Source organism: Felis catus, chromosome D1 (genome assembly GCF_018350175.1).
Source record: "Felis catus isolate Fca126 chromosome D1, F.catus_Fca126_mat1.0, whole genome shotgun sequence".
NCBI classification, from domain to species: Eukaryota; Metazoa; Chordata; class Mammalia; order Carnivora; family Felidae; genus Felis; species Felis catus.
In genome coordinates this window covers 22885416-23029019 of record NC_058377.1, presented here as the reverse complement: position 1 = coordinate 23029019, position 143604 = coordinate 22885416, and the positions used below count along the sequence as shown (strand labels likewise).

Here is a 143604-nt window from a genome sequence, read left to right as displayed (position 1 = left end):
GTGTAATTTAACAGCTAAGTAATTTTTCAGGAGTATGTTACAGAGTATAAACATATGTTCATGAAATGTTAAGGTAAAATGTGAAACTTTAAAGGAATTTCATGCGAATGACAAGCTGCTTCAGGTACCTCAGTCCTCAGGCAGAGTCTCGTTATTGGAAGCCATAGGATCCTGGAAAATAGTCATTGAAAGGGAATCCTCTTAAAATGGGGACCAAGCGTTTCATCATAAATAGTAGGGAGAAAAGGTATAGATTAGAATTTTATATTGAAAATAAACAAAAAATACAACAACTAAGTTCATTTTTACCCCAAGTTTAACAAAATTTAAGTTAGGAATGTCATATTTCTTTAAAACACAAGGGTGATTTATGGAGCTTGGGTGGCTCAGTCAGTAAGCGTTCGACTTTGGCTCAGGTCATGATTTTACAGCTTGTGAGTTCAAGCCCTGCATTGGGCTCTATGCTGATGCCTCAGAGCCTGGAGCCAGCTTTGGATTCTGTGTCTCCCTCTCTTCTGCCCCTCCCCTGCTCACACTCTGTCTCCCCCTCCTTCAAAAATAAAGACACATTAAGGGGCGCCTGGGTGGCTCAGTCGGTTAAGCGGCCGACTTCGGCTCAGGTCATAATCTCGTGGTCCGTGAGTTCGAGCCCCGCATCGGGCTCTGTGCTGACAGCTGGGAGCCTGGAGCCTGTTTCAGATTCTGTGTCTCCCTCTCTCTGACCCTCCCCCGTTCATGCTCTGTCTCTCTCTGTCTCAAAAATAAATAAACGTTAAAAAAAATTAAAAAAAAACAAAAATAAAGACACATTAAAAAAGTTTTTTTAGTAAAAAAAAACAAAAAACAAAGAATGATTTACGTTTTGGGAAGATTTTTGGCAGGACACGATACACAAATCTGCAGCACGGTACCGCATCATTCTTTCCCTTTTGACTTTCCCAGCGTGATCATAAAAATGGTAATGTTTACAAAAATGTTCCAAAGGTCCATCCATGTTCTCAAGGGAGCTAAATCCTCGTTATTCAAAAATTCTCTTTCAGAGCACCTATCCAGGCAACAATTTTGTCAATTTTCTCTGCAATCAACCGTGATCTGTCATTCTAAAAGGGCTTTGTGGGTGCTTCAGTAGTTTACCGAACACTGCTTCATTGACTTCATGAAATCCTGCATTGCGTGCACGTTTTGCCATTGTCTTTGCATCGTTTTGTCAAGTGTTCACCCCATCTACCACTCAGACCACCAGGGAGAGCCTGCCAGACGAGGATGCTAGGCAGGGTTGGGGGATAGGGTATAGAGTTGAATGCTAGGTGGAACCAGGAGGCTAATTGTATAAGTGGTCCATGTGCTAGAGAATATTTTCACACCTCAATGACATTTTTCTTCCCTACATAGCCTTAGAAACTATAGGGGCTCAGAAACACTTAAATAAAAGAGACTCCAGTATACATGCTTTTGAAATGAAAGATGTCTTGGTGGGACAGGTGGAAAAGCACTTCATCGTGTAGAACTTTGGGAAATTAACTGACTACTTGTTCGTGGACTATCACAAAATAAGATCGGTTTCTGAGAAAAAGTCTGTCTTTATTTGCAAGCATCCTTCCAGCCTTCCTCTGGAGGAGCTGGAAAGACCCTCCACACGGGTCAGAGTCTTGGTTACACACCTTCGAAACGATATCAAAATTATACGCCACTCAACTGGTTTCCGTGCATACGGACCTATTCTCAGTCATCAACAAAGAATATCTCTTTATGGAATATAATAGTGAACAATCTGCTATTTAGCTGTCATCAAAGATCACATTCGTGACAGTTTCTCTAAAGAACACAGAATTTATCCATTTCTCCAAATTTAAAAATTCTGTAAGTTTATTTATTTGCAGAGAGAGCGAGCATGAGTGGGGGAGGGGCAGAGAGTGAGGGGGAGAGAGAGAAATCCCAAGCAGGCTCCGCACTGCCAGTGCAGAGCCCCACGCAGGACTCGAACTCACGAGCAGCAAGATCATGACCTGAGCTGAAACCAAGAACCACACATTTAACCGACTGAGCCACCTAGGCACCCCTAAAATTTCTATCTTTTTGAAGCAAGGGTCCCAGTTGTGTTCTAAGCTATATCTACCATTGCAAGTTGGGATATGTCTAAGCAAATTTGGCAAACTGGTGGACTAAGTCCTTGACAAGTATATTTGCATGAGTGACCAAGAGCCTTCCAGGAAATAATCCCAAGGGAAAAGAGAGGGTGACAGGTTTGACCCAGCAACAAATCTTGGTGTTGAAGGGGAAGAGAGAGTATTTCTGAATATAACTTGTTGGAGGGGAGGGATAAGCTTGTGCACAATACTTTTGGGGTTTGTTCCTTGCCGTTTCTGGGCCTAAAGAAGAAAAAGGAGCAGCTTCATACAACAATCAAGAGTTGTTTTAATTGCAATCTTTGTCGATATCAGGACATAAGACTGTATTGCTTTAGTGGACCTCTGATGGAAAATAACCTAAGTGGCGAGAAGGGCATTATCTGTTTTCCAGTTGAGAGCACAGTGTGGTGTTCTGAGAGCTTCTGAGATCTTTGTCTCACTCTGAAGGGAAAGGGTGTCAATGTCCAGCATAGGCCATGACGCCTAACAAGCCCAGTGCTACCTGTGATGTTGCCAGGCCCCAGCAGGAAAGGCAGCTGACCTGGGACTTACTATAAGCCCTTCCCAGCAGAGGTAGCAGTGCCCAGTGGGTGCCCAGAGGACTGGGTTGCCTTATGAGCACCCGAGAGACACTCCCCGAATTCTCCTAAGAATAATTATGGGAAGACTTTGTAGAGAACTGGAAGTCCTGCTTGAGCAGGTCTGAGCAAGAGCCAGGAGAATGTGGACTGGTGTTAGGGCATCACCGTGTATCCCCCAGGCCGATGGGACCAAAGCAGGAGAGTGTAGTAGATGCTGTCAGTACTTTGCCCACACCTCCTTGGCCAGCGGGCACACTAGTCTGTGGTCCCATGCCAGCACCCTCATCTCTTTCCTGAGGGCTTTCTCTGCCTTCTGGGGCCCATTCTGCGGGTGAGCATGGCCGGCTGAAGTGTCGGGGAATTAATGCTCCCTAGCAGCAGCCTTCAGCCACTGACTGGTGGGAGTATACATGCCCCAGCTCCCACCCCTCAGGTAGGATAACTCAGGCTTGTTTAATATCCTACCATCCCCCAGTGGGGTAAGCTCTCATATCTCTTAGTAGTAACTAGCCTGATAACATAACACGTCTTTTCTTTTTCCTTCTCTGTCTCACTCACCCACTCCCCTACCAGTGTTTATTTACCGGGCTGGTATCTCAAATGACTTGCATTTGAATCCTTTACTTAAGGTCTATTTGTGGGGGAGCCCAAATTCGAACAGATGGGTTATGCTAGGAGCAAACTAAAGCAGCACCAGGCCACTCTTTGGGACTGCTTTATCTTGTATCTTCACCAACCTGTTTTTACCTTTGCATTGGAATGTTTATGCCTTTGGTTTTCATTGGCCAACCCCAGAGTCGGCCACAGAAGTCTATTTCCATAGGGAGCCAGCTAGAGACTCAGTTCTGTGACACAGCCCTTCCTATAGGAGGTTCGTTGTGAGAAATTTTTTCTGAAAATTTTTCTAAAAGAATTTTGCTTAGCCTCAGAAGCTGGTGTATTTCTTCTATTCTGGTTAAGAGAATTAGATACGAGATTCTCTCCCTCTCTCTCTCCCTCCCCTCCCCTGCCTTCCAGGAAGCTCAGCAGCCACTTTGGAGTCCAATAACAGCAAATGCATAGAACCTTATCACCTGCATATATGTGTTTCTCTCCCCTAGTCTTGATTTCACTTCTTGTGTGTTTTTGCCGGTCTTGGTAATTTATTCCCATTTATATTTAGCTCTATTTTATTATACACATCTCTTTGTAAGCAACCTCAAATCTTCTGTGGAGCTAGTGGTCCTAGAAATAAGGTGCCTTGCAAGCATTCATTTAATGAATCACATTTGGATGCCAACGATGCAGACATATTGTTATGAAAATAGGAATGGATGAATCTCCCCTCTACAACGTCTTCTTATTCCTTAGGGCAGGGCTATTCAAATTCTCTGGGCTCTATGATTGCTTCTTCAAAATGAAATGTCATGTGAAATATATGTTAAGTAAATGAAAAAGCTACTGTCTGGTTGAGATGTGTGGATAAGAGGGTGGGGGGGGGGATCACCCTTTGCTCAACTTGGACCTTCCCCTTCCCCATCCCCAGTGGCCCTTAGGGCACCACCTCCTAAACCTGAGGTCTCTGCAGAGCACGGGTTGACAAATAGCCTTAGTGAGCAGCCAGCAGGGTGAAGGGCCTCAGAACCCCCCGGGGCCAGGGCTGGGCCACAGCAGCTGCATAAGAAGCTATTCTGATACCACCCAGGAGGGAGGGACCCCTCCCTCTTATACAGGGCCACCCTCTCCAGTTTACCTTACCCCAGGCGCTGACCCACAGGTCAAGAACGAGCCTCAGGGCAGGCTTCTGCCACGGCCACCTGTTTGTCACTTCCTGTCTGACTGGGGCCTCTTCTGGCCCACTTGACACCTCTTCAAGGGTGTGGTGAGATGGCAGGAGTGGGGTTGGGCAGAGACGAAGGTCCCAGGGGCTCGGGGTGGGAGGTGGGGGCTGGGTGTGGATGGAGACTGCCCATCACACCTCCAGCTCGGGCTCTTCTCTGGCCCATCATGGTTCCAAGCTGAGACTGAGAGGCGCACCGCCCCCCTCCCCCCCCCCCCCCCCCCCCCCCCGCCGCCACTCTCAACCCCTGTTTGTCTAATAAGGAAACCTTTTTGACCTCGCCAGTTAAAAGTCCTGGCTCTTCGCCTCATTACTGCCAAGCCCAGAACTAAAAAGGTGAAAGCTGGCAGCCTTGGGCTGCCTTCAACTTGGCAAGTGCTCCTCGGGGTCTGTGTCTCCAAGTCCCAGCCTCTCAATAGGGCTGTGTTTTCAATCCTGGTTAAACAAAGCCGCGGTCTCCCCCCCTGGGCCTGAGCTCTCCATTCCCATCTTTCTGTGGGGGATTAAGAGCTGCTCTCTTGTTTGGGTGTCACTCTCCCTTTGAACTGCTGTGGCTTCATCGAGTTTCAGGCTCAGCTTCCTGCCAGGAAGTGGATTTACCTCTGATTTGTTGTTACTGTCCCTGCAGGATGATGCCCAGGGAGAGGGCCAGCGAGTGAGTCCCTTTCTCCTCAGACACCCCACCCCTCCCCCATCTCTCTCCAGCCTGAGTCCCCAAAAGAGCTCCAAGCCACCTTTTCCTTGCCCTGTACTCTCCTCCCACAAAGGCAAAATTGGGGACTCCGCAGGTAGGGGAGCCCCGGGCTGCTCACGCTGGGGGCACAGAGGCAAGTGTGATGGAGGGGGGCAGAGAGACTGGGTGTGCGAATGCCAGGCGGTGGCGGAAGATGTTCCCGAACTGATGGGAGGCTGGCCCCTCTTACTCAGTTCTCGAGAGTCCCAGAAAACCGGTGAAAGAGAGGTTTCTGCTATGCAGCTAAGCTTAGCCAGGAAGACAGATCTATTGAGTGCAAATCTAGGGTTCTATCTACCTCTACCTACATTTTTGAAATGTGTACTTTTGCCTTTATTTGCAATCAACAGAATATTATAGATATAGGTCTTGGAGTGGGGAGACAGAGAGAATGCGTGTGATGTAGGAAGGAGGATAAGGGTCATTTGATTTTTGGCACACTGACATCCAGGCAAAAGAGATTATTTTTTCTGGAAGGGATATAATTGTCCTTATTCTGGAAAAGATTTCCCAGAAAAGATGAAAAGAAATAACAAAGCATTCTTAGGCTGACATTACTTGTAGCATATAGAAAGTGGTTGTCCGTAGGACCTACAAAAAAACTCGTTTTGTTAATAGTCAGGAAAGGGTGAGCTGTGGCAGTAAGAACCCACATCGGTCCATATTTCTGGAAATCCTACTCAGGGGCACGGAGTAGTCCCTGGAGAGCTTTCCAGATGTCAGAGAAGAGAAGCTAAAGAAAGGTAGTGATCTTGCCCAGGGAAAGAGGCCATTTCTGGATCAAGACAGGTGGTTTTTCTTGCCTGTTTGTGTCTGGTTTCATGTGCTAACCCTGTACACTACCAGTTAAGAGAGAAACTTGCACTCCCAAGCTGAGAGCGAAGAATCTGAAATGCATTGAGATTACAACAGGTTTGGGTGTGGGGTGTGAGTGTGTGTGTGTGTGTGTGTGTGTGTGTGTGTGTGAAAGATAGTGACAGAGACAGAGACAGAGATGGGTCAAGGTGATAGAAAGAACCTGAAAGCATTCACCAGGGGAGAAGAATGGGTAAAGCAGCTAAATGTGTTGGGCAAATGAGCTGAAAAGAGGACCATAGCTCAGGCGGAGAAACTGAGGTAGAGAGAAAGCCTGCAGATATCACCATCAGGGCCTGGCCCTTCTCTGCGCGCTGGGTAGCGGCCCCAAGGGTGCTGGCCAGGCTCGGTCTGTCCTTCTCACAAAGCCCCGGCTGTGCTCTCCGCCAGGGCTGGGCCTCCCCGTGTCTGAGGTCCTGGCTGGGGCTGCCTGCCCTGGGAGCCTCCCTGCGCAGCCAGAAGCCCCAGATTTGTCCAAGTGCCAATACCTAATGAGGAGCTCATTTGAATCCCTGAAAGTACCAGGGAGCAAGGAGACATGCTAATTAAAGTGATTGCTGTTCTTTAATTAAGCAATAATTCCCCCAAAGAGGGCATTATCATGCAAATACAGCCCTCTTGGGTGAGGTAAGGGCTTTGGACAACAGCTGAGCTCTGTTAATAAGGCCCCTGAGTATTGGAGGGCAGGGATCCAGAATGCCCCATTGAGCTGGGTGATAGAGCAAGGGAAATAATCACAGCGGCCGCACAGCCCCGCGCTGCCTTTTGTCTCTCCAGGCTTTGGCTGCAGAGCTGTGGGAGGCAGGGACCCTCCTCTCCTTCCTCTGCCTTCTCTCCAAGAGAGGCTTTCAGAGCTGTGTGGGGTGGAGAGGTTTGTAGGACAGTGTCTAGTTCGGCCCTTTGTACAGTCAATGTCCCAATTATCAGAGCATCAGCACAGAAGGGGTGGAGTGAGGTGGGAATGGGGCCCCTCAAGGCTCATAAACACGGACGAAGCTATAAAAGGTCAAGCCCCATTCAGCTGCTGGAATACAATGGAAAGCACACTGAAATTACTCATGCATCTGGACCCTGGCGGAACGTCCCTCTCCAAGACCCAGATTCGACATCTTCAGAATGGGTCGCTAATAACTGCCTTACCCAGGGTTCATGTGGGTGCGAGGCTATGAACGCACCAGGCACAGGGTCTGTCTAGCCCAGTAGTTCTCGACCGATGGCAATCTGCCCCAGAGTAAAACTGCCAGATTAAAAAGAAAATCTTTATATATTCATTTGCTAACTCTGATAACCTTATGTCTGGGGACATGGGCAAAATCCACAGATATTTTGCATTGTCATGACCGGGGCCATGCTGCTAAATGTCTTACGGGCTAGCCCCCTCAACAAAGAATTATCTAGTCCAGAATATCACAGCGTGCTCAGGCTGAGAAACTCTGATGTTAACAGCACTCAATAAATCTGAGTTAAATGAAAAACTGAACGGGGAGATGGTGCATTTTCTGGAGCAAGACTGGGGCAGTGTGGTTATAAATCACCTCCGGGGACAAACCCTTTAGATATTTCTCCTTTCTTGAAAGGCAGAGTTTAAAAAATATTTTTTTTTAAGTTTATTTTGAGAAAGAGAGAGAGCATGAGGTGGGGGTGCAGGGGGGAGGGAGAGAGGGCGGAGCCCGATGCAGGGCTTGAACTCATGAACTGCGAGATCATGACCCTAGCTGAGATCATGACCCTAGCCAGAATCAAGAGACAGGCACTCAACCAACTGAGCCACCCATCTCCCCCTGCCCATGGAAAGCAGAGTTTAGACAAAGATTGTGGGAGGGTTTTTTTTTGGGGGGGGGCGTTGTGTTTTTGTTTGTTTTTTTAAAATATTTTATTTTATTTTTAATTTTTTTAATGTTTATTCATCTTTTGAGAGACAGAGCATGAGCGGGGAAGGGGCAGAGAGAGAGGGAGACACAACATCCAAAGCAGGATCCAGCCTCTCAGCTGTCAGCACAGAGCCTGATGCGGGGCTCGAACCCATGAACGGCGAGACCTTGACCTGAGCTGAAGTTGGACACTTAATCCACTGAAGTGGCCCCAAAATATTTTTATTTTATTTTAAAGAGAGAGAGTGAGAGCAGGGAAGAGCAGAGGGAGAGAGAGAGACTCATATAAGCAGACTCTATGCTCAGCGTGGAGCCCAAAGTGGGGCTTGATCCCATGACCCAGGGGTTATAACCTGAGTCGAAATCAAGAGTCAGATGCTTAACCCACTTGGTTAAGGCACCTTGGACCAAGATTGTGTTTTTAAACACTGAACAGACCGAGCGATACAGGGATACAGGCTGGTGCTGGAAGCCCCATGTAAGAAGCAGGAGCGAAGAAATTGGTTCTGAAAGCCAGGAGCCTCAGAGACAACACAAAGCCAGCTGGGAGGTAAGAAGAAGGTGCTCCTTCATGAGATGAGAGCCCTGGGAGAAGCACTGGGGCCCAGCCTGTGGGCACAATGACGCCTCTGAGAGCAGGTGCTCATGACTTGGACTGCGAAGCAGGACTTTACTCCTCCCTCCCCACCGATAATAATAGTAATAGCGTAGCCGACACTTACATTGAGCCTACGTTCTAATTGTCACAACAGCCCACGGGGTAGGTACAATTATTATCCTCATTTTGCAGACACAGAAATTAAATAACTTGCCCAGGGGCACATGCCTAGTAAGATCCGGGATTTCAACTGAGGCAGCGTCTGAGGTTAGTACAGCCAGGGAACTAAGTCCGCCGTGACGTTGCCTCGGTGGTCACAGATCTGGAGGCGCCATGGTCCGGCTGCGTGGAAGTGAGGCCCTCCACAAAGTGCCCCGTGTGACTGCTGAGGCTGCTGTGTGGGCCCTGAGCCACGCTTGCATCTGGGGCTTTGGGAAGAAGCGGGAGAAGCGGGAGGCCATCACCAAACCTGGTTTTGCCCATCAGAGCTCATCTCTTCTGCTGTACGTTTCTCGTCCTCTCAGCCGCCTAGATAGTTTTCCTAACTTCTGCGGCCCGAGGTGGGGGACGATCTGGTGCTTCTAGAACTGCCTTCCTAATTGCATAGGTCTCAGGTGGAGCTTATCACTGCCACGGGGGAGACAAAAGGCAGAAAGTCAACAAACCAGGCGGTCCAGCTAAGGGGAGATCAAGCCTCTTGCTCCCAGAAATCTTGGAGCCCTTTCAATTTTGTGTTCACTCGCTGCAAAATAAATGTTTTGTGTTACAAGGAGACAGAGATAGTATCTCATCGGCCCTACTAGTTTAGCACTGCCTCTGCCAACCTCTCACTCGACAGGGGTGGGGGGAGCGTGGAGAAAAACAGGCCCGGGTTCTGTTTGCAAAACATTTGCATCAGTCAAAAAACTGCCAGCACTGTGAATATTAAATATTAAATGACTCATGGAGACTCATGGAGACATATACCTTGCTTTGCTTTGCTTTGCTGATCGGCTGGGTAACAGACAGAGTTACGTTACTCTAGAAGCGACAGCTCTAACATTCTGCAGGCTTCTCGAGACTGCTCTGGCTTTTTCTGAACAAAGAACAATCCACAAAAACGCCCATGGTTTGCAAGGCCTAGGAGCCTGTTTACGGGATCACAGACTCCGGCCCTCTCCTTGGTCAAAGGGGACGTGGTGAGATCACCCGTTTAATCGCCTTCCTCCTCCAGGTGGGGCTGGGTGGCCCAAAGGTCTTCTGCCAGCGGATTTAGTGAGACTATGGCGCGAGCCTCAGGCCCTTACAGTGAGTTCCCGAAGGGCCAGCCTCGTTTTTTCCATTGCAGAATTTATAAGTGGGTTTGAAATGAGAGCATGGCGTTGCTTTGCCAAGGAACAAAGGTTTTCAGTGTATTCCAGTCACTAACCTAAGACACCATAATATAAGCCAGGCTCCCCTCTCCCCAACTGTAGCCAGGCTCGAAGTGAAAGTTCATCCAAGAACAATAATAGTAATAGTATAGCCAGCACTTGACACTGAGCCTGCTACGTGCATGGCATTGTTCTAATCCTCACGAAACCAGGAGGGAGGTACTATTCTTACCATCACTTTGTGGAAAAGAACTTTGCTATTTTCCCGACTCTGAAGTCAGGCAAGGTTCCCACCCTCTGTCTTTCTTAGCTTCTCTTTGGATCCCCGGGTTGTCTGCCTCACGCTGCCTGAGAACAATGTATTCCATCAGCCAACCCAGCTCTTTCTGTGGTTCTTTCCCAAGAACCATTGCTTTGGGGCGCCTGGGTGGCGCAGTCGGTTAAGCGTCCGACTTCAGCCAGGTCACCATCTCGCGGTCCCGGAGTTCGAGCCCCTTGTCAGGCTCTGGGCTGATGGCTCAGAGCCTGGAGCCTGTTTCCGATTCTGTGTCTCCCTCTCTCTCTGCCCCTCCCCCGTTCATGCTCTGTCTCTCTCTGTCCCCAAAATAAATAAACGTTGAAAAAAAAAATTAAAAAAAAAAAAGAACCATTGCTTTCCTGCTTTTTAAACCCATAACCTCAGTCTACACCATAGCAAACGAGTGTTCGTTTATACGCTGCTTTGCGTGGCTTCCTCACCGTCACGGAGACCCGTTGGAAAGGCTGCATAGCCTGAGTTATGCGTGTGGATTCTGAAGTTCAGCTACTGGGATTCGAATCCAGCTCTATCTTCTCTAGTTGTGTCACCTTGAGCAAGTTACTCAATCTCTCTGAACTTTGGTTTCCTCACCTGTAAAGTTAGGAACCCTGAGGCCCATCTCGGGGCGCCTGGGTTGGATCAGTCGGTTAAGCGTCTCCGACTCTTGGTTTTGGTTCAGGTCATGATCTCATGGTTCATGAGTTCGAGCCCCGCGTCAGGCTCTGCACTGACAGCGAGGAGCCTGCTTGGGATTCTCTCTCTCTTCCTCGCTCTCTGCCCCTCCCCCACTTGCTCTTTCTCTGCCCCTCCTCCACTTGCTCCCCTCTCTTGCTCTTTCTCTCTCTCAAAGTAAATAAATAAGCTTAAAAAAAATAATGCCTATCTCACAGGAATATTAAATGAGTGCTTATAAAAAATGCTTAGCACTGGGGCGCCTGGGTGGCGCAGTCGGTTAAGCGTCCGACTTCAGCCAGGTCACGATCTGGTGGTCCGTGAGTTCGAGCCCCTTGTCAGGCTCTGGGCTGATGGCTCAGAGCCTGGAGCCTGTTTCCGATTCTGTGTCTCCCTCTCTCTCTGCCCCTCCCCCATTCATGCTCTGTCTCTCTCTGTCCCAAAAATAAATAAACGTTGAAAAAAAAAACTAAAAAAAAAAAATGCTTAGCACTGTGTGCCTGGCGCTTAATAGAGACTACATAAGTGCGTATTTTATCGTATTTTATCTCCACAGCTGAAATGCTGTTGTATTCTTCTACAGGCAAGTGATGAACAAACAGAAAAAGCCTGATAAGCATTTATTGATTTGCCTGGGTCTTTGGTGGCTCAAAAAAAAAAAAAAAAAAAAAAAAAAGGTAGGAAAATATATGGTGATCTCTCCCAGGAAAGCAAAAATAGGAGGCAGACACAACCGAGCGTAGAAACATTATGTTTTGCTTGACAATATAGCTTAGTAATAGCTTAGTAAATGTCATCGAATACATTTATTCTATTTAAAAATCAGTGAACTTTAACCCTGAGAGCTATGGCAATGTCAGCATTTTAAAGGGAGAGAGAGAGAGGAGCGCCTGGGTGGCTCAGTCAGTGAAGCAACCGACTTCGGCTCAGGTCATGATCTCGCAGTTTGTGGGTTCGAGCCCCGCATCGGGCTCTCTGCTGACGGCTCAGAGCCTGGAGCCTGCTTCAGGTTCTGTGACTCCCTCTCTTTCTGCCCCTCCCCCACTGGTGCACGCGCGCGCGCGCTCTCTCTCTCTCTCTCTCAAAATTAAATAAACATTTAAAAAATTCAAAACAACACTAAAGGTAGAGAGAGAACTACAGGAAGAGAGAGGAGAGGGACAGTGATCTATTCCACCTCCTTCGTGCCTTTGGCTCACTTTGCCAAGCGCTTACTAAGTTTGGCACCCTCTGAGCCATCTATCTAGGGTCACCTTAAGGGTGGAAATATGCACAGATCCAGGCACTGGAGGAAAACAAAGGGCTAACTTTCCACACTGTGGCTGCAAATGTTGATAGAGGAGAAGCCTGGGAATGACCGTCTCACTGGTGACTTTCCCCTGCAGACAGATCACATGGCTCACAGACAGGAATCCAGATGGCCTGAGCATCTCAAAGAGGTCCTGAAACATTTCCCATGTTAGAGGACTATGCAGCCAGCCTTCTCGGTCTGGAAAGGACCCCTGAGATTACATGCCTCCTGGTCAGGAGTGTGAGGCACTGACTTGCGAGGGGGTAAATTAAGGCTTTTGCTGAGAGGAGCAAGCCATCTCTGAGCCATCCTTGTACGTGGGGGCAGGGGCCAGGGCCTGCTGAGTTTAAGAGGGCACATATAATCCCCAAAGTCATGGCTCATGGTAGGTAATAAAGAAAATTATCTCACTCTGGAAAAAAGTTGGAGTCCTGACATTTTGTGTTGGTTTGGTTGATTTTGAGTTTTAAGCCTCAACTTCCCCACTTCGATTCCTTTCTTCTACAGAAAGGCCTATCGCCCTCCCCCTCAGGCATCTGTGAAGAATGCTACACAGAGTATCTCCTCAGGCACAGTGCCACCATTAAGGTGAAGGGGCCCAAGAGCTGGCTGCTGGCTGTGGGCAGAGGCTAATTGTCTCAGTGTTGAGCTTTTGACAAAGCCTGAAATGAGGGGCGCCTGGGTGGCTCAGTCGGTTAAGCGGCCGACTTCGGCTCAGGTCATGATCTCACGGTTCGTGGGTTCGAGCCCCGCGTCGGGCTCTGTGCTGACAGCTCAGGGCCCGGAGCCTGTTTCGGATTCTGTGTCTCCCTCTCTCTCTGCCCCTCCCCCACTTGCACTCTGTCTCTCTCTGTCTCAAAAATAAGTAAACATTAACAAAAACTAAAAAAATAAAAAAGCCTGAAATGAATACCACAGAGGAAAGGGGAAAGAGGTATTCCTGAATGCAGGTGGGGGTGTGAGTTAGAATGGGAGCGGCCACGTGAATGGGCTCTTCTCCAGCTTTTCCCGTGCCCCCTCCCAGCCTGGGACCAGGTTGGGATGGTTGCTAATCTCTGCCCTTAAAGCATTGCTTGGCACCTGAAAGAGCGGCTACCTGAGAGGTGGAGGAGATAGATGGCCCCCCAAATCCAAAACATCTCCCTAGGAATCTACTTACAATCTCCAAAAATCTACTCCCGGAGAGCCATTTCCTTACATACTGGGAGAACTACTTATAAAGCTATCAGTCACTGACACGTTGGATTGAATTAGTTCACTCAAGTCTTGCAGCCCAAAAACACACTGGGAAGCCCATAGCCAGTGTGCATCTCCAACCTGGAGAAACCTGCAGAAAACCTGTCTCCTCGATTGCTTTCCCTTCATTAACAGTTCCCACGCAAGGAAGCCGGGGGCAGTGAGTAACAGCATCATGTAATTTCGTAACAGCAAAATGGCTCAGCAAAGAGAGAGGGAGGAGTGAATTGGAAGGAGAAAGGGAAATGACCCCTGATTTCAATTTTTCTCCATCCCTGCTGCCCCTTCCTAAGCCTCCCTCACTCAGTATCAGCTCCCAGGTGCTCTCTCCCTCTTTGCTTCCCCCCTCTACCCCACTTTGCTGGCATAAATGTGAACGTACAGGCTGTACCCAAAACTGCTGGGAGGAGAGTCACCCAAGACATGAGCCACTAGCTTCTTTAGTCTGTTAACTCTGCTCCAACATGCCAGAGTCCAGATCCCCTCTAATGGCATCCTCTCCCTGCGGGGCCCTGGTCGGGAGGGTGGGGGGGGGGGGGTGGTCTCTCTAGCCCCCAGGGAATCCATCAGGCTGGATGGCAATGCGGAAGTGCAGAGGACTCCGTCAGAACCCTGGTCTTAAAGGGTATCAGCACTGATACCCATTATAAGTACTTTTAATTAACCAAAAGAAAACACCTTGTTACATAAGGCAAAAGCAAGAGTAAAAGTAATGATTAATGAGATTCCCTTTTAAAATATACGTTTGCATTCATTTTGTTAACAAGCACAATGTAATATTTACGGAGCGCCAAGCTTCTCTGATCCTTACCAGTCTTCCAAATTGATGCCCCTTGTGGATAAATACTTATACGGTATACACAGCAAGCATCACCCTTATTACTAATCTGTGAAAGGCCGTCACACAAACCAGTAGGTCATGTGTGCTTTGCTCTTTCATTGTCTGCCTAACATGATAGGTGCTCACAGCTAAAGCAATTAGAGACAACTTTGGTCTGTAGGAGGGAATGATTTTTACCACGATGATGATGATAAAAATAGTAACAGGCCGGGGCGCCTGGCTGGCTCAGTCGGTTGAGCATTTGACTCTTGATTTCATCTTGGGGCGTGATCCCAGGGTTCTGAATTGAGTCCCATGGCTGTGGAGTCTGCTTAAGATTCTCTCTCCTCTTTGGGGTGCCTGGGTGGCTCAGTTGGTTAAGCGTCTGACTTAGGCTCAGGTCATGATCTCACAGTTTGTGGGTTCGAGCCCCACGTCAGGCTCTGTGATGACCACTCAGAGCCTGGAGCCTGCTTCATTCTGTGTCTCCCTCTCTCTCTGTGTCCCTCCCGCACTCATGCTCTGTCTCTCTCTCTTTCAAAAATAAACATTAAAAATAAGATTCTCTCTCTCCCTCTGCACCTCTCCTGCTCATTCGCTTTCTAAAATAAAAAAAAAAAATAAAAAAACCCTACAAAATAACAGTTCATCTTTACTCTTGATTATGTCCTTGTTTCTGGGCCAAGTTCTTTGTATGCATTATGTCGCTAAACCCTCACAACAGTCTTAGCAAATGGTACCTTTCCCGTTTCTCATTGTGAATCGTACCTATTTGGATGGGAAGACGGATACACAAAGCATGTTAAGTAATTTGTCCAAAGTGCAAGTTAATTTTCCTAACATTTTCTGCTGCTGCCATAAGGAATATTCACAACTGATAAGAAGGCCTCCAGCACCCCCGGAGACTAGCCCAGTTAGACTGCCCTAGGTGTTTGATGTCCGGAAGAGACTCAAAACCAAATCCTTCCAGCAGCAGCTAAGACATTATGTCAAAATCTTTTTGTTCCAACTCATGCTAGAGCTTTGAAGTTGCCAGAATTTGCTCTGACAATGCCAGGCTCTCAGAGACCTTGATGCACTGTAGCTCCTTTCTCCTCTTTGAGAGAAAGGAAGGAAATTCTACCGTAGAGATGAAATGTTTGCCCCACGTTCACCCAGTGGACAGGAGGATGAGGGATCTGGGAATAAATTGTACTGAACAGGTTTCCCACTCCTTAGTTCAATAACTTTTTCTATGAGGCCATCCAGCCTCAAATAACTCATTCGTTAGCTGCTACCTTCTGCAAATATCCCCGGCTGGTCATTCTTTTCACATCTCAGACAGGCGCTCCTTTGCCGCATGTAACTCAATGGCATGGAAGGTGGCATCCATATCTGTTCAGCGCCTCCCTGTCTTTCCATTTTCCGTAAAATGATCTCCACATTCTTTGCTAGCGCAAAGAAGATAGCGTAAAGTCATTTTCTTCTGTCCTGGTGTGTGGGTAAGTTAATCTAGCATCACAAACCCAGTCACAGAGTTAGGTGATCTGTGTGTAATGGGTTTAGGCGGTGAGTCTCCGGGGCTTAGCCTGTTCAGCATAAAAAAGGCCATAGAACTCTCCCTCTCCGTGAAATCCTCTTGCACACAATTCAGGAAATGTATAAGACAGTGAGAATACAGTCAAGCTGTAGGAATTTCTTTTTGAAGAAAACAATACCTCGCAGGGCCAAACTGTTGATTACCAACCTCTGGTCATGGTAAGAGAGTTTACCTTGCAGTCCTCAGATGTAAAACTCTGAAAGTCTGGGGGAGGGTCAGGTCATTTAATAGCATGTCAATATTAAATTACATCATAAATAATTAGAACTTCCTGCATATTTAATGGGAACTTTGTTGTATAAATTTGGAAATTATCCAAATAGAACAAGCGACTTCTGTTATTATTTAACCCTCTGGGTCCAGCTTATTGTGGGGATTTTGTTGCTGTTTTGAACTTTGGAACCCTTAGCAGAGAGTAAAGAGAAAGGCCTTAAACCAATTGACTTTTAGATGGTCATTTTCCCTTCTCTTTGTCAATTTTAAATGGATTAATGTTTTTCTTATGCAAATAAGATCACATAAAATCCAAAGCCATGACCCAAAGCAAAACATGTGAAATCACTCTTTACTTGGCAAACCTTCAACAGACTGAGCCAGCTTGATGATGATCCACTTTGACCAATCTTGCTGTTGCCAAAAGGGACACTTTTTCATATTTGCAATGTCTTTTAGATTGTTTCTAGTTCAGGGATATTTTTTCTATTTTTAAGTGTTTATTTCTTTATTTTGATAGAGAGAAATAGAGAGTGAGCAGGGGAGGGGCAGAAAGAGAGGGAGACGGAGAATCCCAAGCAGGCTCTGCACTGTCCACTGGGGAGCCCGACGTGGGGCTCAAACTCATGAACTGTGAGATCATGCCCTGAGCTGAAATCAAGAGTCAGACATTTAACTGACTGAGCTACCCAGGCACCCCCAGCCCAAGGATATTTTAGAGGCTTGTAACATTAATGTGAGCTGGTATTGGATCCAGACACTAAGATTTGAGTTCCTAACGTAAGATACAATACAATTAGTTATTATTACCCAAGAATAAAGGTCTTATCTACAACTCAAATCCTCCCCTATGTGGCCCCAATTTGTCTCACTAACTTCTTCACTAACTTCACTGCTCCTCTGCTGGAATCCCCCGGGTCATCCCCTATCTAGAGTCTTCCATCTGCAACCTTGATTTGATAGCTTTGTTCCATTGTCCCCTGCACTTCCTCGTTGGGCATGGACCCCATTTCTCTACCTCTTTCTGAGCATTCCCCAGCCTCTGAGCTGAGGTTAAGTTCTCTTTCCTTCTTGAAGCCTTTATTTCTCCATTTCAGCTGAATGTTGGTTTTTTGTTTTTTGTTTTTTTTGGTTTGGGTGGGGGTTTTTTTGTAGTGACCGTTTACTGAGCTCCTACTGTCCTTCAGTTACTATGCTAGGAATTCAACACATTATCTCGTTTAAGCCTGGAAAGACAGATACTATTTTCACATTAAATTTTTGTTTTGTATAAGTAACCTATTTACGTGTTCAAAAATCAAAATATTATAAAAATATTATAAAAAGCTTTGGGGCACCTGGGTGACTCAGTAGGTTAAGCATCCAACTCTTGATTTCAGCTCAAGTTTCTTGAGTTCGAGCCCCTTGTCGGGCTCGTCACTGACAGCGCAGAATCTGCTTGGGATTCTCTTTCTCTCTGTCCCTCCTCTGCTGTCTTTCTCTCAAAAATAAATTAAAAAACCTTTTCTTAAAAGCCTCAATTTTATCTCTGTTTCTGTCAATACTGTTTACCCACCTTCCACCAGAGCTAATCATTTTTAAGTTATTCTTTGCATCCCTCCCGTGGTTCTTTATGCAAAAGATCAGTAAATACAAATATATATTCCTAGTTTTTCCTTCCTAACTCTACATAATAGCACATAACAGTATATACACCATTCTTTTTTTCTAATTAAAAATTTTTTTTAACATTTATTCATTCTTGAGAGACAGAGAGAGACAGAGTGTGAATTGGGGAGGTGCAGAGAGAGAGGGGGACACAGAATCTGAAGCAGGCTCCAGGCTCTGAGTTGTCAGCACAGAGCCCAATGTGGGGCTCGAACTCACAGACCGTTAGATCATGACCTGAGCTGAAGTTGGAAGCTTAACCAACTGAGCCCCCACTATATACACCATTCTGCATTTACATCGCCCTCCCTCTCTTCTATTACATGATGTGTCCTAGAGTACTTTTATCCTCCCCAGTTTTACCATGATAGAATTGCCATATAACATTGTACGAGTAGAAGGTGCAAAACATAACAATTTGATAAATGGGTATATTGTGAAAAGATCCCCACAATAAGTTAAAATCTATCACCTCACATAACTATAATTTTTCTTCTTATGATGAGAACCCTTAACATCTACTATCTTGGAAATTTTCAAATACACAAGCCAGGATTGTTCACCATAGTGGCCACTCTGTGTGTTACGTCCCCAGGACCTCTCTATCTAATAACTACAAGGTTGTGCTTTTGACCACCTTCACCCAATTCCCCCTACCCACAACCCCATCTCCAGTAACCCCCAACCTGTTCTCTGCTTCTATGAGTTCTGTTACCTAGATTCCACATACAAGTGAGATCATATAGCATTTGTTTTTCTGGGTCTGGTTGATTTCACTCAGCATGAAGGTCCATCCGTGTTGTCACAAACGGTAGAATCTGGAGTATCTTCCGTAGCAGCTATCTAGAGTGTCTTTTTTTTCTTTTCTCAGCGGCATACTATTCCATTGTGTGGATATAGTTCCTCGTAATGGACACTCCGGTTATTTTCAATGTGTCATAGATAATGTTGCGACGAATGGGCCTTACATGCAGCATTTTACGTGAGTGCAAGAGCATCTGTAGGATAAGTTTTAAGACTGGAACCACTGGATCCAAGGGCAAAATCACAATAAATTTTGATAAATGTCATCAAATGTTCTTCCCCGGAGGTTGTACCATTTTTTACTCTCACCATCAGTGTATGAAAGTGCATACACTGGGGACAGTGATAATTCTCCCCATTTTATTTTCAACGTTTTTATTTATTTATTTATTTATTTTTGGGACAGAGAGAGACAGAGCATGAACGGGGGAGGGGCAGAGAGAGAGGGAGACACAGAATCGGAAACAGGCTCCAGGCTCTGAGCCATCAGCCCAGAGCCCGATGCAGGGCACGAACCCACGGACTGCGAGATCGTGACCTGGCTGAAGTCGGATGCTTAACCGACTGCGCCACCCAGGCGCCCCTCTCCCCATTTTACATATGAGGAAACTGAGGCATAGAAAATACAAGATCACGTAGCTCAGATTCAGGTGAGGACTCAAACTTGTGCCCTGCTGCATCCTACTCACTCAGTATTTATCACATACTTATCTGTATTGTTACTTACATTTTATGTAGAGGTAGGTCTGATCCTTCTAAAGTTTTATGAACATAAGTCCTTATGTTTAGAGTCTCTCTGGTAAACAGAAATTGGGGCAATTAAGTCAATTCCAGGTGAGAGTGAGGGAAAATGGAAATGTGGTAGGAAAAGTCGGGAAACAAATGCAAGGTCACAGCTGGTCACACAACAGGTGCTCCTGCTTGGCCCCGAGGTCACATAACAGGTGCTCCTGTTCCGTCACCAGGGACGTCTCCAGATAAGATTTACCGAAAACTCATGCCACTGGGTGGAGGGAAGGAGAAGGAAATCTGTTGAGTTCTTCTTCCATGTCCTTCTCACATTCACGGGGGAAACACGTCCTGCATTCTTGGGTTAGGTCACCTGGCCGTCTCAGCACATGCTGGGCGGTGAGGTCCTAAGCTGTGCAGGGCCCAGGAACAGTGGGAGGAGCACCAAATACGTTGCCGTGGTAGCCGAGTGTCCTAGAGACAGGTGAAGAAGCCAAGGGATCCTGAGGAGGTCCATAGATGTGTTTAAATCTAGGCATTTTCTTATACCTTTTTGTTTAATTTTTAAATGTCTATTTTTGAGAAAGAGAGAGAGACAGAGCGTGAGCATGGGAGGGGCAGAGAGAGGGAGAGAGAGGGAGACAGAATCTGAAGCAGGCTCCAGGCTCTGAGCTGTCAGCACAGAGCCTGATGCGGGGCTCAAACCCATGAACCGTGAGATCACGACCTCAGCTGAAATCGGACGCCTAACTAAACAGATTAAGCCACCCAAGCGCCCCTCTTATACCTCTTTAAAAAAATGTTTGTTTTTGAGAGACAGAGAGAGAGAGAGAGAAAGAGAGAGCGCGCACACCTGAGCTCGAGTCGGGGAGGGGCAGAGAGAGAGGGCCACAGAGGCTCTGGAAGGGGGCTCTGCGCTGACAACAGAGAGCCTGCCGGGGAGCTTGAACTCAGGAACCTAACTCAGGAACTGTGAGATCGTGACCCGAGCCAAAGTCGGATGCTTAACTGAGCCACCCAGGCGCCCCTTTTTTATACCTCTTTAATCTAGTGCCTTACACCTAAAAGGTGCTCAATAGAAGTTTTTTGATTGACACAATCATTTGAAGTGATAGCAATAACAATAAATATTCTTATTGTGGGGATACATTAATATGCGGTAATTAAGAGTCCAGCCTCTATCTAGAACCGGACTACCTGGGTCTAAACACAAGGTCTACACTAACTAGGTGTATGATCCTGGTCAGGACACATCACGTTGCTCGGCCTCAAGTTCTCTCATTTGTAATACAGGACTAACGCTTAAAATAATACTTGGCATAACAAGTGCTAGATAAGCATTAACTATTATTATTATAATAGCTAAATTTTATTCAGTGTTTGCTTTTGCCAACTAGTATTTCACAGGTATTAGCTCAATTAATCTTCCTATGGAAAGAAGTCATATTATCAACTCTCAGTCGGGTGTTAGTATCATCCCTATTTCACAAATGACCAGCAAAAACAAGACTCCCAAGAGTTTAAATAACTTGACCAAGTCAAATGAGGTAGAGTCAGAATTTGATATAGGTCTGCTTGGCTCTACTTAGTCTATCATGTTATTCTTGGAGAACCAGCTTTAGTATCTATTTTGTATTATAAAAGCACCCAATTCAGGCTTAAAATTCATTGAATGTACATCCATGTCACTTAAGCATCTATCAACCTTCCCACCCAGTCATTGTGGACTCGGGCACTGGGCTCATGGTATTTCTTTGAACATTTCTCTCGGGCTCTTCAATGTCTGCCCATGTCTCCAGCTCTGATCCCATAAATTATAATGACCTGAGGTCTCTGCACCATTTCCTCCACCAGCATCCCGTAGCGTGCTAGATCTATAATCATGACTGTCATTGTTGCGCTTTGGAAATGGTGAGTAATCATAACCAAAGACCTCTTGTCTTTTTTACTCCTCAATTTTGTAACAACCTCACGGAAATCTCCTTTTCTTTTGTCTGACCTTTTATTCCAATCTATCATTCTTTTCCAGCTGACACCTTGGATCCTGTGATTGATGATTTCAATTACTTTCTTACGACTACCGTGTATTTTTCTCCTTCTTGCACATCCCCCAGTGAAGCTGCAAACTTGGATCAGTGTTATGCTTCTCCCCTTACATCTGAATGGTTAAATTTTGAAAGAGGAAATCAAACAATCATGCAGATGCCTCCCCTACAAATTCATGATCCCCAACCTTAGCCAGGCTCTCAGCATCACTCATTACTCCGGGGATTGATTTTCAACTTTTAGTTTTCAACTCTCATTTTTCCTAATGGTTATTCCAAACCCTTACCACCTTACTCAAGCATCTTTTTCATGTGTCACACCTTGAAGTCAGTCAACAACCTTTCCGTCCAAATTCATCAAGATAATCAAGGGCTTTAGTTATCAGAGTTTTAGAAATTGACCCTTGGCTACAACTTTATAGGGTTCCATATTCTTTCTGAGGGAATATTTTTGTGACATAAATATACTCTATACTGATGACTTTCAAATCTATGTGTCCAGCTTGGACTTATCAATCTGTGGACACCTGTACTTGGAGGTTCCACAGGGACCTCAAATTCAAAAGGCTCAAATTGAACACATCATTGTTTCCCTAAAACCTATATCTCCTGCTGGGCATTATTTTCTCCCAGGTACCATGGGGGTAGGGAGCATGACTATCATCCACTCAAGCTAGAAGGCTGTTGTCATCCTTGAGTCCCCTGTCTTCTTCACTTTCCACATGCAGTCAGTTTCCAAGTCCTGCCACATTTTCCTCTTGTTTCTGGACTCTCTTCTCTGCTCTTGCTTTACTACTGTCCTTGATTCAACTGGAGCAGTTCAGTCTCTTGCTCCAACTGGACTGTCTAGACAGCTTCTGAAGCTTCTAAATTTTTTGATCTCAGACTTGGCTCCCTCAGTCCATCCTCATCACTGATGCTAGGTGATGTTTCTAAAGACAAATCTGACCATATTACACTCCCATGTAAAACCCTGCATTGATTCCCCATTGCCTATAGGATAAAGTACCAGCTTCTTGGTATGATTTGTGATTTGACTTTGGGTTCATTCTGCAGTGCCTTCATTTACCAATCCTCACCTAGCCCCTTACACTTCAACCACAAAGAAGAGCTCATGGGGTGCCTGGGTGGCTCAATTGGTTAGGTGTCCAACTTTGGCTCAGGTCGTGATCTCCTGGTTCATGAGTTTGAGCCCTGCATCAGGCTCTCTGCTGTCAGCAGAGTCCACTTTGGATCCTCTGTCCCCCCCCTCTCTCTGCTCCTCTGCCGCTCACACACTCTCAAAAAAGAAAAAAAAAAAAAAAGGAGAAGAGCTTGACGATCCAGTGGGCTGCCTTGTTTCTCACCTCTATGCCTTTATTCATAATGTCCCTTCTGCCAAACTGCCCTTCCACTCCTTGATCTTTACCTGGCCAACTCCTACTATCCTTTAAGACTTAGTTCATGAGTCACTTCTTTTAGGAAGCCTTTCTTGACAAGCCACCCTCCCCTTCCCCCAAACTCCAGGCACTGTTAGCACCACTGCCCTGTGCTTCCACAGCTCCTTGTTCATTATACTGAAGACTTGTCTGTGTACTTACCCATTTATGCACCTGGATCACAATTAGATTGTGAGCTCTTTGGGGACTATGTCATAATTCTCCATGTACCTCTTTGCCTAGCAGCAGCATAGAGTAGGTGCTTACTAAGTATATTTTTTTATTTTTTCTTTGTCTTTCCTTTTTTTTTTTTTTTAATTTGAGAGAGAGAGAGAGAGACAGAGAGTGTGGGAGAGGGGCAGAGGGAGGGAGAGGGAGAAATCTTTAACCCGATGTAGGGCTCCATCCCTTGATCAGATCATGACTTGAAATGAAATCAAGAGTCAGATGCTCTGGGTGCTTGGGTGGCTCAGCTGGTTACGCGTGTGGTTCAAGTGTGGGTTAGAGCCCAGCATCGGGCTCCTCCTGACACTCAGAGCCTGCTTGGGATTCTCTCTCCCCGCCTCCTCTGCCCCTCCCCCATTCTCTCTGTCCCTCCCCCTTGCTCTCTCTCACAATAAATAAATAAATAAAATGTTTAAAAAAAGAGTTGGATGGTCAACCGACTGAGCTACGCTGGTGCCCCTTGATTTGTTTTGTTTTGTTTTTAGTATTTTTAAGTTTTTAAAAAATTTATTTTGAGTGAGAGAGAGAGAGAGAGACTGAGAGTGGGAGACAGGGAATCCTCAGCAGGCTCTGAGCTGTCAGTGCAGAGCCCAACCCAGGGCTCATACCCATGAGCTGCAAGATCATGACTTGAGCCCAAGCTGGATGCTTAACTGACTGAGACACCCAGGTGCCCCTGTTTTTTTTTTTGTTTTGTTTTGTTTTTAGCATTTTTAAAGCAAATGCTGAACAAATAAATGATTCATTGGTGAAATCCTTTTTTCATTTCTCTTTCTTTCTTTCTTTCTTTCTTTCTTTCTTTCTTTCTTTTTGAGAGAGAGAGAAAGAGAGAGAGAGAGAGAGAGAGAGAGAGAGAGAATCCCAAGCAGGGTCCATGCTTAGTACAGAGCTGATGTGGGGCTCAATCCCATGACCCCGGGATCATGATCTGAGTTGAAATCAAGAGTTGGAAGGTCAACCAACTGAGCCATCCAGATGCCCCTATGAAATACTATTTTATATCTGAAATGATTTCTCCACTTTATGAACAAGGCAGAAAAAGTAATCATTATCAATAAACATCATCATGATTATTTCTCAGCCTGATTATGAGGAATAATAGGTACAGTGATATTCAAATGGCACTGTGAGATTGGGGGTTCCCAGAGTCATATGGGCTCCAAGAGAGGAACCTGTAAGTGTCTCTAGTGTAACTGCAGTGGTGGGGGATGGCTACGATTCTTAACAAGTGTCACAAGAAATCTGCAAGACTTCCATTCTATTCAGACAGAACTCTCTCAGTGTTTATAAAATTTATATGCTGAATGAAAAATCATTTACTATACCTTAAGTTAATAACATACCGATTTGTGATTTGAAGTAAAACATGGAACAATGGAACACAAACTAGAGTCACAGCTTCTTTTTTGCCTCCTATCCTGACTTTCATAGGATCTAATGCTTTCACAAAGATCTTGGACATAGCAAAAGCAGAAAGTTAAACTGTTTGAACCCTACCACTTTCAAAGCATTTCTTTGTGAAATTCAAGTAAGAAGGTAAGGGAGACTGGCATATTTCTCCTGAAGTTCACTATTGAATGTTGGGTGTGTGTGTGTGTGTTCAGAGATTTTGTTTTGTTTATTTATTTTTATGTTTATTTTTGAGAGAGAGCATGAGTGACAGAGTGTGAGTAGGGGAGGGGCAGAGAGAGAAGGAGACACAGAATCAGAAGCAGGCTCCAGGCTCTGGGCTGTCAGCACGAGCCAGGCGCAGGGCTTGAACCCATTAACCACCATCATGACATCCTGACCTGAGCCGAAGCTGGAGGCTTGACAGACTGAGCCACCTAGGCACCCCTAAAGATTTTAAGTAATCTCTACACCCACGCAACATGCGCTCAAACCCACAACCTGGAGATCAAGAGCCACTCACTCTACCAACTGAGCCAGCCAGTCATCCCAGTACTGAATGTTTTTGAACTTTCACTAGACTCCTTTGTAGTTAAACTATTAACAAGTAATGACAGTGGTTAAAAAAAAAAAAAAAAAAAGAACTGCTAGTAATAGAAGTCACAGCTCTCAAATGCCCAGTGAATGTCAGGTGCTTTTCACCAAGTATCATACTTAGGCTTCACAACAACCTTTAAATAGAATTTATTTTTCCCCTTTTCATGTTTAACAACTTCAGTGAGATCAAATAACTCGAGGCAGGTCCAAAGGACGAGGTGGGAAGACTCTGGGACCAAAGACCAGGTTAGTTTCACCAGGTGACACTGAGCCTCTCCTAGTCCCTTGAGTTTGCTACCTGCTTGCGTGTATATGAATGCACGGCGGGCGGGATGCAGCTGCTTAAGAAAGGACGCACAGAAAGTGCTGAAAAGGCTCAGTAGCCTTAAGCGGCGGGAAGCTGGAATCCGAAGGCAGAGCCCAGGTAGGAGCCAAAAGAAGGGTTGGACTCATTGCCTCCACACACAACTTAGGTAAAGGAGCGAGGGGCGGGACCTGGGCGGGCAAACAGGGGAGCGTGGAGACCATTTGTGGACGGGCCAGAAATGCCGCCTCTCCCGGGGAAGCAAGGTGAGGGGAAAGTGAGTGCAGGCATCTTGGAGTCTCCGTGAGTTGCTGAGGCCGCTCAGCCTCACTGTCCTAAACCAAAGCAGAGACCGTACTCAACTTTCCTGGGGACGCTTTCCCGTGGAGCAAGCAGGAAGGGGACGAGGAGAAGCTCCTGGACGGAGCGCCCCCCCCCTCACCGCAGATTGGTACGGCCCATCCCCCCGCCGCTGATCTGGCAGGCTGCGCGCGCACCCTCCGGCTGGGCGCGGGCCGGCGGGGCGCTGCGGCCTCTGCGGCCCGGTTCCCTCCTCCCGCTCCTCGCGTGCTGCTCGCTGGCCCCGAGCCCGCCGGTTACGCGCCCGCGCGCCTGAGCGGAGAGGAGCGCGGCCGCGGGGACGCGCCCCGGTGGCTCCGCCCCCCCCAGCTCCCCTCCCCTGAGTCCCGGGTGCCCGGCTCGCGCGGCTCGGTGCGAGGAGAGCGGGGACCCCGCGCTAGCCAGCCCGCCCGCCCCTGCGTCCCCGCCCCGGCGTGCGAGGCGCCGCGCCCTCCTGCTGCCCTGCTCTGTGCATGGAGGGGCCCGTTCGGATCGCAGCCGCCGCCGCCGTAGCCGCCGCCAGCGCGCGGGGGATGACCTGGGGGTGGTTTTCGGAGCCGGCTGCCGCGCAGGAGGTCCGGGGACTGAGTCTGCCCCGCTGAGAGGTGCGGGGGTGGGCCCGCCGCAGGATCGGAGGGAGGGGTGGTCCGGGGACCCCGGGTTTGGGGGCCACGCGGCTTGGGAGCGGGAGGTCCGCGGGAGGGCAGGTCGGTGCGCCCCGCAAGGCGTGGGGATCCCGGACTGCGTGCGGGTTCTGGGGAGGGCAGCTGACGGATGCCCACCGGGGAGCTGCGACGTTCCGCGTCCTCGGGGACGCTGAGCCACCTCGTGGGAGGAGGCGGGGTGAGGTGTCAGTAACACGATTAAATCTCTTTGACAATGATCCACTGGGGCAGGTGAGCTCCAGCGTAGCCGGGAGTCAGGGGCGCCAGCACGTTTTCCCAAGGGAGCGGAGCGGGGGTCCCTCGCCTCTCTCAACCTCCATCCCGCAGAGCCTCCGCGAGAGACAGTGATTTATGTGTAGGGAGAAGCAAGAGAAATTTCCTGCACAATGTATCTTTCTCTTGCCTTCCCAGGCTCAGTGACTTCCCAGCCCCAGGGAGTGTATTTTTCCTTCTTCTCTGTAAAGCTTTCTGTGGATTGCATTATCATTTGCTAAATACATTACAGCTCGCTATTTATCTCGGTCTGCAGCTTCCAGACCTTTGTTGCTTTCTCTCCGCATCCAGGGATTTCAGTAATAAATCACTGAGGGGGATAGATAGACTCCCTTGCCCTTGCCTTCATTGTTCTCCCTAACCCCACCAAATCAGGTGGAAGGCTCTCCAAAAGGAGTTCTTCTCCAGAATGCCTGCCTTTCCTGGTGAGGACTACAGAGGGTGGCAGGTGCCTTAAGGGCCGGCTGCTTTCCACTGTAGATCTAGAATTTAGAGAACATCATAAGAGAAAGTCAGCCTCTGTGTCCTAAATCAAACACCTTGAGAAACAGAAAGTTGAACTAAAAGCTAACATGAGATTATTCTCAGGCCAGTGGCCAGCAAAAATGAAAGGCCAATTCTGTTTCCATGCCTCACTGGTACCATTGCCCTCAGACTCCCAGCTAACACCTGGTGTCCCTAAAGGGCAGTGTCACAGAGGGACAAGGTGGGAGGGGACCTGGGAAATAAATGGGTTTATTCTCAGTGTAATTCTAAGCATTTTATTACATTTTATAGCTCATTTTTTGAAAAGGAGTCTATTTCAGCTGAAAATGGGAGGGGGAATGTAGTTCAAGTTTTAGGACAAGATGAAAGAAAAAAATTCTGGAAATTTTAAATTAGTGCTTAACTAGAAAGCATTCTTAGGAACCCAGAGAGGCACCAAATACTGTAGTTTCTGTTATACACATGTTGAAATAAACTGCCTCATACTTTAAGTTATATGAGAAGGATGGAGAAAACCTGTTTCATTTTGTAAAGACGTGCCCTGGGTGTGTGCTTGGCAGTGGGTAGAGCAGAAACATTTATATTTCTATAAAAAACACACAAGTGTATATTGTTTAACTTTCATGCAAAAACTCGGATATAGTATTTGGAAATCTGTCTTTGTTTGAATAGTTTAGTCAACCAGGAAAATCAGTTACTAGAAGTACTGTGCTATTGTTTGTGTAGTAACTCACTTGGGATGCTTTGATTGATTGCTATGGTTCTCATCAGCCTCCTCTTCTGTGGAAAGTACTTAAACAGCTCTGACTCTCAAGCCGGGAAGTACAAAGAACCCTTAGGACTTGGAACATACTGATGTAGCTTGTGTAGGTTGGCTTCTAAAATCAGTCTTATCCTTTGCCTTCTTTGCAAGTGAGGAATTAAGTTCACTTCAAGATAGGATTCCCCCGCCCCCTGTCAGCAAGGTATATATAGATGGAGGCTTTGTGTGGAAACTTTTGTCACAGGGCTTTGCTCTAAAGCGGGCAGGTAAAATTTGTTGACCAGGTCTTCTGCTTTTGTCTTTTCCGCTTTGCCCTTATGCTCTCGTAACTTTCTAGACGATTTCATTTATGGGTTTGTCAAAATATAAGTTGAAGTAAAAGTTTTCTTCTCTAGGAAGGTTTCTTTTGCAAAAACTTACACTAAAAACTGGTGATTGTGTCCAGGTATACCCTGGGAAAATGATTTCAGGAATGAAACATTATCTTAGGGAAATTAGACTGGGATAGGAACTTAAAAATAACTAATTGAAAAATTGGTTGTTTATAACATGTAATTACATTAGCTATGGCCTTGTAATTAGCATTTGTACTTTGCAGAAGGAAAAATAAGACAGCACATCACAAGAGCAGAGGAGTTGTCTCCAAGGTAGTCTTTCTTTAAGATATATGGTCTTACTACTTAATAGGAACTAATTAGATTAGAAAGAGAATTTGGAGTCTGGTTGCTAAATAGATTGCTTTGAAGGACTTGATTTTATGGTGATTTTCAGTTAGTGCTTTTTTTTTTCCCCAAGAAGTTTTGTTAATTGGATTAGATGATGTTTTATTGTTTTTATTCAGGATTTTATATTGTATGTAAATATCCTATTTATTTATAAACATTCCACTTATACATTTTTGTCGTGTATATGGTATTAATTCACTTTTAAGAGGCTGACAAGGAGGGCTTTGATTCTTCTCAATTAAACTTCAAAGATGGTATATGGAATATACTTAATGTCACTTTAAAAATATTGGATTACAATTAAGTGAAAAACTGGTTTGTTGGTTTTTTTTTTTAATCCTTCAAGTTTTCCGTCATTGTTTGTGCTCTTTCCCCCATTGTCAGGCTTAAAACATACAGTATCATTGTCATCTGTCCCCTGAATAATGGTCCTGAGGTGATATTATTAATGTGGCTTTTTAAAATCAAACTAATTATACTTGCCTAAAAGAGCCACATGTGTGTGATTCTAGCTGCCTGGTGCCTTTTGAGAGCCCTGGAGACAAGCTAGTGAATAGAGCTGAAAATTCATTCTGTATTTGATTAAATGGAACAGACTCGCTGCTCCTTACCCCAGCAGGGGCTATGAGATCTCTTGATCCCCGAAGCGGCTCCAAGACCCTGGGAATAACATTAGCGAGCACCTGAGGAATTTCTGCCCTGCAGTGCCTTTTGTGTGTGTGTGTGTGTGTGTGTGTGTGTGTGTGTAGAGGGATTGGAGCTGAGTGGTGATGGGGCGGTGGAGGGAGGGGGCGGAGAGAGGCTACATTAGAAGACTCCATATGTTAGCAGATCTAAAATCAAGGCATGACTTAACAGCTTATCTTATAAGAGAAAACAGCCCAACCCGAAGGCAGATTGCTAGTCAGGACTCTCTTACGAGCAGGACTGTGGTGATGTGTTTTTAGCACTGAACTGAACGCCACTGTTAAGTACAAAAAGTCACTTCTCTGCTCTCCCTCTGAAGCACAAGCATCTACACGTTGAAGACTTGGTAAGTTTTCTCTGAATGATCTATTGATAAATATATAAAATTGTGTTACAGTTTGGTCTTGCCGGTAAGGGCTGATGTATTGTTCTAATAACTTTTTAAACTGAGGGCAAAATCAGACTTTTATGTGAAGCACATTGCTTTGCAGAGATGAAATGCTTGTTTGAATAGGCATATTTCACTTTTCTCTTTTGTTTTTATACGATTTCATTGCATTCTTGTTGCATTATTGAAGGATTTAAATTCATTTAGGGTATATGTCTCTTTCCTGGTGTCTTATTGAGAGGTCTGATCTTTAGTATTTTTTAAGGCATTGCTTTGCAGACTTTGCTTGCAGCCACAAGTAAATGAAAATATATCTACCAAAAACATTCTATAAAGTCTTTGGAGCAAAATTTTTGAGAAACATGAGTGTGTCCTCCTCCCCAGCCACCCGCCCCCGCAGCTGCCCCAAATAATTTTTGGATACAAACATTTTTCAGGATATTTGCCCAGTTTGTTTCTTGTGTACTTTTCCAGGAAGGGCAGTTCTGAATCTTGGATAGTATCATCAATCAATTTCCGTATCCCAAGAAGAGTTAAAAATGAATTTGAATTCTGGTGCTAGTTTTCCACTGATGGAGAACTCAGGAGCGTATTTGCTGGGCAATTTGATATATTTTGTTCCTGATTATAATCCTGTTGTGTGTCATAGTTCTCTCCATCCTATTGCCATGTAGTCCTCTCCCAAATTCTCACAATACTGAGTGTTGGGAGAATAAAGAAGCCTTTTAGAGACTGTGTTTAATTTTTTCTCACCTTAATCCTAGCACGACCAAATTGAAAGGACCCTTGCATGCATTGGGGTCAACACTGCAAGTTAGCATTGTGCCAGTCTTGGTTCACAGGTTTTTAGTGGCTTTTGCTGTGTGATATATTTTGATGGCCAGAGATCATAAAAAAACTACCCCTAAAGCACATTTTGTTCTGCCGAATATTGGTCGGAATGTGAATCGGGACTTCAGTTCTTGAGAGCTAGAATGATGTGCCTTTCAATCATAGGATTAAGGGACAGTGAAGTTCCTTGTATCTTACGTCAGAGGGTAAAGAAATATACAGGTCATATGACTGAGCGTAGAAATATTCTGCTTACTGTTTTGTTGCTTGGAACTGTGTGGTTGATTTTATTTTTATATTACCCTACTACAAACAGCATTCAAAAGTTGATCTACAAAGCTTGCTTCTCAGCTCCCTCTTCTTGTTAGATACTCGCTCACCTTTTTTTATTTGGGGAAGCGAGCTTGACCGAAGTCTTGGTTTCCTCATCTGTAAAATGGGGATAACAATAGTATCTCTTACCACGGTTGTGGGGATTACATGGGATAATGAAAGTAAATTGCTTGGGATATGCTAAAACTGTAACACGTGAGTGTTGGCTCCTATTACTTTTACTTAGCTCCTTCTGTACATATTACTCTGATCCAGAGTTGGTTTAAGGACTAACATAGTAAGGAATTCTCAGAAGTTAGTCATCGTATGGGTACATGCAAGAGCTATAGATGTAACGTGCTCTTAATTTTGCAGTTGAACTGAAAGGTGCTTGGAAACAATGTTGCATTTTTCCTAGTTGATTGTGTGATATAAGAATGTACATGAGCGTGCAGTTAATGTACACTAAGTGCACAGCTGGATGAAGTTTTACATATGCACATATGGGTGGCAACTATTAGCCAGATCAAGATCTAGAATATTTCTTTCACCTCGAAGTTCTCCTGGTGTTCCTTCCCAGACAACCCTGCCACCTCCATCAGGCAGCCACTGTTGCGCCTCATCTGACCATAGATTAGTTTTGCCTGTTCTCCAGCTATACTCATAAAAGTGGATTCCTATGACATGTACTCTTTTATATGTGGTTTCTTGCACTGCTCATAAGGTCTGTGAGATTCATCCATGTTATTGTGTATGGTAGTAATTTGTGCTTTTTAAATTGTTACCTAAAGTTTTTGTGTGTTTTGAAATTGGTAGTAGTTCATTTTATCGGCACATTGGATATGTGGTCACTGGGAAAAAAGAAACGGACACTTCTTCTCACATTATTTGAAAATCGGATGCTAGTGGCTAGCTTGAAAATTTACCATGACCTTATTTTTGTACATAAATATTAAAATGGGGTTGAATAGTTGCTCTCAGTCATAATTACATAAACCAAACCTGTTGTTAACTGTCCTTCTGTGTGTGTGTGTGTTTAGAAGGGAAGGAAGAGAGCCCCAAAACAGAGAAGAAGGATCATCTAAGGTAGCTTATATCTTTTCGTGCTTAGGATTTAATGCCATAATCAATACTTAGAAACGTACAGAAGAAAGCACCAGCTAGCACTAGCATGAGAGTCTTAGAAGAAAACCAAATAACGTAATATTCTTTTGAAAACAAAAATACACCAAAAATAAGAAAGTGGAGTAGGATGTGATGCTACAGAAAAATTTTGAAGAACAGGGCTGCTTGCTTCAAGAAGAAGACTTTTGGCTACTAACCTGATGTGCTAAATAAAATTTATTTCACCAAACAGTGAAACAAGAATGCAAGATGATGTTGATGAATGAGAAGGTTCTTTGTTTGTTTGTTTGTTCATTTTGAGGGGGTTGTGGTTGAGGTAAATAGTTTATTATATTTCTGTCCTTGGAAATGTTGATGAAGGATTTTCTGGGTGTCCTGCTGGAACACAAGCCACTTTTCTCCTTAGGAGACATTGTATTCTTCAGCTTTTGTAATTTCATTAAGTCTTATTTCTTCATACTCCTTGACGCAAGGTCGTTCTTGGCATACCGCCACGTGCATGGATGGCTTCCCCCGGATCCCAGAGGGGCAAGCTGACCCCCTTTCCTTCTTAAATCAGACCCCCGGTGGCCCAGATTTCGAGGGGATGGGGGTTGAAATAGTGATAAATGATTCATCTTCTGCCCTGTATGGGGCACTCAAAAGATGCAGATTTTGTTTCAAAGAAGGGAGAACTGTCTGTCAAATAGAGCTGCCTCATGATAGAGAATGCTCTTTTGAGGGGACACGAGCCCCTGATTACTGGACATTTGCTAAAGACACTGGGGAAGGGATCTCTTCCTTGGGTGAGAGATTGACCTACACGACCTCTGAGAGCCTTGCAGTAGTGAGACTCCATAAAGTGGGCTTTTACTACGTAGTGATTCTACATAACCAATACATGCATGATTTTGGAGGGAGAAAAATGTGTCAAAAATGTCCAAACAGCCACTGAGTCCATACATTTTCTCAAACCAACCCGAGTTTAAAGTTGAGGACTGCCTCAGCTTGCTGGCTTTGTTCACTTTAAATGTAATTCTTCGTTTATATCACTAGCAACTAAATGTCAGCTACTCTTTTCTTTCTTACATAAAGAGAAAATAGAAACTTCCCAGTATTCTACGTGTGCCAGCATCAGCAGTGATAATACTTTCCAAGTATAGTATTTGCTCCCTCTTGATGTAGGTACACATCTGAGAAGTTTCTTGAGGCCATCTGCTGGCCCAGGTGTATTTCTTCACTCTTACAACAGGTGTACTGTAAAAATGAATAAATATACATCTTCTCTCTCTGCCTTCTCTCCTCCACCCTACTTTTCTGTACTTGAATTTCGAGAGCGAGAAATCACTCATCCTGGGGGGAGAAAGTGACTTATCCAAGCAAAAAAACTATATCTGGGATATTTTCTGAGGCCCATAGTTACTTAATCTAACCATGTACATATCTTGTATCTGTAAATATATGTTAACTTGTGTTAATAATTGATACTTAACAATGGCTGAAGGTAATGTAGAATCCTGAATCACTGAAATAATCTTTATTTTGTAAGCAGAAAAGTAGAGTATACTGAGTTTACTGAGCTTTTGTGTTCATGTACACATATAAATAAACCCTCCGTTGCCTCCCTGTAACCTATAAGCAGGTCTGCTATGTTACCATTACCTTTTACCCCTCCAGCCGCCTTTCCAAAATGGGAGAGGGGTGAGAGGAGATTTCCAATGTGTGACCAAAAAACCCAACTTTTGGCCTTCTGCTGAAACTGCTTCTGGGTCGCCTCCCTATCTCCAGTGGGGGTTTTGCCCCCACTCCAAATCATCCATTTTTCTCCGTGTTACCAGAGTAGCAATCTTCCTAAAACATAAATCCGATCATGTGACTGCTCTCCTTAAAATCGATTTCTCCGGAGACCCTGAATCGCTCACTTATTAAGGCCCAGGTCTTCAGTGGGGTGTACAGGTGCTCTACCTACTGGATGCTACTGCCGTCTTTAGCTACTTTGAATCACTTGAATGTACCTTGCTTTCTGCCTTGCAGGCTGGGAACTCTGTCTCTCCTTTGCCTGATACTGTATCATCATTGTTTACATGTCTGCTCATCCTCTTCTTTCTCCTTAAGGACAGATGATGTGCTGTCCCCTCTATGTGTGATCATCCCTCTCACCCCCTTACTCGCACTATGCCTAACGAGTACTAAATACCCAAATGGCTGAATGTATCCGAGTGGTAATCACAGTGCTTCTGAAGTGTCACTGTGCTTTTGGATTTCTTGGGGGCTGTTTTTTTTCTTTTAATTTTTTTTAAATGCTTATTTATTATTTTTGAGGGAGAGACAGAGTATGAATTGGGGAGGGGCAGAGAGCGAGGGAGACGCAGAATCTGAAGCAGGCTCCAGGCTCTGAGCTGTCAGCACAGAGCCCAACTTGGGGCTTGAACTCACGGACCCCGAGATGATGACCTGAGCCAAACTCAGTTGCTTAACTGACAGCCACCCAGGTGGCCCTCTTGGGGGCTGTTTAAAATGATTTAATGAGTCCGGGGTGAATCCCAAGATTCTCCCTTTGTAGCGAGTTTCCAAATGATGTTGATGATGTTGCCTGGACCCTACTGAGTAGCAAGATGCTAACTGTCCTCTCTAGACCCATGCGTGATTTCAACATACAGTCTGCTCTTAAAAATCCAGTGAAAGTGGTGCTTGGGCGGCTCAGTCGGTTCAGCTCAGGTCACGATCTCGCGGTTCATGGGTTCGAGCCCCGCGTCGAACTCTGTGCTGCCAGCTCAGAGCCTGGAGCCTGCTTCGGATTCTGTGTCTCCCTCTCTCTCTGCCCCTCTCCCCCACTTGCGCTCTGTCTCTTCTGCCTCTCTCTCTCTCTTTCTCAAGAATAAATAAACATTAAAAAAGTTTTAAAAAATCCAGTTAAAGTCTGATTCTTCATGTCAAATTCAGGTAGACCACAGCTTCAAATAATGAAGATTAAAGAACGCTTTAGACAAAGAAAAAAAAAAAGTTAAATGTCTCATTATTGGAATGTTTGCATGATATTTTAACAGTTTTTTTTTCAGTTTTTGAATTTTTTAGTGTTAAAAAATTTAAATGGATGAATTTTTAAAATGATTATATATATTTAAAATGTGTATTTTTCTTCTGTGCAACATTTGGTGTCTGGAGAGGTGATACCAAGTTTTGTCTGGTTTTAAAATACTCACTATCGCAGGTGTTCTCTCGGATATATAGGTACTAAAAAGTGCAATTCTGGCTTCTGTCTCTTGCCAGGGAAATGCCTGGCAGTTATTGGCTTAATGAGTAATTGTACACACGGCCTGCTTGAAGGTAAATTTGGCAAGGGGGACAGATGTTTAATGGATAAAATACTACTTTTATCAGGCCATGAAATTACTGTAGTGACATCAGAACTTGGCAGCCTCTTTTATTCCAATAAAAACAAAAATAGCATCGTAAGCTAGGGAGAAGACATTTTTCTTGTCCATTTATTTTGGCTTATTTTCATGGTTTTGGCCTCAGGGTGTGTGTATAGCAAAATAACAACACAGTGAGTAACAGGCAAGAAGAATTAGGGAGTGAACATAGTTTCAGTTGAAACGGCCATGCTGTTTATCATTCACCTCTGTTTCAGTAATTTAAACTGTTCCTCTCAGTTTAGTGACTAGGAGAGTAGGAGGGGTGGGTATGAGGAACCCTCATCCATAAAGTGGAGTTAAACTTCATTATTTGGCTTGATATTATATAGCTCACGATGTATTGACAAAATCTGACAATTGGCTTATAAAAATACTCACGTGAGGGTAAATGTCTGGGTGTGATTACAGATGCAACAGTACAGTTTTGTAGAAAAGGTGCCATTTAATTCTTTTTATAAACACTGGTAAAATAACATCGTGTTGCCAGTCAATTCAATTTGATTGAATATAGTGTTTCCTCCCGCCCGTTTTCCCCTGTTCACGCTCGTCGGGAAATTAGATTTTTAGATTGTTACCATGACTTAGCGACCCCTCATATACCAGGATTTCAGTTTTGTGTCCAGGCATCTGAATAGCAGGTCAGTAGATCCTGGGACCACTCAATACTGAGAAGATACTTTTATTGTTCTTGATAGATTGTTAAACTCCTGAACAGAACCATACTGAAGTCTAACTATTACATTCTGTCCATGATTTACTTTGTGGGTTCGTCTTACTGTGATCACCTTTTTAAACAAGCTCATTTTATTTCTTTCATCAAATCTTGGATGTTCATCCAAAGTGGAATTACAAGTTTAGTTTTATAGTAAGGACTGTATAGTTCTGATGGGGTAAAGTGTATTTCAAACTGTATTCTAAATAGATACTTCTGCTTAAGATGTATTTTCAAGTCCTATTATAATCTGATTAGGATGGTTCTGATCTCTTTATCTGTTTGTTTGATTTCTATTTATTGATGATTAGGCATATTTTCTTTCTTTATGGTCAAATCCATTTTGAGATTAAAACACATCAGAACTCTACCTTGAATTTCTAATTTCAATCTCTATTGATCATGTTTTAGACTATTTTGTGTTTGAATTGGGCTTTGACTGTAGACCTATATAGGTCTTTCACATAATTTTCTTCTTACACTTCTTACATTTTGGAGCTAAGTTTTTTAAATCCCGTGGCTAACAAAAACCAATTTGAGTCATTATAAGATGGGTTGTTAACTGTGGTCTCCTATTAGGCTAGCAAACACAGTTGTCATTATTTGTTATTTCTTTTGTGTTTGAGGATGCATTTTAAAAGAGCTATTGTCGTAGTGGTTAGGTCTTAAAGTAATTTCACATTTGTTACTATGACAGCAGCCACAGTGGGGTTTTTAATCATACAATGCAGCTCGTGCAGAGATTGATATCAGCATTTTGTGGCATCAAATAAATTTTAGCCCAGGGATTTGACTACATACATCTTACTGTTGTCAGTAGGGGTCTTGTAGCCAGCTCCCAAAGTGGGAATGTGAACCTTCCAAGTCCTGGCTGTATCCCATTCCACGGGAAAATAACAAATCGTTTTAAAGAGACATTGTCAGTGTTTTACTTATTTTGGGATTTCTCTTTGAGATAGGAGATTATCAGGGAAAAAAGGTGAGGAAATGATTAACCCTGCAGGACAAAGATCAGATTCAGTGTTTTCTTAGCTGGCTGCGCATACATACAGAATACTTAATTAGTTGTGGTCACAGATGTCAGCTGGTCGTGGAATCAAATCAGCAGGCACCCCCTATCGAACTCCCATGGCCCTTCAACAACCAAGAAAGAGAAACTGAGTTTTTGGTTTTTCCTTTCTGCAATGCAGGCTTCCTACCACCCCCGCCTCCCGCCCCCTTCATGTGAAATGCGAGTTTTCTGGATAAAAAAAAAATCCTTTCGCTTGATATTTGGTACACAAAGGAAGTCCCCGTTTGCTTTGTGGAAGTTCTTTCTAATTCACTGAGAAATACTAACCTCTTCTGTATCTGATTTACCTGGAGCGGATGTAAACTCTGGCAGTTTAACAACAGGTGACGTGGTGACGAAGGAGTGACTGTATTGCTTTTGCAGACCAGGACTCTTGTCTGTCTGGTGTGCTGCAGCCTGGGAAAGGGAAGTGCTGTCCTGTGTGGGGTTGCGGTGGAGAACCACATCACCCGCCTTGCTCACTTAGCGCCTTGTGAAGTGTTCCAGCGATGACGACTCCTGCCTTGTGGTTCTTTTTATTCCAGACGCAGAATGATCTCCTCTTTCTGATGGTGGTGTGTGTTTGTTTATCTGCTTAAGTGTATGAAACAGTAAAATTGTCATGAGAGTGGAAACCATGAGGACAATACGTGATTGAGCATTAGGATCGTGTTTATGAGAGTTTTCATGTAGTTGAAAGTTAGATCTTTAACATCTCTCTAATGCTGGGAAAGGAGGTTCTTTGAAACTGTAGTCATTCCTCTAAAGCTTAAATTAGATTATAATTGCACATTTGTCTGTGCTTAGGAAGAGAATAAAATACTTCTACGTTTTGTTTTGTTTTGTTTTCTCTTTGACATTTCTTTGACATTTCTAAACCACAGACTCTGCATTCTGGATTCTGTTGGCCTCACGGAAGCTATGGAAGTGAATTTTGCCTAAGATAAAATTGATTCCCTGGTGTCTTATAGTTTTGAACTCTTTCCTCTACAGAGGTTACTTTATTTTTATTTCTAGCCACAGGGATCCTTGCTTTCTAGCACACTTCTTTAAAGCAGGCGCTTGGAAATTTCTCTAACAATGTCCCAGCTGAAATGAAGTTTGGAAGCCCTTTCCAATTCTATGTAAAATCAGGAAAATAGCAAAGGAGCTTTTTTTTAAAAATTTTTTTTTTAACATTTTATTTGTTTTTGAGACAGGGAGAGACAGAGCATGAACAGGGGAGGGTCAGAGAGAGGGAGACACAGAATCTGAAACAGGCTCCAGGCTCTGAGCTGTCAGCACAGAGCCCGACGTGGGGCTCGAACTCACGGACCGCGAGATCATGACCTGAGCTGAAGTCGGATGCTCAACCGACTGAGCCACCCAGGCGCCCCGCAAAGGAGCTTTTTAGAAGTAAATCTCATTTTACATTTGTGTCTTTGTGGAATGAACATCAAATCTACATTGAGATGTTCTTTTCTCTTAATGGTTGTTCCATGATACCCCTGTATCCAAAACATGACGGATGATTATCAAGACATAATTTGGTTTTTCATTTCTTAGATTTGTTAGAAAATGAATTCAAGCTTTGCAGTTTTTTTTAATTTTATTTTTTTAATTTTTTTTTAACGTTTATTTATTATTGAGAGACCGAGCATGAGCAGGGGAAGGGCAGACACAGAATCGGAAGCAGGCTCCAGGCTCTGAGCTGTCAGCACAGAGCCTGACATGGGCTCGAACTCACAAACTTCAAGATCATGACCTGAGCTGAAGCCGGGACACTCAACCAACTGAACCACCGAAGCACCCCTCAAACTTTGCAGTTTTACATGATGCTTTTAATGTTGCTTTGACCAGTTAACTTCTCTTTCGTTTTGTGTCACTGTATAAGGTTGGCTAAAACAAATGCTAACGCTAAAGCATTTAATGACAGCTAATTTGTATTATTTTGGTGAAAATCAAGCCAGTCGTTAACTGTTTAATGAAATAGTTTAAAAATGGTTTTGATGACAAGATCGAGAAGAAAGAAAAATAGACATTCATAAAGGCAAATTTTGCTCCTCCTTCATTGGAGTGAAGAGTGAGTTGTGATAGCAACAGAGACCAGCTTCCAGTAAGAGGTGTGAGGCTGTTTATTTTCACTCTGGAGATGTATATACTACAGAAGGAAAACTCTGGCCTTGCTTAACCTAAGCAAGTCATTACTTATCTACGATCTGGCAAGCAATTTGATTAAAGTTGACAGAGCTCATATAATACCAGAACCAGGCCCTCTTAATGATTGATGAGGCTTGTCTGTAAGTCTTTTTTTTTTTTTTTTTGAAAGAAGAGAAACTGAACAAGAATGAATACTTGTTCAGATCTCTAATTGCCCAGTATAAGCCAAGTCTATAATGTAGTTTTGTGTATAGTGATTAATATGTATTAATTTGTATGTTGTTTTAGGTAATGGTTAAATGGCTTTAAAATAATACTTTTATGTCAGCAGGTTAATTTGGCTTTTACATGATTAAATTCTTAAAATATTAGGGTTCCTGCCCGATATTTTTAACAGCTTTTAAATAATGGTTTTCTTTGATGTTTCTTTGATATTCTTTAGTATAGTGGAAGTTTTAACCTATAATTTTCTTCTTTGTTCTCTTGTGAAATTGAATTATTTGGAAAGTCTTCAGCTTTAATTTTAATTTTTCAACCCCTTGCTCTCTAAGGGTATGAAAATGATTTGGACAATTGTTAGAGCATATTTGGGCTGTGGGGTGTTGTGACTCATTTCTTTGCTGCATTATTTGTTTCTTTCCCAACACACTGATACTAGGTGTGACTGGAATGTGCTGAATGGTCTTGCAACGCTTTACATCATTATTCTATGTAGGGTGCTTAGCTCAACTAATGAAGAGAAATGTTTTTTTTTTTTTTTTTTATCATTCATATGCTGCTTAGTAGATGGTGGGCTACTAAGGACTGGCGGACAGCTCCCCCAACCCCACAACTTGTTTTAGGTAAACTTAGCATGTGGAATTTCCATTAATGGAACAGTTGAATTGAGAATGAATTAGTTTTCTGTAAAATTCTGGGAATTTTTAGGCATCGTATCATAGGGGTTTGGATGAGGGTAAGCTCTAGAGAGTGAGTACCTGGGGTCAAAGCCAGCTTGCACTACAGTCTAGTGACATGACCTCCCTGTGCTTTGGTTTCTTCACCTGTATAATGGGAATGAATGATAGCTCATCAGGCTCTTGGCCATCTCATTTTAGTGTTCGTGTGATCAGGTAGATGGTTCTCGAGGGCGGTGTTGCTGCTCTGATTGTTATAATTGCTATTGGTGAGATGGGCTCATATCCACAAAAGGGGGTATTATGGTGACACAGTGAATTAGAAACTGTGGAATCAGAATCAAATGAGTGGGGATTAAACTCTGGGGAGCCACAAATGGGGGAATACGCTGGAATTGATTATATGTTTTTGGACTGGTTAGAACCCAGTGCATAGCAAAGAGCGCAGTTGGGTGAGTATTGAGCTAATACTCAATTAGCTCAATTAGTAAGAGCTAATGGGGAACTTTTGGGAACATTCCTTTGACTTTCCAAACAAGTGAACACCATTTGACTCTCTTGTTCCACATGTTCAATTTTGTAACTTTGTGATCTCCCCTTCTCCCTTCTTATCTCCCCAAACTCAGTGTAAACATACTTCAGTTAATACCAAGAAAATAAAATTTATTTTGTGAGAGATGTACTTCATACCTACCTTCACTGACATGTTCTTAGAAGCAAGGACTATTGTTGGTACCCTTTGCTAATTTTCTGTTGATAATTTCCCCAACAAATGTTTTTTCTTTTTTAATTTTTTTAATGTTTATTTATTTTTGAAGGGCAGAGAGACAGAGCGTGAGCAGGGGAGGGGCAGAGAGAGAGGGAGACACAGAATCCGAAACAGGCTCCAGGCTCTGAGCTGTCAGCACAGATCCCCATGTGGGGCTAAACTCACAAGCTGTGAGATCATGACCTGAGCTGAAGTTGGACGCTTAGCCGACTGAGCCACCCAGGTGCCCCATCCCCAGCAAATCTTCTTATCTATGGGAAATCCCAGTGTTTTCTGGAATTCTTATATGTATACTTAAATAATGAGCATGACTCTTACGTCCTTTTAAATTTGTTACTTTTCTTTTGGGCTTACATATGGTCAGAACAGATAAACACTTAACTGGGATTGGTAGCATTAAAGACCACCAATAAAGTGCCATCCCCAAGTTGTTTCCAAGAGAGAAATAGAATAGATGTGGAATCATCAGATGCAAATATTTGACATGGAGATAGGCCAGTTATGCACACTGTCGGCCCCACCCCGGCCACTCCCCTATTTTGTTTCTAGTTGGCCGGCTTAAGTATGTTGCCCTCAAGTGACTGTTGAAGATCGAAGTTTAGCGGTGGAGGTGCATCCAAAAAATTGAAGAGGGGATTGTGGAACCAGGACATGACAGGTGGTGGGCAGTCTTCCCTTTTTGGCTGGCCATTCCCTCTTTATCCGTAGGGTTTTTTTTTTTTTTTTTTTTTTTTGGTTGTTGTCCATAGTGACAGTAATAATGCTTCAGGAAGGAGGCACTTAGGCATTTTGTTGTTGTTGTTGTATTCTTTCAGTTAAGCGCTGAAAACTCCATCTGTTTTCTTCTAGTCCGCTGGTTGGCCTCATTATTGTATTTCTATCACTGGAATCGGGGTTTTCAGGGAAACACGGTAATTTTTGTAGTGATACTGAATGCGTTTGCGGGAGAAAACGTTGTGCCACAACTCTGCAAATGCACAGACTTTAAGGTATTCCCAGGGGTGCCTGGGTGGCTCAGTCAGTTAAGCATCCGACTTTGGCTCAGGTCATGATCTCATGGTTCGTGGGTTCGAGCCCTGTGTCAGACTCTGTGTTGACAGCTCAGAGCCTGGAGCCTGCTTCAGATTCTTTGTCTCCCTCTCTCTCTGCCCCTCTCCCGCTCATGCTCTGTCTTTCAAAAATAAATAAACGTTAAAAAAAAATAAAAAAAGATATTCCTTCTGGGTCCTATAACATAGAGGATAAAGCTTGGTTGTATTGCATTTATAGAGTTTTCTTAGGGTGGTGGTCTTGGTGGCTTTGGAGGTAGGTGGCATTTATAGGATTCTTTTAACTGTTTTGATTTGGGGGGCTGTGAATCTTGTATTTGAAACTGTAATAGTTCTTGTTCTATCCCCAACCCCACTCTCAACTCAGATTTGCAGGGATGTGTGTGATCAAGGAAATAGCTGTGTGTTTGATTAGTGAACATAGTGTCTTAACTGAGATGATAATGTATTTTGCTAAAAAGGGGTCAGCGCTCAAACTTTGTCAAAGGGCAAAATTCTTATAAACTATTACTGATTAAATGATTTTTATTACGAATCTCTTAATTATATAGAAAAGAAACTAGATGCAAACTTCTTGTAAAACTAAAATTTACAAAATAAATATATTACCACAAAACCAATATAATTCAAAAATGTAAAATCTTTAAAACATTTTTTAGATTGTCAGTATTGTAGAAAGAAACTTTTGCTTGTTTTATATTTCACTTGCTTATTTCATATGATTGTTTTAAAATTTTAAGCGTGATTTAGTACGGTTTTTCTTTTTTTAATAATGACCTTGTTTTTAACTACTGGTCCAATATTTTGTGGGCAATCACTTTAAAAGTGCACTGCTATATATATAGTACTGAGCAATTAAACAACCCATTCAATGAAGTGTTTGTATGTATTAATATTTGCTTATTGCCGATGAGCCAGAGTGATAGGGGATCTTTGTAATTTGTGTGTTCATGATATTGTATAAGGCTGTGTGCCATGACATGCTTTTTGAGTTTGTCACACTTATGCCACCATGAGCTGGAAGATAATTCACATCTGCTTTTCCTCTTACCTGTGTCAGAACTTCCTTTGTACTCTGTATTCTGTAACTTCATGTGACTTTCACATGTCACAGACATGACCCAAAAACACGAGTGCAAATTAGGCACTGAAATCTTGTGTCCTGCCTTCATTGTCTGGCTAATGATTCACAGTAAGTTTACAGTAATTGAGTTCCAGAAGCGCAGAAACACAGTGAAATTTGTAAAAAATAATTTTCGTCCCTCCGACAATCATTTTGCAGATTAAAATCGAGAAAGAATGAAAGTTGCTGGAGCTTGAAAAAAATTAAAAAAAAAAAAAAGAGAAAGAAAACTAAAACCTGATAGTTTTGAGAATCCCTCCAGAATGGGAAGTGACCGTGGATTCTCACGGACATCAATGGACATAAAACCGGATTTCTACTCAAGGCCTTTCTTTTAATTAGGAAGCTGTAGGTAGAAAGGGGTAAGAGGTAAGCGTAGGCCTGGGATTGCCCTGGGTTCAGATGTTACCCCTGCCCTTTACAAGCTCTAGAATCTTGGGGAGGTTACTAGAGTTTTCTTCTTTACTGTTACCCCTCTTGTAAAATGGAAACAATACCCATCTTTAGGAACGTTGTGGGGATCAACAATAATGCATGTAAAATCTTTCACCAATAAACTTAATAATTGGTAGTTGTTATCCTTTAGAATAATTAATTTCATAAGACAGCTGTTTGGTAAGATGTACAAGTAGATTTACTTTCACACACAGGAAAGCCAGTTAACTCCCTGCCTAGTGGAAGCAAGAGGCAAGGGTGGGGTAGAGTATCAGAATTATTTGGCAAGGTTTTTCATGCTGCGCGTAGAGCCCCGCCTCCTTAAATCATTTCCAAGTGACCTACCATCACCACTGGGACTGGATCATCGCTCTTTGGTGCTGGGGCAGAAAGATGACAGATCTACTGACTGAAGCATTTGAGTCTTTCTCCGGTAACTTGGACGTAGTAAGTGCTTGTACGACCTTTTAAAATCTTAATTTTATAAATACGTATAAAGACAAACATTTGTTTATGCAGATAAATCAGTGAGTTGATTTTGTCCGGTATTGACAGGGAGCGACTAATCCACCTCATGTGTGTGTATAAGTTAGCATTGTGGCATTTTGCTTAAAAAATGTGCTTGTTTTCCTTAGGTATTTTTTTGCCAAATTGAGTACTTTAAAAAGTGTTGGCAAGAGGTGGGACAGATTGACTCGATAGTTTTAAGGGAGTTTATATAACTCTCTGTGGTTTCACCCAATGAATTTGGCCAGTACTATCTAAGTATGTTTGAAACACCTCCTTGAGAGTTATCTTCCTAAATTTAATAACAACTTTATGTGGCAGGATTTTATTTACATGGTTTTGACCTTACAGAAATTCATGCCACATTGCAGGAAACATAAGTATGTACGGTAAGAAGCCCTGATATTTTCGTCTGTAATGCCAATCTCTGTCATAAGTATATGAAGTCTTTTGTTTTAGCTACAAACCCTTCAACTGTAGTAAAAGCAGAGAATTGCATTTACCTATTGTTGGCCCTATGCCTGTATGACTTTCAAGTTCATGGTGAATGTTTCTGCGGACTCTACTGGGTTATTTCTGTGGGTGAGCAAAGTGATAATAGTGCTTCTGATATTGTCGATAGTATCCTTTTCTCTTCAGGTTGAAAAGAACTTTTGATAACATCTTTTATTTACTGTCTTCTCACTTTTGCCCGTGGCTTTTCTCTAATGCTGCGTCCTGCACTGTGTTAGTCATTTGGCTTAAGTACCTATCACATTATACAGCACATAACTATTAGCTATTGATTTAAAAAAAATTGACATAATAAAAAATAGGAAAATATGGGTGTTCACTTCCATCAAAGACCAAATAAACTCAGTGAACAGGTCATAAAGCATTAGTGTTGATTGTCTTAAACTGCTATTTAGGAGTGGGACACTATTCTTGTATCTTCTCTTTTGGCTTACTAGAATGTTTTTAAGCATATGAAATTAGTAGTCTGTGAAATAACTTCATAATTCACAGGAAACATTGCTGGGTTTCTCTCAATGTACATTCATTCATTCATTGACATTTGTTAAGCACTCATTTTGTGCAAGAAACTTCCCAGGTATGGTACATAGTGGTGAGCAAAATAGACCTGGCTCCTTCCCCTCATGGAACTGACAAACTAGTGGTTAATCCAGGTCAGGTAGGAATTTTTCACATTTATGTGACCTGTAAGTATCTAGCCTAGTTCTTTTTTTTTTCACAGTATAAAGAGTCAGATGAAGTCAAATTGTGCACGTTCTCTTCAAGGAATCCTCGTTGGCCATAATTTTGACCCGGGGGAAATCAGGTTAAAATGAAAATCAAAGCCATTACTGAAGAAGGAAAGAAGTTTTAAAGCATCAAGTTTTAGAGTGGTGTGTAGAGAGAGAGTAATGGATTTTTTTTTAGTTGAATGTAGGGATGTATACATGTAAACTTCCTGCATCTGAAACACCCTTTTCCTGGCAGGGTCTAAAAGTTTGACCTATTTTGGAGGGGACTGTTACTAATGAAGAGAAGGGATGACACTCTGGTACCAGAGGGGTATCTTTGAGTGGTAGAAACCTGTCAATACCAAGAAGATTAAAAATGCTGTTTTAGGGACATTTGTTGGTTGAGATTCAGGATGAAAAGCTATGGGGATGTCTGTGTTCAATGCTCCATTGGGGGGCGCGTGATTTAGCCTATATTGTAACCAAAGGTTGGTATTGAGCTATTATACTAGACGTATATTATAATATACTATGTAACAATTATGTATACTATGCTTGTAATACATGACAGATGATAATATATAATAATATATGAGTTAAGACAATGAAAACTTAGGTCTATTGATTAGTTGTTTCTCAACATCAGTCTTCAAAGCAGCATAGTTTATAATGAAGATTTTATATTTGGAGCAAAATGAGGAGCAGTGGACCAAAAGACATGTAGTGATTGCTTTCTACAGCTAAATTTATTCTGAAACTATGTTTTGCCTGCCTTTTTGTTCTGTTCCACTGAGATGATAGTGGATGGCAGGTTTTAATTTGTCTAAAAAAGTATTCTTGGCGAATGGTTGGCAGGCTTGCATGGGATCATCCAGGTGTATTGCCTTAGTTTTCAGTATCACTGGTTATTGAAATCCGAATTTCTGGGAACCAGTGCTGTAGATTAAACCTAGTAAGTTGTCAGTATGCAGTCGTCTGTCCTGGGATGTGGCTTCTTTGCCATTTCTCTTGCCAGATGTTTGTCTATGAGATACATGTGCCCAAGGGTTGATGATGCATCAGCATCAAGGAGGGTTCCCTTCTTGCCACAACCTTAAGTTGGCCTTTTATCTTTCTCTAAAAGAAATAGAAATGCCTCGCTTGGTTTTCAGTGCACCTTCATTGTTCCCTGTACTGAGGTCAGGAGGCAAGCACCTAAAAGTCTCTCTATATAAAGGCTGCTTTTTAGATGTTTTATTGGTACTGCTGTTGGTTATTTTAATTAGTAGTATGTTTTATGTGCGCCCCGAGGCTGTTCAAGCAAAGAATGTAATTCAAATAAACAAAATAATATCTGATGTTTTGGAACACCCACACCTGCCATCTGGGCCTTTTCTCTTAAGGTAGACTTACTTAGGTTGGCAGGGAAGCTAGGAAGAGAAAAAGGAGATGATTATGTAGAGTTATGAAATGTTTTAAATGTAAATTCTTGGAAAGCTTGATAACCCAAGTGTTAAAATTGGGAAGGCCATTTTCTTCATAAGCAGTGGTTGAAGATAAATACTGAGTGTTCACAAGAAGACCAGTCTTTTCCATTGTTTTACATGTTCCTAACAACCTTTACATGTCTCTCTAACAGTGTTTCCAGAGTTCTGCGAGTACCTTAGAGATAATTTGACTGTAAAACGGTGAAGGACACTTTCACAATGCAAGAGCATTTGCCAGGGAAATTTCTCCGGTTTTTTTAGTTGGATATGAAATAAAGGGGCCACCTCTATAGGTTTTTACAATGAAATCGTAAAATAGTCTCCGACTAAAATTACGTGTAAAAAAATTTTCTTTTCAACTTAGCTTTTTTTTTTTTCTGATTTAACACAAATACTCTTTTTTCTGTTTGCAAACTGAAGTGAGCTATATATGCTTTTGACTTAATTTTTAGAGCTGAAAATGTGTTGATTTTGGATACCTTGGCTGAATTCCCCCCCACCCCCACCCCTTTCCCTCTTTCATTAAGTGCAGTCTTTTTTGGAGTTTGCCAGAGATGAGGCAAAACTTGTATAAGAGTTGCACCTGAGCTTTTAAGTGTTTTTTTTTTTTTTCCCCTCACTTAAACACGGCACTTGTAAAAGGTTTGTCATAGAATCCTAAAGCTGGAAAAACTTACGCGGTTCTTTTCCCCTTTACAGACAGAACCTAAGCCACACTAAATTAGCAAATGTTCTACCTGGCTGACATTCTCTAGGAAAAAGAAATATATCCATTTGGAGCACTAACTTAATTTTTATAAAATATATTTAAAATATATTTATTAAAATATATTTAAATGCCTTATAGTAGTTTTTAAACATAATATTTTTAAAATGAGGGCTCCTGTCACTTCTTGCAACTTTTTTATACCTCAAAAATAGTTTTAAATGCTATTGTTTATATGTAATCCAAGAGTTAAAGATGCCAGAAACTTAGGAAATGAGATCATGGTAGTCCCTATTGTGTTACTCTACTTTTTGCCCCCCCCCCCCCCCCCCCCCCCCCCGCCCATCTTTTTTTCCCCAGCTACCTTGAATATAAGCATGCAGTACATTTTTGTTGTGTAAATGAATGGGAAACTGCTTTTTTTGTGTTTGTAGGCTGCAGATTCCAACTGTACTCACAGTCTGGCTTAGAAAATGGGTCAAGTGAAGAGATTTTAGACTATTAAGCTAAGGTTCCAACCCACAACACTCTTATAATTCCAAGACCCACATTAATCATGTCATTGTATAAACAGTGAAGCTGTAACTCTCCTGTAAATCTCACCAAAACAAAACAAGACAAAATGAGACAAAACCCCCCTCATGTTGTTCATAGAAGCCAATGATGACAAGTCCTTAAAAGTATAGGGTCTATAGATGTATCAACATATAAATTGTATTCTACACACGTAAGGTGTTGCTATGTTGTGTATATAGGAAACGTTGAATACAGTGTAATATAAAAAATTTTAAGAAATAATACCAGAACTTGTATGTCTAAGTCAGAATCTGTAAGCTGTGTGTTCAGTCTCACATTGCTGTTATGCCACGAAATTTGGAGTTCCTTTGGAATTATCTTTACTGGTTATAGCACTGTAAAAAAAAAATTTGGTGTTCTTGATTTATTGGGAAATAGCCACTAATGAATAAATTTGTCGATAAGGTTGGAGTTAGGACACTATAGTGTTAAACATCAGATGTTATCATAACAATGAGAATGGTTTTTACACCTGGTTTACACATTGTCATTGAAAATATTTAACAAAGGATTTTCAACGTTTATTTATTTTGGGACAGAGAGAGACAGAGCATGAACGGGGGAGGGGCAGAGAGAGAGGGAGACACAGAATCGGAAACAGGCCCCAGGCTCTGAGCCATCAGCCCAGAGCCTGACGTGGGGCTCGAACTCACGGACCGCGAGATCGTGACCTGGCTGAAGTTGGACGCTTAACCGACTGCGCCACCCAGGTGCCCCTTAACAAAGGATTTTCAGAACAGTTTTACACAGAGGAGTGTCACTGGAATAAGTTGATGTGTCTTCCAAGTTGGGTCAGTCTGCTACTATGGTTTTCCCAGTATTTTATGGTGTGTGTGTTTGTGTGTGTGTGTGTGTGTGTGTGTGTGTGTGTGTGAGAGAGAGAGAGAGAGAGAGAGAGAGAGAGAGACAGAGAGAGAGAGATTTCTGTTTCAGTGTGTCATTGGATCATTTCTTTTGGCCATCCTATTTACTGTTGCTTAACTTCATGTCGAAATGTAGCCACTGTTATTTTCTACATAACGCTGGTGGCCAGCTTTGCTTCATTTCTGGTAGACAGGCTGTGCCTAAGGCTACATACAGCTACTTCTTTGGCTGCTTCTTTGGACTAAAAGGACACGCCGTACTGTGCTGTGTTTACAAAGATACCATGATGTTAATTGATTTTTCTATTTTCTAGTTCATCGGGGCATTGTATCTTGAGCATTTCTTTGACTTTAACTGCCTATCAAAGTTTTCTGGGGCTGCAAGTTTTCTTCATACAGGCCAATGCGTATTTTCACATTTCTATAGACTTAACAGTCCACTTGAGGTAATTAGGTACTGACTACATAGTAATCTATGATTGGCTTGTATGTCCATTTATGAATGTGCTTGAAGAGTCCTATTATCAATGCACGGTCAGTCTTCCATGGTGCTATGACAGCTTTGATGAAGCTGTGTCTGATCTAATTCCTGTCACTAGTTGGAACAAAGCAGGGGCGCCTAAGAAATCCAAACTCCTTCGGTTGTTTTATGCAGCCATGGTTAAAGATGGAATGAAGTCCTTGGAAACCAGTGTCACTATGTTCCAGGTCGCTAGGAAGCTTCCAGCTCAGCAGGTAACATAATATAAAAGTCATTGTGATGGAGATCCCTTGCCCAGCCAGCGTTGATTCAAGTTTATTTGCAGCACAGATATTTTTCTTAGATTTCTAATTTTTTCCTTATTTTGCTATGTCCTAAAGGTTTAATTGTATACAGTAGAATATATTTCATGGAAATGAATTTCTCCTTGAGGTTTTATTTCCTTGTTATTAAAATGAAATCTAAACCAAACCCCTGAGGGCGAGTCTTTTGTAACAGCCAGGGAAAAATTTGTTTCATTTGGTAAGCTCTGAGCAATGCCCTGGACATAATAACAACTATATTAAATTTATTACCCAACACTCCTCTAAAGCCCCCTTTCAAATGCATTCATATTCCTCCTCCTCATCCTTCATCAAAACAAGTTAGCCGAATGTCTGTCTGGACCTTTGTAAGATCAGTCTGTTCAAGTTTAACTAGTTCTTCGCAAACTTAAACATTTTTGCTCTTAGCTAGCTTTTGTTTTGTGGTTACCGTAACCCTATTATTTTTTTCCCCGTGAAGCCAATGCCAGTGACAAGCTTGAAAATCTACTGATTTGTGGCAAGTGTTGACTCTTTGGTGCCTGCAAAGCAATCCTTTTGAAACTTGCTGTATTTTGTCTTTTTAATAATCTCTCCCGAGTCTCCTTGGAGAATTTCGCTGTTTGCAGCTGTGTTTTAGAATATTCATAATGCTCCTGTCCAGTTCACGGTGGGTGTCAGAATTAGCCTGTTTCCGTGATTTTTGGTTTCCTGTGTTCTAGAAGCAGGAAGAAATAGGCTCTTTGAAAGACAGTGGAACAGGAACACTTGACTTTTTTAAACACACAAATACTGTGAACAGACCTGAAGTCCACACTCAGACCCCTTCTCTTTTGGAGCGTAATTAGGACCACGCTGACTCCCATTGCTGGCAGCTGCTCACTGTTGCCTTTTTCTGCTGGTGACCTTTGATCTCCGTGACCTTTCCTGGGGTTAGTCCTAGGCCCTTTTCATTGTGTTGGAGCTGAAGTGGCTCATGTGGAGTTGATTATTTCTTTGCTCATTTGGCCTTTTTGGTGCCATAACTCCAAGTCACTTCCATTTTATCCCTCTACTCTTGATGGTCCCCAGTGAAAGGAAATGCTTTTGCAGACAGCAGGATCAGTTTGTACGCTTGGCTGACTCGATGGAGGCCCCGGGGACGTGGGGGGAAAGGTTGTGAAGCCTGTAGGTGTCAACAGTTTTCGAGAAGTTTGATCTGAATGTTGGTGCGATCATCACCGTGCGCATAAAATGGGCACCGTGAAGAGCTGCGTTTCGTTCGGAGGGGTCTGAGTTCTGGTAAGAAGAGATGGCCGCAAGTTACTGATGTGGACCTGGGTGTTTTGATGTCCTGCAGCTCTACGTTTGTAAGATTTATATGTTCTTCCTACTGCCTCCGAGCTACTTGGCAGGTCAGAGCATGCATCATCGTCAATTGCACATGACTGCTCTAAGGGATGCTTTCATTTCTAAGAGAAGGAGAGTAACCCCCGTAGATTAACATGCTATTAGATGGCGTATTTGCTGCAGCTGGACTGAGGAGAGCACTTTGCTGCTTTTCCTCACCTTCCTCCTGCCCCCACCGGCTCCTCCAGTGAAATCACTGAAAGATGGGTGACAGCTGTTACTCTCATTTTTTGAGGCCCCGCGTGTACAGCGTGAGGACTGTCGCGGATCAAAGGCTGGAGCGATCATGGAGTCAGCAGTTGAGGAATGTGTCTGATCACCCTAAACCGTAGTACCTTTGAAGGGTATATGTGTGTGAAATTCGGTGACATTTTGAAACTCATTTTTAAGAAACCCGAGTGTGCATCCCTATTTCATCCCCATTTTCTTTTTCGTTTTAAAAGTTTGTATTCATGGTACTGATAAGGTGGATTATTTTGAATGAGGAATTGCTACTCCTTCCAATGTAGTGGATTTTTTTAAAATAAGGATTAAAAGGGAGCACCTCCTCAAAAGGGAGCACAATCTCGTCTCTCTGTTATTGCCCCCCTCCCATCTCTGAAGCACTTCAGGCTTCTTTCTGTGCCTACTTGGCCTCTTTCTTAGAGTTCCACTTATGCCCAACCCAACTCATTTTCTCTACGCCTTACGGGATGCACTCTGTATTCACGCTGCCATCAAAACAGCGACAACAAGCCGTGGAAAACCCTGCTGCTTCTCGTGTATTTCCTGTGCTTAAGTGAACGCATGTCAAGCACTCACTCACTCGTCCCAAGTAGAAATCTGGACAGCAGCCTTGTTCTTTTACTTAAGGTCAAAGCACTGGGGAGGGGAAGCAGATGACTGGATGGTAGTGAATTCCAAAGATGTCTAAGAGACCGGTTTTTTTCCCAGTCCAAATCCTTCACTATTAAGTTCTATCAATGCCACCTCTTAATAACATCTGGTAAATATGTCCATGTTGAAAAAATTTTTAAAAATCTTTTAAATCTATCCCCTGGTATTTCTCTAGTACACATCTCCACCCTCGTTCGCCAGGGCCTTCTAACTTCTCTTCCGTCCCTCGGCCGTGCTCCACATTGCAGTGTGAATGATTTTTCAAAGGCACAAGTCAGATCTTGTCCCTTGCCTGCTTAGGAGCCATTAGTACTCCCCTCTCATGATAAAAGCTGATACCTGGACCTGATTTCTTTTCTTCTGTATGCTGCAGCTTCTGCTTAACTACGCTGCCTTACCTGCTACCCCATATTTCCTCCTTTTATCTGCAGCCATACTTCCTTACTCTTTTTTATTTATTTATTTATTTATTTATTTATTTATTTATTTATTTATTTATTTTATTTTTAAAAAAATTTTTTTTCAATGTTTTTTATTTATTTTTGGGACAGAGAGAGACAGAGCATGAACGGGGGAGGGGCAGAGAGAGAGAGAGGGAGACACAGAATCGGAAACAGGCTCCAGGCTCCGAGCCATCAGCCCAGAGCCTGACGCGGGGCTCGAACTCACGGGCCGCGAGATCGTGACCTGGCTGAAGTCGGACGCTTAACCGACTGCGCCACCCAGGCGCCCCGATTATTATTTATTTTTGAGAGAGAAAGAGACAGAGCATGAGCGGGGAAGGGGCAGAGAGAGAGGGAGACACAGAATCCGGAGCAGGCTCCAGGCTCTGAGCTGTCAGCACAGATCCCGATGTGGGGCTCAAACTCACAAGCTGTGAGATCATGACCTGAGCCAAAGTCCAACGCCCAACCGATTGAGCCACCCAGGTGCCCCTCCTTACTCTTTTGTTAAATGTTTATTAATTTATTTTGAGAGAGAGGGAGAGAGTGTGTGAGAACAGGGGAGTGACAGAGAGAGAGAGAGAATCCCAAGCACGCTCCACACTGTGAGTGCAGAGCCCGACACCGGGCTCTATCTCATGAACTGCAAGATCATGACCTGAGCTGAAATCAAGAGTTGGATGCTTAACCGATGGAGCCATCCAGGTGCCCTACCTCCTTGCTCTTTCTAATTCTGCACACACATCACTCTTTATGTTTTGGAGTACCACCTCCCCTTGCTTTTCCTCTCTCCCGCCCCCCAGAGCCCTCTATCAATTCTCCCGATCATTGTTTCTTCTGAGGTGTCTTCTTAAACCTTCTCTAAGTCCAGGTGAAGTGACCCTTCTGTGTTTCCTGCAGCATCTCTGCTTTGGTCTGTGGCTCAGCCACCTCCCCCCCTCACTTAACTACTTTAATTCTTGAAAACCTGTATTCCCTAAAAGCTTTACCTCTTAGCAAAAACCATTTCCTTGATTTTGATGGGAAAAAATAATCATGACGTATTCCATCCCAATCCAAGGTAGCCACGGTTTTCATGGGTGGAAAAAAAAGTCAACTGAGCGATAAAAACAAATTTGTTTTAAAAAAAAATTGTACAGGTGATAAACAGTATTTTGAAAGTAAATAAGTACAGGATGTTCTTAAATACAGTGCAGTGAGTTTACTGTGCTCAACCAAGGAAGAGAAGACTTGAGGCTGGTGGCTGGAGGAGGAGGACCATGAGGAAGTCCTCCTCTCGAGACAGTGGAGAAACAGGAAGTTGACTTTCAGACAATGAGTCTTTTTAAGGCTCACAGTGGTCTTCACTTACATTGCACTTAAAAGCTTACAGTACAGAAAAACACTTCATGGCAAAATAAAGGCTAAACCTGGGAGTGCTCCCCAACTCGCAGAAATGGTGCTCACGGCGCAGAGAGATTAGCAGAAAATGCTCACCGATCTCCCACTCACATGGCATCTGCACACAGAGCACAGTGTTTTGGGTTCATCCAAACACAGCGGGCCATTCCAATTCTCCTGTACGATACTTTCCGACTAAACACTGTGGGGTCATGTAAACTGGTGGGTGTGTCTTTGCCCGAAGCTGTAATATCGAAGTACTCCTTTTTTGCTTCTAATTGAAAGAGTTCTGACGCTGAATAAGAAGCCATCCAAAAAGTGAAATAACCACAGGAGCCCTTGTGGCAAAAATGTTAGTCGTTCTGTTAGGTGAGTCTGTGTTTGGGTGGCTTCTTAGTTGTCCCTTCCCTCACGCGACCATGAACCTCAGGGAGACAGACGTCCTATCTGTCTGTGGCTGAGTTCCCAGCACAGCCTGATGTAATATTTGTTGAATAAAAGATGGGTTCCTCTGCTTTGAACTCTGAATATATTTCACACGCTCATTGCACTTAATGATACTTTGTTCCAAAGCCAATTATGATTGTGCCCTCTTTTCTCAATTAGGCTGCAGAATCCTTTAGTTCAGAATGATGCCTGATGCCTGCCTCATCTTCCTTATCTTTGTACCCCTTGTAGGTTCTTGCCCAAAGTAGATTCCCTATGTATGAAATTCTTTGATTGGATGAATGTCTCGTGGAAAAGGTAGGGTTCTTTGAGAAGTCTGTGTAGAAAATGGTATTAGCTGCTTAGGTAAATTATTCAAATATTCAGAATGAAGAAAACTTTTATGGGAGATTTACAATTTGATGTGATTAAGGTCAGGGTAGCTCAGTGGGCTGGGAAAAAGAAGAAGTGTATGTTTGACTTCCGTAGTTGAAATTGTGCTGAATTAATCTTGATAGCATTCAAAAATTTTTCGGTAAACCTGTTTTGTTTTTTCTTTTGCTTAGTTACTGCAGAAGATCCACTTTTTAAAATCAACAGTTGAGAAATAGCGTGTTATGGAAGAGATTATTTGCAAATAAAGACCAATCTTTTATTTTTCAAGAAGGAAATTGTTTTTAAAAAAGGAAACCAACTTAAAGACTTTTCTGTTTTGAAAACCTATCCGGGTCCCAAGTGGAGGTTTTGTTCACAGATTAATCACAGTTATTCCCTGAACCTGAAAGAGAACTATAAGAAAATTTGATATAGGACTCTGGGGAGGGGGATGATTCAGGGAGACAGCTTTGATCATCCTTAGGAAAGCAAAGGCATTGCTTCAAAAACAAAAGAATCAAATCGAGAAATTCAGGAAAGACTTTTCCCAAAGGATTATTCTGGCAGCATGTTGAAAAGAGGTTATAAAAGCATTAAGTTCACAACCTGAACAATAAGTTAAGTAAATGTTAGGGAAGTATTTCCTTTCTTATTCTAAGACCAGGCATACCTTTAGCTTGCTTTTGCCAACAGAAATGCTGGTAATCCTGGGCCTGGCCTAAAAGTAGTTTGCTATACAAGACAGATTGCCTTCTGTGTAGATGTGAAGGAGAGGCTTAAAGAAAGCTTTGTAAGTTAGGAGATACCAGTCATTCTTTGGGAACATCAAGCTAAGACTCCAGGAACAGCACTCATCCCATGCAAAAGTGGAGGGTCCTCCAACGATTTTTATAGCATGAACGAAAAGGTTGTCCCGATTTGTAGGTTTAATGGTGGCACTCCGCCTAGCTGTTCTTTTTTTTTTTTTTGTAGCTTATAGTCTTTTCCTTGGAGAGATTGTCCTACCAGGTGCTTTCTTGGGAGGATCTTCCCAGACACTTAATCAGCCACTCAGAACTGCCGTGAAAATAATAGAATTACATTGGCCGTAACTGAAGTTATGATCAGGGTAGAAGAACTTCCTCATGGTCATGTTAATTTCTTCTGGGACCAGTGAGTTGGATAAGTCTCAAGAGTTCAGATTTTCACATAGGGAATTGATCATGTCTTTGTTAAAGCCCTATAGTAAGGCAAGAACAAATCCAGTTTAAAATCCAGTGCCTTGGGTGCCCCAAGTGTTTTGAGCATCTGGTCTGGGCTCATGTCATGATCCCAGGATCGTGGGATTGAGCCCCGTGTTGGGCTCGGTGCTTAGCATGGACCTTGCTTGGGATTCTCTGTCTCTCTCCCCTTCTGTCCCTTTTCCCTGCTTGCATTCTCTCTCTCTCTCTCTCTCTCTCTCTCTCTCTCTCTTAAAAAAAAAATCCCATGCCTTGAATTATTTCACTGCCTCTAGTAGTTTAGGGAAGTAGAGGTGTTTAAATGCTTTTTGGACAAGAAAAGCAGTAGGGAAGGGAGAACAAAGCTTTGAAATGAATGGTAATTTACTATTTTTAATGCCAGCAAATATTGCCAAAAAACGTCTGTCAGCAGTTTTCACACACAAATTTATTTTTAGAGAAATGCATGTTACAAATTAAAATCACCCAGTATAACAACAGTGACCCGTATCCTATTTTACAATAAATTTTGGGTAAAAAGCAGAGATTTTTGTGTCCGTGGTGTTTTTTGTAATTAAAAGTTCAGAGATTAACAAGGTTGATGAATGTGGCCTGCAGCATCCATTCCTTTTATTTTATTTTTTTGTAGTTTTATGTGTATTTAGAATATTATTTTTTAAAGTCTCTCATAAGATTAGGCAGTAAATGTTGCTCTATGCCTTCACAGATATTTTAATGAATTGCTCAAATTCATATGTTACATCCAAGCTTTGTTCACCGCAGAGTAGGGATGTAAATCATACTCTGGTGACTGGGAGTCTACCCCCCTACTGTGTTGATGGTGCTTACTGGGGGATAGAGTTATGCATTATTGCCATTTGGGGGAAAACTACTTGCCAGTATATAAGTTAGGAGTATTAAAAATGTTTATACTCCTTGACTCAGTAATTCCACTTTAAAAAATCTATCCTAAGGACATAAGTAGAAGAGTGATTAATGATTTACGGACGAAGATTCATGACAGCATTATCTGTAATAGCAAGGAAACACACATGTGTGCCCACACATCAAAAATGTACCTGGGGTACCTGGGTGGCCCAGTCGGTTAAGCATCTGACTTCGGCTCAGGTCATGATCTTACATGGGTTCAAGCCTGGCGCTGGGCTCTGTGCTGACAGCTCGGAGCCTGGAGCCTGCTTCGGATTCTGTGTCTCCCTCTCTCTCTGCCTCTCCCCTACTCATGCTCTGTCTCTCTCTCTCAAAAATAAACAAACATTAAAAAAAATAAATAAAAAGTAGAAAATGTACCTAATTATCCAGAAGAGAGTGACTAAAGTATGTCTGTTCAATAAAGTTATCAATCACTGTTATAAATTGTGTTTATGAATTATTTAATAAGTAAAAATGATCATTAGATGAAAAATGGATAAAGCAGGTTTAAAACTGTATTGCACACGTTATGACCACAATTATGTACATAAACACATATACGAAAAGGATTAGAAGGAAATGCATCAAAATATTGATGTGTTATCTTAAGGTGGTAGAATTGTGTTGACTTGTTTTGGTTTATCATTTATGCATTTCCCAGATTTTCTGTTATGAATGTGTAGGGTTTTTTGGGTTTTTTTGTTTTTTTTTGTTTTGGTCAATGAGCATTTGTAGAAACTTTCTGTTAACAATTTTCTACTTTGTGAAAGTAGCATGTTCAATGGAGAATATGTGAAGAAAACTTGAATATTTTGTTTAAAAATATCGTCTGGCATTATGTTAACCACATTGGGTACTTTAAAAAATTTTTAAATGAGAAAAACACTGAAGCTGAAAACATGACAGTATGATTTAAATCAGAATTCTGTTTTTAATTTTTTAAAGTTTATTTATTTATTTATTTATTTATTTATTTATTTATTATTTAGAGAGCATGAGCGGGGGAAGGGCAGAGAGAGTCAGAGAGAGAGAATCCCAAGCAGGCTCCGTGCTGTCATCACAGACCCTGACATGGAGCTCCAACTCATGAACCTTGAGATCATGACCTGAGCCGAAACCACGAGTTGGACGCTTAACCGACTGAGCCATCCAGGCACCCCTGTTTTTAATGTTTGCATGAGAATATTTGAATGTTATACATGCTAGAACAAGAGGTCAGACAGGCTTTGGCAAGTGATGTGGCAAAAATGATGTGTGGAGGACTGGGCTGTTGTGATCCTACCATGGACCTTTTCTCTGTTGCCCACTGTTTCCAGATCAGAAGAGAGGGTAAGAGGAGGATAGGATAAGTATTTCTGTGCAGAGGAAATTAAAGCTGTTGTCTCTTGCCCAGGTAAATTTCTGTAGGTAGGAAAAGTGACATATGTGTCAACGGCCATAGTTGTTTTCCAGTACCTTCTTAGTTCAAAAAGTATAAGACCAATATTAAACGTTTTCTTTTTTTTTAAACAAAGATAGAACTTTTGAAAGTGGCATAGCATTGAGCAGTTTTCCAGTAGTGCTAATGGATATATTCTGTTTTATACATCATCTCACCCTCTTTGTGGGTGAGATTGGACCTACATTACTCTTGGTGGCTGTTAAATGTAATTTTAAGGTACCTGACTCCTATAGCAATGGAATCCAGGTCCGGGTCCTCATTACCATGGTTCTCTAACAGATGGAGCAAGCTTTCTCCTTGGATAAATGTAAACCAAGTCAGCAAATATTTACGTTATGGTCCTAAGTTCTTTCCAACCTCCAAAGTCAACTGGCAGCATGTTGCGAGTAACCTAATAGAAAGATAGAATTAAAAAAGGATGGTCCTGTGGGATAACTATTTAGGTAGTAATGAACTGTGAAGATTTAAAGGACAGCTGTAAAATAACTCAGCAGATCGTGTGCTAGGGTTAAAGTTGACTCTGGAATTTGTTTCACCGCTTTTTAATAAATAAATAGTTGAGGAAAGATTTGGCAAAAGGAAGAACACCCCTCCTTGTCCTCATTCTTTCAGGACAGCGTCTCCTGTTAACAAGTTGTTTGAATGTTTACTTTGCCTTGACTGCTCACCAGTGGTGTGTCAGTCCTTGCCCTTGAACCAAGTGAGAATTCAAATAAACCGAAAAAAGCTTTCACACAGCTGGCCCCTTCCGTCAATGAGTGGTACCAAAATATCCTCTCCCACTTTTTAAAAGAGGTCAGCAAGAAAAAACGTACAAGGCAATCCATGAACTGATAGTCTGTGATGTAGATACACTTAAGTTTGCAACCTGTAGATTTGGGATTGCATGCCATAGAGAAGTGAGCAGATCCCTAGAGATATTATTTGCTTTCTTTTTTATTTTTTTAAATTTTTTGTGACACTTTGATTTGTTTAAAGTCATACTCAAGGTGCCTTTGTATTTCTACCCAGTGTTACCAATGGTTAGAATTAACCTTTGCAGGGGCGCCTGGGTGGCGCAGTCGGTTAAGCGTCCGACTTCAGCCAGGTCACCATCTCGCGGTCCGGGAGTTCGAGCCCCGCGTCAGGCTCTGGGCTGATGGCTCAGAGCCTGGAGCCTGTTTCCGATTCTGTGTCTCCCTCTCTCTGCCCCTCCTCCGTTCATGCTCTGTCTCTCTCTGTCCCAAAAATAAATAAACGTTGAAAAAAAAAATTAAAAAAAAAAAAAAAAGAACCTTTGCAGGAGTGAATATGCACACAAAATTCACAGTTCTAAAATGTCATTACTGTAGCTCTTTGGCTACATTGTTGTGTTCCATAGTCACAGAAGCTGTGTCCAGCCCTGGCCAAGTAGGAATGTCGGGGAGAATTTGCAGACAGAGTAACCGCTCTTTGGATCCCTCATCTAACAAAGTGCCTGGCCTATCTATAGTAGACACTTTATTTTTGATTTAAGAAATCATATATATGCGTGAATAAAAGGAAAAAAATACAGCTAGAATATGCGGAATTCACATGACATGAAAGTTCTCACTAAATACTCTTTAAGGTATTTCTGGGAATTGCATTATATTAAGGTATTACTTACATTAAAAAAATGTTCTGTGCCTATTTTCTGCTAGGTTTTAGAATTTACAGAGTTAAATGTGAGGCCATTCTTGCCTTCAAGGATGACAAAGTTATGTAACCAGATAAATTATAGAACACAATGATGAGTGCGATGGTAGACATATGTCCAAGGTGTAGAGGCAGCACGGAGGAGGGAGAATGGATCATATCTGGAGGGTGGCATAGACATTGTTAATTTAAGTAATTTCATTTATCGTGTTTGTTGTCCATCATTCCCACTAGAAGATGAGGTGTACATTCTTGTCTGTGTTACTTGTTCCTACTCATGTATTTTTACATTGTTCTCTCTCTAGCTTCTAGAATACTGCCTGGCATGTAATTAATAAGCATTCCTTAAGTATTTGTTGCACAGATGAATGATTTTTGATAGATATCGCTAAATTCCCTCCAGAAAGAATTTACTGATTATATTTCCACCAACAATGCATGGTAGTGATTTTTACCCTCATCCTTGCCTGCGCTGTTTTGTTTTTGTTTTTTGTTTTTTTTAGCTTTAGCTAAATATGCTATACTTTATGTTACAAAAACACAAAACCAAACCTTCCCTTGACTGTCATGTGTCTACAGCAATTCTCCTTATTTTTCTGCTGCCTGTTTTTTTTTTTTGGTATGTATGTATGTATGTATGTATGTATGTATGTATGTTAAGAGAGAGAGTGCATGCATGCATGAGCAGGGAAGGGGCAGAGAGGGAGAGAGAGAGAATCCCAAGCAGGCTCTGCACTGTCAGCACAGAGCCCGACACTTGGGGCTCAATCTCATGAACTGTGAGATCATGACCTGAGTGGAAATCAAGTCAGATGGTTAACTAACTGAGCCACCCAGCACCCCTCTGCTGGCCTTTTATAGCAAGGTCCTTGAAGGAGTTTTCTGTGCTTTTTTCGTTTCCTCCCTTCCCGTTCTGTCCTGAACCCACCATCAGATGTTAGTCTCCCCACCATTGAAACCACTCTTGTCTGTATCACCTGTGCCCCAACGTGTCTTCAAGATGGTGTCTCACTTTTCAGCAGTGTTTGCAACATGCCCTTCTTCTAGAAATATTTTCCATTTTTCTCCATGGACACAACATTCTCCTGGATTTCTTCCTATTTCATTGGCTACTTTTCTTAGTCTCCCTTGCTGCTTCCTTGTCTATTTGGTTTCTAAAGGTTGAAGTATTCCAAGGCTGCTGCCTGGGCTCTCCTCTCCTCTGTCATACTTTCCTTAGAGCTCATCTAGCACTAAGGCTCTAATAGTTCTGGCATCTGTATTTCCAGCTCTGACTTCTCTACACAGCTCCAGACTCCTGTCTGCAGCTGTGAACTTGACAGTAGTACTTGGATGCCTCATGGATATCTCAGACTTACCTTCCCAAAACGGAACGGCTGACTAACCTCCTCCTCAGTCTGTCTCCCCCTTTCCTGCCTTCCCCTCTTCAGTAAACAGAACTGTTCCTGATTCTGTTACACCAAATAGTAAGTTAGCCTTGACACATCTTTTGATCATACTGTATATCCAGATCTTCAGCAAATTCTGTTGGTTTTACCTTTAGAATATATTCTGAATCTCGTTACTCTTCACCACCTCCACAGTTGACTCACTGGTCTGCCCCACCGTGTGCTCACCTCCCTCCTGAGTGATTACATTACCTCCTACTTGGTTTCCCTCTTCCCTTCCTGGCTTAGTCCCATCTAGTCTCACCACAGTGGTCTTTGGATGATCTGCAGACATGCCAAGCTTGATCCCCACACGAGTCTGCCCTTAAATCTGTTTGAACAATCCATGAGTCTGAGTCCCCCATCTGAAAAAAAGGGAAGAAACCCAGTAGTACCTATCTCCTGGGGTTGTTGTCTGAAGATTTCATTAGTATACACAAAACATTGAAATGCTGTCTGGCACATACTCAGCACCATGTAAACGTTTGCTGTTATTTTGTTATTACTGTGTCTATTTTAGGACTGTCAAGGGGGTGGTGGGGCATTTTGGTGGGGTTGGGTTTTCCATCCTTGTGAAATGTGCAAACAAATGCACTAAAGGCAGTTGAACGTGTTCATTTGAGATGATTGATTCTGTACAATAAGAGACGTCCTAGTACCTTGGAAGGATGAGCAGAGCTTCCATGTTTATTTAGTGCCTGGAGATTGGTTTGTGAATCGGGGAGATACGGACCATTAAGTGCCTTGTATTTGCCGCACTCTATACAGAGCTTTCAAAATCGACAGCAGCCATCATGCTCACAACCCTGACTACTCAGATTCAAGATTTCAGCTGTTTTGGGGTGTTTAGATGATCTTTTCTTTCTCTCTTTCTTCTTCTTCTTCTTTTTTTTTTTTTCCTGGATGTCTTTTAGTGAGCCAAAGCCTGGAAGTCTGTCCTGCCTGCTTCTGTAATCTGGCGCTATGCATCCAGATCCTCGGCCCTTACAGACACTGCTGTATGTTGTTACTCTTGCGATTCTGTGTCCTTCCGTGAATTCAGGTAAGAGCTGAAGAATGGTTGTGTTTTTGTTTTTTTTCAGGTTTTAAATTTTAATCCCAGTATAGTTACCATGCAGTGTTCTATTAGTTTTCAGAATATAATATAGTGATTCAGCAGTTCTCTATATGGCTCGATGCTTGTCATCAGTCCCCAGGAATGGTCATGTCTTTTTGTTGTTGTTGTTGTTGTTTAAGTTTTTATTTATTTATTTTGAGAGGGACAGAGAGAGAACGAACAAGTGGGGGAAGGGCAGAGAGGAGAGACAGAGCCCCAATCAGGCTTCGTGTTGTCAGTGTGGGGCCTGAACTCACTGCACTGCAAAATCATGCCCCGAGCTGAGATCAAGAGTCAGACACCCAGGGTGCCTGGGTGGCTCAGTCAGTTGAACGTCCGACTTTGGCTCAGGTCACGATCTCACAGTCCGTGAGTTCGAGCCCTGCATCGGGCTCTGTGCTGACAGCTCAGAGCCTAAAGCCTGCTTTGGATTCTGTGTCTCCCTCTCTCTCTGCCCCTTCCCTGCTTGCGCTCTGTGTCTGTCTCTCCCCAAAATAAATAAACAGTAAAAAAAAAAAAGTCAGACATCCAATGACTGAGCCACCCAGGCACCCCAAGTATGGTCATGTCTTAACTGAAGCTTTTCCTCATCTTAATCCTAATCCTATACAAAACAGACTTCAGCTTCAAATCTTTGCTGATAATAATGATTTCCAAAGACGTTTCTAAGATTTGTTTGACCCAGCCAAATGACTTAAAAACTGATTAATTCAGCAATTTAAGGATATCTTAGTAGTGCTTCTGGGCACTGGCAGGCCTTCCCATCATTGTCCTTATAAATTCATTCCTCTTGTTGCCTTAAAAACAAATATTGTCCTAGCCTGCTCTTTTCCGTAAGAGGATATGTTACAAATGTCTGATTTTGGAGATTATAACAGGAATAAAATGCTGACTACATACGACCGAAGAAATTTTAGAATCAGCACATATCAGTGCTCGTCTTGGAGCAAGAGAACTTGGTTCAAATCCCAGATCTGCCACTTTCTCGCCTGAGCTTGTCTGAGATTCTCTCTGCTTCTGGGTCACTGAAAAGCTTAAAAGTGTTTAATGTTAAATGTGTTTATAAGCCCCAAGCCCACATGCATCTCTAGTAATTTTAGGTCTGTGGAGAGATTTCTTTGTAAGTATATAGAAATGCGAGTGATGTTTATTCATTAAGTAATATTTGTTGTCTCTGTTAAGAATACTGTATAACTATATTGGATTTGTAAGCAAAAATCTTGGCTCGCTGGTTTTATTTCTGTTTTTGTTTTGCTAAACAACCACCTCAGATTTTAGTCAAGAGAGGCACTTCCCTTAATCTTCATATCTAATTAAATATCCTGCGAAAGTAGAGTCAGGAATTTATTGGTCTTTTTTTTTTTTTTGGAAATACTTTATTCCCCCAGATTAACAGTATTCTTGTCCCCCTCACTCTTTTGGGGGGTGGAGGGGGATTTGTTTTGATATGTTAGTATAAGAACTCACCCTTTCCCCCAAGTTGCTGAGGAAAAGGTCTAACAAATGAAACTATTCTAAACACCAAATAAAAGTATTAAGATCGATGCTCCAAAAAAGGGTAGACTGTATTTCAGCCTGGCTTCCTAATGTTCTACTTCTGCTTTCCTAGAAGTTGAATGTTATTTTCTATTAAAGTTGAATGTTATTTTCTATTTTCTATTCTTTCTTTCTAGGAAAGAAGACCGTAGCCACTATTTATACAATAATTTACTCTTTAAAATCAAGTCCTTAGTAATGTAGGAGAGAATTCTTTTTACTTTGCAAGTTATCTTCAGTTTTTCATATATATTTTTTAAAATTATTTTTGAGAGAGAGAGAGTGTGAGCAGGGGAGGGGCAGAGAAAGAGGGAGACACAGAATCCGAAACAGGCTCCAGGCTCTGAGCTGTCGGCACAGAGCCCGATGCGGGGCTTGAACTCGTGAACCGCGAGATCATGACCTGAGCCAGAGTTGGACACTTAACTGACTGAGCCGCCCAGGAGCCCCTCAGATTCTTGACTTCCATTTCTCAGAAGCTACTTCATACACAGAGCAGTTTGCTTTTTCTCACTTAAAGAATTGGTATTTTGTCGGATTTACATCATAAGGTTTTTCATCTATTCTACCCTGGTCCTTAAGTCTTAGCTTCACGCGTTGCCCTTTTTTACTTCCAAAAATAGTCATATCAGAATGTTCCTAGAACTTGTACAAGCATTAAGAACTGTATGTTCTTATGGTATGGATAAAATACGGAATTGCCTCTGGTTCCATAGATTCAGATGAAATGTCTTCAATGTACTCTTCTCTCTCTCCCCTTACCTCCTTTCTCTCCTATTTTCCCCACCCCTTTGCACGTGGGGAACGTTTCCTGGTAGACTTGGCACCGTCTTTTATTTCTGAGCCACTGTCCGCTGTCCAGAGACTTGGTGGACCCGTAGTACTCCATTGTTCTGCTAAGCCTGTGACCGCTCATATCTCATGGTTGCATAATGGAAAAAGACTGGATAGAAACATGGAACAGATTAAGATGCATCAGGGGACTTTGACTATTCTGTCCCTTAATCCCTCCCTTTCGGGTTCCTACCAGTGCGTTGCCAACAATAGCATCGGGGCAATTGTGAGCAGCCCTGCAACAGTATCTACTGCTGGTGAGTTTAATTTTATCCCTCAGATTTATGCTTTTTCCTAGAAACTAGAATGCTGGTACTTACATGTGTGAATAGAGGGAAGAGCGTGGGCTTTGGAGTAAACATATAGCATCCTCATCTCAGCCTTGACTCTCACTGTTGAGCTGGGGGAAATGCACTTGAACCTCCGTGAGCTTGGCCTCCTGTCTTCCTGTGTAACAGGGGCATGGAAGTAACTCTTACATGGTTAGGAGGGTTTTCTAATGCAAATTCTGAATTTCTTTGCGAATATTTAGAAGTCCTTTAATAGCAGCAGCAACTAAAAAGCTGTTGTCAACTTTGACACTCAGTTGTTTCATGCAGTCCCATATCTCGCTCACATCTAATTGTTTTATTTGTCTTGATCACTGAGTGATTTTAGTTTATTTAATTGAAACCAGGCTAAAGAAGGAGGAATGAAATCACTGACTGTAGAGAAAGGAATGTCGGGTATTGAACTTATGGCAAATCTGGAATGTGGTGGTTTTCTTAGTAGGTTTGAGCCATCTGCCTTTCAAATGGTGATGGCTTCCAGTAATGGAAGATGTCTTTGTCAGGGCACCCCTATTTACAGAAGAAATCTGGATCCCCCAGGAGTAGTGAGTTTGTCGTAACTGAGAAGAGTAAATGTTTTCGTAGAGCTTTGACCCATGGACAGCTCCAGGACTTACACGGGAAGGCTGAACTCCTAGTGGCAGGCGGCTGGATGCTTTCAGCACTGCAGATCATAAAGAACCCTTCCATGCAGGCTCCATCTGTAGCGAACTCTTAGTAGTGAGAGGAATTGGGTTTGTTCCTGAAAGCCATTTAATTGCAGTGTGAGTAGCGACAAACAGCATAAAGATGTGTAGGGAAAGTGGGTGTTCATGAGGGACTGGATTGGAAAAGGATGTCTCTTGACAGAATGGGAATGACTATGCTTTAGGTTCTCCTCCATGTTTTAAGGGCCGCTTGCTTGTTTGTCTTGTAGTCTCCTGGAAGCGTTGGCTTCTGGAAAAGGGTGCCATGACTTAGCTCTAGGCCTCAACCAGGCACTTCTACTCCAGCCCCTTCCCGAGATAAAAAAAATCACGCTCCTCTGTGAACTGGGGTTAGCTGCCGCAAACGGCCGCGTTGCAAGATGTGGCTTCTAGTTCTTAAGTTTGCTTGGGGAGTGTTCACATTTGCATTGATTAATCAATTAATTTTCTACTTATTTACTTATGTATTTTAGTTCTTGGTGATTTTGGTTCACCAACAAAGCAGGTTATTACAGCGGAAGAAAAAAGTACCGGATTCATTGGCTGCAAAGTACCAGATAGTAACCCCAAGGCTGAGGTGCGCTATAAAATCCGGGGAAAGTGGCTGAAACATTCCACAGGTGAGACCTTCAACAAAAAGCCAGTGGTACCCACAGAACAAATGTCATGAAGCAACCTACTGTTGAACTCCATGTCCTAAGGACTGTGGCTACAAAAATGCATGAGATGTATTGCCTCTACTCTCAGAAGTCAGAAGAAGACCGGCATGAGTGGTTACACTGTAGAAATGATTACAATCCCAGATTCCCTCCATTCATTCAGGGTTCCACTCGGGTATTTCTTCCTCTGAGAAGACCTCCCTCATCATGGCTCTATGTAAAATACTATGCCATGCCCCATTGGTCCGTGTCCCCTTTACTTAGCTGCTTTTTAAAGTTTCCACAGCACTGTAATAGACAGATTTCTGGTTGTTTGTTTGTTATTTATCCCTTTCTTTGCGGCCCCCATTTCCTGCACTGGAATGTTGGCTGCCTGAGTGCAGGGCTTGCAGTCTGCTTTCTTGTATCACTTGTGCCTGGATCAATACAGGCACCCAGTGTGTATTTGTTGAGAAAAAAAATGAATGGGTAGACATGAGTGGACACTGGCGGATCAGTGAGTGCTATCCGGAGAGGTTTGCTCAAGGTGGGGGCTGTGGGCATTGTATCTCTTTCTACATATGCTTGTGCTTTCAGTGTGCTCAACAAATGGTCTGAGGTCAGATGTTTCTGATGGGTTCGATTTTGTTACTCTAGAACTGTTGACTCTTCCCCCCACCGCCTTGACTTCCCCTTTCTTTCATTTAATCAATTTTCTCTGATTGTTGCTGCTGTTCTGATGTCTAAATTGAAAGCACGACTGCTAGCCTTTGTTTTCATTGGGGTCTTTCCTGTAGAGGCCTAACTGCATTCCCTTCTTTCCTCAGAGAAGTACTTAATCCTTCCATCAGGGAATCTTCAGATTCTGAATGTATCTTCAGAGGACAAGGGATCATATAAGTGTGCAGCTTTTAATCCTGTCACTCATGAATTAAAAGTTGAACCCATTGGCCGAAAGCTTCTTGTCAGTCGTAAGTATTTGGGAGAATAACGGTAACCAGAAGCATTCCTCAGGAGAAGCTTCCTCAGAAGCATTCTTTAGAAAGCACTGGAGAATCAGAGTGAATTTTTCTTTCAGATCCTATTTGCTTATCATAAGAAAGTCTTATAAAAAAATTAAATACACGGGGGCGCCTGGGTGGCGCAGTCGGTTAAGCGTCCGACTTCAGCCAGGTCACGATCTCGCGGTCCGGGAGTTCGAGCCCCGCGTCAGGCTCTGGGCTGATGTCTCAGAGCCTGGAGCCTGTTTCCGATTCTGTGTCTCCCTCTCTCTCTCTGCACCTCCCCCGTTCATGCTCTGTCTCTCTCTGTCACAAAAAAAATAAATAAACGTTGAAAAAAAAAAATTAAAAAAAAAAAAAAATTAAATACACGAATGCATTATAGTATAGTACTGTACATGTGTTTAAAAGATAATGAATTTTTAATTCATTGATTAATTTTTTAAAATATTTATGTATTTATTTATTTTGAGAGAGAGGGAGAGAGTGTGACCAGGGGAGAGTCGCGGGGCAGGGGGCAGAGGATCCAAAGTGAGCTCTGTGCTAATAGCAGAGAGCCCAATGTGGGGCTTGAACTCATGAACTGTGAGATCATGACCTGAGCCAAAGTTGGATGCTGAACCGACTGAGCCACCCACGCGCCTCCCCGGCCCCTGCCCCCCACCCCCGCCGCGATAATGAATTTTTAGAAGAGAATTTTGGTCGGGATGAGAGAGTGGAAACCAGATGGAGAACTTGACCCTTTGCTCAAATAAAAAGAAATAATAGAGACAATATAACTTTATAACAGTGGTAATCAAATTGGTGGCTAACTGAATTATGAAAAATTAATAGCTGTTCTCTTTCAGCTGACAGTAGTCATAGCTGATTTTGAGATTACGGTAGCCGAACTCAGCTAGAACCAGTGGTCAAAGCACAACAAAGTGGTGGTTTCTGGACTGGTCAAAAATTCTGCATATCTAAACTGCTAATGCAGAGATAGCCCTAAGGGGCCACAAAGTGTTTTCATTTTAATTCTCCACTAAAAATGGATTAAGCTCCCATGTAAGACCTTGTGGCATAAAAAAGAATCAATGGGGAGATGAGAAAGCTTGCAGATTTGGTAAGGAAGAGATTGGAAGTGGATGTTTAATAATGACATTTTTTTGTTCCCTTCTTTTTCCAGGCCCTTCTTCCGACGATTTTCACATTCTCCACCCCACCTTTTCACAGGCACTAGCTGTGCTTTCTCATAGCCCCGTCACCCTGGAGTGTGTGGTGAGTGGGGTCCCAGTTTCTCAAGTGCACTGGCTGAAGGACGGTCAGGACGCTGTGCCGGGAAGCAACTGGCGAAGGTTGCATTCCCATCTTGCCACAGACAGCATTGACCCGGTGGACTCTGGAAACTATTCTTGTATAGTGGGAAACAAGTCTGGAGACGTAAAACATGTGACTTACATGGTTAATGTGCTTGGTAAGACGTTACTTCTTAAATTGCTTTTCGGGTCAGGCTATTTTTCTGGTCTAACTGATGTTTGAATGGAAGATCTATTTGGGAACTATAAATGACATGTCAATAACGTCTTCACATATGATGTCACAAGAAGCTTCGTTTTTTTTTTTTTTTTAAAAGGACTGCTGATTTCAGCAGTATATCTTGGTGGCACAGAACATTTCACTTGGGATGTTTATGGGAACCTCCCCCCCAACCTGGTTATGCAACGCAAAACTTGTTTTTCCTTCCTAATGTTGTGGAAGATTCTGGGCTGTGTCAGTGTGTTGGACCTAGTAGGAGTACCTAACAGTACTGACTAGAAAAGGTCACCTCAAAAAGAAATCTATTTCATTTTATTTTCCCTTAAGGAATGCTTTCACTGTATTATTTGCATTATTTCCACCCACATTGCTGTGTATACACTCTTTATCTCAAAGCTTTTCCTTCCTTTTTTTTCCAGTTCCCTGTCTCACTGTCATGTCTAGCACCAGAAAATGTTTTCCTTTATCAAAACAGATTTTCATGAAAGCCAGAAAAAAATAGGTTGTAAGAGGTTTCATAGTAAATATCGTTGCTGTAAACCTTCTGCATGTGTTTATTTGCAACATAGGTAACCCTGGAATTAAGTAAGTGTATGGCAAATGAGATTTAAAGTGCTGTGATAATCAGGTCTAAGTTAATATGCATAATCATGTAATTTGGGCATATGTTACCAATGTTGCTAAATGATTTACTTCGTCTAGGAAAAAGTGGCTTGATGGATAGTAAAGGAAGTTTTCTGCCCAGTATAACATCTAGCCTAACGGCAGAATTGACCATAAAAAGAATTTAACCTGTGAAGAAACATTCTTCTTTTGGCTCTTGTTTAGTGTGAAGTCATGGGAAACTACTTATTTCAAACAAATCACCTGAAACAAATGCTCAGGAAAGCCCAAGATGTATGTGTGTGTGTGTGTGTGTGTGTGAGAGAGAGAGAGAGAGAGAGAGAGACAGAGAGAGAGACAGAGAGAGAGACAGAGAGAGAGAGAGAGAGAGAGAGAGAGAGAGATAAGTGGGTGGGAAGATCTAGAAAAAGAGACTATGAAATATTAGTAACATATGGTTTATTTGATTAGAAGGAAGTTCAAATACATTTCTAATTTTGTCTTGATGACCATAGCAGGTAGGAGAATGTGAGTAAACAATGCAATTTGATTTCAACTAGTTATTGGTAGAGAGATTGTATGTGTCTTGTGTGATAATTTAAAAAGTACCTCTTAAGGGCTAGAGTTTAATTTATATGTTTTATTTTTAGAAAATGCTTCAATTTCTAAAGGACTACAGGACCAGACAGTCTCTCTGGGTGCCACAGTACAATTTACTTGTGAGATTCATGGGAACCCAACTCCAAACCGTACCTGGTTTCATAACGCACAACCTGTTCATCCTTCCCCACGACATCTAACTGTAGGAAACAGACTGAAAATCAGTGGTGTTACCATGGAAGATTCTGGGCTGTATCAGTGTGTAGCAGATAATGGGATTGGATTCATACAGTCTACTGGGAGACTTGAAATTGAAAAAGGTAGGCTTTTGGGTCCAGAAGTCATAGGAAGTTTGACTTTACAGATAGGCTTTTGTTTTGGTTAAAAATTAAATCATTTTCACTAGAGAACATAATTCCATTACTATAAAGGAACTATGCCTATTTTCCATGTTCCTTTCTAGTTGCAGATGGGCATTTCCATGAAGAGACAATATTATTTGATTAACTTCATTAAAAAAAATTTTTTTTAAATTATTTTTTTCAAAAGATACTATAGTTTAAAAGGCATAGGGTAAAAGTCTCTCATTTCTATTCCCTGGCCAGCCATATTGCCTTTAGAACTAACCAGTTTTATCAGTGTCTTTAATATCCTTGTGTGTATATATACAATCACACACAATGTGTCTGTGTGCACTTAATAACATCTTTTTCCGCCCGTAAATGGAGGTAGTATTCCTCAGTTTGAGTTTCTTATTTACCATATCTTTGATATCTTCCCAGATGGTTCATTAAACAGTGTTTTCATTCTTTTTCAAATGACTGCTTATTAAGGAGTTCTATAATGAATGTCCCTCTGCATAGATTTTGCACAGGTGTAAATATCAATAGAATAGATTTCTGGAAATGAATTTGCTAAATGAAAGCATCTTTGTTTGGTAATTTTGGTAGATATCACCGAGTTGCTCTGCAAAATTGTTACTGGTTTTTATTCTTACTGACCAGCAATGTGTATCTGCCTGTCTCCTCATATCCTCACCAGGGCAAGGTGTTAAATCTTTGCCCATCTGATAGTTTAAAAAAAAAAAAACCTTTTGGTCTGTATTTATATTACTATGAGTGAAGTTGGGCTTCCTATCATATGTTTATGAGTCATTTGAATTTGTTTTCCTATGTATTGACTGTTCATTGTCTTTTGTCCATTTTAAAAATTAGATTGTTGGTCATTTTTCTTGTGGATTGGTAGGAATTCTACATTAGGGATATTAATCTTTTGCCTATGAGTTATAAATATTTCAAGTGTCAAAGAATCAGTGTGATACAGACCAATTCTCTGACCTTGGTGCAATTATTTTAGAAGTTAATAGTAAAAGTCATTTTTAACTGGCATGTATTTGGAAATGTAAAATTATGCTTCTCAATAACAGAGAAAAAACTACAGTGCAATGTGAAAATGCCACAGATTGAATTGTGTGGGATGTAGTAAAAATGGAATTTACATGGGAATGTATAGTCTTAAATGCTTATAAAAGAAAACTAGTAAGACTGAAAATAAGGAAGCAGAGGAAAAGAGATACTAAAGGGCAGAAATCAATTGAATAGAAAATGAAGATAAAATGGAGAGGTTCAGTAAAGAAAAAAGTTGGTTCTTTGCAAATCTAATAAAATGGACCTACCTTTGTGGCAAAATACAAATAGGAATAAAAAGTACAAGTCTTGTAGAGATTAAAAATAATAAATAAAGGTAAAGATAAAATAAAAGATAAAGGTATATTGTGATAAACTTTATGTCAACAGTTTACAATGTCCTAGGGAATAGACAAATTCTTAGGAAAAATACGACTTACTAAAGATGACTTAAAAGAAATTAAAAAGCCTATGTAGTCCTGTACTCATGAAGGAAACTGATTAGGGGTTTAAAATCTTCCCACAGAGAAAACACCAGGCCATATAGGTTTTATCGAGAGGTCTACAAAATTTACAAGTAACAGACCATTCCAAATATTACACAAACTTTTCCAGAGAAAAGTAAAAACTGGGAACTCTCCAGTCCTTATGATTTTGATTCTAAAATTACAAAGGAATGGCATAAGAAACGCCAATGTCATTTATGAACATAGATACAAAAATCTTATGAAAATATTAGCAAGCCATCAATATTTAAAAAAGGAAATACATCTTAACTAAGGAGTCAGCCCAGGAATCAGTCAGAAAATTTAAAGTGTCATTCATCATGATTGAATAGAGGCAGGAAAACATTTGACACAATTCAGTATCCATGTTAGACACACTTAGAAAAATAGAAATAAAAGGGAATTTTCTTAATCTGATAAAGAGTATCTAGGGGCGCCTGGGTGGCGCAGTTGGTTAAGCGTCCGACTTCAGCCAGGTCACGATCTTGCGGTCCGTGAGTTCGAGCCCCGCGTCAGGCTCTGGGCTGATGGCTCGGAGCCGGGAGCCTGTTTCCGATTCTGTGTCTCCCTCTCTCTCTTCCCCTCCCCCGTTCATGCTCTGTCTCTCTCTGTCCCAAAAATAAATAAACGTTGAAAAAAAAAAAAAAGAGTATCTAACAAAAACTTACAGGAAACGTCACTTTTATGGTGAAATGTTGGAAGCATTCTCTTTAAAATTTCTTTTATTGGGGCACCTGGGTGGCTCAGTTGGTTAAGTGTCCAACTTTGGCTCAGGTCATGATCTCACCATTCGTGGATTCAGGCCCCACCTCAGGCTCTGTGCTGACAGCTTAGATAGAGCCTGGAGCCTGCTTTGGATTCTGTGTCACCCTCTCTCTCTGCCCCTTCCTGCTCACACACTCTCTCTCTCTCTCTCAAGAATAAATAAACAGTAAAAAAAAAAAAAAAATTAAAATCTTTTATTTGCCATCATACTGGAGACTCTGATCAGCACAGAATGACAAAAAAATATGTAAACAAAATAAAATATATAAGGATAGGAAAGAAAAAAAATCAAACCCATAACTGCTGTGATTGCCAATACAGAGAATTCTCAATTTGCTGGCAAATTATTAGAAATAATAAAGGCACTTAGCAAGGTATCTGGATGAAGACCAACAAAGAAGAATCACTGTCTTTCTATATACCAGTGCATTAGTCACGCTTCTCCAGAGAAACAAACCCAGTAGGATATATAAGATATAAATAAGAGGTGGTTTATAATAGGAATCGGCTCACATGATTATGGGGGTTGAGAAGTCCCATAGTCTAACCTCTGTACACTGGAGAAGGAGGAAAGCCAGTAGTGTAATTCATTTGTGGGGTGGTGGAGAGCCTGTTGGTTTAAGTCTTGACCAAAGTCCAAAAGCTGGAGAACGAGAAGCACTGATGTCCAGTGTTCGAGGGCAGGAGAAGGTGGATCAGCTTAAGCAGACAGAAAGAATTCACCTTTACTCTGCATTTTTGCTCTACAGAGTGCTCAGCAGATTGGATGTTGCTCACCCGCGTTGGGCAGCACCATCTGCTATACTCTGTTCACCAATTCAAATGCTAATCTCTTCTGGAAGCACTCTCGCAGACCCACCCAGTTATGTGGACATCCTTTCGTCCAATCAAGTTGATACATAAAATTAACCACTATAGCCAACAACAGGCAGAAAATATAATTTAAAAGTCACGTTTTAATATTAGCAACATTTAAAAAGACCAAGGTATCCTAGAAAGATATACCAGTTGGTACATACCGAAATTCAGTATTACACAGTTGTCAGGTCTTTCCAGAAACTTTCTGTAACTTCATGCAATTCCAATTAAAATCTTATTTGGATATTTTGAGGATGCTGACAAACTGATTCTGGGATTTATATGCATGACCAAAGGCCCAAGAATAGTTAAGGCATGCTGAAAGAAGAAGAAAAACACAGGGACTTATTTTTACAGGTATTAGAACATATATAAAAACCTGTGGTAACTAAGATATATTGTATTGGTGCAGGAACAGATAGGCTATTGAAACAAGACAAAGACCCACCAAGAAGACATTTGCACCTAAGGATTTGACTTAGGTGGCATTGCAGATTACCGAGAGGAGGACATGCATTTCAAGTGTGGATGTGGGATAATTGCTCATCAAAATGGAGAAAAAGAAATGAAATCTCTAACTTGTAATGTGTATAAAGACAAATTACCAGTGGATTAAAGACCTATCTGTGCAAGGCAAGATGGCAGAGTTTTTGAAGAAAATGCAGGAGATGTCTATCTGATTGGATATAACTTAACATTTTAGGCTAATTTTTTTTTTTTTAAAGATTGATATGACTACATTGAAATTAGAACATCCTTATTAATAAAGGTTACCATTAAAAATGAAAAGAAAAGAGGCGCCTGGGTGGCTCGGTCGGTTAAGCGTCTGACTTCGGCTCAGGTCATGATCTCGCGGTCCGTGAGTTTGAGCCCCACGTCGGGCTCGGTGCTGACTGCTCAGAGCCTGGAGCCTGTTTCAGATTCTGTGTCTCCCTCTCTCTCTGCCCCTCCCCTGTTCATGCTCTGTCTCTCTCTGTCTCAAAAATAAATAAACGTTAAAAAAAAAAATTAAAAAAAATGAAAAGAAAAGCAGGGGCCCCTGGGTGGCTCAGTTGGTTAAGCGTTCGACTTAAGCTCAGGTAATGATCTCGCGGTCCGTGAGCTCAAGGCCCGCGTCGGGCCCTGTGTTGACAGTTCAGAGCCTGGAGCCTGCTTCTGATTCTGTGTCTCCCACTCTTTCTGCCCCTCCCCCACTCATGCTCTGTCTCTCTCACTCTCAAAAATGAATAATGTTAAAAAAAAATTTTTTTTAAAGCAATAAACTGTGAGAAGATATTAGCAGCATATATAACGAATAACAGAACACTAGCTGGAATATACAAAGAACTCTGAAACCATTACAAAAAAGATAAATGACCCAACAGAAAAATGGACAAAAAGCATTTCAAAGAGGAGGAAAAATACCAGTGACACATAAACACGTGAAAAGATGTTCAAGCTCATTAGTACTCAGGAGGGTGCAGTTTATGACCAGTGAGACAGCATCTTACACTTTCTAGATTGGCAGAGATTCGGGAATCTAACCATACCGAGTGTTGGTTTTGTCAAAGGTAGGAAGTAGGGCTGGAGAAAGAGATGGATGCACTGGAGAAAATTCCATTTGTAATCGATATTCCATAGTAGGCACACTTAAAAATGGCTCCAGAGAATACCTGGGACCAAAAGGAAAGAGAGTTAGTTTAGAGACAAAAAATGTTGTTTGTGTAACATGATAAGAAATACACTCGTCGACTTTCACTCAGAACAGATTTCTCTCCCAGGCTTTTTGTAATCAGAGGTTCCCCCTGGAATGAACTATTTTTGTGAAGGAATATTATTTTGTTTTATGCTCCTTGACACCTTGTTCATGGCTTCACCTGCTTTATACTTAACAGCAGTCAAATGTGTATAGGAAACCCTTTTTTTTTTTTCCCTAAAGGACAGGAAGTCTGTGTAGGAAATGTCCAGGAGCCCACCATTAAGAATTCTACTTTTTAGGGACAGTTTTACGTGGTGAAAGTTGAGAAGAGAATTAACAAGGAGGGGGTTGTCTTTGTTTTAGTTATTACTGTCATATATCCCTGTTTGCCCATGTCTTCGCAAACACTTACTTCAGTGAATGAATGTGTTCTCCATACTGCTCTGCATGTAAAACATCGTTTAGGGGATGGTAACCAGATTTATTGTGGTGATCGTTTGCCAGTGTGTATCCATATGTTAAATCATGATGTTGTGCACCTGAAACTAATGTTGTATGTCGATTATACTTCAATTAAAAAAAAAACACTGTTAAGAAATACACGTACGAAAGATGCTTTTGAGGCTGTTACTTGGGCACGACATGGATAACATCTATGCAAGAAGATGAATTTATTTTGCATTGTAGGTACCATACTCTTAATTATGTGTGTGTATTTGTGTGTGAATTACTGTTTTAATAGGCAGTGGACTCAAGCCAGTTATAATCACAGCACCAGCAAGTACAAAGGTGGTAGATGGAGACTTTGTTACTCTGTCCTGCAATGCCACTGGCGTGCCAGTCCCAGTCATGCGTTGGTATGACAGGCACGGGTTGATAACCAGCCATCCGTCTCAAGTGCTCAGATCAAAATCCCGGAAGTCACACTTACGACCTGGGGGCTATGACCTGGAGCCTGTCTACTTCATCATGTCCCGAGCTGGCTCAAGCTCTCTGTATATTCAGGCCATCACTCAGGAGCATGCTGGGAAATACATCTGCGAAGCCGCAAATGAACATGGTGCCACACAGTCGGAGGCAGTCCTCACAGTTGGTGAGTTGCCATTAGTACTTTTTCTCGGGTGATTAGCTTCCTCTGATTGTCGGGGATAAAGTGCTTTGAAGTATGTTTTTTTCATGAGTCCAGCAATCTCTGAATATATATATATATATATATATATATATATATATATATATATATATATATATATTTTCCCCGGCAATAGTGAAACACAGAACTGTGGTTTTGGGTATTTGGCCTTACCATGAACCGGATGAACCTTAGTTTCCATTTCTGATGTTTTGGTTAAGGTTGTAGTTGTCCTATAGAAAGCTCTCATATGGGAGCAAGCCCGAGTTGTGACCTGTTTTCATGATTAATGCTTTTGGTTGTCTAAGCTACTGAAAGTGATCATTGCTGACATTATTTAGGGGAGCCTTTGATAAGTACAGCCTCCAGAGTCTAAAGGGTTGGCTTTCTTTTTTTTTTTTTTAATTAATTTATTTATTTATTCAAAATTTTTATTTATTTTTGAGACAGAGAGAGACAGAGCATGAACGGGGGAGGGGCAGAGAGAGAGGGAGACACAGAATCGGAAGCAGGCTCCAGCCTCTGAGCCATCAGCCCAGAGCCGGATGCGGGGCTCGAACTCACGGACCGTGAGATCGTGACCTGAGCCGAAGTCGGACGCTTAACCGACTGAGCCACCCAGGCGCCCCTAAAGGGTTGGCTTTCATTGAGAAAGTAGAATCATGGTACTACCAAACAGTATCTCCTATTCAAAGTTATTTTTCTAATGGGATGTATAACATTAATTCTTGATATTTTATTGATTTTTGGTGAGGATGACTTAAAAGCTTTATACAGTATCAATATTGTCAAAATTAAATAGGTATAGAGTATCAGTATTGTTAAAGTTAATTCAAATTTGACTTAATTCAAATTCAAGCCTTACATCAGTATTTAGAGCAGCAGTGCGCCAGCAGGTGGTCAGTTGAGTGGGACTGTCACCTTATTTGTCGTGCAAGAAGCAGAGTGTCAAACACAGTACTGCCCTTAGTCTTGGCAACTGAGTTCCCTGCCTTGGGCCAGTGCGTTAGAGGGCTCCTTGCAGCTTTCTTCTGCCTGGGTCCTCAGCTCCCACTGGTCAAATAGTCCATGTGGTTAAGGGGTTAAGTTATAGTCCCTGGAGCCTGGAGCCCGTGTTCCTCCTTGTGTATAGCAGGTCTGGGGCTCTGGGAGTCCTTGCTTTAATTAGTTCACAGTCTGTTCCACACAGGTCCCGTTCCCTGACCCATCCTCCAGAGCGTAGACCACACCACCAGTGTGCAGGCACCCTTAAGCCAGAGGAGCGGCCAAGGGGTGGTCTTTTGCAGAGGAAGGAAGGTAAAGTAGACAGAAATTGGGTGTGCACACAGGTATTTCCATTCACAGGCACACAAGGCCCCTGGAGCTCCAGAGGAAGCTGGAGGTAGAAAGAGAAGTGGGGAAGGCCAAGGACATCCATTTGTATTAGATTATAATTATTACTGTCTGATTATTGGTAAATTGGGATTATTCCATGTAGCAGTTAGGGAAGGAAGAAATAGCTACTCACTTCAGACATGTTAAGAATCCTCCAATGAAGAGGGTAGTTGGGTGTTGTATAAATTTATACACGTGTAAATATGAATATGTATACGTGTGTGTGTTTATATATCTGCTCTGCCAAGCGAAAATCAGAGTGGCTCTGCTCAAATTGTTAGCTGTAGGACAGGTGTAACACAGGTGATGCTTGGTTAGCTTTTGGCTGAAGTGATTGTTTTATATAAATATAGGATAGCAAGAGGCACAGATGTGATAGTCACAGTTGATGGAACTGGATCTTTTGTCTCACTGCCTCACTTTAAATATCAAAGATCTGAAGCCTTTAGAAAATACACAGGCTAACTTGTTTAGGTTAGAATTTTTTAGGTCTTTAAGGTCTTCCCCACCCCTTCCAGGATCTTATGTCTTGATAAATACCATTTTCACGTATAGTAGCCCCATCACCGACCTCCTTCCGAAATGTTCTTACATTTTCTCTTTTGCGCGCCCTATAACTATTAAGATCCAGCCAGGTTTACTAAAGCTCACAATACATAACAACCCACCTCTTTCTACAGGAATCTGAGCCTTATTAAATTCTAGCATACTGAGAGCCATTTACTTGTTTTTTTGGGGGTAAGCAAGGGCAAAGAGAGCGATGACTGCCCCCTCCTCCTTTTTCTTTCCAGAGACCTTGGGTTTTGAGGTCTTAGATGTACAAATATTTGTAGAGTGGGTTGTAACTCTTCAAAACTATAATGGGAGTTGGTTTGGGATAGTCGGGGTAGGGGATGCTGGTGTGAGTGGTCACAGTGGGAACGGCTTTGACAAGTTTGGTTATATTCCTTGTTTAGTTTCAGCTCTGAGTCATTAAATTCACTGCCATAGTTATAGTACTTAGAAAAGCAGAATTTTATCAGCCTCTTCTAATTCAAAAAGCATTCTACGTTTAAAAATACTTGATGTCTAAACTGATCATTTCACACTTGATCTTAGCCAAAAGGCCAAGAAGTGATCTCATCTGACCATTTCACAGAGTTGTTTTGAAGACAAGTTGAGATAATATATGTGAAAAAACTTTTGAAAGTGGTGTTCAGGCCTTATAAATTATATCGTGTGAGTACTCAAATTATATTACTGGAAATAGCAGAGAGAAAAGAATTGAATCTTCCTCCTCCTCCCCTCTTCTCGAATCCCCTTTTTTATTTTTATTTATTTTTTATTTATTTATTTATTTTTATTTTTGGGACAGAGAGAGACAGAGCATGAACGGGGGAGGGGCAGAGAGAGAGGGAGACACAGAATCGGAAACAGGGTCCAGGCTCCGAGCCATCAGCCCAGAGCCCGATGCGGGGCTCGAACTCACGGACCGCGAGATCGTGACCTGGCTGAAGTCGGAGGCTTAACCGACTGCGCCACCCAGGCGCCCCTCGAATCCCCTTTTTAATAAACGTGGCAGAAAAGTCTCATCGCGTCCAGAATAGCAGGAGCAGAATTGTGACACTGATACCGTTAGACACAGGCTGCGGCATAAGTTTGTCTCCTGCCTCTGCATAAATTGAGGCCTGTGGTCTTTAAACTCTTGTACGGCCAGATACCACTTCCCAGTGGTAAGCAGCCCAAAGACTCCGTGGAACTCCTAATGATGAAAAGGTCATTCTCCGCTACCCTAAGCCACAGCTAATTACCTCCACTTGCTAGAGCCCATCTCTCGCCCCAGTGGGCACCAGCCGCACGCCCTTACCAGCCAGCCCACGTCCTGACTCACTAGATAAACACGGCTGCTCCAGAAACAATATTGTGAAGTTGTCTCAGTGAACTTAATTAGTTTTCTCCTGGATTATTTTCTCACTAGCTTCTTTAGTGGAGGACGCGTCGGAGACACCTTTTCTCCTCTAAACAGAAAACCGACCTTACGCCGTTAGCCGTGGTTTGTGTCAGTTCCCTCCTGAACGGCAGTGCTTCTCAAAACACACCCACCTTGGGGCGCCTGGGTGGCGTAGTCGGTTAAGCGTCCGACTTCAGCCAGGTCACGATCTCGCGGTCCGTGAGTTCGAGCCCCGCGTCAGGCTCTGGGCTGATGGCTCGGAGCCTGGAGCCTGTTTCCGATTCTGTGTCTCCCTCTCTCTCTGCCCCTCCCCCGTTCATGCTCTGTTTCTCTCTGTCCCAAAAATAAATAAAAAACGTTGAAAAAAAAAAATTAAAAAAAAAAAAAACACACCCACCTTTTACCAGGAATCCGACTTCACTGTGCAAAAGAAAGTCTTTCACGTCGTTTCCTCTGCTCCCTTCCTCCACAAAAGTGGTCAAAAAGGGGAGACCTTTTTGTTGCCAGCGTGAATAGCGCTTGAGAGAAACCAAGCTGTCAGCACTTGGGTTTCATGGTGCTCAGAGGCTATTTGTTTTCATCAGCTGCTTTCTCATTTTTTTTTCAGCAGCATCACCGGAGTTCTTCTGCTGCCTGTTGTCACTTAATCTCCCGGAACCCTAATTTCCTCAGCTGTGAAGTAGGAATCTTACTGTCCACCTAAGAATGTTGTTTTGAGAGCTTGAGGAGATTATATTTATTAAATGTCTAACACAATGCGTGGCCCATAATATGTGCTCAGTAAATTTGGAGGATGGGATGTGCAACCTATTTCTTTTTTCAGCGCAAATATTTTTCCCTTCTCTTGTGTTCTGTATGCTTTTAGTAGCATTAAGACTATTTGCTTGTTTCATTTTTCTTTAGATTGGCAATTTTTTTGACGTTTCTTTATTTTTGAGAGAGCGCGAGCAAGGGAGGGGCACAGAGAGGGGGACAAAGGATCCAAAGCGGGGGCGCCTGGGTGGCGCAGTCGGTTGAGCGTCCGACTTCAGCTCAGGTCACGATCTCGCGGTCCGTGAGTTCGAGCCCCGCGTCGGGCTCTGGGCTGATGGCTCGGAGCCTGGAGCCTGTTAACGATTCTGTGTCTCCCTCTCTCTCTGCCCCTCCCCCGTTCATGCTCTGTCTCTCTCTGTCCCAAAAATAAATAAACATTGAAAAAAAAAAAATTCAAAGGATCCAAAGCCGGCTCTGCATTGAGAACAGCAAGCCCGATGTGGGGCTTGAACTCATGAACTGTGGGATCATGACCTGAGGCGAAGTCAGGCGCTCAGCCGGCTGAGACACCCAGGTGCCCCTAGATTGGCGATTTCTTAAGCCAGTCTTCAGTTCTATCCAGAAAGAGGGCTTGCTTGGAAACAGGTAAACCCTTCTTTTACCTTGTTTCCTCTTGTCGAATGTAAATTGTTTTGCTTGTGTAGGGTGTTTTCATTATCTGTTGCTGCATAACTACCCCCAAAGATTACTGAAACGGTAGCCCCTTTATTATCTCTTACAGTTCCTAGGGTTAACTGGACGCAGCTGGGCAATTCTGCCGGCCTTGCTTGGGGTCTCTTCCGCCATTGCAGTCAGATGTACCTGGGGCTGGGACAGCCAAAGTGGCTTTCCCCGCATGTGTGACACTTTTGTGAAGGCTGGAATAACCGGCCACCTCCCCTTCCTTCCCTTTCTCTCCCCCTCTCCCCCCGCCACTCCACACGGCTAGCTTGGATGTCTGTATGGGGCGACACAAAAGTAGAAGTGCCAGGCCTTGTGAAGACTCAAGCCTGGAAGAGCACAGTCTCCCTTTGGTTGAAGCCAGTCATAGGGCCAGCCTGATTCAGCAGGGAGGGGACCGTCCAAGGGTGTGGATACTGAGGGGTATCATTGGAGACTGGCTCCCCAGCAGGTAACAGCCTAGCTCTTGGTTGTTTCCTTACTATTGAGTTCACCTTGCCGCTGAGGGAATGCGTCGCTTCATGTGTTTCATTTACCAACTGGAATTACCACTCGGTGTTCTCCAACTTAAAATCTTTCAAGGTTAAACTAGCAAATTGTTGTTGTAAAAGAGGGAATACTAGCGTAGAGCAAGGAAAAATAACATCCTCAAAATCACTTCACTGCTGCAGCTTTTTCAATAAGAGATTACAGTTGGAGGTTGGAGGTTTCCATGAATTACAAACTGAGCTGTTAACCTGCTTTCACTTCTGGGCTCAGATTGTCTGTATCCTTGTGGGCAGTTGGATCACTGTGAAGAAGGCACTGAAATAATGAATTTCCTCAAGCTGTCTCTTCTCTCTCTCTCTCTCTCTCTCTTTCTTCCATTCCCTGCAGTTCCTTTTGAAACAAATACAAAAGCAGAAACAGTTACACCTTCCAATCCCACTCAGAATGATAAAAGAGATGGTTCAGAAGCTGGATTGTTGAGCTCATTTCCAGGGAAGAAACGCTCCAGCGCAGTGGAATCATCGCCAGAGAAAAACACTAGTGGTGCCTCTGTCCCTGATGCCCCCATCATTCTGAGCCCTCCGCAGACCTACACATCTGATACGTACAACCTGGTCTGGAGGGCAGGGAAGGATGGCGGGCTGCCCATCAATGCCTATTTTGTGAAGTATCGAAAGGTAATGTCTTCTCATTTATCAGCTTTCTCTTCTCTCACCTTAACGTTGTGTGTATATAACACATGCTTATCATCTTCGACATTTATAGAGCAGCAGGAAACAGGAGTGTTCTAGGATTATGAGTTTGGGAGAGCTATCCCAACAGCCATGCTGGTTTTACCAGTAAGCAGTAAGGATGAAAAATACACAGTATCCCCCAGAATAGGAATTCCAAGAACTCAGTGACTTCTTGACATTTTTTTTGACATTTTTTATCAAACACTTTAACCCCTTGAGTGTGAACCTCTAGAAACCACTTTTTAAAAAGTCACCCCTTCCCTTTGTGAGATAGTAAAACACAGTTCATTTAACAAATAAAGCAGTTTCTTATTAGAAACATCAAAGTCCTCTGGTATAATCTCTGACAATTATTTTGATTTCAAGTTGTCTTCTTAATTGTATCGGAATCTTACGTTGTTTGATTTCTTTGAGTGAACCTTGATCCTCTCAGTTGATCTTCCAGTGTTTCTTCCAGAGGCTTGTATTAAAGCAAAATGAAAAAAAGTGTTTCTTTGTTTATGAGACTAATAAATGAACAAAAGACACCCTCATATTTAAAATACCTTTCTTTGTCCAAGACATTTTGGTGCCCATCGTTTAATAGTATATATTTTTAATATCTGGAACAATTAACATGGTGATATTTGAAAGTTTATTCACTATTTCTAACCTGATGATTCAAGACGTAGAAACTTTGAATGATTCAAGATGAAGAAACTTTCACTGGGATTCTTACCCACACAAAAACTTCTGTGTGATGTCGTTTCCTAGTTCTATTAACTAAGACACAACGGATTGGATCTTTTTTTTTCTTTTCTTTTTTTTAGTTTATTTATTTATTTTTGAGAGAGCAAGAGAGAATACGCACAAGTAGGGGAGGGGCAGAGAGAGAGGGAGAGAGAATCCCAAGCACACTCTGAGCTGAGTATGAAGCCTGACACGGGACTCCAACCCACAAACCGTGAGATCATGACCTGAGCTGAAATCAACAGTTGGAGGCTCAACTGACTGAGCCACCCAGGAGCCCCAGATCTTTTTAACATTTATTTCCTCCAGTACGTGTGGAAGTGGTGAGACATGAAGAATGCTGGAAATATAAAATGCATAATTATGTAACTCATATATGCATATGTATTCTAACTTAACATATATTTATTATGTATATTATATATTATCATTAGTCCAGATTATTATGTACTTATTTTATGCTCCCATTAGCCCAGTAAGAAAGGAGTATTGTTTCCTTTACAAGTAAAGGAAGCAAACTCTGGGAGATAAGTAACTTGCTTGAGGCCACAAATGAGCGGTAAGTAGGAGAGCCAGGAAGGAGTCTTTTTATTCCTGAGAATCCCTAAGTTCATGTTACGGGTCTCCTTATATTTCTTAATGTGAAGAAATATCGTGTCTCTTTCTTCCAACAGTATATTCCTTACCAACATTCATCTGGAATGGAAGATTTTCTCAAATTGGAATGGAAGGTTTTTCTGCCCTTTATGTCCTTTTCTTTAATGACTTATTTTCTCTTGAGCAGCTAGATGACGGCGTTGGCCTGGTGGGAAGCTGGCACACGGTTCGAGTCCCGGGAAGTGAGAATGAGCTCCATCTGACAGAACTGGAGCCGTCTAGTCTCTATGAAGTTTTGATGGTGGCAAGGAGCGCAGCAGGTGAAGGGCAGCCCGCCATGCTTACCTTCCGAACCAGCAAAGGTGAGTATAATCTTCCTCAGGAGGAGCGAGCTGGCCGTGTTGATGTCTCTTTATTACTGAGTGTCCTTTGGAGTCATAGACATTCTTTTTTATTTTTTTTTTTATTTTAGAGAGAGAGAGAGAGAGAGAGAGAGAGCAAGCAAATCCAAAGCAGGCTGCAGGCTCCAGGCTCTGAGCTGTCAGTAACAGTGCTTGACAAGGGGCTTGAACCCACAAACCATGAGATCATGACCTGAGCCAAAGTTGGACGCTTAACCGACTCTAGGTGCCCCTAGAGATTCTTATATATAAATCCATTAAATAATTTTACTATAGTACCTTTGTTGGCCATGCTTGGATGGTTGTATTATTCTATCCCATCCAATGTTCTACGAGTATTGCTGAGAGTTTGTGATATGTAAGGCGTTGGTGTAGGTGATACAGGGAAAACAAAGATGATCAAGATAAGATTCATCCTAATGGTGCCTCTACTTTGCTAAGTAGGCTAAGACACATAAATAAATACCAACTGCAAGCAGGATTTCAGTTGAGTTAATATTTACTGAATGCCTTCTGTGTGTCAGGCAATAAACAAAAGGGACAAACTCCTTGCCCTCATGGAGCTTACAGTCTAGTTGGGAGATGTTTCCACCTGAGTTATAAGTACATTAGAAAGTGGTGAATGCTAATAAGAGAACTAAATTAGGGGGTGGCTATAGGAAGTGCGTGGGGTAGCACTTGTCACAATGTAAGCAGGTGGCCAGGGAAGTCCTCAGTGAGCAGTCGACAGCAGAGCAGAACGTCGAGGTTTAAAGTGGAAAGCCACGTGGATGTCTGGGAAAAGAACACCCCGGCTGAGAGGATAGCAAGTGCAGAGACTCTGGGGTGGGGTGTGCGGGGTGTACCCCAGGAACACTGAGGGCACCACTGTGACGGTAGCCAAGGGACTGTGACCGTGGGGGAGGGCGCTCAGGAAGATGACAGAGCGGCCACCCCACACAGTGCCTTGTTCATCCTGCAAGGACATTGACTGACTCTGAGAAAGTGGAAACGTTGGAGGGTTTGAGCTGAGTTGTGTGACATAATCTGTTGTGTGTTTCAACGGGGGTAGGGTAAGGATAGACCGCAGAAGGGCAAGGGTGTGAGCGAAGTATGACAAGTACTGGGAAGGACTGAGACAGTACAAAGAAAGGATGTTCTTTCAAGTGGGGTAGCTCGTTGAGGGTAGGCTTGATTGAAAAGATGCCATTATAGCTTGGCCATCAATGAACAAAAAGATTTCAGTGAGGAGAGAGGGGAACTGGGTAGCAGAGTATTTTAGTACAGTACAAAAATAAAAAGGAGGTATGATTGAGAAGAAATTATTTATTGGCTTTTGGAAAAGACCCTTTCATACTAACTACAGAGTGTAGCTAGAAAAATGAGTATTTCTTGTTTGAACTGCACTTTGAGTTAATGTTCATCATCAGTCCACAGTTGTTTATAGAATCTGACCTATAAATACTGAATAAGAAGAACATATTTCAGTTTTAAGGTAATCACCCATTTTCACTTTTTGCCTCTTGGAATTTTTAAGCTTAACATGATAATTTTCCCACGAAGAAACAGAAGCTCTTTAAGAATGAGTTTTATGTTTTAGAATGAAGAAATAGGTACAGTAAGAAGAAAAAGGGATGAATAGTTTGAAAGCTTTTTGGCATTTGGCTTTTTTACTTGTGGTGTTTATTCTGTGTGTAAATTTAAATTAGCCTGATGAAGAAAGACACATTTTAGTTTTCCCTTAAAGCTACTAGAAAAAGACAAAGTAATTTTTAAAAACAATATTTATTTATTTTGATAGAGAAAGAGAGGGAGAGAAGTGGAGGGAGGGGCAGAGAGGGAAAGGGAGGAAGAATCCCAAGCAGGCTCCATGCCTGACGCAGGGCTTGATCTCACAAATTGAGATCATGACCTGAGCCAAAATCAGGAGTCAGCTGCTTAGTGACTGAGCCACCCAGGTGCCCTGACAAAGTAATTTTTTTAAGTCAATTCCTCAGATTATCTAAGTATTGACAATGTAGGTCTTAAACTCAGACCCTGTAACAGACAAGTTCATGTATTTATATTGATACACCAGTTGAGTTTAGTATCTTTCCTTAACTCTACATCTACACAGAAGCTTATATTACCATACGTGATTATGTGTTTTCTAACTTTTCTAGAGAAAACAACCTCATCAAAAAACACCCAGGCGTCCTCTCCACCCATGGGCATCCCTAGGCGTCCTGTTGTTTCGGAGGCTGCGGACAACTTTGGGGTGGTACTTACAGATTCCTCTAGGCATAGTGGAGGTAAAGTAGAGAACCTTCATTTTTACTGATTTTGTTTGTTTGCACATGTAACTGGCATGTTTCAAATTATTTAGGGGGTGGAGTGGGAGAGAGTGTTTGTTTATTGTTCAGATTATAGCCTACCATAAAGCTCTTTCAGGTCCTATTTCAACCATGTTTTTAAAAAAAAAATTTTTTTTTAATGTTTATTTTTGAGAGTGAGAGAGAGCACGAGTGGGGGAGGGTCAGAGAGAGAGAGGGAGACACAGAATCCGAAGCAGGCTCCAGGCTTCCAGCTGTCAGCACAGAGCCCGACGCGGGGCTCGAACCCACGAACCATGAGATCACGACCTGAGCCGAAGTCAGATGCTTAACCAACTGAGCCACCCAGGCACCCCCTATTACCATTTTTTTAATGCCCTGTGCTCCGATCTTGGTAACTCAGTGTCATGATTGCTTTTTGAGGTAATAAACTCAGACCCAAAATGTTCTGGTACTAAGATTTTATAGCTCATAAAAAGGATTTTTCTCTCTCCTCTCTGGCAAAGAAACTAAATTTATGTTTTGAACTCTGAAAGTCTGACTTTTTTTTTTTTTTTTCGGTGATTTATCAAAACGTGTGGTGGTGCCTACGGTATGGTTTAATGTTTTGAATGATTACATGTCATATTCCATTTTATTGCTATATCTTGCCACTTGTATGGTTTTTAGATGTCATAGCCGTACAGTTTTCAAAAGATTCTTTTTAGTATTTAAATTTCACACGTACTAATTCTACAATTACAACATAACGTGCTCTTTGTGGCTGTGTTAATGTGTGTTAGCAGGATGTCTAGGGAGGGCTTAAAATTTCATTGCTGAGCTCTAACAGTGTTCAAGCCTCTCTTCCCTATTTGTATAGCCTTTCACGAATTGGCCTCAGACAAAAGCAGGTCATAACATTTGAACACCCTTCTGGAACCCCTCTGCTTCTTCAATATCATGAGCCTCTTCTGCTTGAGTACTTTAGCCTCTGAGGAGCAGTTCAGCTCCCTTAATAGAGTACTTACACGAGTATCAACTTTATATAATTTTTTTTAATGTTTATTTATATTTGAGAGAGAGACAGATAGAGCATGAGTGGGGGAGGGGAAGAGAGAGAGGGAGACACAGAATCCGAAGCAGGCTCCAGGCTCTGAGCTGTCAGCACAAAGCCCAACGGGGGGCTTGAATTCACAAACCGCGAGATCATGACCTGAGCTGAAGTCAGCCGCTCAGATCACTGAGCCCCCCAGGCGCCCCGAGTATCAACTATATATGAATAAAGTTGACATCTGAAAAACAAAAACCTTATGACTTATTTAACATCCTGTGGTAGATACTGGACCAAATGCTGTTGCAGCAGAGGCAAAATAAATCTTGCCTTCAAGGAGTTTACAGCATCGTGAATGATCTAGACAATAAGTCCGCAACAACATAGTGGGTAATATATACACATTAACCCATAACAATGATTTGGATTCATTGTGCTGAGAGTCTACCCTTGGCGTTCTGGGATCGCGAGAGAAATATGCAGAGGACGCAGGTGGTGGTAAGAGAGGCTCCCTCTGCTGAGCTTCAAAGACAAGAATGCTATAAAGACAAGAATGGAGGAAGGAACAAGAAATGCAAGACAGCTCCTGTGCAAAGAGATGCAAAATTGACATGTTGGATTTCGTGTCGAGGTTTAGAGGTTAGGGTTTTAATTTGGTGTGATTGGTTACTGTTGGGAGTGACACCAGAGTAGGGGGGGAGGCAGGTGGGCACCTTGTATGATGTACTTAAAATTTTAATCTTTCCTAAAAAAAAAAAATAATAATTTTTCCTGGAAAGCTGTGAAGAACCATAGAAGACTTTAACGAGGGGGAAAGGAGAAATGGCCAAAGATGAGGCTAGAGAAATAACGAAAATAGTGAGAGTGTGGATGGAGAGGGACACAGCTGTCAGACAAAGGAGATTGAGTCCACGTTGAAGGAGAGGCAAAGGTGTGGGGCCTCGGGCTTGGGCAACCAGGGCCCATTTACCGAGACAGGTAATAAGGATAGTTTCGTGTAGCTTAAGGGTTCAGTTCTGGAAGTCAAGAGTTTGGAATCACCCAGGCAGAGATAGCCGTAGGAAGTGATCTCTTGAATCTTCGCAATAACCCTGGGAGAAGGATTAGCATATTTTACAAATCAGTTAACTGAGACTCAAGAAGGCCATGCAGCTTTGCCTGAGCTCTCCAGAACTGCTGTTCAAAATTCAGATTTTTGAACGCCCAACTACAGTCTTCCTTTTATCCCATAACTGCCACATGCTCTCTCTTTTACATATTGAAGATTCTTTTCTGTAATGATTCTTTTCCCTAATAACCTTCTCTTTCTGTTTGATCTTTGGTGTTCTTTGATGAGTGGTTGGTTATCTAGTACCAAAAGAGAGATTCACTAACAGTACTGTTCATTCTGTTTCCATTGCTTTCTAACTTGAAAGGAATACAGTAAGTATCACTCAAAAGTTGCCTGCTTTGAGTATTTTCCTCTTTTTAATCCATCAAGCGCTTTGCTTTTAAAATGCCACCATTTTCTCCATACAAGTACCATCTGCAACATTATTATGTTCTTTCTTATGTGTTTGTTCGGGCTAAAGGGGTGTCGAGTTGAGACAGAGTGGTGTTGCTTAAGGAATGTGGCACGGGCCAGACAGACAGGGTTCGCTTAGTGACTTCACCCAGGTAACATCACCATGGCCCGGAGCTGGACCTCCTCCTTCAGCTCTGGACATCTGATTGTTAGCATGCCAAACGACAGTCAGTCTCTTGAGACCCAGCTCGCCTTTGCAGAATTCATAGGCGATCAGCGTAAACCAGAATGGCGACTTACTAATTTGCACTGAAACCGTCCCACAGACCAGATTGTCTCTGTCGGCGTTCTTCCCTGGTAGGAACCAAGTGGGAAGACAGTTACAACCACAAGTGTGTGGTCTTCTTGGTCAGCAAGAAGAGTTAGGTACGTGCTTTAAATGGCTGGTGGACTTAATCCTGACGTTTCTACCTGCCACGGGAGTCTAGACTGTCCAGGTTGTGGGCCAGGACCTCCCCTCCCCTTGGCCGTGTCACCTGTAACTGCTAGACATTCGTTCTCTGACTCCTTTTTCTAAAGTTTGTGTGGATGACTAGGTGGCTCATCTCGTTACTGAGGGCCGTTTTCTTGATTTTTTTAAAAAGTATTTTTTTTTTTTCAACGTTTATTTATTTTTGGGACAGAGAGAGACAGAGCATGAACGGGGGAGGGGCAGAGAGAGAGGGAGACACAGAAACGGAAACAGGCTCCAGGCTCTGAGCCATCAGCCCAGAGCCCGACGCGGGGCTCGAACTCACGGACCGCGAGATCGTGACCTGGCTGAAGTCGGACGCTTAACCGACTGCGCCACCCAGGCGCCCCTAAAAAGTATTTTTAATGTTTATTCGTTTTTGAGAGAGAGAGAGAGCAGAGACAGAACATGAGTGGGGGAGGGGCAGAGAGAGAGGGAGACACAGAAAGTGAAGCCAGCTCCTGGCTCTGAGCTGTCAGCACAGAGCCCGACGTGTGGCTGGAACTCACGGACCACGAGATCATGACCTGAGCCGAAGTCGGATGCTCAACCGACTGAGCCACCCAGGAGCCCCACCCCCTTTTCTTTATTTAACTACATATCCTGTCTTCCTGCTTCCATCCCACGTAGCATTCTCTTTGCCCATTAATATCACTGTTGATTTATTAATCAAATTTTATCTCTTTACTGCCTGCAGTCTGTGTTTTTGGAGTAGCGTTCCTATAGCCTTGAGGTGTGTTAAGATAGGATATGATAGTAATAGCTAATAATCTGTATGTGTGTTATGTAGCTTGGATGGGTAAAGAAAAACATTTAAATAACACCTAATTTTGAAAACTTACTATAAATTATAAGCGCCAGGTAATAATTACTTATACACTATTTAGCCATGAATCTAAAGTAGCATGGTCACTATTATCATGCCCATTAACTTTCCATTTTCTAGAGCTAATTATCAAGTTTATAGATGACTTTGTTTTTCCTTTATTTCCTGTATCTGGTCATTTCATTGCCCTTTAGCTTTTAGAAGATAACAGGAAGATAGTCTTAATATTATTAACTCTGGCAGTTAGTTTGGTGACGAATCTTTAATAAAATGACCCTTTTAGTTTGAGTTATTCTTGTCTCTGACACCAGAGGTTATTGGAATAAATGTTTCCGTGTTTAGTTCCAGAGGCACCTGATCGGCCTACCATCTCTACGGCATCAGAGACGTCCGTCTATGTCACTTGGATTCCTCGGGCCAATGGGGGTTCTCCAATCACTGCCTTCAAGGTCGAGTACAAACGGATGAGGACTAGTGATTGGCTGGTGGCAGCTGAAGATATCCCTCCTTCCAAACTTTCTGTGGAAGTTCGTAGCTTAGAGCCAGGTAGTAATTCAAACATTTCCTTTTTTGCCATCCACTGCTGACTTGAGATGCATATTTCTAGTGGTCTCGTACTCTTCTGATTGTTAAAGTAATACAAGCCTGTTGTGTGAAAACAGAAGAGAAACTATGAAGAAAAGAATAAGTCACCTGAAATCCATCCAGCCAGAGATAAAGCATTGTTTACAGTTTGGTGTATTTTTGTAGCCTTTTTTTTTTTTTTAAATACAAACCAGGATCGTGCCATAAATACTGTTTTGTGATCCCATTTTCCCTCTATCACATGCCTTTTCCAATATCATTAGAAATTCTTCAAAAACTCAAGTTTTTAAGAACTGTCTATCTGCTGTATAAGTGTAGTGTGATTTACTTAACACGTTCTTTTCTTCTGGGTCTTGGATTCTTTCTAACTGCTAATCAGTAGAAGCAGTGCTGTGTGACATCTTTGTGTGTGTGTGTGTAAGGTGTTTTGCTATAATTACATATTTTAAGAGGAAAATTGCTGGTTGTTTGACAAAAATTGTTGGCTCTGATGATGAATCTCTCAACGGAAATGGGAGAACACTCGTGCTTTGCTCAGCAGAACACCCGACTTCCCTGCTGCCACCCCAGCATCTTGAAGGCTGTATGTGAGACGTTAAACCACACAAGGAAAAAGCAGTAATCACAAATACACTTTGGTTGCTTTTATCTGTGTTCCATGACCATTTTTGTTTATGGCCTTTTTAAATGTACTTTAGTGACAGATGTCGGTGTTTGTCTAGACAGGTAACATGAGCCTCAGAACCTGCAGCTAGAGTTGGGAGAAGGTGACAGTTTTAAATGTGGGCGAAGCTGGGTAGCATTTTACAGACAGAAAACACCGTCTTCAGAAGCCCCGTGGTTATTTATAGCCATCAGGAAACGTGCTGGGGGAGTCTAATTTATTCTTTAGATCTAGATCGTCAGAAACTCACAATCCTTAGAGGTTTTTTTTTTTTTTTTTAAGTTCTTAATATGTAATACAAATAAATACCTTCTGTTGTGGCTTAAATCTGTCCGCTCTTATCCCATTATTGGTGAAGTCAAGTGACATCTGCTGTCACCCACGCAGCGCCCCTTCCTAAGTGTATTCACTGTGTTAAACTTCGCTTCAGTTGTTTCTTTCAAAGGGGAAAGAAACTCGTTTTGAACACAGATACTTCAACCAATACTGCATTTGATGGTTATGATTTTAGAACGTGATGGTAAAAAACAGTAAATGCTCTCTTTCCTGTTCTCTACCTGCCCCTGCCATGACAGACATCATTAATCTTTCATGGCCTTGTCTCTCAGGGGCTCCTAATAAGCTCTTGGACCCGGGAACACAACATCTTGAACATCCGCTGCCAGTTGACAGAAGCTGGCAAGTGGATTGAAATCTGTTTACCGTGGAGACTTCAGAGTGTGTTTTCGTGACTGTAGATAGATACTTAGGCACAGTTGTCATATCTCGTATAATGATATGACCTTCGGTTGTCTGTTTGCAGATTTTTAAAAACTCTGTTTTTTCCTTTTTTTTTTTTCCCTCCCTCAAAAGGTTCAACATACAAATTTAGGGTTATTGCCATCAACCATTATGGTGAGAGTTTTCGGAGTTCGGCATCTCGTCCTTATCAGGTGGCTGGGTTCCCCAATCGTTTCTCTAACCGTCCAATAACTGGACCCCACATTGCTTACACTGAAGCTGTCAGTGATACGCAGATCATGCTGAAGTGGACGGTAAGTGGGATAGCTTTTCTAATGAGACGGTTGTCTAGTTTGGCCATGGTAATGATTGATTTGATATCCTCATGACACGATATTACGAATAGCAAATGTTTTTAACTTCTAAGTGAGGGAAAGTTGAAGGGCATAGAATATTTATCTAAAAGCACCTGTGATGAGTGGGACAGTCTTCTCAGCTCTCAGCCAAGTGTTAACTTAATTGCCATTTCAAGATTGAGTGATAGATTTTTTATCGTGTTTATTTACTTATTTTGAGGGGGAGGGAGGGGGAGAGAGAGGGAGAATCCCAAGCAGGCTCCGTGCTGTCAGTGCAGAGCCCGACATAGGGCTTGATCTCACAAACCACGAGATCATGACCTGAGCCAAAATCAAGAGTTGGACGTTCGACCAACTGAGCCGCCCAGGCACCCCCAAGATTTATTTATTTTGAACCAAACGTACTTTTATGCCTTAGAACCTGGTGAAATATATTACATTATTTTTGCCCAGCCCTCCAGTAAATTAAATGCTCGCAATACCTTTGAATTAAATTTAAAATGGCCATCAAGGATGTTTACAAAATGAAGCTGGAAAAGTATTGCCACACAGATATTTCACATCATGGATGTTGAAAGTTACACTCATTTTTGTCTTTGACAAGTCTTTGCTTCTATTTTTTAGTACATTCCATCAAGTAACAATAATACTCCCATTCAAGGATTTTATATCTACTACCGGCCAACAGATAGTGACAATGACAGTGATTACAAGAGGGATGTTGTAGAAGGTAAGTCCCACTGGCAAGCTGGCGTAAAGAGCTTTGGGCGGAGAAAGTTTATAAATATTATGAAAAACATCATCCCAGGTTAAGATAGATAAAATATGAAATGTCATAGACACTATTACTTTGATTTTTTTTTCCCAAAGAGAGACCATCTTTCCAAGGTAATATATATAGTATCTTCCATTTTGGTTATAGAAACAGTTAAAAAACCCTGGGGGAGATCTGACTTGTCAGTAGTTCATCTGAAAAAAATTCTTGTTTTCTGTTTTATTTAAGTGAATAGTAACATGAGTATAAAAATCACTTGCAACTTCTAGCTATATGTAAAAAAATGTCTCCATCTCAGTTCCATTAACGTCTGTACTGGAATGATTGAATCTTAAGCATGTTCTCCGCTTTGAGAGATGCTCAGGGATTAGAATATATAGAGACAAAAAACCAGCCAAGATAGGGAAGTGTGTTGAAACTACCTTTCCCTTGCATTTAAAATACAATCTAGAACTTTGCATGTGGTCTGAAGGCCCCACATGGCCTGGCTGGGCCCTGCCTGCACCTTCCTCCAGTCTCGCACACGTCTCCCCTCTCACTGTGTCTTCCGTGACACGCCGGCCCTCTTTGAGTTTCCTTGTGTGCACCAGGATCTCTCTTGCCTCAGTACTATGACACGTGGCAGTTCCTACTCCCTACTGTGTTCCTCTTCTGGTGTTTTATTTAGTTTTTTCTGTTGTGGGCCGAAACGGTACTTCCTCAGGTAACCTCTGCCGGTTCATGTGAGTTACCCTTGGTGTAATTTCTAAGTGTGCCCTTTATGGTTATGTCATAGAATTCACCACAGTTGGTTTGTAAGGAGTATGTGTGCATATGTGCGTGTGTGTATGAAAGTATTTACTTAGTTTGTCCCCACCGCTAAACGTTAGCCTCTTTGTAGGCCAGGAGTCTTTTCTCTAGTGTCGTATCCCCAGCCCCTCCAGTGGTGAGGTGCTCAGTATTTAATGAATGAATGGAGTCGAAAAGAACAGTGGAATATCTGAGGATGATCAGGCTGGAAAAAGGACGACTAACAAGCAATGTGACAGCTGCCTTCAAATACTGAAAGACTATTATGTGGAGGAAGAACTCAGCCGGTGGGGAGGGGCAGCTAAAAGGAAGTAGCATAAAGAAGAAACCTCCAACACGGCTTTTTTAACAAACTCAGAAACTCCTTAATTTTGGAGGTGTTCAGTAGAAGCTGGATGCTTCTTTCTCAGTGATCTCTTAGAAGGGATTCTTGCTTTGGGAGGAAGCCTTCCTCCAAGGGCTATTTTCCCCTCCCAAGATTCTGATCCTTTGAGCTATTAACATCACGATGGATCATGTCAAAAAATGGCCCTGGGCCAAGGTTGTTTTCATACGACTTCTTGATGTCAAAGGCTGCATATAAATTTCGTTGTAAGTAGTCTTATAATAAATTCATTTAAATACGCTAAATTAAGTTTTCTTTAAATAGTGTAATTTAAATAATGTTTTTCCAGCAGATTACTTTTGTAATATAGTAAAAAATTATCATCTGAGTTTTAATACCTGGTGCGTAGCAGGTGCTCAGTAAATATTTTTTGAATGAAAGAGTGATTATTTCTCTTAATGTGGAAAAGTAGGAAACAAATTAGTTTCTAAAATCCACTTTAAACATGAAGCACTGGGGGAATGAGGTAAGATACTTGTTAGCGGCCAGACTATTCTGTGAAGTTAAGACGGTAGCTGTCTTGAGGGAGATACGACCGGAAGAAGCATGGGGGGTACTTTTGGGGTGCCGGTAATGTTTTCTTTCTTGACCTAGGTATTGGTACCATGGGTATGTTCAATTCATGAACATTCAGCGAGCTGTTCCGTTATGGGTACTTCTCCCTGTGCACATTTCACTTTCTGAAAAAGCTATGCAAAAAGAAGAAATGATAAGAGTTATTAGTAACTGTTCTATATTTGAGTTCTAGCTAGGTCGTCATTTTAGTTTAGCTGGGTTAGGAGAGTGGCGCTGTCACTTTCATTTCTAAAATCTTTTGACAGAGATTAACATTTGCTATGAAATAGTTCTAAACAAGGTAAATGTAAACAAAGTGAACATCTCTCTTTGTCTCGCTCTGTGCCATTCTTGTCCCAACCTCCCTTGGTTCTACTCTCTAGAAATATCCACCAGTGAACAGTTTTTAAAATATATTCCCTAGTTCAATCTTTGAAATTTTTGCAAGCTTTTGTGATGTGAATATCGTGTGTGGAACTGGGAAATTAACTTTTGTATCCAGTAGTCGTGTCTGCAGATGTGAGTTTTGCCTTACGGTTCACAGAGAACTTGTTTATAAACTTCGTAGACGGAGCAGTTAGATGTTTAAGTGGGCTTCACTGTGCTGTGTAATTTGCTTATTCCTTATTTTCAAGTTTATGCATTTGAAATTCTTTTGTGGCAGTTGGAAACTATTGGCCTGTTCTCCCAAACCAAGGAACGAAAGTATTTACCCTTTGCCCGTAAAGTTTTCTTCAAGGCAAAGTTTTAGATTACTTATGTATATGGACTCAGAATTGTTTAAGCTTTTGGAAAAAATCTGAAACTCAATTACAGTGTTAAAGAATACACCAAGAGCAATTACATCAAGTTATCCTATCTTCTGAATTAAGTTCCACATTGGAGTAAACCGTAAATGTTTCCAACATACCAGCGCTTTTGTGGTGAATATTTTTGTCTTATAAAGTTGAGTTTCCAAAAAAATTAAAGTATCAGGCATCCTAATCGTTAAGCCTGTGCTTTGGCTTTTCACCTTTTGTAAATATTCTTTGAGGAAAAAAAGAAAAAAAAAATGACCCATTTAAGAAAAGGGTATGCTGGTTGGTTGACTTTCAACCTGATAATGTACTTTGTTGTCTTACTCATCAGTGATCAGGAAAACTCTCTCTGCTAGTGCTTCCTGTCATTTTAGCCATTTGAATAATTACCATAACAGTGGAGTATTATTCTAACAAGATACGTGTTCTTTTACCTGTTTTTCTCTTATTAGTTAACATATGGGAAGCGCAGTGTAATTACGTTTTGACTAGGACTCTGAAAGGAAAACTTCCAATCTGGTGTGGTCATTATTCAGGAGAACGTTTATAGTTAGGTGAGTGTAGGGCTGAGCTAGGAAAGGCCCAAGGACAGAGAAAAAATAGAAGTCTTTGAGAAAGTGTTTGGAACTTAGAAATAGATCTATTCCAGTCTTTGAATCAAGATTGTGAGTCAAGTTTATTTTAGGGTCCTCTTTATACTTACAAAGGGGGCATAGAATTCCTTACTTCTTGAGCCTTTCAGAGTCCCTTGATCCTAAAACAAGCAGATCCTCTTCTGTGTAAACTATGGGTCTTTATGAATGAGGGGTTTTGTAGTGGTGACCTGGAAAAGGGGCTGTGTTTCCGGTCTGAAATATTTTTGTCTGTGTTGAATTAGAAAGGAACCCAGTGCTGTTGGACCTGTCAGCCGAGTAGATTTGACTTGCTTGTGTGGTTTGGTTTTGTTTTTCCTCCCCCTTCAATTAATTCTTAAATCAGTAGGTGGTATAGTTGAGCTTCTAAGGAACTGTGGAAACAGTTTGAAGAGGTATGCTCTAAGAGGGATTAAAGGTGCAGGAAGAGTTCATTAAATCTGCCAGAAGTGTCCCTGTTTATTAAAGTTCATCACATGTCCGTGGAAGTAAAAATGGAGAGTGGTTCGCATGAGAGTTGGTTCAGTTTGGGGAGTGTTTCTAAATGAAACGTTGGCTGGGTGCCATGGATAACAGAAGTCATTCTATTAGAGATACTTGTGTGGTTTGGAGACCCTGACTCAAAAGAAAAGAAACAGTGGAGCAGGAACCAAGAGTTTCCGCTAGTAGATTTTGCTTTTTGATTATTCTCAACCATTTGTTCAGACATTCACTTAGACGTCTGTTCACGTCACATCCAGTCCAGCAGAACTGAGAGTTTCTCTGAGGCCTGTCTTGTAAATAAATGGTCACTTATTCTGGGTCGGGCGCCGTTTGCTGATCTCATTTATAGTACTGCTTTCTGGAGGGTGGACGGACTGGATTGACTTGCTAGGTTAAAATAGACCATCAGAGGACTTGAGGGGTTTTTCTCCCTTAACTTATGCATAAAATTAACATGGATTTTACGAAAGGCCTACTACTAATTCTTGGTAATGAAACAAAATATTACTGCCAGTGCACGGGTGTAGCTTCATGGCATGTCACAGAAATGCTGTTTAACTTGCTGCATTACTGAAGTGCTTCGCTGAAGGACATTCTCATCACGCAAACAGACGCTATGGCGATAGGATGCTGTTCCAACCGCGTTTTGAAATTACCTTTGGGTCGTGCGATACGCAAAGCTTGTCTTTTCCTTTTGCTTTCTAGGTTCAAAGCAGTGGCACATGATTGGCCATCTGCAGCCAGAAACCTCCTACGATATTAAAATGCAGTGCTTCAACGAAGGGGGAGAGAGCGAGTTTAGTAACGTGATGATCTGTGAAACTAAAGGTAAGAGAGGAATGAGAACTCATGCTTTTTTTCCTGGCGTGAAGACTGTCCCAACGGAAAACATAATACGTTGACTAGAGCACTTGTCTAAAACCTAGTTTACGGAAACATTGATCATATTCATTAATTTCTGTGTGGCTCCAAGCAACTCACTCCTCTTCTTTTTTTCTTTTTCTCCACAAAGAGAGTAGAAATATTTGCTGAGTAATTGCTGAGATTGCTGTGAAAATTAGAATACTTTTTTTAAAAAAGCATAATTTTAGGGAAAAGTGCTTTATACCCTTCAAGTGGTTTCTTGAATGACAGTTATGTGTAACTCTATTTACTTAAGTGTGGTGGTTAAATTCAGAATTAGCAGTGCGCTATGCTAAATTGAAATTCCCAACTCTGCCTCCATATGTAGATTGACTATAAAATATCTTCTAGTTGTTTTTTTTTAATGTTTATTTATTTATTTTGAGAGAGAGAGCGACAGAGACAGAGAGAGAGCTGGAGAGGGGCAGAGGGAGGGAGAGAGAAAATCCCACACAGGCACCTCACTGTCAGTGCAGAGCCTGATGCAGGGCTCGAACTCAGGAACTGTGAGATCATGACCTGAGCCGAAATCAAGAGTTGAACGCTTAACCCACTGAGCCACCCAGGTACTCCTATTATCTGTTTTTAAAGGTGATAATACTATACATAACAGAAACAGCTAATGTGGCTATTTACAAACTCCTGTCCAATCTCAGTTAAGCTAATAGAAAAAGAGACTGTTTTTAACTTGTGTCTGTTTTTAAGAACAAGAGAAAATTTCCCATATTCCTCCCCCGTCCCCACCCCCACTGGTCTCAGTGATCAGGACTCAGTCACATGCTCCCCAAACTATTCCCGGGAGTGAAATGATTGATCAGGACCTACTTTAGTTGTTGGGGTTTGAGTGGACAGCTCAACAAAATTGGGGCTCTGCAAGTATGGGAGGAAAAGGCTGCTGACTGGGCTGGGCAGCCTTCAGTGTGTCTGCTACAGGTGATTTTATGATACCAATTCAAAAATGAAACTGGGGCGCCTGGGTGGCTCAGTCAGTTGAGCGTCCAACTCTTGATTTTGGCTCAGGTCATGATCCCAGGCTCTTGGGATCGAACCCATGTTGGGGTCCACGCTGAGTGTGGAGCCTGCTTAAGATTGTCTCTCTCTCCCCCTGTCCCTCTCCCCTGCTTGCTGTCTCAAATAAAATTAAAAAAAAATTTTTTTTAATGAAGAAACTGAGGCTCAGATAAATTGAATTATAAATTTTTTTTAATGTTTTATTTATTTTTGAGACAGAGAGAGACAGAGTGTGAGCAGGGGAGGGGCAGAGAGAGAGGGAGACACAGAATCCAAAGCAGGCTCCAGGCTCTGAGCTGTCAGCACAGAGCCCGACACGGGGCTCAAACTCACAAACCGTGAGATCATGACCTGAGCCAAAGTCGGACGCTTGACCGACTGAGCCACCCAGATGCCCCAGATAAACTGAATTATAAAGACAAGACATTGTTCCATCTTTTTTTTTTTTTTTTTTTTTTTTTTTTTGGGAGCCCTGAGCCTTCCATATACATTGTTCCATCTTTTAATGCTAAGTCAGTCATATGACTTTCTGCTGCAAAACCCACATATTAAATCCACATTAAACATGTGTATATAAATATACAGACATTTAAATTTACCTTGGATTTAATTTGGGTAGTATATATTTGAGGGGCTTTTTGTATTAGTCACTGTGATACATTAACGGATATTTCTTACTTGCCTCTAGAGTGTTGTAATACATAGGGCAAAATTAAATAAAAATGGAATTTATCATCTCTGTCCCCAAGACATTTAAGAATCTAGCCAGGCAAAACATAAAAGATAGACAACAGTGTAATAACTGTATTATTTAAGCATAGATGTGTCTATAATAGTATATGCCTCATTAATTGACTTTGTTGGGGAATAAAAGGTTCTACCTACAGACTTCCAGGTCACTAAAAAATGAAAAAAGCTCTTTAAAACATTAACTGTTCATATTGAATAACTTTCTGAAATGTGTTACACAATTCCCAGCCTGTTTAAATAGAATGTATAATACACAATCTCAGTTTTTAAAGAAATGTCTCAAGGGGTGCCTGGATGGCTCAGTCAGTTAAACGTCCCACTTTGGCTCAGGTCATGATCTCAGGATTTGTGAGTCCTAGCCCCACACTGGGCTCTCTGCTGTCGGCACAGAGCCTGCTTTGGTGGATCCTTCTACAGATCCTCTGTCCCGCCTCCCACCCCTCCCCCACTCGTACTCCTCTCTCTGTCAAAAATTATAAAAACATTAAAATAAAAAAAAATAAATGACTCAAGGGTCTTGTTTTTTTTTTTTTAATTTTTTTAAAAAAAATCTTTATTTATTTTGAGAGACAGAGTGTGAGCAGGGGAGGAGCTGAGGAGAGGGAGACACAGAATCAGAAGCAGGCTCCAGGCCCTGAGCTGTCAGCACAAAGCCCGACGCGGGGCTTGAACTCACAAACTATGAGATCATGACCTGAGCCGAAGTCGGATGCTTAACCAGGTGCCCCTCAGGGTTCTTGTTGTTAACGGTGATTGTCTTATCTTTAGTGATTTAGTAAGGTTTTTCAGGAATGGTGTTGAAGCCAGCCCATTTCCCCCTACTCTTAAATATCAGAGACTGTCATAATTTTTCTTAGTTCTTTGTTTTCTCTATGTTTTTCATCTCACTTTTCTTGTTCCATGCTCTTAGCCTCTTCTTCTTCCTCATCCTCATTCTCCTTCTTCTTCCTCTTCTTTTTTTTTGTTTTAAAGTTTATTTGTTTATTTTGGGGGGGAGGAGCCAGCAGAGAGAAAGAGAAAGAGAAGGAGAATCCCAAGCAGGCTCCACACTGCCAGCACAGAGCCTGAGGCAGGGCTGGAACCCATGAACAATGAGATAATGACCTGAGCCGAGGCTTAACCAATTGAGCCACCCAGGCACTCCTCTTTTTTTGTTTTTCTGCTTCCCCCTTCCTCCTCCCTTTCCTCCTCCTCCCCCCTTCCTCCTCTTCTCCCCCTTCCTCCTCCTCATCCCTTCTTTTTCTTCCTTCCTTCTTCTCCTCCCTTCCTCCTCCCTTCCTCCTCCCCGTCCTCCTATTTCTTCTTACTGATGTTGATGAGTCTGTATCACCTCCACCACAGAATTTATTAACTTTAGCAGCAGTTGGCAAAATCATCAAGCTTGGTAGAATTGTGAAGAAATAAAAACTAAATGAAGAGTAGATAAATCTGACGGACTTCCCCATGGGTAATCATGATCTTTAATGTATGATCTGTAACGTCTATTTTGCCTCAGAAACTCATTTGTTTCCTTTAGAATTGGCAGGGACCTTCAAATTGTCTAAGCCAACATACTACCTGAAGTAGGAGTTTCTTTTAGAGTCTCTGCTGAGTATTCATCTAGTTTTCACTGTTGGAGACCTCTTTCCTTTGAAAGGTGGCCTCTTTTTAATGGATTCCCAGCTCTGTGCTGTGTAAAGTTGCTAGAAAGTTGAACCCCACTGTACTACTTATTGACTCAGATTGTTTTTAAAGACCACTCTGCCCCAGTACAAGCCGTAACAGGAAGTATAACAACTAATAATAACAAAAATGATCGAACACCGCTATGTGCCAGTCTCTGTTCTAAGTGCTTTACATGATTAACTCATTTACCCTTCATTACAGCCTTCTGATAGAGCAGTTGTTATCTCCAGTTTCCACCTACAGACACTGGTCCGTGGAGGTTAAAGTCCTACAGCTAAGGATAAATGGTAGAACTGAGAATATAAAGCTGGGCTGTGTGGTTCCAGAGGCCGGGCTGTCAGCCACTGTGGTCTGTTGCTACTCTATGACATTTAAAACATTAAGAACATGTTTTCTGAGGACAGAGACAATGGGGTTTGAGTCCACCTGTTACTAGCTTCTGTTGTCACTCTTACTCAGAATATCAATGCATTAGGTAAAAAGACTGCATGTACGTGGACTCCATAGGGTATTGGTTTTGAAATGCTTGTCTTTGGAATTGCAGATGATTGTTCAAATAGTCCAAAGCCGTATCTTGTAATAGTAATCACATGAAAGAGACATAAAATATGTACTTTTGAGTCTTCTTCAGCTCAGAGTATATCACAGAGAAATATTTGTTCCATCCGTAAGTTGGAATATTTTTATTTCAACTCTTTGATAGTCTTCTACAAGGATAATTGGGCAGATAATCAGATAGGAGCTTGGGTTCAAGTAGGTACATTTGTTTCCCTGATTTTATGATTTCTCTAGAATTTGTGGACTAAGACTTTGGCACATCCGAGTTTTCAACTTTTGAGCCCTCTTTGTGACTCATTGGTGGTCACATCATCTCAGTAACAAGTGTAAACACATTGGTTTGCATTCCTAACCAGACCTCCTTCAGAGAGTAAACCATTTCATGGAGTCTGTGTTCGCTCTGACATCATGTTTTCCTTTATATTTCAACTAGTGAAACGTGTTCCTGGAGCTTCTGAGTATCCCGTCAAAGACTTGAGTACCCCTCCAAATTCCCCAGGAGGTGGACGAAACGTTGGGCCTGCAACCAGCCCCACCAGAAGCAGCGATATGTTGTATCTGATAGTTGGCTGCGTGCTGGGTGTCATGGTCCTCATTCTCATGGCTTTCATCGCAATGTGCCTGTGGAAGAACCGCCAGCAAAGCACCATACAGAGTAAGCCATTTAGAAATATTTCCTTGCCCTTTTATAAAGATGGGTGGGAAAATATTGTCAGAATACATACTGATCCCTAGTACTTTCGTGCATGAGTGTCATGGCATAAAACATGTTAGACACTCTTCATTCAGGGAGGGGACTTTAAAACTGTTCTAGCTGTCAGCCAGAATAAGTGGAGCATCACATTAAAGTGCCCAGTAGAAATAAACAGCAAAGCCAAAACCAGGCAGGTCTCTAAGTAAATAGCTGACTTAGTGCTGGGAAACCCTGGCTTTGTCGGACCACCAAAGAGCAAAGAGTTTTTGAAGCGTGAGCTCTGGGATTGCTGCAGGAACGCCTTCTTACTGGTACAAGACCTGTCAGCAGGAATAGAAGAGGCTGGAAAGTCTGGAAAGGAATACTTTTCTAAGTTGCTTTTACTGAATGACACAAATTAAGGTAACATGGTCCTGTTTCAGTACCTGGTGTACCCAAACAGCTCGAGACCGGTATCTCTTCCCCCTAAGTGTATCTTGTAATGAGAGTGTTTCCACGGTCAGTGATGATGCTATATGAAAACAGCTAGCCCAGAACCCCTCTTCCTTTCTCTTTCCCGACCTCTCTCCCTTCCCCTCTCCTTTGCCCCTTTCTTGTTCTCCCAACCGTTATAATCAGGGGAATCAGATCCAGCAGAGACTTTAGTCTTTGGTGGGAGGAGGTTTTTTGGTTTTCTCACTGGCCCCAGAATAAGAGAATTAAAGCTAATAGCTCAGGGGGAGAAAAGATGATTTGTTTTTATCGAATTGGTGCCCCCCAGGAGACAGTAGGGAGAGAATTGGTAGTGGTGGTGGTACCAGGCTGAAAGGGTTGGAGATCATTTGATTGGCTCTTTTTCTAAATGGTTTCAGTATCATTGACTTTAATTGTGTGAGCTGAATCATTAAAGGAAAAGTACTGCTTTGGTTGTCTGGGCGAGATTAATCTGGTTAAGGTCATTTCCCTTTATGACTTGGTAATATGTTCAAAGATAGAAGCTTATGATAGTGATGTTCATTCAGTCATTTATTCAGAAGATACTCATTAACTCTCTTTGAGGCGCCTGGCACTGTTTTAAGCAATGAACGCGGGTAAAAAAGTAAACATGGCCCCTGCCCTGTCAACTTACAGTTGTAGTGGAAAAGATAATCAGATATACTGATAATAACTCACCTGTGCAAAAAGTTCAGTAATAGGAAGAACACCTAATCTAATCTTGGCATGTTCTAATACCTTCAAAGAATTTATCCGAACTCTGCCAATAAGTACTGTAGAGTTTAGGTACCATATTCTCTAAGGACTATTTCACTTTTTCTAGATATGTCTAGTAAGTGTACCCCTGGAAATCAGAATTGAGGCAACTATTTAATGCTTTTAGTATAAGGAAATGGAATAATTAGCCTTTAGTAAACCACAACTTCCACATGGACTGTATTAACCAAGGAACTGTATGGATAGTCAGTGAATGTATACATAACTCCATCCTTTCATTTAAAAGTGTTATTACTATTTAAAATATCCTACCTAGGGGCGCCTGGGTGGCTCAGTTCGTTGGGCATCCAACTTCAGCTCAGGTCATGATCTCGTGGTTTGTGAGTTCGAGTCCCGCGTCGGGCTCTGTGCTAACAGCTCAGAGCCTGGAGCCTGCTTCAGATTCTGTGTCTCCCTCTCTCTGTGTCCCTCCCCCATTCATGCTCTTTCTTTCTCTCTCTCTCTCAAAAATAAATAAACATTTAACAAGTTCAAAACAATAATAAAACATCCTACCTAAAGGTTGCCTTTTGTTGTTTAAAAAAAAACCTTTTTTTAGTGTTTTATTTATTCTTGAGAGAGAGAGAGAGAATAAGCAGGGGAGGGGCAGAGAGAGAGGGGGACACAGAATCCAAAGCAGGCTCTAGGCTCTCAGCACAGAGCCCGACGTGGGGCTCGAACTCACGAACCGTGAAATCATGACCTGAGCCGAGTTGGACGCTTAACCGACTGAGCCACCCAGGCGCCCTGTCTTTTGTTGTTTTTTTATATGGTTCTCTCGGCACTTTGAAGCGTGAGGGAGTTTAAACACTTTTTCTTAGTGTTGCCAGGACTTTGATAGTTTCAACTTACATAATTTATTAATTCTTTTGAGTAATTTCTCTCTGGTTAATTTCTTTTCCCATTAACAGAGTCTTAATTAACTCAAAGTTGCTAGCTATCTCCTTACAAGGAAATAGCAATAACTTTCTCAAAGCATATCTCATAATTAGGCGTTAAGTGAACACAGTGAACATATTTAGGGCATTTTATTTTCTTGTATTTATAGCTTCTTAGGGGTTTGTTTCATTAATCAAACTGCCTACCCAAGAAGATTGTCTTTTTTAGTGTCTTACTGTTGTGTGTTTTTGGTTTTCTTGTTTGTTTCATTTTGTTTTGTTTTGCTTCTTGTCTTTTAACAGAGTATGACCCTCCAGGGTATCTCTACCAAGGGTCAGATATTAATGGGCAGATGGTGGAATACACTACTCTGCCTGGCACAAATCGGATAAATGGGAATGTTCATGGAAGCTTCATAAGTAATGGAGGTCTCAGCAATGGCTGCTCCCATGTTCACCATAAGATCTCTAATGGAGTCAATGGAGTCATGAATGGGAACTTAAATGGAGGGCTTTACGCGGGACACACAAGCTCACTAACCAGGACGCATGTGGATTTTGAACATCCTCGTCACCTAGTAAATGTAAGAGACCTAATTATAAATAAAGCCTCCCTGGGCATCTGGATGGCTCAGTCGGTTAAGCATCTGAGTTTGGCTCAGGTCATGATCTCGCAGTTCGTGTTTCAAGCCCCACGTCAGACTCTGTGCTGACAGCTCAGAGCCTAGAGCCTGCTTCAGATTCTGTTTCTCCCTTTCTCTCTCTGCCCCTCCCCTGCTCGCTCAGTCTCTCTCTCTCTCTCTCTCTCAAAAATAAACATTTAAAATTTTTTAAATAAATAAACAAACAAACAGACAAATAAATAAATCCTCCCTGGGCCCCACAGTACCAGGGTGCAATAACATGGTTGGCCTACTTGGCCTTTGTGACCATAGAAACCTTACAGGTTCACTGGACTGGAAATAGTATGTATCAGTGGCAACCCCTTAATCCAGAGTAATCTGTGTAAACTTTCTGTTGTCAGGTGATAGTTATGTTCATCAGTTCGGTTTATATTTTAAAATTCTTTCATGGTGAAAGTGGAGTACCAGTAACGAACTTGCCGGAAGTTATTCTTGAGAGCTGGAAATACCACAGGGCATAGATTGGACCTGAGACTTTAAATTTGCCTCATTTAGAGCAAAATCTGAAAACTCGCAGGCCCAGGGGAGTCAGGCAGATCGTGAAACTGCGTGAAGCAAGCTGGGAAAGAGAGCAGTTGGAGGCGGGAGCAATCTGGAGAACAGTAGCTGCAGTTCACTCCTGTTGTTGGCACGGACAGAGGGCCTGGGGTTACCGGTTTTCTGATTTTTCCAAAACATCTTGTAAATCCAGGTGAAATGGCGAGATTTTTTACACGTTGGCAACTAATTCCAATTTTGGAAAGCAGTGCATAGGCCACGTGGAACATGTCTGCAGGCCACCAGATTGTGACTTCTGACCTATAATGAGTTTCTTTTGTCTCTTGTGCCTGATGTGTGGTAGGGCTGTTACCTGTAAGATTTTTGCCTTTTATAGTATTACCATCCTTTAGCCACAAGGAGTGATGGGCCTCTAAAAATACTTTATTTCAGGGATAACTTAGTGATCTAGTTCAATTTTTGAAACGGGACTAGAGTAACTAGCTTATTTTGCATTTATGCTGGTGAAAGAGGTTCTCTGCATTAGGAAGTTTGATTTATGATGTCGTTAGGATGTATGTGCATCCACACTATTTTTCAAATAGATAATATGTTTAGTTGATCAAATTAAGCACGCACTGACATTTTTGTCATTGTTCTGATTACAGATAAACTTGCCATAACCCACAATGTGCTAAAATTTGAAGGAGTTTAGAGGTATTTTTTCACCCTCAACTCAACAAAGACTTATTAAAATTTTACATTTGGAGAATAAAACTGTCATATATGTTCGTATCTTAAAGCTGGACATCTGCTGGGTTTTCGTGTGATCTAGTTTTAACGCGTTGTAGAAAAATACCTCGTTTGTCTGAGTGCATCTCATTATCAAAAGAGAATAGTGATTTTATTATTTTGTGGGGAGAGACATGGCTTATATTCAGACTTTCTAAACTTTTTTTGGTCTCCACTCCTAGTCCAAGCTAGTAACATTGTCCAGGAAACTAAAGGAGAGAGCATTAAAGTTTGAATAGCATATGCTGTTTCCATAAGCAGAAAAGAATAAGTCTGATGTTTGGTTTAGGATTCGGACGCAGGAGTTTGGGTTTTTCTGAACGGCGAAATTCTGTTTAAATAATAGTTGCTCCTTTAGGTGTACTAATCCTTTAGAGGCTAACATCTGTGGTTTTCACGTATTAGTTTTCTTTTTTTTTTTTTTTAATTTTTTTTTTTCCAACGTTTATTTATTTTTGGGACAGAGAGAGACAGAGCATGAACGGGGGAGGGGCAGAGAGAGAGGGAGACACAGAATCGGAAACAGGCTCCAGGCTCTGAGCCATCAGCCCAGAGCTCGACGCGGGGCTCGAACTCACGGACCGCGAGATCGTGACCTGGCCGAAGTCGGACGCTTAACCGACTGCGCCACCCAGGCGCCCCTCACGTATTAGTTTTCTTACACCTCTTTTCTGGGTGGGAGGAAATAGGGAAATTTTTAAAAACGCTAGTGATCATAAAAATCATTGAATTAACTTTGATGTGTTTAGTGACTCAAATAAGCACATTACCCCGTAGGTGAACTTGATCTTGTGAAGCTTTGGAGCTTATGCTCATGATCTGAATGTGGCAGAGGATATTCTTTCTCTCAATGTTTTCCCAAAAATTCCTGTTGCTAGCTGGATCAGGAATGTGGAGAGACATTTTCAGTACTTTTGGTTTGCTTAGATTCTGGCCGTTGTTATGAGATGAATGGAAATAGAAAGTATTCTGGGAAAAACAATGGCCTGAACTTTCCTTAACCTTGCAGAACTGCCCTGGGTTTGGGTGCAGTGTGACAGCCTCTCCCACCCTTATCAAATTCGGTTCTGCTGTTTTTCGTCTGAAAGCAGAATTTTTACTCTGACCGTAAGCCTGCTTCAGTTCCCAACACCCAGTTTGGAAGAACTCTTGCCATTGTATATGTCAAGCGAGTGTTTTACAATGAGGTATGTGTTAATCTGGGCATTTTTCTTAATTGCCAGGCAGTTTCCGCCAAAAGCAACATCAAAATATTAATCCTCCCCTCCAAGTCATTGCTGGCTGAGAATCTACTCCATCTGGAAAAATATAACATGTTTGAAAACTTAGTGTAGTCAAGTGAACAGACCTAATCGAAATAATTACAGGAAAATGAAGATGGGTTTATCTTGTGACATCATTCAAACAGATTTCCACCCTGTTTCTCCAACTGGCATCACGTAAAATTCTTCCATGACTGCTAGAAAAGTAAAAATGAATAGGAGGTTGTAATGTACAGTGTATTTTGGGCCCAGTAGATTTGAAACCCTGAAGGGGAAGTGACTAAATGTCTCCATTTCTTTGGCTCCTTCCAGTACAAAAAGACTTGGGAAAAACATGGCGATTAGCTTGTAGGGTATAGTCTTAATATTGTACAGAATTCATTGGTGAGTATTGGTAACTAACGATCAGCATAACGTTTTGCTCAGAGGTTGGTTAAAATATAGCGTATAACTGTTTCTTATTGGCCCGGCTGTTACATTTAAGGCCGTTTGATTATTGGTGTGTGACACCTTCACGCTTTTCTCTTTTTCTTTTTCCCTGCACTTCCTTCCTGACCAGGGTGGTGGGAGGTACACAGCAGTACCTCAGTCAGACCCGCTGGAGCGCGTTAGCTGTCGAAATTGTCGGAACAACAATAGGTAAGTGGCTCTGTATTTGCACAGGTTGTTGTGACTATGGTATAGGAAGGACTCTTCTTTTTCTCCCCTTTGGCAAAGGAAGTTCTTGAAATTTTATGTAAGATATAAATCTCAGAATATGGAGACTTAAGTTTAAGGCCATTACTAATTTTTTGGCCCTGCTTTACAGTTTTTACTTTTCTGGCCTTTGGTTATTTAGCTATATGGACAATGTTCAAGACGTTATTTCTCACTGAGATGTTATTAAAAGGTTTGGTGTTTTTGAAATCTTTAAAGTAGAGGCATTCTCTGCATATAGACTTTGTCTTTTCTCATCTGTTTTTTTCCGTCTGTGTCATGAGTGAGAGCATGTTGGAATGTTAGACGAAAAACCCTGTGTATACAGTAATGTGTTTTCATAGTAATTTTACTGAAATTTTCTTACCAGATTATTCAGCACTTCTTAAAATTATTATTCTTAAAACCTCAAGATAAGTAAGTAGCAAAATCTCACTTTCTTTTAATTTTCTGAGTTTCAGAAACCTCTTAAGAGGTATATACACTCACAATATTTCAAACAAGATAGAAATATGTAGGGTAACATGTTCATTTAAATTTTGACAAGATTCAGGAAGCTTTCGGGCTACCTCTGTATATAGTAACTCCAAAGGATTGTCAGACGTTTCGTTGTATTAAAGTTCTGTCTGTCAAAAATCTTAGTTCTTTTTTTTTTTTTCTGTAACGATGGTGTTGGATTACGTGGTCTCAGAAGCCCATCCCAGGTCTAAAATTCTACAGTGTAAAAGTTGTGTTATAGTTACTACATAAGATAACTGGAGTATGGACTGGATTTTGGATATTTCGTTATTGAAATGGGATGGGACCTATATTTTTCAAATCAACGACAAGGTTAAGAGTTGTGTCTGGGAGTTACCAAAACCAGAGCTTGGAAGGAAACGGTCAGCTATAGAACTAACAGTCCATTTCTCGGCATGTGTTTTGCGTTGCAGACCAAAAGCAATGAAAACGTCCTCGAGATTTTTCTTTATCATTTACTTAGCCCATCTTAGGGTGTGTATGTGAGCAAGTCAGCTGCCTATTTTGTGTACTAAGATTTCTTGTTACATTTTTTTCATGTTTATTTTTGAGAGAGAGGGAGAGAGAGTGTAAGCAAGCACACGTGTGTGCTCACACAGCGCATGTGCAAGTGGGGGAGGGGCAGAGAGAGAGAGGGAGAAAGAGAATCCCTAGACAGTGCAGAGCCCAGCAGAGGGCTCAAACTCACGAACTGTGAGATCATGACCTGAGCCGAAATCCAGAGTCAGACACTTAATCGACTGAGCCACCCAGGAGCCCCTGCTTGTTACATTTTTAAATAAAATCTATATGACCCAGCTAAATTTTAAGATGTTTTATAACACTGAAGCCCTATTTTTTGTCCTGAACTGGCTGTTGGCTTTATCACAATTTGTTAGGAACATGCTAAAGATGCTTCATACACCTGGTAAGTAATCTAATAGATTTAATGAAAACGAATGGTATTGCCTGAAAATGCAATGTATTGTCCTTTGTGTTTCTCTTCAGCAGGTCTCAGTTCAACTGTAGGCATCAGAGTAATGTTGTAAGAGAACCTCTGGTCTAAGAATAAGTAGTCAGAGGCTTTCCCACTGCCCAAATCTATGATCTTGGGAAAGTTATATAATCTCTCTATAGCTATGTCCTTATCTGAAAAATGAAAAATTGTCCTAGGAAATGTAAAATCAGCCCAACATACTCTGATTATAGATTTTGGTAATTTGCTGCTGATCATGTCTTTGTGGTGATGTTACCATCCGGGTACCAAAATGCATCCCATTTATATGAATATGACCAGTATCTACCGTCACGCACTCACTCATAGCCATTTTTATGTGTGTGTGAGTGAGAGTATGTGTATAGTATTGGGGGTTTTGTTATACGTGTTTGGGTTTTTTTCCCTTTAAGACAGTGGACAGTTAATAGTTCTATTAACTTTTCAAGTTGATAACTTCTTGAATTTCACGTTTGGGGGTTTTCCTTTTACCTGGGAATATGGGTACATTCTCGTTAGCCTGAGAAGACCAGCTTCTGTCTCACCCCAGCTTAAATTTACTTCTTCCTACATAAGAGTCTACCTGTTCAGGGCAAATCTTGGCTTGTCCGCATTGCCTTCAAGGTTAGCCAAATGTCTCACCTGGCTCCCAGGAGCCATTATGTGATTTTGATACTTAATGATTGGCCAGATAAATATCAGTAAGTACCTACCTTCAACTCTGGAAAATTGGAATCATTAAATGTAAAGCTTCTCCTATCACTTTGAAACTGAAAAGAGACCTCTTTTCTCAAGATCCCCCAAGGTGGCAAAGTTTGTGAAGCTGAGACGTAGATGACATATGATTTACTCCCCCAAATATGCACAATTTTAGTTAATTTACACCTTTAGGATATGGACATTACTAAGAATACATTTGCATTTCCGAACACCAGTTGAACTAGTGTGTATGCAAAACGAGGCAAAATTTCAGTTCAGTTATATGAACATTTATCTGAGGGTGGATACAGGCATACCTCATTTTGTTGTGCTTTATGTCATTGCACTCTTCAGATGCTGTGTTTTGTCCAAGTTAAAGGTTTGTGGTAACCCTACCTCAGGCATGTCCATCAGTGCCCATTTTCCGACGGCATTTGCTTACTTCGCGACTCTGTCGCGTTTTGGTAATTCTCACAATATTTCATGCTTTTTCATTATTATAATTCTTATAATATTATAAGTCTTATAATATCATTATAGTTCTCTTTCATTATTATAGTTTCATTGTCACAGTGATCTGATCAGTGATTATGACTCACTGAAAGCTCAGATGATGGTTAAAGTTTTTAGCAATAAAGTATTTTTTTAACCAAGCTGTGTATATGTTTCTTTAGGCGTAATGCTATTGCACACTTTATAGTATAGTGTTAACAGAACTTTTATATGCACCAGGAAACCAACTGATTCATTTGACTTGCTCCATTGTGACATTTGCTTTATTGCCGTCGTCTGGAACCAAACCTCATTATCTCAAAGGTGTGCCAATAGTGCAGTTCAGTGATTATCACACTTTAGCATACGTTAGAATCACTTGGAGCACTGTGAAAACACAAATGAGGAGGCTCTACCCTTAGAGTTGGTGATTCAGTAGGTATAGAGTGGGGCCCGAGAATTTGCATTCCTCATGAATCCCTACTGAGACAGATGCTACTGGTCCTGGGACCATGCTTTAAGAACCACTGAAGAATCTGGCTGGTGAAGTACAAGTAGAGGGTAGCAGGATATAAAATGGAAAAGTGGATTGAGTTTATATCTCGAATGACCCTGAATGTCACGGTGTAGTAGTTTACTTAAGAAACATTTATTGAGTGCCTACCGTGTACTGGGTACTGGCCCACGTCCTACCTCTGGAGAGCCCACGGTCTGATCATAGTGATTTACAACAGAGCTCGAAATATAGTGAGCAGAGTTTGAAGGAGCATGTTGAATCTCGTAGTTCTACATTTAAGGAATGGAAAAAGTCCCTGTTGTTTCAGTAATAACAGTGCAGGAGGGATAGGAGATTTTTATGTTAATCAGAAGTGGGGGACATTGGCCGCCTGGGTGGCTCAGTCAGTTAAGCATCCGACTTTGGCGGAAGTCATGATCTCATGGTTTGTGAGTTCAAGCCCCACAGCAGATAAGCTCGGGCCCCACTTCGGGCTCCACACTTTCTCCCTCTCTCTCTCTTTCTCTCTGCCCCTCACTCACTTGAGCGCGCGCTCTCTCTCTCTCAAAAAGAAATAAATAAATTAATTAAAACACAGAGAAGTGGGGGATATTGGTTAAATGTTGAAAATCAATGGGCCAGTTGCATCATAATTCTCTGGAAGGTTTTTCAGAAGGGGAGCAGTGTATTCAAGAGATGTGTTTAGGCTATGATTAGTGGTTGCAGTACACAGGTGGGATTGCAGGGAGGAGACCAATTTGTTTCCATAACGAAGACTTGGCTTTCATGTAAGGAGTGAAGGTAGAAAGGAAGAGATGAGGAAGGTTCTAGAGTGGGAATCTTTAGGACTTGGCCACTGACTGATACGGATCTAGAAAAAAAGGAAGATGCATAATGAAGAGAAAGTTCCCAGCATGGATGGCATGGTAATTGCCACAGTAATAGTCATAGAGATAAGGAACTTAAATAAAGTGACATTGAGAAAAGGTGATGGATTTGGTTTTGGGCATTTAGAGTTCCAAGTTCCAGTTGGATATCTAAGCCAAGATGACAAATGAAAATGCTGACGTTGGGTTTGGGGGTAGATCAGGGCTGTGCTACATATCTAAGAGTCATTTGCATCAAAGTGATAGAACTTAGGGCGCCTGGATGGCTCGGTTAAGCTTCCAACTTTGGCTCAGGTCATGATCTCATGGTTCATGAGTTTGAGCCCCGCATTGGGTTCTGTGCTGACAGCTCAGAGCCTGGAGCCTGCTTCGGATTCTGTGTCTCCCTCTCTCTCTCTGCCCACCCCTCTCCCCATTCATTCTCTCTCTCTCTCTCTCTCTCTCTCTCTCTCTCTCTCTCCCTCTCATAATAAACATTAAAGAATTTTTTAAAAAGTGATAAAACTTAAGTATGGATGGGATCACCAAGGGAGACGGTAGCTTTGGCTGATTGATTATTTTTATATTTTTAATTATTTAAAGTACTGTGGTTGCCTTATTTCCTAGGCATTTAAAGTGATTAGACATCCTTTTTATAAGACTTTCTTCTCTCTTCCATTATTTTTGCTTATAGCCTTGAAATGTCTTCAAGGAGCTGATGAAAGGGATGTGATAAAATAAGGAGAGTGAAAGGAAAAAGCAGTTATTCATTCATTCAGCAAACATTTGTTGGAGGTCTGTAGTGGGCCAAACACCAAGCTAGGTCCTGGGGGATATGTCGTGAGCACACCAGGCATTGTCCTTGCCTTCACTGAGCTTACAGTTTGATGGGGAGACCTACCTTTCCCAAAATGATGTAAGTGAAACATAAAAATGGCCATGCACTCAAAACTGCATGCTTTAAAGGAAAGGTGAAGAATGGCTTTGAAAGGACTGATCTCCCTAAGCAAGTGACATTTTGCTCTAAAGCTCTGAAGAATTTGTAAAACTAGGGAAAGGAGAAGGGGATAGGTTTAAAACTTTCCGGGCAAACAAGAGGTACCATTTATGCAGGGCCATAAAGCAGAATGCTAGGATCCTTACGCAGCTTCAGGAAGATTAACGTGGCAGGAACCTGGCAAGCAAAGGGGTTAGAGGTCAAAGGTAAGTGAAAGCAGGTCATACAGAGCCATGGCGAGTCAGTGAGAGATTTTAAGTAGGACAGCCTTATGCTAGAACATTCTGGATGGAGTTTGGAGAATAAATTGGAGGGGGCAAAAGAGGATACAAGGGACCAGTTAGATGGCTATTGCAGTAGCCCAGATGAGAAGCAGTGCCCTTGGATGGTTGCAGTAGATATGGAGAGAAGTAGATGAGTTTGAGAGATTTAGGAGGTGCCAATTAAAAAAAATAGACACCTGGGGCCCCTGGGTGGCTCAGTTGGTTAAGCGTCCAACTTTGGCTCAGGTCATGATCTCGCAGTTCGTGTGTTGGAGCCCCGCGTCGGCCTTTGTGCTGACAGCTCAGAGCCTGGAGCCTGCTTCGGATTCTGTGTCTCCCTCTCTTTCTCTCCCTCCCCTGCTTGTGCGCGCTCTCTCTCTCTCTCTCAAAAATAAACACTAAAAAAAATTTTTTTAAGACACCAGTGATCAGTTGAGGGAAGAGGCAGGCAGGGGGGTATCTAGGTAAGTGATGCAACCTACTAAGTAGGAATCACTGCAGGAGATGAGGAGAAACGGTTTACCCCTTAGCACACCCTTGGGAGTCATCCTTTTAGACTCCTTTTCAAACTCTCCTTTACCCAGGGTGGCTCTCGTATTCCACAGATGCCTAATGGATGAAGTCTTGTGTGGGACCTTTCCCCGGTGGAATCTTACCTGTGCGGTGTCCTGCCGTGCTTTCTTGGGTTTAAACTTAAACATGTTTTGTAGAGTGGGCACTTAGGAAACAAATCAGTGCCAGCCTTAGACCCCTTTTACCATCAGTCTGTTTTGGTCATAACTATCTGGAGAGAAAACGTTGCCTTTATTGTCTAAATTGGAGTACTGATGTGAAAATTTGAGAACAGGTAAGAGGCGAATGTGCACTCCAGCAGTCTGTCGAGTTTTATTTGATGCGCTAGTGCTTTTGTGGCATGTTGTAAATGACTGCCTGCTTCATCATGTTCAGCTAATTTGAACCCTTTTCGGGTTTTAAGAGTGATATGTAATAGCTCACGATGGACAGCTAGAAAGAAGCGTATTTAATGCACCTTTGTGGGGAGCCAATCCCCTGCACTGAAGACTTAATTGAGAAATCCTTGTGCATTTCAAGAATGTAACAGAGTTTAATCAAATAAATCAAAAGCTTTCTGTCTTTCCCCTTCTCTTCTCAATTTAAAAGGCAGTGGAGCAGTTCTGGATATGTAATCAAATGGGGTTTGTCAGTTGCTTGGCTAGTTTAATGGGAAAGGATTGAGGTTAAATCCTGCCTGTTTATCATCAGTCTTGATAATGTGTAGAAAAAGAGTAGAGAGGACACTGATGGAATTCACAGATGAATGAATTGAGAGGTCCCATCAGGAAAAAACAAGAAATTAAGGGTCCTAGAGAGATTAGAAGTGGGCAGGAAGTAGCCAAGTAAAAACCAGCTTGGAGAAATGGATATAATCCACCTGGGAAGAAAAAGTGCAAGCTATACGTGGCTGATGGTCAAAGGAGAAATCACTTGACTGGGACTGGTGCCTTAGGAAGCACAGATCGTACGAATGATCCCCAAGCTCTTGCACGAGGACAACCTTGAAAGTCTGTGTGTTGCTGAGCTTGGGGACACTTCTTAACCAATTTGGAACCTTTCACTGATAATCAGATAGACGCAGATAAAAATAATGTGTCAAGATGAGTATGCAAACATTGCATTATAGCACTAGCTCTTTCTGGCCTACGATTAGAGCTACCCAGCTGGTTTGTGAAGTATGAAAGTGACTGCTTGTTGAGTACGTCTAAATTCTTTGCTCCAGCAAGTGAATTTGTTCTGACTTCATCTATCTATTGCTGATCATGTAGCTACTTCAGAAATAGCCATAAAAACCAAAGGCAGCAAACACATAAAACCTAAGGTTTGGTTTCTCTTCCATCTGTGGTAATCTGCCCAATTCCCTGAGAAAAAAAAATTCAAAACATTGTGTCTAGTTTTTTTTTTTTTGTTACTTAAAATTTTTTATTATTGAAGTATAGTTGACATACAATGATACATTAGTTTTACATGTACAAGATAGTGATTCAATAATTAATACATTATGTAATGCTCACAACAGTAAATGTCACCATCTGTCACTGGATGTTATTATATTATTATTATTATTATTATTATTATATTATTGACTGACACTGGCTGTTATTATATATTATGTTAATATATTATTATTGTATTATTATTGGCTGTACTTTTCATCCCCTTGACCTGTTTTATTTATTTATTTACTTACTTATTTATTTTAATTTTATTTTTTAAAATTTACATCCAAAGTAGTTAGCATATAGTGCAACAATGATTTCAGGAGTGGATTCCTTAGTGCCCCTTATCCATTTAGCCCATCCCCCCTCCCACAACCCCTCCCATAACCCTCAGTTTGTTCTCCATATTTATGAGTCTCATCTGTTTTGTCCCCCTCCCTGTTTTTTTATATTATTTTTGTTTCCCTTCCCTTATGAGTCTCGTCTGTTTTGTCTCTTAAAGTCCTCATGTGAGAGAAGTCGTATGATTTTTGTCTTTCTCTGACTGACTAATTTCACTTAGCACCATACCCTCCAGTTCCATCCACATAGTTGCAAATGGCAAGATTTCATTCTTTCTGATTCCCGAGTAATACTCCATTGTATGTATATTCCACATCTTCTTTATCCATCCGTCCATCGATGGACATTTGGGCTCTTTCCGTACTTTGGCTATTGTTGATAGTGCTGCTATAAACATGGGGGTGCATATGTCCCGTCAAAGCAGCACACCCGTATCCCGTGGATAAATGCCTAGTAGTGCAATTGCTGGGTCGTAGGGTAGTTCTATGTTTAGTTTTTTGAGGAACGTCTATACTGTTTTCCAGAGTGGCTGCACCAGCTTTGCATTCCCACATTGTGTCCAATTTTTAAAATTGATCAGTACCATCCTTCTGAGGAAGTTCTATATTTCCTACTTATAATATGGAGAACAGTGGCCTGTCGTCAGGGAGTCAGGTGGTTAGGATAGTGTTTTTGGTCTTTTATTTGTAAGACAATGTGTGTGTGAGCTTGCCATGTTCAGTAATTTACTCAGTCGTTTATTGTCATCTATTTTGTGACGGTCACAGTAAAGTAATTCCCAAAGGGCAACTCCCACTCTGAGACTGGGGTCGTTGCATCCAACAAAGAATGTACAGTGAGAGTGGAGGACAGCCGTGGCCCTGGAGGAATGTCATCAGGCTTCTGTTGCATAGTAACTGATGAGCCTCCAAAAATAAGGCCTGGGTCAACAATGTGACAGAGACACTGAGGCAAGAGGAAACAGAAGTAAGCTGAGTATTTACTTTAAGTTTCTTTATTTATTTTGAGAGGGAGAGAGCCTGTGTGCAGGGGAGGGGCAGACGGAGGGGGAAAGCGAGAATCCCAAGCGGCCTCTGTGCCTCTACCATGGAGTCTGACTCAAGGTGCAGACTCATGAACTGGAGATCATGACCTAAAGCCGGAGTCAAGAGTCAGATGCTTAACCGACGGAGCCACCCAGGCACCCAGTAAGCTGAGTATTAAAACAAACCACCACCAACATGTGAGTGTTTCAGAAGTTTCAAGAACATACTCATGAAAATGAGTATCACACATCCAAGAGATCCATGGATAGTCAGTCTTTGCCCTTCAGGGACCATCAAAAGAGGAAACTTAAGGGGCGCCTGGGTGGCTCAGTCGGTTGGGCGGCCGACTGCGGCTCAGGTCATGATCTCGCAGTCTGTGGGTTCGAGCCCTGCGTCGGGCTCTGTGCTAACAGCTCGGAGCCTGGAGCCTGCTTCCAATTCTGTGCCTGCCTCTCTCTCTGCCCCTTCCCTGCTTGGTCTCTGTCTCTGTCTCTCTCTCTCTCTCAAAAAATAAACATTAAAAAAAAATTTAGAAAAAAAAAGAGGAAACAATGCAAAATTTATACAATTACCTGATCAGAGCCATTCTGTACATAATCAGTCACACTTAACAAATATTTAACTGTGTAATCAGAAATGGGCCACTTCTCTAGAAAATATTTCAGAGGTCCTATATAGTTTTTCTGGAATGTCCAAAATATATTTAGTCAAATACTAAACAACATACTCGTCGAAGCACAGTCCTGTGCCACTGTTCCAGTCTTCTGTTTCCTAGTGTGTGCTATCCAGATTGTTGGTTAAAGACTATTTCATTACTTTTATGACACCGTAACTGTCCTTTTTCTATCTTACCAATTTGTCAGGTCTTTCCTGTTAACCGAAAGAGATCTTAGTAAACTAACAGGCCCCAGACCACCTGAATTAATTTTAGCACACATTTTTGTAGGTGGCAAGATGCCCAGGGCTCTATTTACCCAGTGTTTTTACATTTAAAATTAAGCAAAGTAGTTTCATTGAGTCAGAGACAGCTCAGTGAAAACTTTCACTCTACCTTAAGCCAATAATAACTGCAATTGAAGGATTATTTGAGAAGCCTAAGGTAGTGAAACTACAAACTCTTTGTGCCTGTATAAACTGTAAAGTGTGCATTGTAAGAACAGCTTGATAAATGTCCTATATTTGTAGACATACTCACTTGACATGTTCTCTCATTCACTGCCTATAGATTTGGGTCTTTGAAGTTTACATGTATACACATCACTATTTTTGTGATTGCCCGCTTGCTTTAGCGATTTTAATTCAAGTGTTAATCAGCAGAAGTGTTTCCACATGCTATCTTCTTAATTCTATTCAGAACAGGTATTATAGTCCTTTTTCATGTATTCATTTATTTTTTATTTATTTAATTTATTTTTATTTTCTGAGAGAGAGAGAGGGTGCAAGTAAGCGAGGAGCAGAGAGGGAATCCCAGGAGGGACAGAGGGAAAAAGGGAGAGAGGGAGGAAGACATAGAATGAGAGAAGCGGGGTTCACCTGAAGTGGGGCTGGTGCTCACCTGACGTGGGACTTGAACTCACAAACCGTGAGATGATAACCTGAGCCAAAGTTAGATGGATTAATGACTGAGCCACCCATTTGCCCCTATGATATTCTTTTTTCATATACTTTGTCATCTATGCTTGTGTCTTAGCACATAACCCCCAAGTTAAAGCCATTTTTATGTTGATACACGTAGATACCTGGAACAGAAAAATGATTTCCATGTAGTTATCCAAATGGTAAATTCCTGGGGCACTTGGGTGGCTCAGTCGGTTAAGCGTCCGACTTAGGCTCGGGTCATGATCTCACAGTTTGTGAGTTCGAGCCCCGCATCGGGCTCTCCTCTGTCAGCACGGAGCCTGGAGCCTGCTTTAGATCTTCTGTCCCCTTCTCTCTCTGCCTCTCCCACACTCACGCTCTGTCAAAAATAAACATTAAAAAAAAGGTTAATTCCTGATGATTAGGGGTTAGGATTTGGTGTACTAGAAAATTTTATCAGTGTGGTTCAGCATGTTGAAAAGTGGGTAATCTAACCAAAGTATGATCAACGTCAACACTGTTCTGTTGAGAGTCACAATTCAGAACAAAGTAAACTGCTGTCCTCTTCTGTTTCACTTATCTGAAAAATAGATACCAAAGAATAGGGAACGGTTAAATTGTACTTCTTTTTTTTCTTGCTAAATATGCGTCACTTCTTGTAAAACAGCTGAATATTTCATCTATGTGTTTTCTCCGGCACAGAAAAGCAGGTTATCATCCGTCACAGTTGGCCATGGCCCCTCTGTCTTGGCCATCCCCTTAGTCCTGCCCCACCCATGTAGTTCACCTCCACTGCCTCCCAGCAAATCGCCCTTGCACTTCATCGAAAAAGCTCATCCTTTGGGGCACCTGGGTCACTCAGTCGGTTGAGCAGCTGACTCTTGATCTCAGCTCAGGTCTTGATCTCAGGGTCATGAGATCAAGCCTCGTGTGGGGGTCCTCGCTGGGCATGGAGCCAAACAAACAAACAAACAAATAAATATGTCATCCTTTGCTTTAAATTGAAGAAGTGAGTAGAAAAAAAGAAACTAAAAGGAAAGCAACAGAAGAATTTAAGGCCTCTGACTATCTGGTGAGTCTTCGTTATTTTGTGTTAACATTATTTTACGTTAACATTAATTCCTCTTAGAGCTACCTCAACAAATTATTAATTTATACTATTTTGTTTTTAGGGAGGTGCCCTGGTTTTTCTAATTCTGGCAAGTATTTTTTTTTTTTTTTTTTACTACCGTTTAACTTTGCTTTTTTTAAGTGAAAACTTTTCTTTCTGCCCTGATGATACTTTGTGGTCTTTTAGGTTTCTAGGACCTCCGTGTTGCTTCCAGATTCTTGCAGACACATGGGGCCTCAAGCCAGAAGCTTATTAGTTAGTTTGTTTTACAACATCACCATCGGGGGTTGTTTTTAAGGGTCTGCCTATGCTGTGCGTCTCACTGTTTTACGAGGTTACTCTAACACTGGGACAGTTATCTCCTGTCCTCAAGGAGATTGAAGTTTAAGTCAGATATCTTTGGAACCAGCAGATGAGAGAAAACCCAGGCAACAGAGCCAGTATGGAACAAGGACAGACGTAACTACTATTGTCCTACAAAAATCCCTAAGGCGTAAGTATATCCATTCATTCTCGCTAAAGTGGACATGTCTTATCTTAGTGCTGAGCATGGTCTGTTATAAGATGTTTTCCAGTTAGTTTAATCATTGCCCGCCCCCTCTGACGATGAATTTACTTACTTAAGAAAAAGGATATAAAAAATGGCTGATGTTTTAATGTTTATTATTTATTAGTTCAACATTTTTGGGGTCCTACTAATGTGCCACCAACTATGTGCCTGGTGCTAGACATTATGACTTTAATCGGAGTCCCGTATACATCAGTACTTTGACCACTTCTTAGGCAGTAAAACACTTGAGACCATTTTCACTCATTTCCTTCTTCAGGGTTTTGTGTTATTTTTGTCACGTTTTCATTCTACAGACACGTAAAATTCTCTAAGACATTACAGCTACTGTTCTTTGAAGTCAGTATTTATTCAGAATTCCTGACCCTACATTTTTTTGTTACTGTTCGTTTTTTCCAGTATTTCCTTTCTTCTCTGTGCTGGTAGTCATTTCCTTCAGCTTGGAAAAACTCCCTTTGGGATTTCTTATAATACAGGTCTGAGGGTGACAAACTGTCCCAGCGTTTTGGTCTGAAAATGTCTTCAGTTCATCTTCCTTTCTGACGGATCCTTTCTACTGTTTATTGAACTCTAGGCTGGCAGTTACTTTCTTTTTGTACTTGCACGATGTTGCATTATGGCTTCTCTCGCTTCCGGTGAAGAATCGTCTGTGCAACTGTCATTGTTCCCTTCCAAAGTAATAATGTCTGTTTCTTTTGACTGCTTTTATGATTTTCACATTGTATTTTGCCTTCGGCAGTTTAATTATTCACATTAAACTCTGTGGTTAATTATTCACATTCGAAAGTGTGAATCTGTATTCTGCTTGGGGTTCATAAGACTTCTTGAATCTGCGGCCTGGGCTTTCGTCAGTTTTAGCAAATTCTTAGCCCTCTGTCTCCAGATGTGGCTCTGTCTTGTTCTCTTTTCACGATGCTTCATATGTCTTTAAAACTTCTCTCTATATTTCCCATCCTTTTGTCTCTGCCCTTCAGTCTGAATAGTATGCAGTGCCTGCTTCTAATTATTACTAGACTCTACGTGTCTATTAAAACTCTTCATCTTGTCATCTTTTTTCTTAAATACGTGCATCCAAGTCTTTTAAAGTCTTTGTCTCCTAATTCAGTATCTGCATCACTTATTTTTCTCTTCATATGCCTGATAATTTTTAATTGAATTCTGGGCACTGCGTATGAAAACTCACAGAGGCTCTGGAAGAAGTTTTCTTCTTCCAGAAGGGACTGCTTTTGGCAGGCAGTTTGGCAAGGGGCAGATCGCTTTAACCCGATCAGGGACTGAGCTGATTATTTACTGCTGAGTTTCAACGTCTGTAAAAGTGTTGTCTGTTTCTGCTTCACCATTATTTTTACAGCATAAGCCTTCAAGGGTCCTAATTAAAAAGTCTTTTCTCTTTGGGAGGCTCTGAACTCCAATTTCTGTTTTCTCAGCCCCATGAAAGTGCCAGGAGTCCTGCTTAGCTTCTTAGCTTTGTAGCCAGCACTTTCTGCTTCATGCCTCAGCCTTTTCTTTTTGCACTGAATTGGGGAAATGCCTCAAGAGGAAAAGGGGATGCTGAAACTCGGGTTCACATTTACCTTCTCTCTGAAATCTCAGCCACTCAGGTGCTTGCTTGGGTAGTAGCCCTCTGCTGACTTCAACAGATTTAAAATAAAAATTTCTTGGGGCGCCTGGGTGGCTCAGTCAGTTAAGCATCCGACTTCCACTCAGGTCATGATCTCGCCGTCCATGAGTTTGAGCCCCACATTGGGCTCTGTGCTGACAGCTCAGAGCCTGGAGCCTGCTTCAGATTCAGATCTACCTTATTTATTTCTCCCTCTCTCTCTGCCCCTTTCGCATGTGCATGCTCGCTCTCTCTCTCTCTCTCTCTCTTTCTCTCAAAAATAAATAAACATTAAAAAAGTTTTAAAATAAAAATTTCTCCATCCTTTGTAGTTGTCCTTGGCAGGAGTATTGTTCTGATACAAACTAATCAGTCGTAGCCAGAAACCAGCAGTTTAATTTTTTAAAAGTTATTTCCAACAAATCATGGAAACCATGTAGATTCCCCCAACTAGAGTTATTTCCAATTTGGGGAAACCAGAATCCTTCTTACTCTCTAATTCTGTAATTGTGACCTAATGTAATTTCTTCGATTATAAAACAATTGGGTCTGAACCAGTAGGAAAGAATAGACACTAGTCTCTGGCTGGTCACATGGGAAGTGCCCTGTTCTCATCAAGCACACATCTATTACCGTCTCACAGTGTCTTTTATATCTTCTTGTGTAACTTACTGCATCACGCTGGAACCATTTGTTTACTTGTCCATCTCTGCTTGACTGGAAGCTGGAAATCTGCCTTATTTACCTTTATATTTTCAGTCTCTTACCACAGTGTCTGACATTTAGAAGGTGTTCAGCAAATGCTTTTAGAATAAAGGGTTCTTCTAGGTAAGGTTATTTATATAAATGGAGAATACCCGTTAAATTTTCATTAGTAGTATTTGAATTCAGAAAAGCTATTTTTGTCTGTGTTTTGGTTTTGCCTCTGACCATGCCCCACATTTTGGGTGAATACCCTACTTAACAGTCTGTATTCGATTCGACGAATATGTTCAGAGGGATTCTCAGGTTCCCTGGGTATTGGGACCGAGGAAGAGACCTGACAAAATCCAAGAAGGAAAGAGGGCGATGACATGGACCTTATTAAATGGCTGTCAGGAGATTAGTGCTCACTTTTGCCAGCATCCCAGAAAAGTTTTTAAAATTCAGAGTTGAATAAAATGTAGAACGGGACAAATAAGGAATGCCATACTCTCCTGGAGTCATGATCTGTCTAGTCCAGTGCTCTGATTCTGCCTCCAGCAAACTTTCTTCTTACTAGTGCTTCCTTCATTTTTTATTGGCTTAAGACATGCATGGGAACACTTAGGTTTGATTTGAATCAGGTATGTATTTCTTGCTATATATTATTAAAACTTAAAATAGAGTCCTAGTAGATAATCCTGTACTCAAACTGTTCTGTACAAATGAATACCTCACATACTTGGCTTTCCATTCCAGGTGACTAGTATCCAGACTCCACTAAATTTATAGTAAGTATACTTCTCTATTTGAAATTAATGTTGGCCTTACTTAAATGAAGGATCTGGTTAACTGACAGATATCTTCCTGTCTTGCAGGTTCAGATCTTTCTTCCTGCTTAGCATTTAGTATTTCCAATAACCTGAACCAACAGAGATGCTCGTAACAGTTGCATGGACTTCTTTTACTCATTTGCATATGCCCCAGAAATGTACCATCCCATGGTAAAAAAGTGGAAATCCAAAAGATTCTTATTTTTATTCCCCAACATCGCCTAGCTCCATCACACTGCTGGTCAGTTCTGTGTGTTTCCTACCTAACATGCCCGAATCAAAGCCAAATGAAATGTCTTCCTAAGACTTTTCTTACGATTATTGAAATAAAAAATATATTTCTGTTATTCCAGTTTCTGTTTATGATGGAATAGCTTGATCATCTATAGGTAATAATAGTGATGAAATCTGGACAGTTTGAAATTATTGGAGAATAGCCTGAAGCAGGCAGGAACTGAATAAATCTAAACTTGAAAGACAATGGCTGACATTTATTTGTGAATTTTTGCCGGAAGGCATTCTCCAGTCTTGGGTCAGGGACCCAAACAGAGGTGTCAGAGGATAGAGTTCAAGACCAATAGAAAACCAGCAAAAAAAAAAAAAAAAAAAGGAAAATGTGATACTTAAAGGAAAAAAGTCAACAGAAACAGACCCTGAGGTGACACAGATGTCACAATGAGCAGACAGTGACTTTTGAGGCAGCTGTTATAAATAGGTTCAAGCACCTAAAGGAGGATAAAAACATTGAATTCACACTTGAGGAATTGCAGCAGAGAAATAGAAACTATAGAAAAGACCACAAGGAAATTCCAAAGCTGAAAAGTACAATTAACAGGAATGGAAAATTTACTGAATGGCGTTAACAACGGACTGGAAACGACAGAAGACAGAATCCGTGAACTAGAAGATCAATAGAAATGATCTAATCTGAAGAACCGAAAGAAAAAAAGAAAACGCGTATCTTAGGTGAGGGCGGGAATAAAAGTAAGTCAGGATTGAAGTGAATGCTCCGTGCTAATAAATTCTAGCAATCAGTTCTTCAAAGAAAAAAATTTAAAAATATACAAAACCTGGATTTCGAACATATGATTCTTGTAGTGCCCCCGCCCTGCAAGGGGGAAGAGGGAACATATTACCTGACTTCAAAGCCGTGTGTTTTTGTTGGCTTTCATAAGATTCGTCCTCTCACGTGGCCGTAGGTTTCTTAGCTTTCTGTTCTCTTCTTCCTCTCTGTTCTCTTCCATTCCTTCCAGTGGCTAATGGCCTTTTTCTTCTGTGTGCTGTATTCAGGAACCAGTTAATTATGAAATGGAAGACAACTTCTGACAGAGGACCAAGGCAAAGGAAGCCTGTGAGATTGGTCATCCTATATGGCTTTATTCTTAAGTGATGCAGTCTCCTGCTGTATTCCACTGTAACTGCAATTTCTGAGTTCTTGATCTTGCAAATCAGAGTGAATCATTGCGTTATTTGTAAGCACTGATCTTTCTTAATGAGAGTCTGTGATTACAAAACACCAAATGGTATTTCAGAGTAAGTGTATTATAACGATTGATCCCTGAAGGCACAATTCTGTTTCTTTTGGTTGTATTTTGTAGGTGTTTCACCAAAACCAGCAGCACTTTCAGCAGCAGCCCCCTTCCTGTGGTCCCAGTGGTAGCACCTTATCCTCACGATGGCTTGGAAATGAAGCCCCTCAGTCACATGAAGGTGCCCGTATGTCTGGCTTCCACAGCCCCCGACTGTAGCCAGTCACCTGAGGAGAGCTTCAAAGATGACACGGCACCAAGACCTGCTCAGCATACTTGCTGTCAGGACAATAGAAATGACATCGACATTGAGTGCACAGAAGATACAGCAGAGTTCAGCAGAGGTACCGGGAGCCATTAACAATCTCAAGTTTCATGTGCAAATACTACTCACATAATCTAAAACAATTTTCCCCTCATACGGTTGTTTTTAGAATGCACAGAATAAGCTGTTCCCAGATCTGTCTTCTATAGTTTACAAAAATACAAGAGTTCACATAAGTCATTTGCAAGAAGAATGGAAATGGGGGGAAAGGGATCGTTTCTGCGTCTTTCCATTTTTGTGAAAATTGGAGTGCTCTATCCCACTGGTGTGTGTTGGGGGGAAAATCCCATCATAATTTCAGAGTACATAACGGGCTCACTCCTTTTCTCACACGTGTAAAATATAGTTACAGCAATTTCTCTGTCTAGTTAGACAACATATTATCTGGTAGCAGAATTGTGTATGTTAATTTAATGCATTTCCTCATACATTTCCCAGGGTATAGTCAGAAACCATTCTATCCCTACTAGAAAAATAAAAGGTTCTTAGTAATGCCATCGATCCAGTCATATTTGATAGCTTAGGGACAGAATCACTGTGTGTAAAGATGCTTTTAATAATTTCAAACCATCTGTGATACAAACATAAAAATGATAAACATGTGAAAAATGTTTCCCAAGTTCCATTAAACTACGTGCTTTAAGAAAAAAGAAAGAAAAAAGAAATCTTAAGTTTCAAGCTAGTCTTCAGGTACTTAAGACCTATACGAAGGAAGTTGCTTTTTTCTGTGATCAACTCACATATTTCTTAAATAGTAGGTGGGGTTAGTGGGTACTTCAAAAAAGTTGACGATACAGGGAATTCTGTGAAATTCTGTTATCCACATCCTTCAGCTCAGGCTGTTAATCCCATTACATTTTGGAGAATAAATCCAAATAGGCTTTGATTCAGTTTGTACCTGAACAGTAGACTTGTGGGGCAATGCATTTTGTGATCATGGGCCTCTTTTACATTTGCATTAATTCTGGAGTTGTAGCCTTTGTTTTCCTTCTTTCTTTCTTTCTTTCTTTCTTTCTTTCTTTCTTTCTTTCTAAATGTTTATATATTTTATTTAGTTTTGAGGTGGAGGGGATTGAGAGAGAGAGAGAGAGAGAGAGAGAGAGAGAGAAAATATCTCAAGCAGGCTCCACGCTATCAGTGTGGGGCCCTATGTGGGGCTCAAACCCACAAACTGTAGATCATGATCTGAGCTGAAATCAAGAGTCAGACGCTTAACTGATGGAGCCACCAGGCACCCCTGTAGCCTTTCTTTCTTTATTATTTTTTTTTTGTAGACTTTCTTTAAAAAGAATTTTTTTTTGAATGTTTATTTTTGAGAGAGACCCCATGCAAGCAGGGGAGGGGCAGAGAGAGAGGGAGGCACAGAATCTGAAGCAGGCTCCAGGCTCTGAGCTGTCAGCACAGAGCCTGACGTGGAGCTCGAACTCAGGAACCATGAGATCTCAGGTCACACCTGAGCCGAAGTCAGATGCTTAACCTACTGAGCCACCCAGGCGCCCCTGTAGCCTTTCTTTAAAGTGGTTATCTGCAGGGTTTTAAGGGGTTTTTGCTTTTAGCCCTCAGATGAATTGTACAACTGTCCATGAGAGCTCAGCTTTATTTTAGATCTTTGAAACCTACTTCCTCTCTCAAAGTCAAACTCAACACAACTGGCTCTACTCTTGCTCATGATTCTTTATTGATCAAAGTAATATTTTTAGACTGTATTGTGAAAGGCAGCTTTATGACTTCCGAATGCTCCCAAACCTTTGTGTTTTTCAGGAGACAGCTATGTCCATTCAGAAACAGAGAACAAAATTTTAAGTCGGAATCCTCATATTTTGCCACATGGGTCAAAGGACTGTACCGAAAAGACAGCGTGGTCTCCTCCCGGCATTCCTCTAGACAGCCCTTCAGGGGTCCTTCAGCAACCCCAAGAAACCTGAGGATGTGCGTACGACTGGTCACGCTCCCACTTCAAGCCAGTACCTGCACAAAACAGGCCTGGGGATGGACTGTGTGAAGGACATTCATTCAAATCAGAGAGAATCGTTATTTATTTTTTGTAGTAGTAATGTCATATGAATGTATCTTAAATTGTGTGCCCTTTTTTATTATTTATGCCTTAACAATTCCTATTCCTCCCTCCCCCTCAGTAGGAAACCTAGTTTTGCGTAGTTTTCAATCATCTGAGAGCAGTGGTATCATTCCATGTTTCCGAGAACCGCAGTGACCGGAAGAGCTCCTCCTGCAAGGATCCAGCCTCTTGGCCCATACGGCTTGAGAGGTAACTGATCTGGCTGTTCGAAGTTTTCAGATGGAAAGCTGGCTTTTGATACTATGTTTATTATTATTGAGAACATTTGAAATCACCCTCAGCTGTCACCTAGTGTTTATAATAGCAGGTCTCTTTTGAATTTTAGGAGTGCCTTCCACAGAAGTGATAGGGGACCTGTTGACTGTCTGCACATGGGCACAAATTATGTTCCGTTTTCTAGACACTAGTCACAAAGTGTCATGAACATGGTTTGAGGTTAAGGTCTGTGGGGTTATTGCATTTTGCAGAGAGGGAACCAGGGCCAGAGAGAAAAATGAATGTCCTCAGGTCCCACTACCTTAAAATTGGATTGGTTTATAAAATCATCACCGTGGGGCTCTTTTGGACTGTTCTGAGAGTAGGAACAACATAAGTTTAAAGTGGCGACTTGAAAAGAAAGACCCACATTGTGCTCCCGGTGTCATGCCACCCGAAAATTATTATTTTCCAGCTTCCAACATGGGCAATGCTTGGAAGACGTGAATGTCAGAAAAGATTTAACTTGGAGGGAAAGGGGTATGGTCTGAAATTTCCTGACTTTTTTCAGAATGTCGTCATTGTAAACAGGCACCTGAAGCTTCGGTTTAGCAGAGCTCATAAATCACAGTTACTGCTCCCTCTGAGTGACGAGGACATTTGCAGCTGCCTTTGGAAGGCTTTTCTTCTCCACATCTAAAAAAAAGAAACAAAAGCTCACAAAAAAACACTACTACTATTTAATAGCTATTTTAATAGCTTTTGAGTCAAGCTTTAATGGATCACTGCTTATTTTTGGATTGTGCATCCCTTGGGGGGAGAAAAAAACAAAATGATTCTCTTTATGTAGAGTCAAACAGTTTCAGCATAAATGAAAAAAGCTTCTTTCCCAAAAATTGCAGTGAAATAGACTAGAATACTATGTTAATCAACTGTTTATGTAAATGCATCAATATTCCCTTACATATGTCTATATATTTTATAAATAGAGCTGTTAGCGAAATAACGCTGTTTGAGCTGGGTCACTATGCGAGAATGTCTTCGAATGGAATGTAGTGAATATAATTTCAGGGTCCGGTATTAGGGGTGCTGTAGAATCAAATTCTGCATTCCAGATGTCCATACCTATAGTGTGCTGGATTTATGCTTCATGTGGTGTAGATACAATTGGCTTTGGAGGGGGATATCTGCATCCCTTCTGTGATTAGCAAAGGACGGAGTCCTAGTGCACAGAATATGAAAACATGCCCTGTGTTTGCCAACCAACTCACAGCCATGCGGTCACAAAGGGAGTATGAGAAAACTGGGAGTAAATGTTCGTAGGCAGTCATTTTGATTCAGGAAACAGAGGTATATTAGCATGAGCCTTAGGTCATAAACTGCTTTTAAAGATTGAGTTTGAATATGGGATTTGTCCACCCGGTAGAGGAGACAACTTTTACCTTTAGGGCAAACTCATTGTGGACTGCTTTATTTATATTATTAGTAACGCTGTTTTAAGTGTTATCCCTTTTATTGTATTTTATTTATAAAAAAAATGCCTTTATATATTGAGACATAAATATAAATATATAAATATATATATATATATATATACAGTTGCCTTACTGTTCAGGAGTTCTGCATTCTCCCTGACCTTGAGTTATTCTGAACTTGTATGACCTGCACAGTCAACCAGCAACCGTCCTGCCTGCTGTCGGCTTCCCCGGGAAGTCCGAGGACATAGCACAGGGTGGGAGATGGCCCTAGCATTTGTGGAGTAGCTGCGGTGGACCAGGCACCGTGCTCAGTGCTGGCCTCTGCTATCTCGTTAACCCTCACAGCAAATCTGCAACATAGCCAGTCACCCACCACAGAGCCTGAACTTTAGCCCAATTTATCTGGAGCCGTAATCTGGGCTCCTTCCATTTTTTTCCATACCGCTTTCCAAAAGCATGTGGTTCCCTCTTTCGATGGAACCGGTCCAGTTCCGTATGCTCTCCTCCCCTGCCGCATGGTGCCTTCGATGCCCTGACCCCACAGCCTGAGAAGCTGTGCTCGGTCCTGCAGGGGCAGAGCTGCGTGCTCTGGGTCTTTCCAGAGTCCCTGTTTCTCCCCAGGACACCCCTCACCTCTTCCTACACCCTCCCCCCGCTCCGCCCCGCCAGGGAATGTGATCTTCCCTCGGCTTAGTGAGCATCTCACTGGTCAGGCCTCTTCATGTGCCTTCTCGTCTTAGAATTCTCTGTGGTTCTTTGTTTTAGCATCAAACTTCCCCCGCTCCTGTCGTATCGGTTCACTATCTCCTTTTTTCCCATCACGTACCGATAGTCTGGTGATGGGTGCCGTACAGGATGTAAGCGAAATTGCAGTGTTTTCAGCCTTTTGAAGTGGTCTTTTAGGAAAGCATTTCTGGGTTGTGTTTATGTTGAGTGAGTCTGTGAACACCAATACGTCTGTATCAGGCCGACCGTGCCGCAACGATCATTCCAGATACAGTACTGCAAAGAGCTTAATTTCAGAACTGAATTCCACCTGTGTTGCCCTTTTACAGCAATGACTTTGAGATGCATGTCTTTGTATCATATTGAAAAGTGTGTTTTTATTTTCCTCCAAGTTGTAATATTCTGTTTGGAACTGTACATATTTTAAGTGATGTAGCTTTGACAGGTTTTATCTGGTTGATACGACTTTATATTAAAAAGGGAACACTGCTTTCCTGTAGAGTAGCACGTGAAAATGGGGATCCTGAGATACTCCCTGTTTGTATAAAGCTGCTTATAGCTTGTGATGGGGGTGGGTGGGTGTATGTCTTACTCTGAAATTCTTTGGAACCTCCATCCCGGTCCTCCCCTGAAAATCCCTGTGCGCGCCCCAGAGCCAAGCGAGTTAATCCCTCCTGTTCTGACCGAAGAGATCCAGGCCCTGAAGGAACAGGATCTAGGACAACAAGAGTTTTATGGGGAGGCTGGGAAAATGCCTGAGCCAAAGAGCTGTGTGGAAGGAGGCAGACCGCCTGCGGGGGTTGGGGGGGGAAACTCAGTATCTCTTTGGAAGGAAGACAGGAGGGAGGGAGAGGAACGCGGGGAGGAGAGTGGTCTGTGTGTACCATTAACTTGGAGCTACATTGGTGTGAACTCCTGGGTAGACAGCTCGCCTCCTCAAGGCGCAGCCCTAACAAGTCAAAGTGTCTGGGCTGTGGTGACCAGAGAGCCAAGAGGGTCTTTGGCATGGGGTGGGGCCTTGTTCTGGTTTATTCCCCATGTTGAAATAAGCCTTCTTTAAACCTTAGCTCCAGTCCTGAGAGCCTTGAGAGAACTTGAAATCCCTTTTCTAATAAAGTCTAAGTCTGTGAGAACCTGAGAAGCAACTTAAGTTTCTGTCCGTCTCCTGTCTCCTTCCAGGCGCCACTTTCCTTATTCCTGGCAAGATCATCCCTTGGCTCTCTTGCTGTTTCTTCTCATCCGAGTCCCCTGCGGAGGCAGCTCTGACTCCTGACTCTTGTAGCCCAGTTGAACAAGCATTCGTTTGTGTTTCCCCCAGATTTCAGACACACGCACACGCACGCTGGAGCCAGTGAGTCATGCTGGCAGCTGACAGGGTACGACTCTGGAAGGTCCCCCGTCAGCCAGCATCCCCCGGGCCTGGTGGCAAGAAGCCGCATCTGGAATACCTCTGCTCTGTCGTGTCGGCACAGACTCCCGGAGTCTAGCGACTGTGTGTCCCTGTGACCACTGCAGACTCCGCGACACTCCTGCACCAAAGGTCGGAGACGGACAAAGACCCTGGCATTGGCACGTGGTTCCACTACCCCTCTGATTAAGCTGGTCCCATAACCGAAGTTTGCGTTCCTGGGGGAGGAATTCGAGATCTGGAAAGTAAGGAACTCCCAGAAGGGCACCTTCCTTGCCACAGTTGAATGAAGGCGACACACGCCTGCCTACAGGTCTTGCTTCCCATCTCCTAGCTTCCCGCCAGTAGGGGAACCCGGCTGAAGCTGGGGCCGGCCTCTCCCTGTGGGAGTTGCAACTGAAATAAGCCTCCACCGGTGAGAGCATCACGTACGATTTATTTAGCAGTTTCTCGGTTCACAGGCTTCGTGCGCCAGCAGCTGGCTTGCTCGGCAGAGCGCCAGGCACCGTCCCCAGAACCATCCTTCTCCCCGGCCCTCGGACACCCGCCTGGTCTCTTCTCCAGTTGTGGGTCTTCCTCATCCTTCCACCTCCGGGTTCCACAAGCTGGGCCAGGACTCCTCTTGGAAGCAAGTCCTCCAGAGGCACGGCAGCCTTGTCCTGGTTGTGAAGGCTGGGTGTTGAAGGGGGTGGGGCAGCTGGGGTCTTCGCTTTCTTGGCTCTAGGGCCGACTACACGGAGGGATCTTTCCACTCCCACCTGTCCCCGTGTGTATTTGCACCTAACTCTTGGGGCCTCATGGGGTTGCAGTCACAGTGATGGTGACGTTAACTGGAGCATCCGTGGCTTCTTGCACAGGCTCCACACCTGGGGTGGCGGGTGGGGGTTCAATGCCTACCAAGGACAGACACAAGCAGAGGAGACCGATGCCTCGGGGGCATCCCCGCCTGTTCGCAGGACAAGAGACTGAGCCTCATGCATGAGACTCAGGACTGCTGTCCTTACACATGAGTGGTCCTGGGGACGGAAGCATGCTTACCTGCCTGTTCCTCAAGGCCTTCCCTCGACTCCCTGTATTGATGACTTTGCTCCCTGAGGGTGAAGTGCGAGAGTGAAGTCAGTGACAGCCTCGGTTCCCCAGCCTTCCTTTCCAATTAGAGGAAAATCCCAACACACAACCGCCCCCCACCGAAGGACGAGGGTTCTACACTCACATGGGAACAAGCAACCGACCAAGGCCTGTAGGAAGAAAAGAAGAAGGGGTGTTAACTTGAGCAATCCACCACAGGTCCCTGGAGAGTAGCCCTCCCTTCCTTCCTAGGCCCTGTATTAGAGACTCGGGAGCATAGATGGGGATGGCCTCAGATGGCTGGGGTTGGGGGTTGGAGCCCGGATGAACCGCTAGCATTGAGGAGAAGTTACAGTTAAGGAAGAGCCTAGACTCTTTGCCCAGGGGAAGTCTGCGTCTCTCCTTGGATAGGTCTAGACCTGGCCACCTATGGACTCAAGCAACCCCGCCCTTCAGCCTTCCACTCACAGGGGACGGTCCCCGGGTGCCGGGCAGCATACTGGAACACCAGTAGAGAGGCCACCGTTGCCACCACCACTCCTGTGCCCGCTGCACCCAGCACTGCAGGATAGGCGCTGAAGGGTGGATCCGCTGGGAGGGGAGAGTGCTGGTTACATGGCTTTGGTGCCACTACTGAAACGTGACAGTGGCTTAGGGGGCGGCATGCAGGCAATGCCCTGCGGTGAGCAATCAAGAGCAAGACTTGACCCAGAGAATCTGTGAGTCAGGCCTTTCCCAAGGAAAGAGGTGCTCTGCCTGCTTTCGAGTCCCCAGCCAAGTCCCCCATTTGTGGCACTGAAGGCCACAGGCCAGTTATCTTGGAGCTTGGGGCCGAAGGGAAGGACACCAGGAAAAAAGGGAGTTTCCGGGAGGGAGACAGAGCAGCAGGAAGCTGAGAGCCCACCTGTGCCCCGGGAGGTGAGACTGAGGCACAGAGTTGGGCCCCTACCCTTCTCGAATCACCGGCATCCTGTGCCTCCCCCTTCCCTATTTCTCCGGATTCAAGCTGAGCTGTGGCTCCTACCCCTAGGCCCGGGGCCTCCGGAGCCTCCCAGGGAGGGACGGGAAAGACAGCCGTGACTACCGCAGGGGAGGGTGGAGAAGAGGAAAGAGACCAGGAGACAGGACTTCAAGTGGAGGGAGGCGGAGGAAAGGAGCAGGGGAGGCCCCGCGAGGAGGAAAATGAAGCGGGGCTCGGTTTGGTAGAGAAAAGGTGAGTCCCTCCATGGCCCTAGCCCCGGCACCTGGTATCTTCACCTCAGAGGGATGTCCAGCCGTGTGGTGATTCAGAGCCAGGACGCGGAAGGCGTAACGGACACCTGGGTCCAGGCCCCCCAGCCTCCGGCCCCTGCTCTCTGGCTCAATGTCACTGGCTGCTGTCTCCCAAGCCCCAGCTCCTGGGCTCGGGACACTGGCCCTCCGCTGCACCAGGAAGCCCGTCAGGTTCCCAGGGCCTCGGACGGCCCACTGCAGCTGCACCTCCCTCCGGTGTCTCCCGTATGTCAGGCGGCTGATGGTGACGTTGGGAGGAGCTGGGTATCCTGGGGGTGAGGGCGGGGACACATACGGCACCTGCACACCTATAACCACGTATGTCGGTGTGCTTGTGCCCCCAGATTGATTCCAATGTTGTTGAGAGAGAGCCAGGAGGGCGGCACCACACTGAGGTCTGTAGACCTGATCAGTCCTGTGTAGTTTCAGTCTATGGTGCCCTAGTGTCGTCACCTACAAACTGAGGACGTTATTCTGATAGCATGGAGTGCTGCTGGCCTTTATTCAAGAGTGCATCAGGTTCATCAGGTTCACGTTCACATAAGCCCGTCTGGGTTTGCGCTTTTGAGGGCCTGTCTGTGCCTGAGGAGTTAACGGGTCTAAATTTTGGAGCCAAGGGGGCACCTGGGTGGCTCAGTCGGTTGGGCGTCCGACGTCGGCTCAGGTCTGGATCTCGCGATTCGTGAGTTCAAGCCCCACGTCAGGCTCTGTGCTGACAGCTCAGAGCCTAGAGCCTCCTTCAGATTCTGTCTCCCTCTCTTTCTGCCCCTCCCCCGCTCTCTCTCTCTCTCTCTCTCTCAAAAATGAACATTAAATTTTTTTTTTTTTTTAATTTTGGAGCAGAGGATTCCTGCATCTTTCCACCTGCAGGGTTACGGCTGGAGGTTTCCCCATGCCCCTCGCCACGCAAACACCCACTACCGCTCACTCACTCAGGACCTCCAACAGGACGCTCCGACTGCTGTTCCCTAAGGCGTTGCGAGCCACGCACTGGTAGGCGCCCCTGTGGCGTGCTGGGTCAGCGTCCCGGATGCTAAGGTGGAGCTGGGCCCCCTCAGGGTGCAGCATGAATCCAGAAGGGCCAGCTTCCACTTGCTGTCTCTGGGGTCCCAGCCAGAGGAGCTGGACAGGTGGCGTGCCCCCCAGGAGGGCACACCCCAGCCAGGCCTCTCCCCCTTCCAGCACGGACACCTGGGGCTTAGCCACTGCCACCTGTGGGGCTTCTGCAGGGACAGAGAGGGTAAGGCTGGAAGGTGTCCCCCGTGCCTGGGCTAGTGGGAAGGCTTGGGGGTAGCCCAGCAGTGGAGGGGATAGGGAGGGGAAACAGAGGAGAGATGGGGCCAGTGGAGTTGGCAGTGGAGCTTGTCTTGGGCCAGTCTGCTGCCTCTTCTAGGATCTCGTTCTATGCCAGAGTCCTACCACAATCTGCTTCCAGATTTCTTGACAATAGCAGTGTGCCTTCAGGCCCCAACTCTAGTCTCAGCTCCTATAGGTGGGGCCCCTGCCTTATTCACCCCTGTGTTAACCAGCTCCCTCCTAGTACCTGGCATGGGGCCTCCTAATACCTCCCTAAATAGCCCACCAGCTCCCACCCCCAGGGCATTGGGCTGGGCCCAGAGCAGATGCTTTTTATGGACTGAGTCCTAAAGACCCAGAGTTTCAGGTGTCAGTGAATCTCCTAGGATAGAATTTCCAACCCCAAGACTGAGTAATAAGGGAGGGAAATATTCCCAGATGAGGGCCTTCTGAGAGCCCAGGGAGGCTGTCACCAAACCCCTGGAGACCAAGATGTAAATCATTTTGTGCGAACTGCTATATGTGACTGTGTGTTTTCTCACATTTTTCACTTCAGTATTTAACTCTTTTTCGCGGAGTTGGCAATAAAAAGGACTGGCAGGGCCAGATGAGGACAGAGAAGGAAACCAGGCCAAAACAAATAGAAGCAGTGAGAGAGGAAGAGAGAGACCTCTGACACCTGAAACACTAATGCAAGGCAGGAATATAATCAGGCACCTCTCATGCAAATTGATGCAAATGAGGGAGGCAGAATCCCTCAGGCAAATGAAGGAGACAGACTCCCTCATGCAAATTGATGCAAATGAGGGAGACAGAATTCCCTCACCGGCTAGACAGGGTGCTGCCCAATAGCGGTAGCCCCTGGTCACACGGGACTGTTGCACACTTTAAAGGGGGCCAGACCACACTGAGATGGGTTGTAAGTAAATACGCTGGATTTTGAGGACAGTAGAATAAGATACCTCATTCATAATTGTTTATTATTAAACATCGAAGTAATACGTTGGATATATTGAGTTCCATAAAATGTTTCTCTTATTTCTTTGTACTTTTTTTAAATGTAAAATTTTAAATTATATATACGGCTCACCTATTTTTATTGGGCAACACAGACCCAGACCAAACCCCCTGACTTTATGGATCGAAACAACTTGAGTTCTGGGAGGTGAGGTGACTCAGTCTCCTGACTCACTTTGCATTCCAGCGCAGACACCCCGCCCCCCCCCCCCCAGAGGCCCTCATCACGATTCCAAAGGGCTGCTCTCCCACCTCAGCCCCAGAACCAAGCCACCAGCCCCTACTCACCCAGCAGGAGCCGGCAGTGGGGGTCAGGGACCCTGAGTGGGTGACTGCCCCTGCAGGTGAACTCTCGGCCAGCCAGATCGTCCTGGGTACGCAGGAGGTGGATGGCCAGTGAGGGGCTAGTGGTGCCCAGGGGTTGCTGCTGTCCATCCAGCCAGCTCAGCATGGCACGGGGCTCGCCTCCAGGCCACTCACAGCTCAGCATGATGAACTGGTCTCCAACTGTGGCTGTGGTCCAGCAGGTGGGGCTCCGGAGGGGTTCCCCTGGATAGGGAATAATGGCTCAGCCTGGCCCTACAGGAGGAGGAAGGGCTTGGTAGGCTACCCCACCCCACCCCTCCTTCCTTCATTTATTGCTCACTCACTCATTCCTCCATTGACTCAGTAACTCGTTCATTCATTCATCATTATTGGGAGTTGGCCATGTACCAGAGAAATAGTGAGAACAGACACCAAGCAAACAATGACAATATAATTTGATGAATGCTAGAGTACAGGTAGAAAGACAAACTTTGTGGGGCTTTAGGGAGAGGCACTTTGAAGATAGGATGGCATCTGAACTTGGTCTTGGGGGGTGGGTAAAAATCTCCAAAGCGGAGAGAAAGCTAAAGGCACATTTCAAGGCCAACATGCAATAGGGCAGTAGAAGTATAGTGTAAGGTCAATGACAGCCTGCTGACCCTGGAGGCTGGGAGACAGGAAGGCGTCACAGGGCTCCAAGCCCAAACTGCAGAGGACAGGGCAGTGTGGCTGGACACCCGGCTGGAGTGGAGAGGAGGTTGGAAGGGAGAGTCAGAGCTGAGTGCTGCCTACCTCCTTGCTACATGGCAAGTCTTGGAGTTTGCGATCTGGAGCCGCATCCCAGGTCCCAGGGCTCCTCTAAGGCTCTCCCCTGGCTCCCACCCACACCTCTGCCTGGAACATCTGAGCCCTGCTGTGTCCTATGTCCACTCACACAGCGTGATCCTGCAGAGGGCGGGCAGCGCCAGGGCTGGGTGCTCGCCGGCACAGGTGAAAACGCCGCCGTTAGGGAGCTGGGTGGTGCCACGACTCCAGGTGACATTGCTGAGAGCAGCAGGGCCAGTTCCCTGGGGCCCTTCCCACTGCAGCCGGGCAGCTGGAAGCCCCCCCTGCCAGGCGCAGACCAAGGTCACAGCCCCAAGGGTGGGAAGCGCAGAACAGGAGGGCTGCCCCTCAGGGGGATCTGGGCGGAGAAGTGGGTGAGGATGGGGCTGGACAGACTCCGCCGCCAGGGCACCGTGGCCCCCGGGCCCAGTTTAGAGGCCTGGAGGCCACAGGGTCAAGGGTAGGAGAAGGAGCGAGAAGTGGGTGGGAGGGAAACGACTCGATTTCTCCGAGGGGCTGGAGAGCAAAGAGCTGAGCTCTCAGGTCAGGGGCAGGAGCTGACGGGGTGAGCGGGAGTTCAGAGCCCCTGAGGAATCCCAGAGGCCCGTGGAAGCCCCCAGAGGGGAAGTTTCCCCATTGCCTCTTCTTTGCCACTGGGTGCTTTGCCTCACAGTCATTTCTCTACCCTTCTCTGTGCCTCAGTTCAGTCCCCAAGGCCGTGGGAAGAATCACTTGGGGATGAGGTCGACATAGGGTCAGGAGCTTCCTCTCTCCCTGTCCCTTCCCATAGCTTTCTCAGCCTGTCCCCCTGCTCTCCACCTCCTGACTCCCACACCTCCCTCCCCTACAACGTCTACACCGCTTTCCACAGGGCGCCTGGAGTCTGCCAGAACACAGGGCTGTGGTGGTCCTGGCTTTGAGCGGCCCCTTCCCCCACACTCACAGTAGATGGTGAGCCTGACGGTGGTCTTGCTGTGGGTGTCCAGGCGGCTGTTGTGGGCCAGGCAGGTGTACAGGCCTGTGTGGGCGCGGCTGGCGCTGGCGATGGCGTAGGCGGGCCCCACTTGGACCTGAGTGTGGTCGCGGAGCCACACGTAGTGACAAGGGGGGTTGGATGCAGCCCGGCAGCTCAGGGTCACCTCTTCCCCCTCGCCGGCCCAGAAACCCTCCTCGGTCAAGCCCAGTGGCTCCACCGTGATCACAGGATTGTCTGGACCATCTGGGGGGCAAGGAAGACTCGTCACATCGCTCCAGTCTTCATTCCCTGACTCACTCATGTAATCGTCACCGAACTCACCAAAAAGCTCGTACTATGGACCTACTATATCAACCACTGGGCTAGGCCCCCGAGGAGCTCAGAGTCTGCGGGCCATAGGCACAGTCCAGGGTAGGTGTTCAGGGTCCGTGGAGGCAATCACCCTAGGCTGTGGGAGGCTTCCCTGAGGGACTGAGTTTGGGGTATGACAAGAGTTGGCTAGGCAGGAGGGGGGTGCCAACCTTCCCAGTTTGCCCAGGATGGAGGGGCTTCTTGGGACTGGGACCGTTGGCCTTTGACTTGGTCCAACTTGGACCAACTCGGACCAACTTGCTGCCTTCTCTCCCTATTGTGTCCCTCCTCCCTGTTTCCTCAGGGTTTAGTTGGTCCCGAGAGACCTTCAGCTTTAGCCCAGAGGCAGGCTCTGTGGGCCATCCCCTTTACCGTAAATATGCGTAAAATTGTGACTCTGAACGTATGCCCATTTTCCTGGGAAGAGGGGCCCGTGAGCTTGAAAAGGTTAAAACCCCTGTCCTAGACCTGTATTTTGTACCAGTGGGCCCAGTGTCCTGATGTTCTTGCCTCCTGGCCCTCCTGGTGGCCCTGAGGTGTGGCAGGAGGCAGAGTGCAGAGTGCAGACCACGTGCCCCCCCACCCCCACCGATCTGACTCACAGACGACATCAAGGAAGTTTCCATCACTGCTCAGCCGGTTGACGGCGTTGCGGGCACTGCACGCGTACCAGCCCAGGTGCGTCCTGTTGACTGGGTCCAGCTGAAGCAGTTGCCCTGTGACCTCCACCAGGTCCTCCTCAGGGCCTCGAGGTGCCTGATGTCTCCAGGCAAAAGTCACAGGCTCTGTGCCCTCCCGTACCGCACATGTGGCCACCACGGAGGTCCCCTCCACTGGGGATGGGTCACTCAGTCTCACCTGAGGCTTTGATACGGGCACTGGCCAGGGGAAGGAGAGGCCTCGTGTTTGTTATCGCAGACCCAGGCCATGCCCGGCTGTGTCTCACGGCTCAGCCCTTGCTGGCTGGGGGTTGGCCTGCCCATGGGGCCCTGACCATCCCTTTCCTAGGACCCCAGGTTTTCTCGCCCCCCCCCCCCCGGAGGTGTACAGGCCTGTGTGGGCGCGGCTGGCGCTGGCGATGGCGTAGGCGGGCCCCACTTGGACCTGAGTGTGGTCGCGGAGCCACACGTAGTGACAAGGGGGGTTGGATGCAGCCCGGCAGCTCAGGGTCACCTCTTCCCCCTCACCGGCCCCCTCACCGGTGGAACCTGGGCCCAGCCCAATGCAATGAGAAGCACATGCAAATAGAGGCTAAACGCAGAGCAACCCAGGTCACCCGTCCCAGTAGGCTCCTCACCCAGCACGGCCAGAGTGAGGTAGGAGTAGGTGGTGCGGAGCTGGCCACCGGCCGCGTGCAGGGCCTGGCACAGGAAGTGGCCACGGGCGCCCTCCCGCAGCTCCTGAAGCACCAGGCTGCTGTTCCAAAGACTCACGGCCCCCAGCGCGGAGGCCCCGGCCTCCACCTTGGACTCTGCTCCGTTGGTGACAGCCACAGGTCGGGGAATCAGCGAGCCCAGGGGAGTGAAGCTCCAGAACACCACCAGGGGGGCGGGCCCAGAGCCACAGGCCAGCTCCACGGAGCCGCCCCGCACTCCTTGAATGGCTGTGGCCTCCTCGTCAGGGGCTCTGCGTGTCAAGTGGGGCTGCCCTACGGACAGAGTGGCAACTCAGGACATCTGGGCTGTGCTGCGCTCTCCTTCCTCCCCTCCTCGGGCCCTTCCGCCTTCTCCTCCTTGGAGTTGGTGGGGAAGCGACAGTGTCTGAGGGAGCTTTGGAGTTTCCTGTCTGGCCGTGCCAGAGCAGGCAGCCTGGGGGAGTCCTTGCCTGAGATCAGGGAACAGACTGGAGCTGAGGTTCCCATCCCCAGGTGCCGGCAGACCACTGTGGAAGACTGATAAAAATACATATTCCTGGGCCTCATCTCAGACCACCGGCTCAGAATCCCCAGGCATCAGGGCCCAGGAATCTGTATTTTTAACAAACATCTAGAAGTCAGCCTGATGATCAGCCCGAGATGGGAGATCTACACGGCCACTGGTAATCGAGGCTGCGGGGGTCTCTGTGTAAAGATTCCAGGGGGATTCCAGACCCACTACGGCAAAGGGAAGATGACCCCAGCCTGCCATCAGCCCATCCAGCACGTATGCATCCACTGCTAATTACAGAGTACCTGCTCTGTACCAGGCACCAGGGTTACAAGGACAGATGAGCCGCCCCAACCCGGTTCTCGTGGATCTTTCAGTCTATCGGGGAGTCTGACATTAAACAGCCATCACAGAGTAAGGCTGTCAACGGGTGTTTTTTTTCTGCTCAGGACCTAGTACGGAGCCCCAACATCTGCCTGAGGACCAAGTTCTCCTGTCTCCTGTGGCCAAATAATGATACTGGCCTGGGCTTTGGCACGTGTGGATGATGATAGCACCTCAGAAGACAAGCAAGGCACAGAATATCTGCTGACCTTGACTGTAACGATAATAGCATCCCCTGAGACTCTGAAGCACGAAATCACGGTCTTAAACCACATGGCAGGTGGTAGAGCTGGGATTGGAGCCTGGCTCCCAATCTCAGACTCTTTCCACAGCTGCCAACTTCTCCAGCCAGAAGAGAAGACAGGCACGGAGCTGGAGGGAAGGGATCAAGGGCCAAATTCTGCTCTTCACTTGAGCAAGAAGCAAAACAACCCAGAAACTGGTTCTTCCCAACCCTGTGGACACTGCTGTGGCCCCAGCTACCAGCATCTCTCACCTAGCCTATCTCCAGATGCTCTCAGCTCCCAGGAAACCATCTGTCTTGAAGGGAATGTTTGGGGGGGGGCGGTGTGCCTGGGTGGCTCAGTCAGTTAAGCGTCTGGCTCAGGTCACGGTCTCGTGGTCTGTGAGTCCAAGACTCGCATCTGGCTCTCTGCTGACAGCTCAGAGCCTGGAGCCTGCTTTGGATCCTGTGACTCCCCCTCTCTCTGCCCCTCCCAGCTCATGATCTGTCTCTCTCAAAAATAAACAAACATTTAAAAAATTAAAAAATAGAGTGGGGGGCGAGGGGAACGTTTGGAAGCCCAGATCTGGCCATGTTGCTCCATGCTTACAACCCAACAGTGGCCCTCAGGATAACCCCAGGCTTCTGAAGGTGTTCCGGCCCTGCCTCCCCCACTCCTGGCACATAGCGGTCGCTCAGGGAGAGCTGGTTAAGGCCCAGCAGATGAACAAAGTGGATGGACTTGGCAGAATGGCCACAAAAGTATAAAAGGGGGATCCCACCCAAAGAAGAAAAGGAAGAAGTAACAGGATGTGAGGGGGAAATGGGCCCCCGTGAGGGGTGGTCCGAGTATCACTCACCCGAGACCCCTCGATGCAGAAGGCAGAGGGGTGTCAGCAGCAGGAGACTGAGCGGTTTGTGCAGAGCCCTCTGACGCACCATGGTCTCATCTCCCTGGGTGGCTGTCCACGTGGGGCTCCTGCCTGACTCTCGGGAGATCCCTCTCCAGAGCAAAGCCCAGCCCTGGAAGGATTGGGGGTCTGGCTCGGGTGGCCAACCTCAGCCTTCCGACACCACCATCCCGCTCTCCTGTTACCCTCACTGTCCCAATGACAAGTGAATTATTTACCAGATGATTCACTCCATCCATAATGCAGAGATGGGAGGGCAAGACCTAGCTGGGGCACACACCTCGGGGACAGCCCTGAGCTCCCCTGGCATTTCCATTTCAATGAGAGTGTAACGTTAGAGAGTCGCTGAGCATAAAGTCGAAAACAGCCCAACCACATCAAGTGCAAGCACCTGCCCGACCCAAGCCCCCCGTATGCAGCCCTCCGGACCTCAGGGACAAGGACATCAAAACACGTCATTGGATGCTTTTCGTCCCCCCTTGTGTTTTCCTCCTGTTTTGTTGGGAGAAGCTGGTAGAGGGCTGGAAGGAGCTCAGGAGTCCAACACAACGCCAGAGTTCGGGTTTGACTGTCGAGCTTTGACACTTCTGGAAATTTCTGAACCTCTCTGAGCTTTAGTTTCTTCGCAGATAAAGTGGGATAATAACACCTTTTTTCTAAGGCTATTGTGAATATCAGATAAAAACCTTATATTCGCATACGGGGGGGCTTCTCGGGTGCTAGTAAATTCCTATTTCTTGACTTGGGTGGGGGTTACAGTTCATCAAACTATCCACGTACACAGGCACACAGATATTTGGGTCAGGCGCCCAGCGTGTAGTTGGTGCTGTCCTTCACGCTCCCAGCTGGATCTGATCTATGAAGCACGGACCAGCTTTCCTGTTGCATAGCTGTCTCTGCCAGACAGCCTGACATGAGGTCGGTTTTCGGTCTTCTGGTGCAGGGTGAGGGATAGGGTGAGATTCCCGGACCCCAGTGGGATGGGGTATATGGTGTCAGGTTCATCAGGGCTCAGCTGGGACAGAAGCCGTCAGAGCTGAGTGCCCCACAGGCTCCTCCTGGGCTCCGAGGTGCTCACCGGGGCACTCTCGGCTTCTCACTTGCCCCAGGCTAGTGGACAGACCCCTGTCCCACTTTCATTCAGTCATGGCCAAGGTCCTTCCACGCCCTCCTTTGGGTCATGAGCCTCTATTCCCTCCTAACTGGGCTTTGAACAGAATGACGGAGGGTCCCTGGGAGTCGGGCTCCCACAAAGCAGGGACGGCATGTTTTCCTGACACTACTGACCAGTCCGTATGGCTCACTCCTCTTGACCACCCTCCCACCCCAAACTGGGAATATCTTAATGTTCCTTTGGGAGCAAAAGAAATTCTTTGGGATCTGGCATTGCTGTCCGCCTCAAGATGGCCACAGGCCCTGTCTTTAGAGAAAACATGAGCATCCAGACAGAGTGAATCAGGAAACCTTAAAGGATATTTGATCTTGCAGCAAGAATTTGTGCTGGCCTTGAAGTTAGCCAGCACTGCGTGTGGAATTGGCTAACTTCCTCTTCTGCATGTGGAATTGGCCCCTGCGGCCAGCCTTTTCTCACCCAGAGCCATCAAGATCACAGAAGATGTTGGGAATGCAAGCTGGTGCAGCCACTCTGGAAAACAGTATGGAGGTTCCTCAAAAAACTAAACATAGAACTACTTTACGACCCAGCGATTGCACTACTAGGCATTTATCCAAGGGATACAGGTGTGCTGTTTCGAAGGGACACATGCACCCCCATGTTTATAGCAGCACTATCAACAATAGCTAAGTATGGAAAGAGCCCACATGTCCATCAATGAATAAATGGATAATGAAGATGTGGTATATATATACAATGGAGTATTACTCGACAATCA

At 43.3% G+C, this 143604-nt stretch overlaps 2 protein-coding genes and 1 non-coding gene across 8 annotated transcripts; 2 read left to right on the top strand and 1 right to left on the bottom strand.

The window, feature by feature from the left end:
- The first annotated feature begins 14613 nt into the window (after positions 1-14613).
- On the top strand, positions 14614-14698 carry TRNAL-UAG. The gene has a single exon. It is a non-coding gene; the product is annotated as a tRNA-Leu (tRNA).
- A 10607-nt stretch (positions 14699-25305) lies between these two features.
- Positions 25306-130955, top strand: CDON (cell adhesion associated, oncogene regulated). 6 transcript variants are annotated; one of them, XM_045038508.1, is made up of 20 exons: positions 25306-25325; positions 61949-62076; positions 64485-64757; positions 65989-66135; positions 66981-67124; positions 68320-68607; positions 69923-70192; positions 75828-76178; positions 81868-82157; positions 83728-83902; positions 86083-86211; positions 90446-90649; positions 92205-92386; positions 93053-93158; positions 97550-97672; positions 102165-102386; positions 104837-105117; positions 108307-108386; positions 125079-125353; positions 127096-130955. In XM_045038508.1, exons 2-20 carry the CDS (start codon positions 61998-62000, stop codon positions 127257-127259), a joined length of 3783 nt encoding a protein of 1260 aa, XP_044894443.1. In that variant the 5' UTR covers positions 25306-25325; positions 61949-61997; the 3' UTR covers positions 127260-130955. The 6 variants fall into 6 exon arrangements, with proteins under 6 accessions (XP_044894443.1, XP_044894444.1, XP_006936844.2 ...); XM_006936782.5 differs by lacking the exon at positions 25306-25325 and adding an exon at positions 25772-26149; XM_006936783.4 differs by lacking the exon at positions 25306-25325 and adding an exon at positions 29256-29489.
- A 1058-nt stretch (positions 130956-132013) lies between these two features.
- Positions 132014-141827, bottom strand: VSIG10L2 (V-set and immunoglobulin domain containing 10 like 2). Its single transcript, XM_045038510.1, has 12 exons — positions 141662-141827; positions 139627-139977; positions 138932-139207; positions 137946-138221; positions 137112-137360; positions 136160-136420; positions 134491-134781; positions 133531-133827; positions 132755-132877; positions 132432-132456; positions 132257-132309; positions 132014-132111 (listed from the first exon to the last, which is right to left on the bottom strand). The coding sequence occupies exons 1-12, from the start codon at positions 141741-141743 to the stop codon at positions 132014-132016; spliced, it is 2382 nt and encodes a 793-aa protein (XP_044894445.1). The 5' UTR covers positions 141744-141827.
- Between the last annotated feature and the right edge of the window lie 1777 nt (positions 141828-143604).

Coding starts and splice junctions, on each gene's coding strand:
- CDON (XM_045038508.1), top strand. CDS start 61,998: ATGCATCCAGATCCTCGGCCCTTACAGACACTGCTGTATGTTGTTACT. Junction 86,212..90,445: donor TTCCTCTAGGCATAGTGGAG/GTAAAGTAGAGA, acceptor TTCCGTGTTTAG/TTCCAGAGGCACCTGATCGG. Junction 97,673..102,164: donor GATGATCTGTGAAACTAAAG/GTAAGAGAGGAA, acceptor TATTTCAACTAG/TGAAACGTGTTCCTGGAGCT.
- VSIG10L2 (XM_045038510.1), bottom strand. CDS start 141,743: ATGGTGCGTCAGAGGGCTCTGCACAAACCGCTCAGTCTCCTGCTGCTG. Junction 136,421..137,111: donor CCTCTGCAGGATCACGCTGT/GTGAGTGGACAT, acceptor TTCCCTATCCAG/GGGAACCCCTCCGGAGCCCC. Junction 132,457..132,754: donor GCACCCGGGGACCGTCCCCT/GTGAGTGGAAGG, acceptor TTCTTCCTACAG/GCCTTGGTCGGTTGCTTGTT.